General features: G+C 47.6%; 4 protein-coding genes across 6 annotated transcripts in view; 3 read left to right on the top strand and 1 right to left on the bottom strand.

Moving 5' to 3' along the window:
- Positions 1 to 1,966, bottom strand: part of UBALD2 (UBA like domain containing 2) — a 6,397-nt gene extending 4,431 nt beyond the window's left edge. The window contains exons 1-2 of the mRNA XM_030923577.1: positions 1,571 to 1,966; positions 1,228 to 1,290 (exon numbers count right to left, since the gene is read on the bottom strand). Coding sequence (XP_030779437.1) covers positions 1,228 to 1,290; positions 1,571 to 1,690 — 183 coding nt within the window. The 5' untranslated portion in view covers positions 1,691 to 1,966. The remainder of the gene's footprint in view (positions 1 to 1,227; positions 1,291 to 1,570) is intronic.
- Positions 1,967 to 26,562: 24,596 nt separating this feature from the next.
- Positions 26,563 to 124,557, top strand: RNF157 (ring finger protein 157). Of its 3 annotated transcripts, XM_030923400.1 has the most exons (20): positions 26,563 to 26,865; positions 51,709 to 51,827; positions 92,260 to 92,348; positions 98,962 to 99,108; positions 99,554 to 99,671; positions 100,174 to 100,240; positions 101,170 to 101,213; positions 102,545 to 102,592; positions 104,704 to 104,775; positions 105,318 to 105,477; positions 105,673 to 105,785; positions 108,739 to 108,977; positions 109,810 to 109,918; positions 112,073 to 112,184; positions 112,659 to 112,831; positions 113,077 to 113,142; positions 114,256 to 114,304; positions 114,897 to 114,989; positions 116,126 to 116,236; positions 122,871 to 124,557. In XM_030923400.1, exons 1-20 carry the CDS (start codon positions 26,778 to 26,780, stop codon positions 122,987 to 122,989), a joined length of 2,136 nt encoding a protein of 711 aa, XP_030779260.1. In that variant the 5' UTR covers positions 26,563 to 26,777; the 3' UTR covers positions 122,990 to 124,557. The 3 variants fall into 3 exon arrangements, with proteins under 3 accessions (XP_030779260.1, XP_030779262.1, XP_030779261.1); XM_030923401.1 differs by lacking the exon at positions 114,897 to 114,989 and having other exon boundaries at positions 26,564 to 26,865; XM_030923402.1 differs by lacking the exons at positions 113,077 to 113,142; positions 114,897 to 114,989.
- On the top strand, positions 97,910 to 98,551 carry LOC115894827 (60S ribosomal protein L18). Its single transcript, XM_030923403.1, has one exon. The coding sequence runs from the start codon at positions 97,946 to 97,948 to the stop codon at positions 98,510 to 98,512; it is 567 nt and encodes a 188-aa protein (XP_030779263.1). The 5' UTR covers positions 97,910 to 97,945; the 3' UTR covers positions 98,513 to 98,551.
- Positions 124,558 to 127,150: 2,593 nt separating the features above from the next.
- Positions 127,151 to 132,057, top strand: FOXJ1 (forkhead box J1). The gene is made up of 3 exons (XM_010387534.2): positions 127,151 to 127,335; positions 127,889 to 128,555; positions 130,304 to 132,057. The coding sequence occupies exons 2-3, from the start codon at positions 128,058 to 128,060 to the stop codon at positions 131,069 to 131,071; spliced, it is 1,266 nt and encodes a 421-aa protein (XP_010385836.1). The 5' UTR covers positions 127,151 to 127,335; positions 127,889 to 128,057; the 3' UTR covers positions 131,072 to 132,057.
- Positions 132,058 to 141,982: the final 9,925 nt, after the last annotated feature.

Here is a 141,982-nt window from a genome sequence, read left to right as displayed (position 1 = left end):
CCTCAAGGATCCTCTGACAGGAGATGGCAAGGAGCTTCGAGGCTCAAGCACAGGCGGGCGCTTGGCCACTTCTCATGGTCAAGTGCAGGGGAGGGTGTCTCCTGGAGATGAAACCCTCTGGGGTTTCCAAGAGCCCTGTGGCCAGTACCACGCTCCCATCGTACTCAAATGCCATTTTTGTTTGATTTATATAGAGCATCAGCCGTTCTGAGAAAAACTAGTTAAAAAGGTCAAGACAGACCCCTCTACTTGTCCTCTGTGACTAGATGAAAACAGAGAGCCAAAGGCAAGGGCACCAAGTGTTAAAAATCCCAAAAATGTACCTAGAATCCACAACAGCTCTCCTGGGGAACAATGTTTTAAGATCCCTATCGCTGAGCCCAGCCCCTCCTCCCCGAGCAGGTCTAATAGGTAACTAGCGGGAAGGGTAGAGGAGGGATGTCCTGGGTCTCTTAAGAAAGCAGGGTACCCCATGGCCAGGAGGGCAAAGGCTCGGGTCTGGGCCAGAATGACAAAGAAAGCAAATCCAGACCCGGACCACTTCTCTGTGTGCTGGGCTGGTGGAGCTCAACACAGAAATTAAAGACACACTCCTGGTCTTATCTTGGGCCAAAATCTGTGTGTCCTCCTGGCTTGGGGGATGTATGTCCTTCCAACTTCCCAGTCCCTTGGGCTTCGGAAGGGTGAACAGATCTTTGTGGCTAGAGCTCGGCTTCCTGAGCCAGGGTGGATTCATGCCTTTCCTGTTCCCTGTAGCGCTGGGTGTGTGTCTGTGGAGGGGGAGGGGGGAAACCACTCAACAGCACGAGAGGGTCCCCATAAACGCAAGCACCCCCAGCGCCCTCCCTGGGCCCTTCGCGCGGGCTTCCCAGTGTCCCAGACGTCCGGGCATCACCCGAGTCCCCTCCTCATCCCATGGCTTTGGGGTCCCCCGGCTCCTGAGCTCCTCGCCAGGCCCCCGGCCTTCTCCCCCTCCCTCCTACCCCCAACTCTGGCGCCCCTTCCCCCCAGGGACCAGTGTCGGGCACCAGTCCCGAGGCCAAGTAGCAGCAGCCCGGGAGGCGGGCCTCAAAGTTGGAGGCGCCAGCGCCGGCCCGAGAGCTGCTCTTTCCTGGAAGACATTTTGGCTCTTTGTTTACATTCGCGGCGCGGCGCTCCCCGGCAACATGGCTGTCACCGTCGCGCTGACAGCGGCCCCGGCCCGCGCCCCTGCCCGCCGCCGCTTACCATCTGGTGGTGGTGGTGGCTGTTGGGAATGTTGGTTTCTTGGAAGAACGTGCTCAGCGCGGTCTGCGGACAAACAGGGCAGTGACACCGCGGGCCCGGCGGAGGCAGGAAACGCAGCGGCCGGGCCCCCCACCGGCTCCCCCCGCCTCCGCGCCCGGTCCGCGGCCCCCGACCCTCGGCTGCCCCACGTGTAGGGGGAGCCAGTCCCGGCCCAAGCCCCGGTCCTGCTTAAGACCCGCTAGCGGGCGCCGATCGCCTTCCGGGCCAACAACAGGAGCGCTCCCCGCCCCCGCCCGGCGTCCCCGACCCCCGCGGCCCGGCCCCGCGGCAGCCAGTTTCGCACCTCGAACTGCCAGTGGGCGGCCTGCAGCAGCTGCTTCGCCTGGTCGGCCGCGCAGCCCGCGGCCAGCACGAACTGGTTGATCATGACCTGGTGCCGCAGCTCGTCCATGTTCACCGACATGGCGCGGCGCGGGGCCCGGCGGCTCCGGCCAGACGCAGACGCGGGGCTGCGCGGGCGCGGGAGGCCGGCAGCCCAGGGCTCCGGGGCTCGCGCTCGCCGCCGCCGCTCCGCCGCCGCCCGCCCGGCGAATGTTGTGGTTCGGCTCCCGCGGCCCGGCCGACACCACAAACAACAGCGCGGGGCGGGGCTGGGCCGGCCCAACGTTCGGGGACCGCCGCTGATTGGCCGGGGCGCCGCTCCGCCAGCGCCCGGCTCCCGTAAGGACGTTCGATTCGAATCCTGCGGCCTGTGGGGCCCTCACTGTTTCTCTTTTCGCCCGGCCGCGCCCATTGGCGGAGCTCGGCGCCGTGGGGCTCCCCAGCATTGGCCGGCCGCTGTGTTTTGGCCCATTCGGCCTCGTGGTTGGTCACGGCTGGGCGTTCGGGGCGGGGCCGCGCGCGCTGATTGGCCTCCGTTGGTCCTATTTGAACTCAACTTGAAAACCCGGAGTGCCTGCTGATTGGCCGAGGGCCCTCTGTTTGCTGTTGTAGGCTTGGGGGTGGTGCGGCCAGGTTCATTCATTACTTCATTGAAACAGAACATGCTCAGCTGGAAAAGCAAGACAGAGTGGCTTTGACTCATTTCCTCTGAAAGATGTGGTCATCTCGAGAAACAGAATGATCAAAATAGAAAACAGAGCCTTTGCAGCTGCTCAAGTCTCAAAAGCATGTAATTTTTAAAAATAACTTTCAAGCAGCCCAATTTTTCAAAAAAATCTTTTATTGAAACATAACGTACATTAGGAAAGTGCGATGTCACAGGTACAGCTCCCAGACTTTTCACCAAGTGAACACCCAGATCAATTAACAGAACGTTACTTGCACCCTAAGAACCCGCGTCCTGCGCTCTTCTAATCACTACCCACCGCAAGGATCGAGCAGTCTTTTCTTAGTTTTTAGACCAAAGACTTTGCTCTCTGAAGATGGAAGCCAAGATTTATGTACAATAAATATGATATGCAAGGAAATATGCAAGGAAAAAAGTGAGACTTCCTCAGTGACCAATATCCCAAGCCAAGAATTTTTTCTTGTTAAATCGATTGACCTAACTGAAGCTTTAATTTCTTTTTTTTTCCCTCGGCTTGTCACGAAAGCTAAGATGAAGCTTTAATTTCTACCACCTTTTAAAAAAACAATGGGTGGCAGTAGGAGTGGAGTCTGGGGTTGGGGTGGCTTACACCTATAGTCCCAGCGCTTTGGGAGCCCGAGACAGGAGGATAACTTGAGGCCAGGAGTTCAACACCAGCTTGGGCAACATAGCACAGACTCCATCTCCACCAAATAAAAACAAACAATAACAAACAGTGAGTATTTCTACAGAGATACTGTTTCTCAGTCGTAGCCCTTTAAAGCCCAAAATTTGGTGGTGGTTGTTAGATAGGGCTAGAGTGACATGATCATGGCTCACTGTAACCTCAAGCGATCCTCTTGCCTCAGCCTCTTGAGTAGCTGGGACTACAGGCACACACCACCATGCCTGACTAATTTTTCAATTTTTAGTAGAGATGAGATCTCACTATGTTGCCCAGGCTGGTCTTGAACTCCTGGACTAAAGTAATCCTCCTGCCTCAGCCTCCCAAAGCGCCGGGATTACAGGTGTGAGCCACCATGCCCGGCCCCAAATTTGTTTATATGTGCTGAGCGTCCATCTTTTGGATTAGGGTTTGATCTTCAGGGCTGTGTTTGAGAATTGTGGGGGTAGGAAAAGAACTAGGAGTTTAAGCAGATTGGGGAAGAGGCAGAAGACATTGGGAAGATAAATATTGTTAGGGATTCGCTGCTAAGAGTTTCTGTTTCAGGAGAACTTAGTGAGTTTTTGATCTGAACTACTAATTACAGAGTGTATTTTAACTAAAGGTCTGCAGAACAGAAGGAGGCTTATAATAAAGCATGCCGTGGTTCTATCTTGACTTTGCCTACATTGGATTTAACTCCCTATCTAAGAAAACTTGACAATATGTATTTTTAAAGTTTACAAAGAAGAAGAAGATTACAACTAATGTTAATGTTTCTGTACTGATGAAGAACAAATTCAGGTACTACAATGAGCTCATTCCATTTGGTTCGTTTTTTGTTTATTTGCTTGTTTTGAAGGAGTAGGAGTCAGCTTTTTCCTGGGAATTGCCCTGAAGTACACATGGGCTGGGACCTGGTGTGTGGCTGGAGAGTCCAGTACAGCTTGCAGCCTTCCCGTCCAGTAATTGCAAGGTGAAAACAAAAGTGAGCAGCTGGCAGCATAGATTGCCAGGGAGCTCAGACCACAAGCAGCCCAGAAGAAGGAAGTACTGTCACTGTGGAGCTCCAGGTTTTTACAAGTACATGTGGGTGTCAAACATGTCAGGGCCATGAGTAGGAGGGTCTACCCTGGGGAGAGACATTTCTGGATGTAGTGGAATGTCCCCTATGAGCCCGTAGGTCTTAATTCAGAAGTAAGTTCCCAAGGAAAGCAAGAGTCCAAAATTGCCAAACCTGTTATTTCCTGGATGTGAAGGCAGTTTATCCAGTTTATGTAATGTTTAACAGTTGCAGGGCCCAGCTGTGGGTACCTGGGCGAGGCATGGAGGGCAAGGCCCCCCAGCCAGAGACTCACGTTCTAGTTATCTTCTGTGGGCCTAAGGTCACTCAGGAAGAGACAAGGAGAGCAACAGAGCCTGTGATTTGTGGTCCTGAGACATGGAAGTGCTTAATCCACATTTTGGCTTCTGAGAATCTGGTTGGAGATGACTAGCTGGGAAACCTAGGACTGCCCACTCCTGGGAGAATGAATGAGGTCATGTTTGTAGAGGGCTTTGAGCTCATGGGATGAAAGCAACTTCCTAAATGCGAGGTATTATTAACTGAAGGTACTATTATTTTAATCTGAGAGGACAATGTATGGTAGGTAAAACAGAGCAATAAAAATATGCCATGGGCCGGGCGCGGTCGCCAGCGCCTGTAATCCCCGCACTTTGGGAGGCCGAGGCGGGTGGATCACGAGGTCAGGAGATCGAGACCATCCTGACTAACATGGTGAAAGTCCATCTCTGTTGAAAATACAAAAAATTAGCCAGGCATGGTGGCAGGCACCTGTAGTCCAGCTACTCGGGAGGCTGAGGCAGGAGAATGGTGTGAACCCGGGAGGCGGAGGTTGCAGTGAGCCGATTTTGTGCCACTGCATTCCAGTCTGGGCGACAGAGCGAGACTCCATTTCAAAAAAAAAAAAAAAAAAAAGGCTCGAATCACAAATAAAACATGGTATCCTCAGAAAGAAATCCTTGTTACATCAATGGTCTGGGCTTCAGGACAAGCAGTGAGGCAGCAACCAAGAAGAGAAACAACAGTCTTAGCAGTATTTCCTCCGTTCCCGGATAACAAGGTTGTTGTGAATGTAAGTCATTGAATCAGTCCTGAAACAGGCACACAATAGCCGGACCATAACAAACAGCTGCCAGTTACCAAGCACTTCCTGTGAGCCAGGCAGCTCTCTACGACTTGAATGTCTATTAACTCATTTCAATCCTCCCCCAAATCCAGAATCTCATTTCACAGGTGGGGCCTCTGAGGGATGGTGGAGGGGAAGAGTGTCCAGTTGTGGAGTGAGGCAGTGGTTAGCTCACCCGTGCTACCTCCCTTCCTGTTGCAGCTGTCACTTCCGTGGGACTCTCAAAGGGCCCCCTCCCCAAAAGATCTATGGAGGGCACTGAGAGTTCCGCTGGAGATGCCTGAAATGCGTGAACCCTCCCCGCCTCCGTGGGGATGGGGAGAAAAGGACACCAGCTCTCTTGGGTAATGGGTTTGGGGGAAGGGTGGCGAACTGGCATTCCCAACCTCCATCTCTGCAGTGCATTAAATTCTTTTTCCGGCGGGGCACAGTGGCTCACACGTGTAACCCTAGCACTTTGGGAAGCTGAGGCGGGCAGATCACTTGAGGTCAGGGGTTCAAGACCAGCCTGGCCTATATGGTGAAACCCCTGTCTCTACTAAAAAAAAAAAAAATACAAAAATTAGCCGGGCGTGGTGGTGCATGCCTGTAATCTGTAATCCCAGCTACTCAGGAGGCTGAGGCACAAGAATTGCTTGAACCCCGTAGGTGGAGGTTGCAATGGGCTGAGATCACGCCACTGCACTCCAGCCTGGGCGACAGAGCAAGACTCTGTCTCAAAAATAATGACAATAAAAAATAAAAATAAATTATTGTTCCTTTCTTCCTCCTTTCCACCTCTTATTTCCCTAAATCCAAACAGATCCAACAAAGCTGAAAGATGGAACCTGAGGGCTCTCAGAACTCCCAATAGGCCCAAGGTTCAGAGGGCACAAAATTCACTCAAGGTCATGAACGCTCCCTTTCCTCCGACTGACTGATGGCAGCACTGGGATTAGATTCAGGTTCGGTTGATCAAAAAGCTCATTTCCTTCCTCCCTTCCTTTCCTTTCCTTTCTTCCTTTCTTTTTTCCATCCTCTAATTTTTATTTCTTGCTTCCCTCCTGTTTCTTCAAGATGCCAGGACAAAAGGACAAGGTGGCCAGGAGAAGCAGAAAGGTGTTGAGGGGAGAAGGAGAATGGGAAAGGGTCAATAAGAATACAGTGAAAACAAGCAGCACCAAGGCAGCTAGGCAAGGCTGGACTCACGCGCTCCCTGAAGGCTCGGGTCCAGGAGGCACTGGTGGCACGATGGTTTTCTTCTCCTTTTGTGGATTTCCAATGCTATTGCTAGCCTTTGTTTGTTTAACATAACTTATTTTTTGCTGCTGTTTTCCACTGCAAATTTATGCTTTGTGTTTCTTTTCTTGGAGACAACTTCTCGCTCTATCACCCAGGCTGGAGTGCAGTGGTACGACTTTGGCTACTACAACCTCTGCCTCCTGGGTTCAAGCGATTCTTGTGCCTCAGCCTCCCTAGTAGCTGGAACTACTGGCATGTGCTGCCACACCCGGCTAATTTTTGTGTTTTCAGTAGAGACAAGGTTTTGCCATGTTTTCCAGGCTGGTCTCGAACTACTGGTCTCAAGCGATCTGACCGCCTCGGCTTCCGAAAGTGCTGGGATTACAGGTATGAGCCACCACGCCTGGCCAGTTTTTTTTTTTTTTTTTTTTTTTTTGGCGACACGGTCTTGCTCTGTTGCCCAGGCTAGAGTGCAGTAGCTCAAACCCTCAACTCCCCTGGGCTCAAGTAATCCTCCAGCCCAGCCTCCTAAGAATCTAGGACTACAAGCACACAACACTACACCTGGCTGGTTTTTATTTTTACTTTTATTTTTTGTCCAGGCTAGTGTTGAAATCCTGGCCTCAAGCGATCCTCCCACCTTGACCTCACAAAGTTCCGGGATTACAGGCATGAACCACTGCGCCTGGCCATTTTTTTTTTCCCCTACTCTTTTGCCTCAAAGAGGAAGGAGACTGTGTAGAAGGGTTTCTTCTACTCCAGGCACATCCCCGTCTTCCTGGGCGATGAGAACAGCTCTGTCTGTTGGGAACACACTAAGAGCCCAACTCTGTGCTAAATTCTTTATTTGGATTTTACATCATTTAATGCTTTTTTTTTTTTTTTTTTTTTTTGAGACAAGGTCTCGCTATGTTGCCCAGGCTGGTTTTAAACTCCTGGGCTCAAGCAGTCCACCTGCCTCGGCCTCCTAAAATGGTAGGATTACAGGTGTGAGCCACCATGCCTGGCCTGGGTTACATCATTTAATACTCACAACTACCCAATTAGGTGGGACTCTGCCTATCCCCAGTTAACAAATGGGAAAATGAAGGCGGTCAGGGTGGCTAAGTGATTTGCCCAACATCACTCGCTAGCTCAAGGAGCTGAGATTTGAGCCCAGATACTTGGTGTCTGCTTCCAGAGCTGGCTCTCTTAATTATCACATTTGACTTTTTAAGCCCTGTCCGCCCCCTGGAATCCCCCTTAGCTCTCCCTCAATGATACTGAAAAGATAGAAAAGCTTATCTGTGCTGTTGGAAGCAGCAGGAAGGTGAAAGCCAATTCCCCAGTGATGAATTCATTGCTGGCTTATGCCAGATTACATTTTTCACCAAATGTCACATGTCCCACAAGGGACAAAGGCTGCACCACTCCCAGCACAGTTAATAGCATTTCCTAAAAGCAGCACTCTGACTGGTGAGTACTTTCTGTCCTGTACCTGCCAGCCCAGTGATAAGGTGGCCCTGCCTCTGCTTGCTAGGTGTGTCTAATGGTAGGTGAGTCCCCGGCAGTCTTTTTTTTTTTTTCTTTTTTTGAGACACTTGCTCTTTCGCCCAGGCTGGAATACAGTGGTGTGATCTCAGCTCACTACGAGCTCCGCCTCCCAGATTCAAGCGATTCTTCTGCCTCAGCCTCGCCTCCTTAGTAGCTGGGATTACAGGCGCCCACCACCACGCCTGGCTAATTTTTGTATTTTTAGTAGAGACAGGGTTTTACCATGTTGGCCAGGCTGGTCTCAAACTCCTGACCTCAGGTGATCCACCCGCCTCGGCCTCCCAAAGTGCTGGGATTACAGGCATGAGTCACCAAGCCCAGCGCTGGCAATCTTTTCAAAGAGACACTTGGCTGGACACAGGAGGTTGCCTCTCTGCTAAAGAAAAGACAGAGTAAAAGCTTTCTAAGGAGGGTCCTCCTTCTCAGAGGTCCTTAGTTATCTGCCCGGACTCAAGACTCCCAGCCACTTTCTCTGGGGAGGACAGAAATGGATGGGCCTGGAGCTAGGCCACTATAGCTTCATGTCCAAAACACAAGAGACCTGTTGTGGCAGGCACTGACTTCAGATATGAGGCAGCTTTCCCACCTGGCCCGCCTTTTTTTTTTTTTTTTTTTTGAGACAGTGTCTCAGTGTCGTTTCAGCTGGAGTGCAGTGCTACAATGCAGCTCACTGCAGCCTCGACTTCCTGGGTCAAGTGATCCTTCTGCCTTAGCTTCCTGGGCAGCTGGGACTACGAACACGTACCAGTGCCCCAGGAGGCCTCCAGCTGCGCAGGCCAGGTCTCAGCCCCATCTCTGTGGGTGCGCCCTGCAGGATGGTGAGTGGGAAGCAGATGTAGAGGTAGCAGTTTTAAGTATGTAAAATATTGATCTACTGTAATTGAAAGTAAATAATTTCTAAAATTGATAAATCAAGAAAGAGCAGTATAATCATTTTGTTCAGGCCAAGGTGGACAGATCACTTGAGCCCAGGAGTTCAATACCAGCCTGGGCAACAGAGTGGGACCCTGTCTTTACTACAAAACAAAAAATTTTAATTTGGGGCCGAGTGCGGTGACTCATGCCTATAATCCCAGCACTTTGGGAGGCTGAGGCGGGCGGATCACCTATGGTCAGGAGTTCGAGAACAGCCTGGCTAACATGGTAAAACCCTGTGTCTATTTAAAATTAGCTGGGTGTGGTGGCGGGCACCTGTAATGGCAGCTACTTGGGAGGCTGAGGCAGAAGAATTGCTTGAACCTGGGAGACGGAGGTTGCAGTGAGCCAAGACAGCGCCATTGCACTCCAGCCTGGCCGACAAAGTATGACTCAGTCTCAAAAAAAAAAAAAAAAAAATTGGTATAGCTGTGTTCCAATAAAAAAAATTTTTTTGAGACAGGGTCTCAGTCTGTCACCCAGGCTGGAATGCAGTGGCTCCATCTTACCTCACTGCAGCCTTGACCTCCCAGGCTCAAACCATCCTCTTGCCTCAGCTTCCTGAGCACCTGGGACCACAGGGGAGCACCAGCATGCCTGGCTAATTTTCAACAAAACTTTATTTACAAAAACAGGCAGCAGCCTCAGGGCTAGTTTGCCAACTCACAGCTAGAAGAGGATGGAAGATTCCCCATTTGGGTCATGATATTACTGCCCCAAGGGGAGATTTTCTTGAGTCACTGCAGCCGCCTTTGTATGGGTGAGAAGGAAAACAGTCTGTTACCCCAGTATGGCTGAGCCTTACCTGATGAATCTGAGGCGTCTCTGGGCCAACCTGACAGTATGTGCTACTTTTCATGGATGAAGGATATGACCCCCACCCCGTCTCCTTCACTGCCCAGAGCATGTTCATTCCAGCCATTGCCTGTCCAAGCTTAGCACCTCCCCAGACCCCACTGGCTCCCAACGGATGCCCTGAATGGGCGTGGCTATGAACTTGCTTTGGTTTGCACTGTTCTCTCTTCCAAAAATTCCCTTTCTTCCCCTTCCTGTTTATGCAAATCCTTCCCAGGTTCAATTTTTCCTGCTCTAAGGAGCCTTCTTGGAGTATCTCCTTATGACCTATGGTTGCTCGTTTGGGTCAGAGTCGCTGTCTGAGGTCACAGAAAAGAGAAAAAGAGCCAGCCCTTGCTTGGAGGACTCTACCTTGGTAAGAGAACTCCACTGAGCTCACTCACCAGAAGTTGGGGAGAGGGACTGGGTCACATACGCAGTGGAATCAATGTGTCAACCCACAATGCATTGCTCAGGGATACACACATATAGGATTAAATGACAATGAAAACCAAGGGACTGATTAATGCAAATTGGAGGATACTGAGTCTCTGGTGGAGAAAGGAGGAGATCCATCTGGGAAAGTCATTCAAGGGTTTCAAAGGTCTTGGACTTCTTAAATTCTGTGTCGGGTACATGGGTGATTGCTTATTATTCTTTAAATTGTGCATATTCTAGCTTGGCCAATATGGCAAAACCCCGTCTCTACTACAATTACAAAAATTAGGTGTGGTGGCATGCACCTGTAATTCCAGCTACTTGGGAGGCTGAGGCATGAGAATTACTTGAACCTGAGAGGCACAAGGCTGCAGTGAGCCGAGATCTCCACTATACTCCAGCCTGGGCGATAGAGTGAGACTCCGTCTCAAAAAATAAAAAATAAAAAAACACAGAATCCCTCTCTGTCACCCAGGCTGGAGTGTAGTGGCATGATCTCGACTCACTGCATGCTCTGCCTCCTGGCTTCACGCCATTCTCCTGCCTCAGCCTCCCGAGTAGCTGGGACTACAGGCACCTGCCACCGCTCCCGGCTAATTTTTTTGTATTTTTTAGTAGAGACAGGGTTTCACCATGTTAGCCAGGATGGTCTCGATCTCCTGACCTCGTGATCCGCCCGCCTTGGCCTCCCAAAGTGCTGGACTTACAGGCGTGAGCCACTGCGCCCGGCCTGTTTTGTTTTTTTGAGATGGAGTTTCACTGTTGTTGCCCAGGCTGGAGTGCAATGGTGCGATCTCGGCTCACTGTAACCTCCACCTCCTGGGTTCAAGCGATTCTCCTGCCTCAGCCTCCCAAGTAGCTGGGACTACAGGCGTTAGCCACCATGCCTGGCTAGTTTTTGTATTTTGAGTAGGGACAGGGTTTCACCATGTTGGTCAGGCTGGTCTCGAACTCCAGACCTCAGGTAATCCACCTGCCTCAGCCTCCCAAAGTTCTGAGATTACAGGCATGAGCCACCACGCCTGGCCTCTGTTTTTTTTTTTTTTTTTTTTTAATTGTGCATGTAAATTATAAACACACTTTGGGTGTATGATTGTTTTTCCTCAAATTAAAAAATAAAACGCAGAGCTGGGCACGGTGGCTCACACCCATAGTCCCAGCACTTTCGGAGGCCGAGGTGAGTGGGTGGATGGATTGCTAGAGCCCAAGAGTCTGAGAACAGCCTGGGCAAAAAAGCAAGAACCCATTTCTACAAGAAATAAAAAAATAGCCGAGTGTAGTTCACGCTTCTCAAGAGGAAGGACCTCAAATATTCTTCCACAGTGTAGAGAAAAATACTCTGTCCGTGGTCAAGGCCTGCTAGCTATTGTGTGTGCCTGCTAGTGTGCTGACAGTCAGTGCCATTGTGTGTGTGTGTGTGTGTGTGTGTGTGTGAATGCACTAATGGTCAGTCCACCTGTTAGCCTGCTAGTGCACTGTCATTACACCTATTGCGTGTAATGCCTTGTGATGGCACATTCCAAAGAGGGAAGGGTCTGACAACCACTGTGAGGCCGCCAGGGAACCCACAAATTCCCCCAAGTCTTCATCCTCCTCTGAAGATGTCTCCTAGTTCACTGTTTCCCAGCCACTGGTGAAATCCTCAATACAGCCCCCTTCACAGCCCATGCAGTCTCTCCACTGCTCCCCCTGTGTGTGACCCTGGGGCGAACCTCTCCTCCTTTGGAACCTTGATCTCCCAGTTTATCTCCCAAATTAATAATTTTTTTTATTTGAGTAGCTGCAATATACAAACCATAAAGCCATAAAGATGTCCTCTCTGGCACTTTGCACCATATGGAACATGCCAGCAGACAATGAGAGGGCTGGAGAGCTAAGCATCGGCAATTAAATGCTTAGCCTGGAAGCACAGCGCACGCTGCATAACCACCTTTCTGTCAATGATGGGCTGCATCTGTGAAGGTGGGCCCACTCAATTAGAATGCCATATTTCTACTGTATCTTTTCCATGTTTATTTTATTTTATTTAATAAATTTATTTTTTGAGACAGTCTTATTCTGTCCCTCAGGCTAGAGTACAGTGGCCTGATCTCGGCTTACTGAAACCTCCGCCTCCCCAGTTCAAGCGATTCTCCTGCCTCAGCCTCCTGAGTAGCTGGGATTACAGGCACCTGCCACCATGCCTGGCTAATTTTTGTATTTTTAGTAGAGACAGGGTTTCACCATGTTAGCCAGGCTGGTCTCAAACTCCTGACCTCAAGTCATCTGCCCGCCTCAGCCTCCCAAAGTGCTTTTCTATGTTTAGATACACAAATACTTAACCACTGTGTTACAATTCCCTACAGTATTTAGTATAGTAACATGCTGTATAGGTTTGTAGCCTGGGAGCAATAGGCTATGCCACGTGGCCTAGGTGTGTAGTAGGCTAGACCATTTAGGTGTGTGTAAGTACACTCTAGGATGTTCACACGACAGAATCGCCTAATGACGCATTTCTCGGAGTGTATAGGGGTCTTTAAGCAACACACGACTGCGGTACACCTTTGTTCATGGTTCACTGTCCTGAAGAATCATGTGGCCTCTTCTAATTCGAAGCGGGCAGCAAAAGAGAGCCTCTGCATACCCGAAAGTAGAGGATGGGGGTCAGGTGAATGTTAGCACCTCATTGCCTCCACAGGCAGCCAGGCTGTGAGTCAAAGAGGATAAACCTATTTTCACTTGGTTATCTTTAAATCCCAGAGTCTGGCTGGGCGTGGTGGCTCACGCCTGTAATCTCAGCACTTTGGGAGGCCGAGGTGGGTGGATCATTTGAGGTCAGGAGTTTGAGGCCAGTCTGACCAACATGGTGAAACCCCGTCTCTGCTAAAAATACAAAATTAGCTGGGCATGGTGGTGCATGCCTGTAATCCTAGCTACTTGTGAGGCTGAGGCAGGAGAATCGCTTGAACAGGGGAGGCAGAGGTTGCAGTGAGCCGAGATCAGCCCATTGCACTTCCAGCTGGGGCAACAAGAGCGAGACTCCATCTCAAGGGAAAAAAGAAAAAATATCCCAGACTCACAGAGGAAATTTAAATGGACCAGGACTCAGCAGAAGGGAGAGAAATGTTAAAAGAAGCCAGAGTTTCTGATGAGATCATGCTTGAGGCTTTAGAAATTGTCAGGACCACAGGAAGCCCGGGTATAGTGAAAAAAAAAAAAGTGAAAGAGAGAGAAAATAAAAAAGAGAGCAAGAAACAAGTGCTGGGACGAGAAGAGTTTGTTTACCATAAAGCCCCGATCTTTTTGCTGGGATAGGTCCCCTTCTCCTTCAGAAACACTGCAGCTCCAGAGTGAATGATGGACAGATGCTATTTCCTGACCCCACCAGCCCAAGCCACACAAATCATTCTTTGGGCCAGGCATGAGGTGCTGTTAATAAAACACAGAGCCAGTGTTCTGCATAAAGAGGAAGGAAGTATTTACTGAACACTAGGGCACTGGTTGTACACAACCGAATTGGGAAACTACCAGAATATGCCTCATCACCAACAACATTCGTGCCACACTCTCCCGTGCCCAACACGCCCTGGGGCCTGGGAACAGTCAGAGAAACTCTTGTGTCCTTCCTTTGGGAGCTTCCAGATCAGAGCTGACCCACTGACCGCACTGTGTACACAGTCCAGTCATCAGAAGGGATTGAGCAAGGAAACAGGGTGTCCATCCAGCCCTGAAGGCAGGCAGCTGCCTACGCACAGGCTTCATGGCAGTGTTTGCAGAAGGGCAGGTTACTCATCTGCTAGAGGTCTTAGAGGGAAGCTTAATACCAAAAAGACCTTCCATAGACAAGAGTTTCCCAGGGCCTGTTGAGGAAATAGTCCCAATACAGGCAAGGAGACTGATAATACAGAGGGGAGTGAGGAGGAAAAGGAATATTAAACCTGGAGAGAGGCACGGTGAAGGTGGCGGTGGTGGTGTGACAATGATGGAGATGTCCCCATGCATTGCCCTTTGTCACTGGTACTACCCCAGGAGAATCACTCTGCTAGCTTGGTGGGCAGTAGGGCTGGCACCCAGGCAGGCTTTCCCCATGGAGGCTGGTGAGACGGGTGATCTATGGGTAAAATGTAGGGCTTTGAACCTGGAAGAACCTGGAGCCAGTTCCTGCTCCCTGTGCCTACCTGAGTTCCAGTTTCCTCATCTGGGAAGTAGGAACAATAATACTTATCTCTTAGGGTTGTTTTGAAGATTAAATGAAGCTCAGATGGGAGGATTGCTTGAACCCAGGAGGTCAAGACTGCAGTGAACTGTGACCACACCACTGTACTCCAGCTAGGGTGACAACGCATTCCAAAGTGCTTGGACAGAGTCATTGCTCAAAAATGACTATTCTTGGCTGGGCTTGGTGGTTCATGCCTGTAATCCCAGCACTTTGGAAGGCCGAGGTGGGTGGATCACCTGAGGTCAGGAGTTCAAGACCAGGCTTGCCAACATGGTGAAACCCTGACTCTACCAAAAATACAAAAACACCAGCCTAGGCTACAGAGCAAGACTCTATCTCAAAACAACAACAACAACAACAACAACAACTAAATAGTCATTCATTTAGTGAGCACTTTCTATATGGGAAGCAATGTGCCCAGCCCTTCTGGGGGATGAGAAGAAACCTGAGACCAGGGGTATGCTGGTAAACTGGCTCTGGAGAACGGGAGGAAGCTGTGATTCGCAGCATCTGATGGTTTCTGTTGTAAATACTCCCATTACGCTACCAATAATTTAACAACCTGGCTGAAAACTTCCGGAACTATGAGCCCTGGAGAGCTGGCCTCAACTCAGTGAACTTGAACGTCCTCTCTAGTTAGCAAATGGCACTTATGTGAGAAGTTAACAATGGCAGAAGGCCGGGCGCAGTGGCTCATGCCTATAATTCCAGCACTTTGGGAGGCCGAGGCGGGAGGATCGCTTGAGCCCAGGAGTTCGAGACCACCCTGGGCAACATAGTGAGACCCTATCTCTTAAAAAAAAAAAAAAATAGCCAGGTGTGGTGGCACACTTTACTCCCAGCTACTCAGGAGGCTGAGGTGGGAGCATCACTAGAGCGCAGGAGGCTGCTGTGGGCCACGCATGCCCCCGCATTCCAGCCTGGGTGACAGAGCAAGACCCTATCTCAAAACAAAGAACCAAAACCCCAAAACAATGGCAGACAAACTCTGACCCGCAAATACACACACCCGCAAATACACACACCACACACGTCCACAGATGGCTAATCCAGACAACAGGGGCAAGAGGGCCAATTAGGGGCCCTGCTTTCTTCTAGGGCAGTGGCTTGGTGGCAGTACTTTGTTAAGAAGGAGCAGGGCCAGGCTATCTTTTTCTCTGACCCTTTAGCAGCCACCACACATGTGATAGGGGAGACGTGTCCCTGGCATTTTGAGTTTCAACGAACACAGAAAGGTGATGTCTCAGGAAATCGAAACCCCTGGGCTCTGCTTCCACCTGGTGTGGGAAGTACATGGGCCTCAGTTTCATCCTGGGCAGACTCTCAAATACATATCCTGACTTGGAAATCCAGAAACTCTGACTTAAAAATTCTTTTTTAGGCTGGGCGCGGTGGCTCAAGCCTGTAATCCCAGCGCTTTGGGAGGCCGAGTCGGGCGGATCACGAGGTCAGGAGATCGAGACCATCCTGGCTAACACGGTGAAACCCCGTCTCTACTAAAAACTACAAAAAACTAGCCGGGCGACGTGGCGGCGCCTGTAGTCCCAGCTACCCGCGACGCTGAGACAGGAGAATGGCGTGAACCCGGGAGGCGGAGCTTGCAGTGAGCTGAGATCCGGCCACAGCACTCCAGCCTGGGTGACAGAGCGAGACTCCGTCTCAAAAAAAAAAAAAAAAAAAAAAAAAAAAGGCCGGGCGCGGTGGCTCAAGCCTGTAATCCCAGCACTTTGGGAGGCCGAGACGGGCGGATCACGAGGTCAGGAGATCGAGACCATCCTGGCTAACATGGTGAAACCCCGTCTCTACTAAAAATACAAAAAACTAGCCGGGCGAGGTGGCGGGCGCCTGTAGTCCCAGCTACTCGGGAGGCTGAGGCAGGAGAATGGCGTGAACCCGGGAGGCGGAGCTTGCAGTGAGCCGAGATCCGGCCACTGCACTCCAGCCTGGGCGACAGAGCGAGACTCCGCCTCAAAAAAAAAAAAAAAAAAAAAAAAAAAAAAAAAAAATTCTTTTTTAGGAAGCTAATCTCTTTGTTAAAAAAGGTGGTTTTTTGGCCGGGCGCGGTGGCTCAAGCCTGTAATCCCAGCACTTTGGGAGGCCGAGACGGGCGGATCACGAGGTCAGGAGATCGAGACCATCCTGGCTAACACGGTGAAACCTCGTCTCTACTAAAAATACAAAAACTAGCCGGGCGAGGTGGCGGGTGCCTGTAGTCCCAGCTACTGGGGAGGCTGAGGCAAGAGAATGGCATAAACCCGGGAGGCGGAGCTTGCAGTGAGCTGAGATCCGGCCACTGCACTCCAGCCCGGGGGGACAGAGCGAGACTCTGCCTCAAAAAAAAAAAAAAAAAAAAAAAAAAAAGGTGTTTTTTTTTTTTGTTTGTTTGTTTGTTTTTGCTTTTGAAATAGGGTCTCGCTCTGTCACCCAGGTTGGAGTGCAGTGGTGCGATCTCAGCTTACTACAACCTCTGCCTTCAGGGTTCATGCAATTCTCCTGCCTCAGCCTCCTGAGTAGCTGGGACTACAGGCACCCATCACCACACTCAGCTAATTTTTGTATTTTTAGTAGAGAAGGGATTTCACCATGTTGGCCAGGCTGGTCTTGAACTCCTGGCCTCAAGTGATCTGCCCGCCTCAGCCTCCCAAGTGCTGGAATTACAGGCATGAGCCATCATGCCGGGTTTTTTTTTTTTGTAATTAAAAAAGTTAACATTCATTGAGCACCTGCTGTCTGTCAGGAACTTTGTGAGGGCTGCACAGGCTTTGGCTAACTTAATGTTCAAACAGCTCTTAGATGTTCTCATGGATGAAGCATAGATGAACTCAGAGAAGCCAAAGAACTTTCCCAGATACACAACCAATAATGGAAGACCTGGGTTTTGAACCTTGCTCTGTTTGACTCTAGAGCTTTATGAAGTTGATCCTTCAAGTCCATGAGTTCCATATCCATGGATCCAATCAACCATGCATCAAAAATACTAGAAAAGAGGCTGGGCGCGGTGGCTCACATCTGTAATCCCAGCACTTCGGGAGGCCGAGGTGGGCGGATCACCTGAGGTCAGGAATTGGAGACCAGCCTGGCCAACATGGTGAAACCCCATCTCTACCAAAAATACAAAAATTAGCTGGGTGTGGTGGTGCATGTCTGTAATTCCAGCTACTCGGGAGGCTGAGGCAGGAGAATCGCTTGAACCCAGGAGGCAGAGGTTGCAGGGAGCCGAGATTGTGACACTGCATTCCAGACTGGGTGACAAAGCGAGACTCTGTTTCAAAAAAAAAAAAAGCAATTAGAAAAGAAGCAATGAAAAATAACAATACAACAATAAAAGATAATACAACTATTTGAATTGTATTTGGTATTATAAGTAATCTAGAGATGATTTAAAGCATACCCGACATTGTGCATAGTAGGTTGTATGCAAATACTATGCCATTTCATATCAGGGACTTGAGCATCCAAGGGTTTTGGTATCTGGAGCCAATGCCCCATAGATACAGAGGGACAACTGTTTATGTCTTTTGCCTTTGTAGGCTGGGGGCATCTTGCACATAAATATCAAGTTATAGAGAAAATAATTCATGCAATAGAACTTCTGAGAACAAAGAGCCACCTGTTGGCAGCAGTTCTCAGAGGCGGCATCATGGAAGAGGTAGGATTTCAGCTGAGTGGAATTCACCTTGGCAGACAGGAATGGAAAGGGCACAAGTGGAAGGGTTTTTTTTTGTGAGCAAAAACATGAGCAGGAGCCACATGCAGTGGTTCATGCCTGTAATCCCAGCACTTTGGGAGGCTAAGGTAGGCGGATCACTTGAGTCCAGGAGTTTGAGACCAGCCTGGGCAACAGGGTGAAACTCCTTCTACAAAAGCGGTTTTGTATCTACAAAAAATACAAAAATTAGCCGGGAGTGGTTCTGTATGCTGGTAGTTCCAACTACTCAGGAGGCTGAAGTGTGAGGATCGCTTGAGCCTGGGAGATGGAGGCTGCAGTGAGCCATGATTGCATCACTGCACTCCAGCCTGGGTGACAGAGCAAGACCTTGTCTCAAAACAAAACAAAACAAAACAAAAACAAAACACTCATACATGAGCCGGACTGATAAGCTGCATTTGGGGTACAAGCAGGGGTTTATTGGGAAGCAGAGAAAGGAAAGGGCTCAGGGATGAAGCATCTGTCTTCTGTAAGATAATAGGGAGCCACTGAAGGCATATAGGTAAGGGAGCAACATGATGACAGCTGTATACTGGTGAAGCTAACCTGAGAATAATTTAGAGAATGAATAAGGGGAAGGAAGACCAAGAGGTAGGAAAACCAGAGAGGAAGCTAATGAAATTGCCAGACCTCTTTTAATACACAGATTTCATCTTGGAATATAAAGGATAACAGGGCCTAGGCACGGTGGCGAACTCATGTAATCCCAGCACTTTGAGAGATCGAGGCAGGTGGATCACTTGAGGCTAGGAGTTTGAGCCTGGCCTGGCCAACACAATGAAACCCCGTCTCTACTAAAAATATAAAAAGTTAGCTGGGCGTGGTGGCGCATGCCTGTAATCCTAGCTAGCTACTTGGGAGGCTGAGGCACGAGCGTCTCTTGAATCAAGGAGGCGGAGATTGCAGTGAGCCGAGATCGTGCCACTTTACTCCAGCCTGGGCGACAGAATGAGACTCTGTCTCAACAACAACAAAAAATAATAATAATAAATAAAATAAAGATATGTAATTATTTATATCTTTATAAACAAAGATATTTATTACATATTTATTATTATGTATTATTATTATAAAAAATAAAATAAAATATAACGGGGCCAGGCATGGTGGCTCACGCCTGTAATCAAGTACACTGGGAGGTTGAGGCAGGAGGATCACCTGAGGTCAGGAGTTCAAGACCAGCCTCGCTAACATGGTGAAACCTCGTCTCTACTAAAAATACAGAAATTGGCTGGGCATGGTGGCATGCGCCTGTAGCCCCAGCTACTCAGGAGGCTGAGGGAAGACAATCGTTTGAACCTGGGAGTGGAGGTTGCAGTGAGCCGAGATCAGGCCAGTGCACTCTAGCCTGGGTGACAGAGCGAGACTCCGTCTCAAAAAAAAAAAGAAAAAAATAGCCCAGGCGTGGTGGCTCACACCTGTAATTCCAGCACTTTGGAAGGCCGAGGCGGGCGGATCACAAGGTCAAGAGATCGAGACCATCCTGGCTAACACGGTGAAACCCCGTCTCTACTAAAAATACAAAAAATTAGCCGGGCGTGGTGGCGGGCGCCTATAGTCCCAGCTACTCGGAAGGCTGAGGCAGGAGAATGGCGTGAACCCGGGAGGTGGAGCTGGCGGTGAGCCGAGATCGCGCCACTGCACTCTAACCTGGGTGACAGAGTGAGACTGGTCTCAAACAAACAAACAAAATGATAAACAAACAAACAAAATGATAAGATAACAGGATATGGCTAACAATGTAATAAATATATACCTCATGGTGCATAAAAAAGATCTAAAGCTTCCAATAGCTTACTGTGAGAACCACAACAGTGAGTGGTATCTCTGTTTATTACTTTGTCAGGCTCTATACACAGTCTTTGAAATACCCTAATAGGATAGTAGTTATCACATAAATAAACAAGCAATTAGCTCAGAAATAAATGTGTCATTGTAAACAAATTGCTTGTCTGTGGTGGACTTTGGCTGGCACTCAGACTTTAGCTGGACACACTATTAGCATGCATATGGCACTTCTAACCTACTTGCTAAGAATCTGATCTCCTTCTCATTTCTCTTTTCTCAGCAGCCCTTTGGTTCCTGTGCCTGGGAGGAGTTAGGTGACCGGTTGATCAGTTCAGTTCTGCAGCCCTGACCTCAGCTCCAGTTTCAGAGGAGTAGAGGGAGGGTGCAAGGAGTCTCCAACTGAGAAGAGCTTAGTGGTTTTCTGATTCCGACTTGAGCACAGTTACAGACGAATTTCCTGTGAGTGCAGTTGATTGCATGCTCACACTGATATTGAAACAGGTGAACATGTATGTGCACTTGTGTTGAGCTTCAGAGCTCAACCTCAAGTCAGCTTGTCCTCTTATGCCAGCTGTAGGAGATGGTTCACCAAGGAGGCGGGGAGGAGAGAGAGAGAGAGAGAGAGAGAGAAAGAGATAAAACCAGCATAGCACCAGCTTCCCATATCAAGACCCAGTGCACAGGGAGCCAGGGATCCCTGGGTTCTGAGCCATGGCTACCACTTGTATGGTCCTGAGCAAGCCGCTTAGCCTGTAGAGGCTGCAGCTGCCTCATCTGTCAGGGGAGGGGCTGCACATTTAAGATTCCTTCCAAATCTGACCATCTAGCTAGGACAGGCATTTTCAAGAAAACCTGTTTGTTTTTTCTTCTTTTGATCTAAGTAACCGCAGCTGAGTATTTGTTTTGTTAAAGAAAGGTTTGGGGCTGTCACCATGCTGCCTCTTCCACATTCTACCTTCTCTAGGTAGCAAGAGGCAGATGCTGGGCTTTGTGTCTGCTTAGTCTGGTCTGTTTCTCCAAGAAGGGCAGCTGGAGTCCATACTAGGCTGAAATGTTCTTTTTTTTTTTTTTTTTGAGACAGGGTCTTGCTCTGTCACCCAGGCTGGAGTGCAGTGGTGCAATCCAGCTCCTGGAATCCTCCTGCCTCAGCCTCTTGAGTAGCTGGTACTACTAATTTTGCACAGCTATATATTTTTTTTTTCCCCAAGATGGCATCTTGCTCTGTCACCCAGGCTGGAGTGCAATGGTGCCATCTTGGCTCACTGCTACCTCCACCTACCAGTTCAAACAATTCTCTTGCCTCAGCCTCCTGAGTAGCTGGGATTACAGGCGCATGCCATCACGCCCGGCTAATTTTTGTATTTGTAGTAGAGACGGGGTTTCACCATGTTGGGCAGGCTGGTCTTGAGCTACTGACCTCGTGATCCACCCGCATCAGCCTCCCAAAGTGCTGGGATTATAGGCATGAGCCACTGCGCCTGGCCTGCACAGATAATTTTAAAATACTTTTTTGTAGAGATAAGATCTCACTGTGTTGCGCAGGCTGGTGTCAAACTCCTGGGCTCAGGCAATCCTCCCACCTCAGCCTCCCAAAGCACTGGGATTACAGGTGTGAGCTACCAGGTCTGCCCTGCTGAGCTGAAATGTTAGCCTCACATTCTATTTTTATTTTATTATTATTACTATTATTTTTGAGACGGAGTCTCCCTTTGTGGCCCCAGGCTGGAGTGCAGTGATGCAATCTGGGCTCACTTCAACCTCCACCTCCCTCGTTCAAGTGATTCTCCTGCCTCAGCCTCCCGAGTAGCTGGGATTACAGGCGTGCGCCACCACGCCTGGCTAATTTTTGTATTTTTAGTAGAGATGGGGTTTCACCATGTTGGCCAGGATGGTCTTAAACTCCTGACCTCAGGTGATCCATCCGCCTCGGCCTCCCAAAGTGCTGGGATTACAGGCGTGGGCCACTGCACCCGGACCGCACATTCTTTTTACACCAACTTTAGGATGCAGAATGTGTAGTCCCAAGTGGAATGAGCTCAAAGCCAAAAGAAAGGGAGGACCAACGAGGGAAAGAATGAAGGCAGAAGTGAACATGTAGAACACAGCTTACAAGGTCTGGTATTTGATAGAAACAACAAAAAAATAGAACAGGCTCTCCCAATTTCTTCAAACTAGTCTGTAAACATAAATAGTGTCTTGGGCCCCTCATTTCTCCAATGCCAGATGCCTCAGCAACAAGGCCAGAACCAGAGTGAGGCAGGTGAGGCACTTGCATGACACTGAGAGTGATAACTTTTTTTTTTTTTGAGACAGTGTCCTGTTCTGTCACCAGGCTGGAGTGCAGTGGCGTGATCTCGGCTCACTGCAACCTCCACCTCCTCAGTCCAAGCGATTCTCCTGCCTCAGCCTCCCAAGTAGCTGGGACTACAGGTGCACGCCACCACACCCAGCTAATTTTTGTATTTTTAGTAGAGATCGGGTTTCACCATGTTGGCCAGGATGGTTTCGATCTCTTGACCTCGTGATCTGCCCGTCTCGGCCTCCCAAAGTGCTGGGATTACAGGAGTGAGTCACTGCGCCCAGCTGAGAGTGAGAACTTCTTCAAGTTGACATTCTGGGTGCTCCACTCACCTCCGCTTATCCCCACCACGTTGGGCAGTGTAAACATCATCTTTCATTTTAGTCTTAACTTGAAAGATAGATTAAGAGGCTACAAACTGGACTGGAGTCTGCATCCATTTGAACAACTCTTCTTTGTTGGCAGCCCAGAATGGAGGATGAAATTAACAATGAGGAATTCACACTTGGTAAAAAGCAAAATATGAAAGCCTGATTGCGGATTTCCTAATGGACAAGATTATTTTCCTCTACAGAAAGCCTTAGGTTGCCAGAGGAACTGTCTGCAGGGCCCCAAAACATTTAGGATCAGACTATTCTGTCGACGTTAGCCTAGCCCACTGATCTGGAGCAGGATGTGACATTCTCTGCTGGTGGTTTTGGCTTCAATCCACCGAAGCCACATGTCGAGGACTAAAAGAGGGATCGGGCCCATGTGTGGCTGATTGGGCCCTATCTTCTGGAGAGAGCTGGTACTCATTAAGAACAGCCAAGACTCTCATCCTCCTGTCCCAGAAGCAGGGACCTTTCTTAGCTCTTTCAGGTCACCGGAGACACTGGTTTGCCTCTCCAACCCTGCTGCCTCAGGAATGCTGTGCTGCAGGGCTGTGTCTGTCAGTTTCCACCTGCAGGCTCCCTCACTCCTTTCCTGCACTAAGCTAATCCTTGTATATGTTACAAGGGTGGAAATGGCACATCTGGGCTGAAACCAGGACAGCAACATTAACAAAATGAAAAGTTCAAAGGGACAAGCTCACCTAAAAATTTCTTGTCCCCATGCTTCCCCTACCCTTCTCCTTTCTCCCTTAGACCCAACTTACAGAAGAAGAGCTTGAATGTGATAAAAATACTTGGCTTGGCCCCTTGCCTTCCAGGGTTGTTTAGAGAAAACCCCTGAGACCCTTGGATGTTGTGTTGTCTGCTGGGATTCTCCCAAGGGCTGCATCCACAGTGTGGAAATGGATAGGGTGCTGCAAGGCTATTTCCACAAAGCACGTGTGGTATTTGCATGTGATTTCCCTATGCACACTGTGCAGCTCCTCCCCAGACCATTTTTCAAGTTGAAAACATTTTTATGGCTCTCTTGATGTCAGTCACTTCTGGATTTTTCCTCCTATCCGAGCTGCCTTCTCCCTCAGGCACTCTCCCTGGTCCAGATCTTTGGCAAGCGAGCCAAGTGGAGTGAGGGAAGAACCATAGAGGAATGCAGGACTCAGCCCCTCTAGAGTCAGCTGCTCCCAGGGCTTAGCTGCTTATCTCACCCTTGCCCTGGGGTGTTTCCGAAATTGTTTACACTAGGTGATTACACTGTAGACTGTGAGACTCTAGCTCAATTAATTCACAAAAAGTCTCTTTGATCTAGAAGTTTCTAAACTACCTTCTATCCCTTTCTCTTCTGCCTCTGGTCAACATTATTTTAAAAATGAGTCTTGGCTGGGTGTGGTGGCTCACGCCTGTAATCCCACCACTTAGGGAGGCCAAGGGGAGCAGATCACCTGTGGTCAGGAGTTGGAGACCAGCCTGGCCAACATGGTGAAACTCTGTCTCTACTAAAAATACAAAAATTAGCTGAGTGTGGTGGCTGGTGCCAGTAGTCCCAGCTACTTAGGACGCTGAGGCAGGAGAATCGCTTGAACCCAGGAGGTGGAGGTTGCAGTGAGCTGAGATCGCACCATTGCACTCCAACCTAGGCGGCAGAGTGAGACTCCGTCTCAAAAACAAAACAGACAAAAGAGTCTTGATTCACTTATTGCATCTTTGCAATAACCATTGGAGACTGGGCTATTTCCAAGGAGGAAATGGAGACAGTTTCTAAGGGCTTAGTTCAAAGTTACGTAGCTGCTTAGGGTTTTGATTTGTCCAACTCAAAGTCGAATGCTCTTTCTGTGCCTCAGTCTCTTAAACTGTAAAATTGGGGTGTAAATAGCATGTATTTGATAGGGCTGTTGGGAGGGTTGAATGCTTTAATATGTGTGAAGTGTTTAAAACAGCCTGGCACATAGAGTGTTCCATAAATATCCACTAATTTTATTGTGCTATGCCTTGTTTTTCTTTACCATTCTAAGCATCGGACTCATGACTCCTTCGTGGAAGGAGGAACCAACTTCTAGGCTTGGGGAGTATTATTCAAGATGGAGAAGCTGGCTTCCCAGGGTCAGGCCAAGGTGGGACCAGAACAGACACCCCATAACCAACAGGACTGGGCTGCCTAACTGAGCCACATCCCTGCCTGGCCCTGGCTAAGCAGAAGAAACTCTCAGACATGGATAAATCCCCAAAGGGAAACATGTCCCATTTACGAAATGCTGAGGGCAGGACGAACCAAGGCTTCTGAACACAGCCAAGGAGCATAAGGCTACATTTTACTCTGTGATGTGTTAAAGGCCTTGTGTTTTGAGGCGGTTCTAGATTCTTCATGACTTGTATCTTACCTTTACCCCGCAGTTACAAGGTAGGGCTTGTGTGTGCTGAAAGGAGTATGGAGGAGGACGACAGTTCCCTCCCACAGGGATGACTGAAAGCCTTGGAGTAGTTAGGACCAGGGACTGGAGAGAGGGCTTTGAACTCTGCCAGAGAGCTGTGGTGCTTGGGAGAAGCTGCCCGCGCAGGGACTTGCCCTGTAACCCAAGCCTTCCTTAGCAGCAGCCAATATAAATGACAGGGACGGGTTCCTACCATCTTGGGGACCCTGGAGGAAACCAAGGCAATCACCATCAGGTCTGTTGGCTGCTGCTGAAAATACGGCAATGAAAAATACAATATGTGCCGGGCGGAGTGGCTCACGCCTGCAATCCCAGCGCTTTGGGGGGCCGAGGTCAGGAATTCGAGACCAGTCTGGCCAGCATGCCGAAACCCCATCTCTATTAAAACTACAAAAATTAGCCGGGTGTGCTGGTACATGCCTGTAGTCTCAGCTACTCGGGAGGCTGAGGCAGGAGAATCCCCTGAACCCAGGAGGCGGAGAGGTTGCAGTGAGCTGAGATCGCGCCACTGCGCTCCAGCCTGGGCGATAGAGTGACTCCGTCTCAAAAACAAAACACAAAAAGCAAAAACAAAAAGATAACCAGGAAAGACCTAGACTTCGTAAAATAGCTTTACAAACCTAATCAAGGGAACCAGACACCCCAAACTGTACTTCGAACACTGCTGAAAAAGTTGTGAAACTCATGTTCTAGCAGTTGAAATTTTCGCTGATCAGTCCACTCTCTCAGGAAAAAAACACCAGACCCACAGAGAAAATAGAAGGTTTAAAACACAAATGTCTGTAATTAAGCAATGGAATGACGTCTTCCGCTGGCCCAAGCTTCCCACTGTTGTGTGTGTTTTTATCAAGAGGAGCCCCCGGTTCTGCCTGGCTCGGTTCGCTTTCGCCTGCGTCGACTCTCTTGGCACTCAGGCCTTTCCAAAGTTTCCAGGGTGCTGTTTCCAAGATACAGACGGAGGCTGAATGTCTTGATCTTATCCTGAGTCGATGTTCTCCTAACTTTAGGGCTACAAGGAGCCATAAACAGCACGTATAGAGTTGGGAGCGTTTTGAACAGACGCACGTGAGAGGGAGGCGGCATCTTCCTAGCCGGTCACCAGCATTAATATGGGGCAGGAGAGATGCGAACACATCGTGGGACCCCTCTCTTAGCCCCCACTGCATGAGGTTTCCGACGACCGCCGCCTGCAGATGCTGAGGGGTGGGGCTGGAAAGGCCTCCTCCAGGCGCGGGAGCTGCGGAGCGGGGACCGCCCGCTTTGGGACGCCCTGGACAATGGCGAGCGAACTCCCGGCCAGGCCTCGCGGACCGCGGGAGGGGGCGGCTCCCTGCAAGGTAATCCGAGCCGGATAAACAGACGCATCCCGGCCAGGCGCAGCGCTAGCCTCGCGGGGTCCCCGCTCCGGCCGGTCCCGCCCTGCCACGAGCCCCCGACTGCGCCCCGCCCCCGCCGCGAGCCCCTGGGCCCCGTCTCCGCGCGCAGAGTCCAGCCGCGGCTCCCCGCGCGAGGCACGCGCCGCCGGCTCCTGCTGCAGCCCCGCGCTCATTGGCTGCTCCGGCGCTGGCGCTCCCGCCCCGCCTCGCCATTGGCTGGGGCCGCGGCGGTCCCCGCGCGGAGCCGCCGCTGACATCACGCGGCCTGAGGCAGCTGAGGCGCCCCCGGCCCAGCCCCGCAGCCCCCTCGGTAGAGGCGCTGCCGCTGTGCCCGGCGGAGGATGGTGCGCGGCGCGCCGGGGGCTCCCCGCCACCAGAGCCGCAGCGCCGCAGCTGAGCCGGCCGCGGCGGGCAGTCGGCCCCCGCACCGGGCGCGGGGCGGGCGGCCGCGGTGAGGCGCGGAGGGCGGCGCGGGCACCGGGGCCGGGCCGGGGCTGCAGCTGCAGCGGCCGCGGCCATGGGGGCCCTGACGAGCCGGCAGCACGCGGGCGTGGAGGAGGTGGACATCCCGTCCAATTCCGTGTACCGCTACCCGCCCAAGTCCGGTGAGGGCGGGCGGGCGCCGCAGCCGCGAGGAGGGAGAGGGGCATGGGCAGGGGCAGGGGTCCGGGTCGGGACGGCCTGAAAGGGCCCTGCGGGTCTTCTGGGACCCAGTGGTCGCGGCCGCTCCAAAACGGTCTTCGAGCGAGAGAGGTCTTCGAGAAGGCCAAGATTTCCCCCGCCCCGGGCGAATTAGCTCAGGGGGCGTCCTGCGGGCCCTGGCAGGGTCACCGAGGGCACCGAGCCCCTCCACCGGAGGACGGGAGTGGCCTCCATTGTAATGGGCCCCGTGACGGGGACGCGTGCCCGCAGGGACTGCGGCTCCTGGGGAGCGGGGCTGCGGCGTCGCAGGCGAGGTCAGCGCCCCGCACGGACCCGGCCGGCCCGGCCCACAGCCCGCTTGCCTCGCGGGGTCCGAGGGCCGCGGGGGAGGCGACCTCGGCATCCCAAACAGGTATCTGCGCCAGGTGCTATCCTTGCGCTGCCGTCTCCGGGCCTCTGGAAAGGTTAGAATTAGGTTTCTCCTGGAAAAGCTTCCATTGCTTGCTGGAGGATGGAAGCCAAACATGTATTTGGAGTGCGGGTGCTTTTGCAGAGGCTGTCAGAAGCGGGGGAAAAAAAAGTAACAGTAATGTTTGGTAACCTGAGTATCAGAGTCGCTCGGATTGCCCCTTTGCTAGCGTAGTGGCAAGCCTGGGTTTTGGAGTGGGACCAGCTCTGGGACAGAGCAGAGGTATTGGAAACGTATGGAAGTATTATGTTTGTTATTAGAATCATCCCTTCACTTAAAAAGATAAATGTCTCCAGCCTCTGGGTTGTGGTATCAGCATTGGAGGTGGAGGAGGATTTTGACAGCAAAACAGAGAATCACAGGAAGGTAGTTCAGTTATGTGAGCATCGGCCAGTGTGAATTGCATGACCTAGCTGGTGTTTACTTTTAATTGCAAGTAATTTTACTTTAATTAATTACTTTTAATTTTATTCTCAAGACGTATGGGGATGAATGGCTGCCACATTCTCTCTGGCTTAGGACCTGATGAAGATTTTGGTGATCTCGGAATAAGGTGTCAGAATTGGAGCAGAGCCTCGTCTCTTTTTGGTAGAATAGAGACATACTAATGAGATGAGCTGGTTTCTCAGCAGTGTGTCCGGTGTCTGCCAGGTGAAAGCAGGGGCCAGACGATGAACCTGCCCGCATCCCCGCAGAGTGTCTGCCAGAGCTGTGTTTCTCACTGCTTTTGTGCCAAAGAATGATTCCTTGCAAAGATTAATGTAATAATTGTTTTAGAAAGATCTGAGATAAAGCTGTGGGTCATTAGTATTTTAATCAAGCTCTGACTGATGATGACTACATAAAATCACTGCTAAACAAGGCATAGATTTTGTTTTTTAATAGACAAAAATATTCTTAGGGTGGCATGAGGAAAACTTTTTAAAATAGACAAAAATATGCAGCAGTATTTGTGGGCTCTGTTTTTCTTAAACCACATGGCTTTTATTGATCAGAATATGGAGCATACTTTGCTGAGCTTGGAATTTCCAATAGTGTTTGCTGCCTCAGGAAAGTATTCACCGCTCCTTCACATGTGGAACTTAACGTAGGTAAACCTCTGGAACGCTGTTCCCCAAAGCATATTTGTACAAGTATGAATCTTGGGTGATGATAATAAAAAGATAATAGACCAAACCAAAATTTTGTTAATTAGCACACTCAACACTTTGTCTTAAATCATCTCCACTCTACCAATCTTTTAACAATTTAACTGTAAAACTGTAATTCATGTTAAATCAGAAGTTATCCATGAGAGAAGTCTTTACAGCAAGTGGACCAAATTATTTATGTTGACGCTAAAACACAGAAAATAGGATCAGAACATCCATGTCTCTGTCAGTAAACCTTTGTGTATTTGAAACCTTACGTGAGCTTACATACATGCTGTAGATAGAGGCATCGCCTTTCTTCTGATCTTTGAATTGACCTGGCTCTTTGTGGGATTACAGTGTTAGTCCTGACAGGAACCTTCAAGAGAGTTTGGCCATGACCACCATGCCTAGCTAATGTTTAATTGTGTGTGTGTGTGTGTGTCAGAGTCTCCCTCTGTCATACCCAGGCTGGAATGAAGTGGAGCGATCTTGGCTCACTGCAACCTCTGCCTCTAGGGTTCGAGCAATTCTCCTGCCTCAGTCTCCCAAGTAGCTGGGATTACAGGTGCTCGCCACTACACCGGCTAATTGTTTATATTTTTAGTAGAGATGGGGTTTCACCCTATTGGCCAGGCTGGTCTTGAACTCCTGACCTCAGGTGATCCACCTGCCTCAGCCTCCCAAAGTGCTGGGATTACAGGCATGAGCTACCATGCCCAGGCAAATTTTTTGTAGAGGCAGTATCTCACTATGTTTCCCAGGCTGGTCTTGAACTCCTGGTCTCAAGCAATCCTTCCGCCTTGGCCTCCCATTCATTTCACTGATAAGAAAATGGAGACCCAGAGAAATGAATTGGTATGGCCAGGGTCTCTCAGGCAGTTAGTGTTCTTCATACTATACCATCTGCCTCTACCTCTCAAGGAATTGGGTTTTGAACTTGTACTCAAAAAACAAGACTTAAAACAATCATTCCATGATTATGGAATGAAGGCTATTTCGTGTCATAACTGAAGTCCCTGTAGAGGAATCAGCCTGGGTTGATTTTGAGAAGTCTCCTTATTCTGAGTACTAGTAGTGGAACAAAGCAAGTAGCAGAGTCAGCTTTATCCAGATGACATACCTTGTAGTTTGGGCGTTGAGTCCACTGTCTGGCTCACTGGAAAGCGGCTAGAACTGCACTGCCTGTGGAACAGTTGTTTCAGAAAGAAACACCATCATCTGTCCTTGTAATGATGGTCACAGTGTCCAGCCGAAATTGCTTTTTACTTAGTATTTTTAATGGAACTTCTTAGTTTTGTATGCACATTGAAATAGAAACATTTAAATCCTATCAAGAATGGCTGATTGAGACTTGGGTTTGTAGCTTTTTTCTATCCTTAAATAGAGGTAGATAGAAATAAATAGCCTAAATTATTTGGAATTATTTATTTTTGAATAGGTAATATGGTCACATGGTTCAAAATTTAAAAGAATGAAAACACATACCGTGAAAGCCTTGTTCTCCCCGCTGTTGTCCATCCACCTGGTTCTCCTGCCTCCCTCTAAACCTCCCATCCCATGTAACCACTTTTGGTTTCTTTGGAATTCTTTTAGAGTTTCTTGTGTAAATGCAAGCATAGCATGCTATTAGACTGTTCTATACCTTGCTCTGTATGCTTTCAGAGATATTGGAGATCTTTTTATATTGTCTCATATTTGACAAGTTTCTCTGTGCTTTTTAACAACTATATAGTATTCTTCTGTATGCATATGCCATCTTTTTTTTTTTTTACATAGTCTCCTATTGATAAACATCTGTGAGTTGTTTCTTCAGTATCTTACTATTGCAAACAGTGCAAAAATGAATAATGTCATGCATTAGGTGATTTTTAGATTTATTAATAATTGTGTGAATATTAATCATTTAAGTAATAGAAAGTATGGTGGGAGTTTCTGTATAGCATTTCTATATTAGCATAGAAAGCAATTTAGAGCATGATTCTACTCCATTCGGATGTACTTTTGTAATTTTTGAGTTAGAGGTCATATATCCTTCTCTAAGATCTTTGCATCTTTAAAAGCCCAAGATCATTTGTTTAGCAAAGAAAGGTACGACTTTGTGGAGATGGTTGCTTTTATGAAAGCTCATCTTTTGACAGAAGTATCCACCTTGGTAAAAGTCCACATTGATAAAAGCCTGTTTTCTCTATCCAGGAAGAAACAGGCATACTATAAAGATAATTTGATTTATAGAAACCAGTACCTCATAAATCTAGTTTGTTTCCCTCCACATATTTGGGCAAGTTGGAAAATAGGAATAATTTGTTTTGCTGAAGTCTTTAAGAAGTAAACCTACTACAAAAATTCAGAATAGTAATCAGAGTCCTGACCAGCTAGCTTGGTTAAACCTGGGTTTTTGCTTTTAAGGCCTTCAACTGACAAGATGAGACCCACCCACACAATCAAGGATAATCTCCTTTACTTAAAGTCAACTGATCGTAGATTTTTAAAAATTAAATTATTTTTAGAGACAGCATCTCACTCTGGCACCCAGGCTGGAGTGCAGTGGTGTTATCAAAGCTCACTATAACCTCAAGCTCCTGGGCTCGAGTGATCTTCCTGCCTCAGCCTCCTCAGTAGCTGGGATTACAGGCATATACCACCATGCCTGGCTAATGTTTAAAGTTCTTGTAGAGACAGTATCTCACTATGTTCCCCAGGCTGGTCTTGAACTCCTGGTCTCAAGCAGTCCTTCCACCTCAGGGTCCCAAAGCGCTGGGATTACAGGAGTGATCTACTGCACCCAGCTGTAGATGTATCACATCTGTCTACATCATCATTCTCCAGCATTATTTTAGAGTACATATATTTTGGTCAAATGGGTCTTTCCTATTGCAAGAACAGTTTTTTTTTTTTCTTTTTTTTTTTGAGACACAGTCTCTGTGGCCCAGGCTGGAGTGCAGTGGCACGATCTCGGCTTACTGCAAGCTCTGCCTCCTGGGTTCACGCCATTCTCCTGCCTCAGCCTCCCGAGTAGCTGGGACTACAGGTGCCCGCCACCTCGCCCGGCTAGTTTTTTTTTGTATTTTTTAGTAGAGACGGGGTTTCACCGTGTTAGCCAGGATGGTCTCGATCTCCTGACCTCGTGATCCGCCCGTCTCGGCCTCCCAAAGTGCTGGGATTACAGGCTTGAGCCACCATGCCCGGCTGCAAGAACAGTTTTTAAAGGCATGGGTAATAAGTCTTTGTCAAATAACTATAAAAGTTTTTATGTAAGTTTCTCTCAGCTTTAGGAGTATCAATTTAATATTAGATTTGAAACCATACACTTAAAAATACGTAACTTATGGTTGGGTGTGGTGGCTCACACCTGTAATCCCAGCATTTTGGGAGGCCGAGGCAGGTGGATCACGAGGTCAGGAGATCAAGATCATCCTGGCTAACATGGTGAAACCCTGTCTCTACTAAAAATACAAAAAAATTAGCCAGCATGGTGACAGGAGCCTGTAGTCCTAGCTACTCAGGAGGCTGAGGCAGGAGAATGACGTGAACCCGGGAGGTGGAACTTGCAGTGAGCCGAGATTGCGCCACTGCACTCCAGCCTGGGCAATAGAGCGAGACTCTGTCTCAAAAAAAAAAAAAAAAAAAAAAAAAAAAGTAACTTACTACAAAATAAGGAATTATTTGGTTGGCACAGTTTAACACTTTAACTAAAATATCCAAAACAGTTTAGAAAAAGAACAAAGTTGGAGGACTATCACTACCCTATTTTAAAAGTTACTATGCGTATAATTACTATAATGCCAGAGTGATCAAGGTAGTGTGGTATTGGCACAACTAAGAGCATATAGATCAATGGAACAGAGTTATGAACCAGAAATCCTTACATTTATTTTCAGTTGATTTTGACAGAAGGACCGAGACAATTCAGTGGGGAAAAGATAGTGGTTTCAACAAATATGCTGGGATGAGCAAAAAAGAAAATGAACTCAGACCTATTCTTTACATCACCAATATTAACTCAAAATGGATTATAGAGTTAAAAGAGAACCCAGAGAATGGGAGAAGATATTTATAAATCATAGGTATGACAAGAATTTGTGTCTAGAATATGTAAGGAACTCTTATGCTCAATAATAAAAAGACAACCCAATTAAAGTTTTTATGTAAGTTTCTCTCAGCTTTAGGAGTATCAATTTAATATTAGATTTGAAACCATACACTTAAAAATACGTAACTTATGGTTGGGTGTGGTGGCTCACACCTGTAATCCCAGCATTTTGGGAGGCCGAGGCAGGTGACCAATTAAAAATGGTCACAGCACTTGAATAGACATTTCTCCAAAAAAGATATACAGTGGACAATAAGCACATGAAGAGATGATCATTATTAACTTTCAAGGAAATACAAATCAAAACTACAATTAGATACCACTTCATACCCATTAGGATGGCTATAATTTTCAAAAATGATAATGACAGGTACTGGTAAGGATATGGAGAGATCGAAACCCTCATACCCAACCGCTGTGAATGTAAAATGGGGCAGCCACTTTGGAAAACGGTTTGACAGTTTCTCAGATGGTTAGTTACTAGATGACTCAGCAGTTCTACTCCTAGGTATACGCCCAAGAAAAATGAAGAAAATACATTCACATAAAAAGTTGCACATGAATTACTCATAATAGCTAAAAGGTGGGAATAACCCAAATGTTCATCAACTGATGAAAATAACTACTGATAAATAAAATATGGTAGGTCTGCACAATAGAATATTATTTGGCAATAAAAAGAAATGAAGATTTGATATGTGCTACAACCTCGATGAACCTTGAAAATGTTATACTCAGTGAAAGAAGCCAGGTGCAAAAGGCAATCTATTGAATCATCTTGTTTACAAGAAATGCCCAGAAGAGGCAAATCCACAGAGACAGAAAGTAGATTAGTGGCAGTGGCGCAGTGGCTGCGCCTGCAGCTGCCAGCGGCTGGGGAGTGGGAGAAATAAGCTGTGACTGCTAATGGATTTCTTTTGGGGGTAATGGCAGTGTTCTAAAATTAGATAGTGGTGAATAGCTGTATAACACGGTCAATATACTAAAAACCATTGGATTGTACACACTAAATAGGTGAATTCTGTGGTATATAAATTGTATCTCCACAAAGCTATTTTCAAAATGGGGCCAGGTATGGCGGCTCATGCCTGTAATCCCAGCACTTTGGTAGGCCAAGGCTGAAGGATGGCTTGAGCCTGGAGTTCAAGACCAGCCTGGGCAACAGAGTGAGACCCTGTCTCTATAAAAAAATTCTTTTCTAAATTAGCTGGGCATGGTGGCATGATATCAGCTACTCGGGAGGCTGAGGCAGAGGATTGCTTGTGCCTAGGAGTTCAAGGCTGCAGTGAGCTACGATTGTGCCACTGTGCTTCAGCCTGGGTGACAGATTGAGAACCTGCACTAGCAAAAAAATAAAAATAAAAATGCATCATAGGCCTAAATGCAAAGTGAAAACGATGAAACTCCTAGAAGAAGACATAGGAGAAAAATTTTATTTGATTTGGATTGGGCAAAGAGTTCTTAGGACACCAAAAGCAAAATCCATACAAATAAAAAATAATAATTGGATTTCTTCGAAATTAAAAACATTACCACCTCCAAAGACAGTAAAAAGTCGAGAAGACAAGCCACTTTCTGAAAGAAAATATTTGCAAATCACGTAAAGGATGTGTATCAATATTAAGAACTCTTACAACTCAATATTATGGTGACAAACCACCCAATTAAAAAATGTGCAAGAGGCCAGGCGCTGTGCCTCACACCTGTAATCCCAGCACTTTGGGAGGCTGAGGCAGGCGGATCATGAGGTTGGGAGATTAAGACCATCCTGGCTAACACAATTACCCTGTCTCTACTAAAAATAGAAAAAATTAGTTGAGCGTGGTGGCCGGTGCCTGTAGTCGCAGCTGCTCGGGAGGCTGAGACAGGAGAATTGCTTAAACCCAGGAGGCAGAGGTTGCAGTGAGTGGAGACTGGGCCACTGCACTCCAGCTTGGGTGACAGAGCAAGACTCTGTCTCAAAAAAAAAAAAAAACAGAAAAGTGCAAGATTTGAATAGATATTTCACTGAAAAAGATGTAGGAATGGCTGATGAACATGTGGAAAGATGCTCAACAGCAGCAGCCATTAGGGAAATACAATTAAAACTGCAATGAGATACCATTTCACACCTATTAGGGTTAGGATAACTAAAATAGAAAAGGCAGACAATGTCAAATGTTGAAAATGCAGAGAAATTGGAATCTTCATGAAGTGCTGTGGGAAATGTAAAATAGTACAGCCGCTTTGGAAAGTTGGGCAATGTCTTAAACAGTGGAACATAAATTTGCCTTATGATTCAGCAGTTCCACTCCTATGAATCTGTCCAAAAAATGAAAACATATGTACACTCAAAGACATGGATGCAGATGTTCTTAGCAGCATTGCTCATAATAGCCAAGAAACTGGAAATAATCCAAGTGTACATCAGCTGGTGAATGGATAAACAAAATCCATTGTTTATTTCATGGTACAGTCATATGATGAAACACTGCTCAGCAATTTAGTTTTTTGTTTGTTTTTGCTTTAGACACAGGGTCTTGCTCTCGTACCCAGGCTGGAGTGCAGTGGTGTGATCATAACTCCCTGCAGCATTGACCTCCTGGGTTCAGGCACTCCTCCAGCCTCAGTCTCCCAAGTAGCTGGGACTTACAGGCACATGCCACCACTCCCAGCTAATTTTTTAAATTTATGTTTTGTAAAGATGGGGTCCCACTCTGTTGCCCAGGCTGGTCTTGAACTCTTAGTCTTGAGCCATCCTCCAGCCTCGGCCTCCCAAAGTGCAGGAATTACAGGCATGAGACAACACGGCTGGCCATATTCACTAATTTAAAAGGATGAACTACTGATACATGCTACACAACATGTTTTAACTTCAAAAATATTATGCTAAGGGAAAGAAACCAGATGCAAGACTATATATCGTATGAGTTTGTTTATATGAAATGGCTAGAAGAAGCACATTTATAGAGATAGCAGAATAGTGTTTGCCTAAGGCTGGTAATAAGAATAGGAATTAATTGTAAATGGGCATGATGGAACATTTTGGGGTGATGGAAATGTTTTCCGCTGGATTGTGATGATAGTTGCCAAAATCATTGAATTGTTCAGCGGATGGATTTTACACCATGTTTATTATACTTCAATAAACCTCTTAAACATAACAGCACAGAGGGGTTTATGCCTTTTGGATAAAATGAATGCAAGAGCTTGATAACTGAAAGGGTGGGGTTCTTGGTAGCAAAAGGCATTGAACGTAGGCTTTTTTTTTCTTTTTTAAATAAATGGAGATGGGGTCTCACTGTGTTACCCAGGCTGATCTTATACTCCTGGGCTCAAGCGGTCCTTCCACTTTGGGAGGTCAAAGCCGGAAGATCACCTGAGGTTGGGAGTTTGAGACCAGCCCAGTCAACATGGTGAGATCTCATCTCTACAAAAAATTTTAAAAATTAGCCAGGCATGGTGGTGGGCACCTGTAGTCCCAGCTACTCAGAAGGCAGAAACAAGAGGATCGCCTCAGCCCAGGAGGTCAAGGCTGCAGTGAGCTATGATCTGGTCACTGCACTCCAGCCTGGGTGACAGAGTGAGACCCTAACTTTAAAAAAGAAAAAAAATCTTTTTTTTTTTTTTTTTTTTTGAGACAGAGTCTCGCTTTATCGCCCAGGCTAGAGTGCAATGGCGTGATCTCAGCTCACTTTGCAAGCTCCGCCTCCTGGGTTCACTCCATTCTCCTGCCTCAGCCTCCTGAGTAGCTGGGACTACAGGCACCCGCTGCCATGCCTGGCTATTTTTTTTTTTTCTTTTTTCTTTTTCTTGTATTTTTAGTAGAGATGGGGTTTCACCATGTTGGTCATGCTGGTCTCGAACTCCTGACCTCGTATCCACCCACCTCAGCCTCTCAAAATGCTGGGATTATAGGTGTGAGCCACCATGCCGGGCTAAATATCTCTTTTTAAGAAATGTGAATGATTAGGAGGAGAGACTGAAAGCATAGAGATTTGGTAGGAGACTCTTACAAGATAACCTACTGTAATTGAACTTGGAAAGGGCTAAAGTCTTGACCCAGGATGCTTTGCATAGAGCACATGTTCAATGTTTTTGTTTCTTTGATGACTGACGTTTTTAGCCTGGGTGACCAGAGAAGTGAGATACCATTGACAGAAATTGGAATTGTGGAGCAGAAACTGCTTTTGAAGTGAGTCCTAAATGTTGGCTGGTTGCTTTACTTTGCCTCAAGATCTGGGGAAATTAGACAAAAACCCACTAATTTCCCAAAACCACAGAACAGAGGATTCTAATGCCCCATGGAAGGGTTCTGTGGATTCCCAAGGGACTCACGTTATGATCATTTTGACTCCTGTGATCCAGTTTGCTGCCTTTGCCCCATTACAGATGTGACATCAGTCCATTCTTCAATTTCTCCAGAAAATTCCATTCACATGATCTATTCAAAATATAGATTGTACTAATGATTTGTGGGGAATGACGAGTTGGGGTGTACGTTACAGAAATGCAAACAACTCCAGAGGAATCATAAGCGTCGTTACCCTAAACTGTACTTGAGAGTTTTACTGATTCTTTAAGTTCTCCAACCCCTGCCTTTCTTTGTCCTAATGTCTCCTTCCTCTTTCCTTTTTTTTTTTTTTTTTTTTTGACTCTTCATTCTTACGTCTTAGAAGAAAAACAAATTACAAGCAGTTTAGGTTCCATCAAGAAGCAACAAAAGCACCCGTACATACCCTTAGTGTGCTGATCTCTATTCTAAGTAGCTCATTAAGGTATATCCTCCAAAAAGATAGTGCCTTCCCTAAGAGGAGTTCTGGTGCCAGCTCTTCAGATAAAGTGCTCTTGATTCCTCCTCCTTTCAGAAGAAAAGATTATTGAGTTTGAGGCAAAGATGGGCTATCTGGATGAAAAGATATAGCAGATGATTGAAGATCTGGACTGAAATGCTGAGGATCAGAGACAAAGGTTTGGGAGTTGAGTATGGGAAGAGAGAAGCCAAAATTTATCAGTTGCCCACTGGGCTTAGCCAGCTTCTATACACATTTGATCTTACTTGATCTCAACGATAATCTGTTGAAAAAAGTATTATCATCTCTATTTTACAAATAAACCAAAGCTCAAAAAGTTTAAATAGTTTGTCCTAGGGCACAAAGCTGATAGTCAGCAGCATCAGGATAAAATCTAGCTCTCTTGTAAGTCAAAACCTTTGCTTCGATTCTGTGAAGAAGAGAGAAAGTGTGAAGGAAGAGGAGAGGGCTGAACCCTTAAGATATGTCCATGTTTATGGTGAAAAGTGAAACAAGTGAGAGGCAGAAGAGACACAAACTATCCGGGGTTTTGAGGAAAGAGAACCTCAGAAATGAGTGTTGAATTCTGCAGAGGTAAATGCAGTGTGAGACAAGACTTAGTTTGGTTGGTGTTCCAGAGAACAGTTTCAGTAGAGGGGTGGAAACTATTGTGAAAATTTGAGGAATTATTGGATGTGTGGTGTGAAGGGACAGGATGAATCGGTGGACGGATGAGTGGTTGGGTGGGTCAGTGAGTGTTGTTTTTTTTTTTGTATTATTGTTATTATTATTATTTTGAAATGGAGTCTCACTCTGTTGCCCAGGCTGGAATCCAATGGCACAGTCTCAACTTACTGCAACCTCTGCCTCCCAGATTCAGGCGATTCTCCTCCTGCCTCAGCCTCCCGAGTAGCTGGGATTACAGGCACCCGCCACCACGCCCAGCTAAGTTTGTATTTTAGTAGAGATGGGATTTCACCATGCTGGCCCAGGCTGGTCTTGAACTCCTGACCTCAGGTGATCCACCTGCCTCAGCCTCCCAAAGTGCTGGGATTACAGGTGTGAGCCACTGTGCCTGGCCCGAGTGACTGGTTATTAAGCCATGGCAGATGGAACTTTTTTGGTATTTGTTATTTAAGTTGGGGAGACCAGTACATGCTTGTAGGATGAGGTAAGTAAGAAGCCAGTGGAGAGAGAGGAACACAAGTGTTAAACCAGAAGGATGGTTACGGATGTCGTCTCAGGTGAGGTAGAGGCAGCTGGGAATGAGAACTCAGGTGAAGAAGTTAACCTTGGAAAGGAGGAATGTCTCCTTGAGACTGGAAGAAAGTATGGATAGAAATACGGGGAAGTTGTTAGGTGTTGAAACTTTTGTAATGCATAAGGGTTTTGAGAGAGCGCCACAAAGAAGGAAGAAGGATACAGGATTGGGGTTGGGATGTGATGCATGCCTGTAATCCCAGCTACTTGGGAGGCTGAGGCACAAGAACACAAGGGTTTAGATGCATTGATGTGTGTCTTTCTCTAAATGCTGTGAAGCTACCATTGTTAAGACTATGTTGTACTGGTTCAGAATAGAAGAGTCCAGATCTAAGTATATTTAGCATGATAAGAATAGAATTTAAATTAGTGGGGGGAATGGAATATTCAATAAATTTTTTTTTAAATTTCTTTTTAGAAAAAACACCCACAAAGTCTACATCTATGAATTCCATTTGTAAAAAACAGGAAGCAACATAAACTGTAAAGAGAATGTTTATCAGTAGGGAAACAGTTAATTAAATCTGGACATTCAATGGGAATACAGTATAATGGTTAAGAGCACAGGTTCTGGAATGAATATAGCTGAATCTGGGGACCTGACACTACCTCTTTTTTTTTTTTTTTTTTTTTTTGAGATGGAGGTTAGCTCTTGCTGCTCAGGCTGGAGTGCAATGGCGCAATCTCGGCTCATGGTAACCTTTGTCTCCCAGGTTCAAGCTGTTCTTGTGCCTCAGCCTCCCAAGTAGCTGGGATTACAGGCATGCACCACTATACCCGGCTAATTTTTGTATTTTTAGTAGAGACAGGGTTTCTCCATGTTGGCCAGACTGGTCTTGAACTCCTGACCTTAAGTGATCTGCCCGCCTCAGCCTCCCAAAGTGCTGGGATTACAGATGTGAGCTACTGCACCAGGCCTCTGTAACATTTTTATCACCTCAAAATAAAACCAATTAAACAGTTTGTCCCCACTTTCCCCTGCCCCCATCCTCTGGCAATCACCAGTCCAGTTTCTCTCTCTGTGGATTTACCTATCTGGATATTTCATATACATGGAATCATACTACAGTATGTGACCTTTTATGTTTGGCTTCTTTCTCTCAGCATGATGTTTTGGAGGTTCATCCATGTTATGTTGTAGCATGTATCAGAACTTCACTTCTTTTTATGGCTGAATAATATTCCGTTGTATGGACATATGTTGGACACATTATATATCACATTTTGTTTACCCATTCATCTGTTGTTCGACATTTGTTTGCACCTTTTGATTATTATAAATAGTACTTCTGTGAACCCGTATGATGTGAACATCTATTATTTCCTTGTATTTTATTTCTTATAGTTATTTTAGAAGAACCAGTGAAGGAACATGAACAATAGCTGAGACCAAGAAAGTCCTGGTTTTTGTTGATTGTATACAGTAAAATATGTGGAAATTAAAGGGTTTAATAAAATAAAATCTATATTTTGGATTTTCTGTTGCCATACTTTCCCCCCTTACAATGTATTCATTGAGGAAACCTGGTCATTTGTCTTGTTTGAGTTTTCTGCAGCCTGAGTTTTGCCAGTTACCTCCCTGAACTGTCATTAATCATGTTCTATTTTATTCCCTATAAGCTGGTGGTTGGGTTCAGCGGCTTGATCAAGTTCTTTTCTTTTTTTAAGCTTTAAAATTTGAAGCTACTTACTTTGGTAAGACTACTTTGTTGCATTTTCTGTCACTAGCATGTATCTGGTTGTCTTTTTTGTGGGGGAGAGGTTTGGTAATGAATGATTTATTAATTTATTAAGACTTACATTCTAATCCTATCATTCCTTCTTTGTTTATTAGCTAGAACATTTCTATAAAGAGAAACTTTCCCTCATCTATCTTTTCTTTTTCTTTTGAAATAGGGTCTCTGTTGCCCAGGCTGGAGTGCGGTGGTGCCAACACGGTTCACTGCAGCCTTGACCTACTGAGTTTAAGTAATTCTCCTGCCTCTGCCTCCTGAACAGCTAGGACCAAGACCCTTGCCACCAAGCCGGCCAATTTTTTTTTTTTTTTTTAAGATGGAGTCTCACTTTATTGCCCATGTTGGAGTACAATGGCGTGATCTTGGCTCACTGCAACCTCTGCCTCCCCAGTTCAAGTGATTCTCCTGTCTCAGCCTCCTGAGTAGCTGGGATTACAGGCGCACACCACTACACCTGGCTAATTTTTGTATTTTTAGTAGAGATGGGGCTTCACCGTGTTGGCCAGGCTGGTTTCAAACGCCTGACCTCATAATCCACCCACCTCTGCCTCCCAAAAGTGCTGGGATTACAGGTGTGAGCCACTGCGCCTGGCCCAGCTAACTAAAAAAAAAAAAAAATTTTTGTAGAGCCAGTGTCTTGCCACGTTGCCTCAGCTGGTCTCAAACTTCTGGGCTCAAGGCCTTCCCAAGTGCTGGGATTACAGGTGTGAGCCATGGCACCCAGCTTCCCCTCCTCTATTAATTATTCACTGCCCCAGAGGTGCAGTTCATATAGGAAAGGCAAGATAAATGCTTGAGGCTTTCCCTTTAATTGCCAGTTTCCAAAATAGTGAATTGGTTTGCTACAATCCTTCAATGGTAACCTTTTTTTTTTTTTAAGATATCATTATGAACTCAGTGACTTACACTTATTTTATGCCTTGCCCTTATTATCCTGATGAAGTTTAATATATTCCATCTTTGTTCTGTGGGAACCTCTTTAAGTCAGCTCTTGAGTCCCTTGGATATGACCCTAGCAGGTTTAGAGAGCGTCCTTTTTATCTGGTATGACAAGATGTTCTAGTCCCATCTTGTGTATTTCCTGCCATAGACTTGGAATGTGGCCTCCAAAGAGCCCTTGTTCCTGTTAGTGGGAAATGACGTTTGGAGATTACAGGCTGGGTGCTAGAGGTACCCCTCCTACTTTGTTGGTCTTTGTTTCTAGGCCTTTTCAGTGGCCCGAGTTAGGAAACATTGTAAAGATAAAATACACATCATGCATTTTTATTGAAATTTCTAATACAAATTCAGGACTGTATGGTTTTTATTTAACCTTGGCTTTCTTTAACTTTCTGTCTGATTCTGAATACACTAGGTATGATAAAACTGAAATATCACATAATTACTCATCTGCTTAATGACACATTCTCAGAAGAAAATACTGCCACCAATAATATGATTACTGTAAACTGAGATTTTTTTTTTTTTTTTTTTTGAGACGGAGTCTCGCTCTGTCGCCCAGGCTGGAGTGCAGTGGCCGGATCTTAGCTTACTGCAAGCTCCGCCTCCCGGGTTTACGCCATTCTCCTGCCTCAGCCTGCCGAGTAGCTGGGACTACAAGCGCCCGCCACCACGCCCGGCTAGTTTTTTGTATTTTTTAGTAGAGACGGGGTTTCACCATGTTAGCCAGGATGGTCTCGATCTCCTGACCTCGTGATCCGCCCGTCTCGGCCTCCCAAAGTGCTGGGATTACAGGCTTGAGCCACCGCGCCCGGCCTTTTTTTGTATTTTTTAGTAGAGACGGGGTTTCACCATGTTAGCCAGGATGGTCTCGATCTCCTGACCTCGTGATCTGCCTGTCTCGGCCTCCCAAAGTGCTGGGATTACAGACTTGAGCCACCACGCCTGGCGAGATATATTTTTTTGCAGTTTTCTTTCCTGTGGAGATGTACAGTTAAATTCCAGTCTTTTAAAGTTCTTGGGAATAGTTTCTCTTTCTGTAGTTATTCCACTATACATACACTTAGGTTCATTTGTTTCACTTTACGTTTGATTTTTAGAGATTGCTTTACAGAAATTTTAATTTTATAATTATGCAAATTGTTTGCATAGTTCCAGTGGTAGATACACAAAACAATGTGTATTCAAAGAAATCTACCTTCTGTCTGGTCCCTTCTTCTACGTTCCCTCCTTCCTATAGATAAGCGCTTTAAAATTATGATTTATCCTTACATTGCTTGTTTTAAAAATATTAATTGATATGTTTATATCTTCATAGCCACTCTTCCTTACATGCGTGGTAGCATAATATAAATTAAGCCTATTTATGTTTATTGATATGATTGATATGTTTGGCTTAAGGCTGGCCGTTTTATGTTATGTATATAAATATATATAAAAACGTATAGTTTTTCACTATGGAGTCTGTTTTGTTTGCTCTTTTTTTAAGATGTATTTTTTGGATTTAGGAAGGTCTGTATTTTTCTGTAATGGCTACCCTTATTTAATCTTTATATATTACTGTTAGGTTATTATTATTATTGTCTGTTAGTTTCCTACTGTGAATAATACGGATATAACTAGTAACCTCTTCACTCACCTCTCCTCTTTACTCCAGCATTTGAAGTATCTCCTTTGACTCTCACTTACACCTAAAGTTTGTCAGCAAACATATTCTGCTTTTTCTCTGCTATCCATCCCCCTTTTCCTTTATTTTTTGAGAGCTGTACTGTATTTTCTTTCTTTCTGGTTTTTTTTTTTTTTTTTTTTGAGACAGAGTTTTGCTCTGACATCCAGGCTAGAGTGCTGTGGCACGATCTTGGCTCACTGCAACCTCCACCTCCTGGGTCCAAGTGATTCTCCCGCCTCAGCCTCCCAAGTAGCTGGAACTACAGGCACAAGCCACGACTCCCGGCTAATTTTTGTATTTTTAGTAGAGATGAGGTTTCACCATGGTGTACAGGCTGGTCTCAAACTCCTGACCTCAGTTGATCTGCCCACCTCAGCCTCCCAAAGTGCTGGGATTACAGGTGTGAGCCACCATGCCCGACCTGTTTTTCCTTTCTTGAGACAGTCTTACTCTGTTGCCCAGGCTGGAGTCCAGTGGTGTGATCATAGCTCACTCCTGCCTTGATCTCCAGCTATCCTCCCACCTTAGCTTCCCAAGTATCTAGGACCACAAGCACTTGCCACCATGCCTGGCTAACTTTTTAAATTTTTTATTGTAGAGATGAGGTCTCGCTATGTTGCCCAGGCTGGTCTTGAACTTCTGGGCTCAAGCAATCCTCCTGCCTTGGCCTCCCAAAGTACTGGGATTGCAGGCATGAGCCTCTGGGCTTGGCCTGGAAGCTTATTCTTTTTTTTTTTTTTTTTTTTTTGAGACGGAGTCTCACTCTGTCGCCCAGGCTGGAGTGCAGTGGCCAGATCTCAGCTCACTGCAAGCTCCGCCTCCGGGGTTCAGGCCATTCTCCTCTCTCAGCCTCCCAAGTAGCTGGGACTACAGGCGCCTGTAACCACGCCCGGCTAGTTTTTTGTATTTTTAGTAGAGACACCGTGTTCGCCAGGACAGTCTCGATCTCCTGACCTCGTGATCTGCCCGCCTCGGCCTCCCAAAGTGCTGGGATTACAGGCGTGAGCCACTGCGCCCGGTGGAAGCTTATTCTTTAGTAGACTCCTCAGATGAGTTCAGGGGCTTTTCTTTCTTTGAGTACCTTAAAATGCTACTTGTCTTCTGACATAAAGTGTTTCTGTTGAAAAGTCTGAAGACACCGATTTTCTTCCCCTCTAGGATTTTGGCTTTTTGCCTGGATGCCTTTCTTTCTTTAGAGGTCAGTCGTTTTACTGAACTTGTCCTAGTGTTGATCATTCTGCCTCATACCTTTTATGTTTTTTTTTCTTGATATTTATGTGTTTATTATTGTGGCAAAAAAAAAACACATAACATTAAATTTAATCATAGCGACCGTTTTTAAGCATACAGTTCATTAGTGTTACATATATTCACACTGTTTTGCAACAGATGTCTAGAACTTTATTTTGTGAAACTAAAACTATGTGCTTGTTAAACATTAATTTCACCTTTCTCCTTCCCACTCATACCTCATGGTTTACGTATAATCTTGGAGATACGTGTATGATGTGACTTCTTAAAGCCTGCAAAGAATTCTGAATATGAGTTTTGATTAAGAAATTTTAGCTCACTAATAATGGAACACTCGAAGTTTATCTACTAGTGACATGTTTTTTTCCCATTAGCAAATAGGAATGGTGTATTTTAGTTGAGTTCTGCAGATTATCTGTGAGTGACATGTTTTTCCTAGTAACAGATAGGCAAAGAAGTACTTTAGTAGAGTTCTTTCCCCCCACCACTTCTGATTTTGAAGCACAGTTCATTGTGTTAAGAAGTAAAACTATGGCCAGGCGCGGTGGCTCAAGCCTGTAATCCCAGCACTTTGGGAGGCCGAGACGGGCGAATCACGAGGTCAAGAGATCGAGACCATCCTGGCTAACACGGTGAAACCCCATCTCTACTAAAAAATACAAAAAATACTAGCCGGGCGAGGTGGCGGGCGCCTGTAGTCCCAGCTACTCGGGAGGCTGAGGCAGGAGAATGGCGTGAACCCGGGAGGCGGAGCTTGCAGTGAGCTGAGATCCGGTCACTGCACTCCAGCCTGGGGGACAGAGCAAGACTCCGTCTCAAAAAAAAAGAAGTAAAACTATGCATAAGTTGTCTAGCAGTCATCTTGTTTGGGGACTGTTGATGTGTTTGGTCTTGGTATCTGATGATCTAGTAGCTGTACATAGTTGTGCACCAATTTGTCCCTCTAGAAAGACTGAGCAAATAGAAAGCTTTATTCAGTCTGAAAAAGACTGATTTGCTTTTTTCACTTGTCTAAATGAAAGCAAGTTGCTACAGGAGTTCATTTCAAAGGAAGAAAAAAGCAAATTTTTGGTTATAAAATAAAATACAAATGGCCAGGCGCAGTGGTTCAAGCCTGTAATCCCAGCACTTTGGGAGGCCGAGACGGGCGGATCATGAGGTCAGGAGATCAAGACCATCCTGGCTAACACGGTGAAACCCCATCTCTACTAAAAAATACAAAAAACTAGCCAGGCGAGGTGGCGGGCGCCTGTAGTCCCAGCTACTCGGGAGGCTGAGGCAGGAGAATGGCATAAACCCGGGAGGCGGAGCTTGCAGTGAGCTGAGATCCGGCCACTGCACTCCAGCCTGGACCACAGAGCGAGACTCCATCTCAAAAAAAAAATAATAAAAAAATAAAATAAAATAAAATACAAATAAATTTATTTTTCCTTTTAACAGATGAGGATGGCTGGGCTCAGTGGCTCACACCTGTAATCCCAGCACTCTGGGGGCTGAGGCAGGCAGATCTCTTGACCCCGGAGTTTGAGACCAGCCTGGCCAACATGGTGAAACCCCATCTCTACAGAAAAACAAAAAACAAATAAAAAATAGATGAAGGTTTGGGGAGCTCTTTTTAATTCATACAATCTTGCACATTTTATGCATCTTCCCCTTAATAACCAAAAGTTTAGAAATTAATATTGCCAAATAATTATTAAATGAGTGATTGAACAGGTGTTCAAGCTAATTTTAAGTAAAAGTAAGAACAGTTTTGCCAACTATGTGATTTTGAGGAAATCATTCCCAGTTATAAGGATACAACTGATATAGCTTTTGTGGGTTTTTTTTTTTTTTTGGACAGGGTGTTGCTCTTTTACCCAGGCTGGAATGTAATGGTGCAATCATGGCTTATTGCAGGCCTAACCTCCTGGGCTCAAGTGATCCTCCCACCTCAGCCTATTGAGTAGCTGGGATCACAGGCTTGGGCCATCATACCCAGCTAATTTTTAAATTTTTTTGTAGAGATGAGGGTCTAATTGTAATATATTGTGAACATTTTTAATGTCAGTGGATATAGATTTACAACACCACTTTGAATGGCTTCATAATACTCTACTGACTGAATATACCATATTATTATTATTATTATTATTATTATTATTATTTTTAAATACACAGAGACAGAGCCTCACCATGTTGCCTAGGCTGGTCTTGAGCTCCTGGGCTCAAGTGATCCTCCCACCTTGGCCTCCCAAAGTGCTGGGATTACAGGTGGGAGCCACCACACCCAGACTATTCTTGATTTTAATGCAAGGCAAAACTACAATTAGCTCTACACATCTTTTGTGGTCATTTCTTTTCTTTTAATATTATGGCATACAAGGTCATTTCTAATCGAACCCTGTTGCCTGCTTTAACTCTAAAATTTAGCCCCCAAATCATTAGTGGTCCTCTCTCACTAGGTTCAATCACAGCCACCTCTAAGCCAATCATGCATGGATTTTTACCAGATCCCTCCCCTGAGCCCTCACAAGTACTGGAAATTCAGTGGTCCCACACTGAGGTCAACCTAGACAACTCCAGACATCAAACTCTCTTCTCCCCTTTATTCATGATTTGGGCAAGCCATCCATCCATGTAACATCTTTAACTTTTCCAATTTTACCTAATATATGATAAATGTATAATTCCTGATGCATAGAAAATATAGCTTATTAAAGTTCATCAGTAAATGACTTAAATTATTTGGGATTGCTGCTTCTACTTAAGGCAACTAGGTACCTCCCCTTCCATAAATTATGCATTTGGAAAATAGGGCAAGTGCGAGACATAAATAATTAATAACTAAGCTTTCCTAAATGATGAATTCCACTGCTGTATCACTGCAGATGGCTGCCCTTTGTCTTTTTAAGTTTTGATGGGTGACTTTCAGGAGTTCCTCAGTGATTGCTTTGATTTGGGCTGCATTATTACTCTCAAAGAATGTTTTTCTGCTTGTTTAATTCAATAGTTGCCTCACTTTGTGGTGAGTGATTTTATCCATATTGTTTTGTTTAATAGATGTTTCTAGACTAAAGCTTCTTGTGTGGAAAGTTTTAAAAAATCAATGTTTGGTTCAGTTTTTGCTAGAATTTTCTTCTCTGTCTTCCTTCCTTCCTGTGGCTTCTCCACAGGCTCAAAGTACTGGATCTCCTTTTTTTTTTTTCAGTTTGCTATGAATCTTTTTTCCTTTTTTCTTTTCTTTTTTTTTCTTAGGGTCTCACTCTGTCACCCAGGCTGGAGTGCAGTGGCAATCATAGCTCGCTGCATCCTTGAACTCCTGAACTCAAGTGACCCTTCTGCCTCAGCCTTCTGAGTAGCTAGAACTACAGGCACGTGCTACCATGCCCGACTAATTTCTGTATTTAAAATTTTTTTTGTTGTTTGTTTTTAGTAGAGACAAGGTCTTGCTAAGTTTGCTAAGTTGCCCGAGCTGGTCTTGAGCTCCTGGCCTAAAGCAATCAGGAGGCCTCAGCCATCCAGAGTTTTAGGATTACAGGTAAGACCCATCACACCCTGCCTGCTACACATTTTCAACAAAAATTACAACTGATTTAGGGAGTTTGTGTATATCCTCACTGTATTATACATAAGCAAGCCTTTTTTTTTTGAGACGGAGTCTCGCTCTGTGCCCCAGGCTGGAGTGCAGTGGCACGATCTCGGCTCACTGCAAGCCCGGCCTCCCAGGTTCACGTCATTCTCCTGCCTCAGCCTCTACAGGGGCCCGCCACCACGCCCGGCTAATTTTTTGTATTTTCCTTTTTTTTTTTTTTTTTTTAGTAAAGACAGGGTTTCACCGTGTTAGCCAGGATGGTCGTGATCTCCTGATCTCGTAATCTGCCCACCTCCGCCTCCCAAAGTGCAGGGATTACAGGCCTGAGCCACTGTGCCTGGCCAAGCCTTTTGCCACTTACTAAGTTCCTGGTGGCCGGGCGCGGTGGCTCAAGCCTGTAATCCCAGCACTTTGGGAGGCCGAGACGGGCGGATCACGAGGTCAGGAGATCGAGACCATCCTGGCTAACACGGTGAAACCCCGTCTCTACTAAAAAAATACAAAAAACTAGCCAGGTGACGTGGTGGGCGCCTGTAGTCCCAGCTACTCGGGAGGCTGAGGCAGGAGAATGGCGTAAACCCAGAAGGCGGAGCTTGCAGTGAGCTGAGATCCGGCCACTGCACTCCAGCCTGGGAGACAGAGCGAGACTCTGTCTCAAAAAAAAAAAAAGTTCCTGGTATTAATTTCAGAAATGGGGTATATGAGAATATTGATAAAGGTATATTATGGGCTACGTCCTTTACTTTGGACAGCTTACCTTCATGGGAGAATTAGATAATAGAAATCAGGGCTGAGAGACATTCATTTAATCATCAAACTTCAAACGGATTCCCAGATGGAATTTTCAGCATAACCTAAGCCTACTTTGGTGACTTCTCAGTTCTATCATATCCTGTCAGTTCCTTGGTTTGTCTGGATGAGGCTGATGGGAATTTTGGCCCCTGACTGCTGATTTCATTTGATTATTATATTGTACTGAAAATATTTCTGCCTCATGGCTGATTAAGAAGGGGCAGAGGGGCCCTGCCAGGACTGATGTCCCAACAGTTCTGGCAATTAGCACTGTTAATGAATTTGAGGTGGAGAGGGTATGTGTGTAGCCTTCTTTCATAGCATTAAATTGTCCCCTTATTTTACACCATAGTCTATGTAGTCATTGGTAGGGAAAGCCAGGGATAACTGTATTATTTCAATTCATATTTTTCCTATGAAACAATCATGTTTTGCAGCAAGTTAAAGTGTGAAGAACCTTCATCATAGAAGATTATGGAGGTATAGCAGTAGTGGTAGGTGGGAACTGAGACTTCTGTGTGTAGGTATAAGCTGGCTTATGAAAATCTAGGCAAAGAAATGTATGTGTCTGTGGATATAGGAAAAAACTCAGTTTCTTCTATACACTCACAGCCCAAGCAGCACAGAAAACTTCTGTGACCTCTGGTCAGCAAAATGTGTGGGGATTCTCTTCACCAGCAACCACTCAGTTCTGCAGAGGACACCAGCTGGGTGTCCTCCAATTCATTTCAATTCTGATACTACTTGAAGATAGTGTCCAATCCCACAGGTTGAAGGTGCAATCTCACAAGACTGCCCCCCGCTTCTGATGCCCATTGCAAGCCCCAGGTTGTTTTACCTGTGCTCCCGACTAACCAGCCAGAAAGCAGGATTCCCATAACCCCCTCCTTGGGTTTGATTAACTTGCTAGAGAGACTCACAGAACTAGGGAAACACATTTATGAGTTTATTATCAAGGATATTACAAAGGACACAGAGAGAGATACATAGGGTGAGGTTATGTGGGAAGGGGCACAGAGCTTCTATGCCGTCTCTGGGCACGTTACCCTCCAGAAACCGCCGAGTATTCCCGTTTGGAAGCTCTTCAAACCCACTCCTTTGGATATTTATGGAAGCTTCATTATATAGCATGATTGATTACATCATTGGACATTGATGATCAGCTTAACTTTCAGCTCCTCTCCCTTCTTCAGTGGTTGGGGGATAGGCTGAAAGTCCCAACCCTCTAATCCTGCCTTTTCTTTCCAGTGACAAGCACCCATCCTGAGGCTACCTAAGGGCTGCCAGGCACTGGTTAATTCATTAGCATATGTAAAGACAAAAAAAGACATTACTTTGGGTATTCCAGGATTTTTTTTTTTTTTTTTTTTGAGATGGAGTCTCGCTCTGTCACCTAGGCTGGAGTATAGTGGTGTGATCTCGGCTCACTGCAGCTCCGCCTTCCGGGTTCAAGTGATTCTCCTGCCTCAGCCTCCTGAGTACCTGGGACTGCAAATGCGTGCCACCACACCTGGCTAATTTTTTTTTTTTTTTTTTTTTTTTTTTTTTTGAGACAGAGTCTCGCTCTGTCGCCTGGGCTGGAGTGCAGTGGCCAGATCTCAGCTCACTGCAAGCTCCACCTCCCGGGTTTATGCCATTCTCCCGCCTCAGCCTACCGAGTAGCTGGGACTACAGGCGCCGCCACCTCGCCCGGCTAGTTTTTTGTATTTTTTTTTTAGTGATGGGTTTCTCCTTGTTAGCCAGGATGGTCTCGATCTCCTGACCTTGTGATCCGCCCGTCTCGGCCTCCCAAAGTGCTGGGATTACAGGCTTGAGCCACTGCGCCTGGCCTCTTTTCTTTTTTATTTTTATTTTTATTTTTATTTATTTATTTTTTTTGAGACGGAGTTTCGCTCTGTCGCCCAGGCTGGAGTGCAGTGGCCGGATCTCAGCTCACTGCAAGCTCCGCCTCCCGGGTTTACGCCATTCTCCTGCCTCAGCCTCCCGAGTAGCTGGGACTACAGGCGCCCGCCGCCTCCTCGCCCAGCTAGTTTTTTGTATTTTTTAGTAGAGACGGGGTTTCACCGGGTTAGCCAGGATGGTCTCGATCTCCTGACCTCGTGATCCGCCCGTCTCGGCCTCCCAAAGTGCTGGGATTACAGGCTTAAGCCACCGCGCCCGGCCTAATTTTTGTATTTTTAGTAGAGACGGGGTTTCACCATGTTGGCCAGACTGGTCTCTAACTCCTGGCCTCAAGTGATCCGCCCCCCTCGGCCTCCCAAAGTGCTAGGATTACAGGCATGAGCCACTGCGCCCGCCTGGATATTCCAAAGATTTTAAGAGTTGTGTTCCAGGAAATAGGGTTGAAGATCAAACATACATTTTACAATATCACAGTGTATGTATATGCTGATACCTGTAGCTGAGATTCTTCAGTACATGGAATAACTGCTTCAAATTTAAAGGCAAAAGTCAGGAACCAAAATATATATATGATCATTATTGTGCATTATAGGACCTTTTGGTCTTTTGGCTGGAGGCATTTTAAACAGATCATTAGAAGAATTCAATTAAGAATGTTAAAAGGAAAACAGTGATCTATTCTATGTTTGGTATCTTGGGTTTTCCCTGCTATGATTTTACTTATTTTGTGCCATTGTCCCAAATCAGAAAAAGAAAACACTCTTGGGATTAGAAATTGCTCTAATTATTCATTCAGAGGGTTAACTTTTTTGTTTTTGTTTTTTTTGAAATGGAGTCTTACTCTGTTGTCCAGACTGGAGTGCAGTGGTAGGATCTTGGCTCACTGCATCTCTGTCTGCCGGGTTCAAGCCATCCTCCTGCCTCAGCTTCCTGAGTAGCTGGGACTACAGGCATGTGCCACCACACCCGGCTAATTTTTACATTTTTAGCAGAGACAGGATTTTGCCATGTTGGCCAGGCTGGTCTTGAACTCCTGATCTCAGGTGATCTGCCTGCCTCAGCCTCTCAAAGTGCTGGGATTACAGGTGTGAGCCACCACGCACATCCCAAAAGGTTAACATTTTTAAAAATCAGCTTTTTTTTTTTTTTTTTTTTTTTTACTAGATTTAGGTTGACGGTTTTCTGCTTGTTTGATTTTTTTCTGTTTGTTCTTCTCTAGGAAGCTATTTTGCCAGCCACTTCATTATGGGAGGAGAGAAGTTTGACTCAGCTCATCCTGAAGGTTACCTGTTTGGAGAGAACAGCGATCTGAACTTTCTGGGGAACAGACCAGTTGCGGTATGGCTGTAATCAGTTTACTCCCACTTGGAGCTTAAGTGGCCAATTCAAAAAGTGTAACAAAAATACGTTTGCAGTTGCTTGTTCAGCAGTTTGTAGCTTGGTCTGAGTTGAGAGAGACGCACTAGAAGGCAAACTGCAGCCTCCTTGGTTGTATGGGGTCTCTTGTTGCTAGAGGACTGGAAGAGCTCCTGGTGTCTTGTGAGGGAGAGGATGAGTCTCACAAATTAAGCTTTCTTGAGGATCCAGATCTCTCCCTAAATGCCACTTCTTCAGGCAGCCCTTTTCCAAGGGCTTACCTTTTTTTTTTTCTTCACAGCACTTAACACCAACCTTTTATTGATTTGTCTCTTTCTCTGCTTATTGTCTGCCTCCCCCTTTAGAATGTAAGTTTCCTAAGGCAAGAACTGTTTTTACTGTAGTATTCCAAACCTAGAACAAAGCCTGGCACGTAATGTTAAGCCCTTAATAAATGATTGTTGAATGAATGACTGAAAGTTTTTCTCTTGATATGTGAGTTGCTAAGATAATACATTTCTCTCAGTTGTTCCTTCAGTTCATCTCATAAACTTCTATTGAACACCTTCTCTGCATCCAGCAGGAGGCTTTGTAATAATAGCTGCCAGATGGCTATTGAGTGGCTACTGTGTGCTAGGAAGGTCCTAGAGACCCCTGTTCCATATGAAGACCACTTGACAAAGGACTTATCACTCCCTTTTTTTTTTTTTTTTTTGAGACAGAATCTTGAACTCTTGCCCAGGCTGGAGTGCAGTGGCACGATCTCGGCTCACTGCAAGCTCTTTCTCCCAGGTTCACGCCATTCTTCTGCCTCAGCCTCCCGAGTAGCTGGGACTACAGGCGCCCACCACCATGCCCAGCTAATTTTTTTGTATTTTTAGTAGAGACGAGTTTCACCATTTTTTTTTTTTTTTTTTTGAAACAGAGTCTCGCTCTGTTGCCCAGGCTGGAGTGCAGTGGCCGGATCTCAGCTCACTACAAGCTCCGCCTCCCAGGTTTACGCCATTCTCCTGCCTCAGCTTCCCAAGTAGCTGGGACTACAGGCGCCCGCCACCTCGCCCAGCTAGTTTTTTTGTATTTTTTTAGTAGAGACGGGGTTTCACTGCGTTAGCCAGGATGGTCTCGATCTCCTGACCTCGTGATCCGCCCGTCTCGGGCTCCCAAAGTGCTGGGATTACAGGCTTGAGCCACCGCGCCTGGCCGAGTTTCACCATTTTTTAGCCAGGAGGTCTCAATCTCCTGGCCTCGTGATCCACCCACCTCAGCCTCCCAAAGTTCTGGGATTACAGGTGGGAGCCACAGCGCCTGCCTATCACTTCATTTTATAAGCAAGCGAACTGAGGTGTTCGGAGAGATGATAATGATAGAAGCTAGGAAGTGCACACCATGTTCTAAGCACTGTTCTAAGGGTTTTATATACATTTTTCTCAAAGTCGTATAACTAGGTTTGCCTGGTCACAGATTAATAATCTTTCCAGTGCTCCTCACTGCCTTGAAATATTCTGCCTTCCTCAAGAAACTCCCAGTTTGGTGGAGCAGACAAAACACAGAAACAGGAAATGTTTAAATAACAATAAAGATCAGAAGTGATTGAATTTGGTGGGAATTGAGAGTGGGAGAAGACAATGGCAAAGGCAGGTTGCTTCAGTGTTATGCTGGGAAGAGGTGCGGGAGTTGAACTGGCCTTTGAAAAATGGCGGGTTGGATGAGGCCTTTCCAGGGGTACAGCATAGCACAGGCCTAAGAGCAAGTTGTTGAACTGACAAACATTTACCGAGCAACTACTGTGTGTCAGGTACTGTGATAGGCGTTGTGGATACAGAGCTGAAATGAGCATGGTTTGTTCTTCCCTGGAACAAATAAGGAAACCAGTCTGGCCCGATGGGAAAGGTGGGCCGGGCGCAGTGGCTTACGCCTGTAATCCCAGCACTTTGGGAGGCCAAGGCGGACAGATCACCTGAGGTTGGGAGCTTGAGACCAGCCTGGCCAACATGGCGAAACCCCATCTCTACTAAAAACACAAAAATTAGCCCGGGGTGGTGGCACACCCCTGTAATCCCAGCTGCTTCAGAGACTGAAGCAGGAGAATCGCTTGAACCCGGGAGGTGGAGGTTGCAGTGAGCTGAGGTTGCCCCACTGCATTCCAGCCTAGGGGATAGAGTGAGACTCTGTTTAAAAAAACAAGGTCAAGAGATTGAGACCATTGTGGCTAACATGGTGAAACCCCATCTCTACTAAAAATACAAAAATTAGCTGGGCATGGTGGTGTGCGCCTGTAGTCCCAGCTACTCGGGAGGCTGAGGCAGGAGAATTGCTTGAACCCAGGAGGCGGAGCTTGCAGTGAATCGAGATCACTTCACTCCACTCCAGCCTGGGTGACAGAGTGAGACTCCATCTCAAAAAAACAAAAACAAAACCGAAAATAGCCCTTTCTTCTATTAATAACATGAACTTGATGTTTGCATCTATTTCTTTTTCCTTTCGTCTGATGTAAAAATAGTTTATATATTTAAAAAATTTTTGGCCTTTTCAGTCCATAAAGATGATATAAATATAAGTAAATCAGGGATGTCCAATCTTTTGGGTTCCCTGGGCCACATTGGAAGAAGAGGAATTGTCACATTGGGCCACACACGAAATACACTAGCAGTAACAATGGCTGACGAGCTTAAAAAAAAAAATTGCAAAAAAATCTTATAATGTTTTAAGAAAGTTTACGAGTTTCTCTTGGGCCACATTAAAAGCTGTCTACCCTTGGGCCGCAGGTTGTACAAGCTTGAAGTAAATTCTGCTTTAGGTTCAGCTTGCAATTTATGCTGTCTGGCAAACTTTTCCCAAGTTTGCCTGTGCCGACCTATGAATGTCTGAGCTCTTCCTAAAATGCTGGGTAGCAGCCTTGACCTTAAAGTTGAGGCTTTTTCCCAAAGAAGATCAAGTTGGGCACAGTGGCACGTGCCTGTGGTCCTAGCTACTCAGGAGGCTGAGGCTGAGATGGGAGGATCACCTGAGCCCAGGAGAATTTGAGTCCAGTTTGAGCAACATAGCAAGACCCGCATCTTAATCAATCAATCAGTAAATGTCACTTTAAAAAAAAAAGGAACATAAACATTGGAGTTTTGGTTGTTGCTTTTATGTAGTAATCATTAAGTATGCTTAATGTTGCACAGAGCAAATAAATTTTTTTTTTTTTGAGACAGAGTCTCACTCTGTTGCCCAAGCTGGAGTGTGGTGGCGCAATCTTGGCTCACGGCAACCACAGTCTCCCAGGCTCAAGCGATTTTCCTGCCTCAGCGTCCTGAGTAGCTGGGATTGCAGGCTCCTGCCACCACACCTGGCTAATTTTTGTATTTTTTTAAATAGACATGGGGTTTCACCATGTTGGCCAGGTTGGTCTTGAACTCCTGACCTCAGGTGATCCACCCATCTCGGCCTCCCAAAGTGCTAGGATTACAGGTGTGAGCCACCGCACTGGCAAATGTTTTTAAAAGACATAATCTTATATTAGGAAAGCAAATCAGAGTAACTTCATATAGCTACATAAAAATATAGTATAGAGAATAAATGCAGTATGTTTCTCTTTTCTTTTCCCCATAGGTTATTTGATAATAATAATAATGGCTAACATTTGAATACCTAGTTTTTGCCAGGGCTGATTGTTCTAAGCTTTTCATCTGTGTTATCTCATTTTGTCCTCACATCATAATGAGAAAGGTCCTCGTTCAACAGGTGAAGAACATGTGGCACACAGAGTTTAAAGACTGCACAGCCTGTCAGGGATCAGGATTGGAACCTAGCCGTCTGGCTTCAGAGCCTGAACCACTCTGCCATTTTGGCTAATTAGGCCAGGTGTACTCAGGAACTCTGCCCACAACCTGTTTGTGAGTCCATTGTGTAGATCTTCAAGTGCAATTTCTGAAATATTGATATCTGAAAGTGGAATGAGGCCAGCACAGTGGCTCACGCCTGTAGTGCCACCTGCTCAAGAGGTTGAGGTCCATGGATCTCTTGAGCCTAGAAATTGAAAACCAGCCAGGGCAACATAGCGAGACTCTCATCTCTACAAAATATAAAATAAAAAAAATTAGCCAGGCATGGTGGTGCATGCCTCTAGTCCTAGCTACTCAGGAGGCTGAGGTGGGAGGATTGCTTGAGCCCAAGATGCCAAGGCTTCAGTGAGCTATGATCACTGCAGCCTGGGCAACAGAACAAGAACCTGTCTCAATAAATAAATAAATGAATAAAAGTAGATGAGTGGCAGTGATATGTTCTTTTGGAGCACCTCTTCAGAGTTGGTTTTCCATGTGTAATTCCATCTGCTGAGTTGACCTCTGGGTTTTGCCATTACTGCACAACATGCTTGTTTAGGGGAAGGCCCAGAGATTGAAGATTGACATGTAGCTTGAGTTCTAAACAGCTGACTTCGACTCTCTAGCAAAAGATCTTGGGTGTCAGCACATGAGTGTTAGGTTACAGGGGAACAAGAAAGAGAACAACCTTTTAAAGCCATCCAGCAGCATGCAACAAGAGCGGCTCCTCTTTGCAGAGCGAATGAATATGGGCAGTGAAATATGTTAAAATTAATTGTTATATTAAGGTATAAATGCCATAGACTTCCTGACTTCTGCAATTACCTGTCATTTCTGAATGAGCAGACTAAAAAGTGTATCATTTGACTGAGCTGTACTTCGCACTACAGATCTACTACTTAGGATAATCCATCAAAGCCAATTTTTTTTTTTCCTCTAGAGATAGGGTCTTGCTCTGTCGTCCAGGCTGGAGTGCAGTAACGTGATCATAACTCACTGCAGCCTCAAACTCCTGGGCTCAAATGATCTGCCTGCCTCAGTCTCCTGAGTAGCGGGGAATAAAGGTGCATGCTACTACACTGGGCTAATTTTTAAAATTTTTTTGTAGAGACAGGGTCTTGCTTTATTGCCCAGGCTGATCTCAATCTCCTAGCTTCAAGCAGTCCTCCTGCCTCAGCCTTCCAAAGTTTTGGGATTGCAGGCGTGAACCACCAAGCCCGGCCCAAAGCCAAATTTATTATCAAGTCTTAAGGGTCAGATTTTTTTATCAGTTATTTTATTTATTTATTTATTTTTATTATACTTTATGTTCTAGGGTACATGTGCACAACCTGCAGGTTTGTTACATATGTATAAAGAAACTAGAGTGTATGAATATACAGAAAGATGGTGGAAGAGAGTTGGAATCTAGATTGTAAGTTTTATTTATATCTTATCATTAAACTCTTTGCAACCTTGGCAAACGTATCACTCAGGCACTCAAATTACCTGCTTGTAACATGGAGATAGTTCTGACTTTAGGATAATGTAATGCTTGGAAGATTCCTTGGAATTGCTGGACAAAAAGCAGCATGCAGCAATGTTAGCTATACTTGGTACTTTTCCAGTTGGTTCTTTCTACAGCTACTTGTCGTTCTAGGTAGAGGGATCTTCACTGTTTTGTTTGTTTGTTTTTTGAGGCAAGGTTCACTCTTGTTGCCCAGGCTGGAGTGAGCCAATTGCAGTGAGCCGATTGCAGTGAGCCGAGATCCTGAGATCACACCATTGCACTCTAGCCTGGGCAACAAGAGTGAACCACCATGCCCAGGTAATTTTTTGTATTTTTAGTAGAGACAGAGGTTCACTATTTTGTTCCAGGCTGGTCTCGAACTCCTGACCTCAGGCAGTCCACCTGCCTTGGCCTCCCAAAGTGCTAGGATTACAGGCATGAGCCACCTTGCCCGGCCTCTTCACTGGTTTTTAAATACTATCTTAAGTAGTAAATTGGGCTTCTGAAGGTCTTTCTGCTCTGGTCCCCTATATAGAGGAACTAAATTGTCTGTAAATCAGTTTTAAAATGTTCAATAAAGACCATCCCTTCCCTTCCTAGGTGGTGGAAGAACTGGTGTTGCTTTTCTGCTCCTTTATTGAGTTAGATCTTGTTTTGTTGGGATAATTACTGCCCAAACTCTTAAGTTATTAGAGGCTTAGAAATTAGTCAAGTAATGCCTTGACTCCTACCTGCCCTTTTTTTTCCTTTTGAAACAAGGTCTTGCCCTGTTGCCCAAGCTGAGGTGCAGTGGCACAACTACAGCTCACTGCAGCCTGGACTTCCTAGGCTTAAGTGATCCTTCCACCTCAGATTCTCCAGTAGCTGGGACTACAAGCACACACCACCATGCCTGGCTTTTTAAAAAAAATTTTTTATAGATAGAATGTCTTACTGTATAGCCCAGGCTGATCTCTAACTCCTTCGCTCAAGTAGTCTTCCTGCCTTGGCCTCCCAGAGTGCTGGGATTATAGCTATGAGCCACTATGCCCCACCTCTACCTGCCTTTTGTAGACAGGAGTTCAAATCGCTCCTCTCATTTTATTTATTTATTCATTCATTCATTCATTCATTCATTCATTCGTTCATTTTTGAGACGGAGTCTCACTCTGTCTCCCAGGCTGGAGTGCAGTGGCCGGATCTCAGCTCACTGCAAGCTCCGCCTCCCAGGTTTATGCCATTCTCCCGCCTCAGCCTCACGAGTAGCTGGGACTACAGGCGCCGGCCACCTTGCCTGGCTAGTTTTTTGTATTTTTTAGTAGAGACGAGGTTTCACCGTGTTAGCCAGGATGGTCTCGATCTCCTGACCTCGTCATCCATCCGTCTTGGCCTCCCAAAGTGCTGGGATTACAGGCTTGAGCCACTGCACCCAGCCTGCTCCTCTCATTTTATAAGGAAAGTAGTTGAGTTTCAGCCTAGCTCCTAATAGTCTGTATCCTCTTGTGTGTTCTGTAGCTGGGCCCCATTGACACAGTTTCTTCTTCCTCATGCTCCCTGCAACCAGGGCTACACAGCTGGCATTATTATTTTTGTTTATTTATTCATTTATTTAGAGATGGAGTCTTGCTCTGTCGCCAGGCTAGAGTGCAGTGGCACAATCTTGGCTCACTGCAACCTCTGCCTCCCAGGTTCAAGCGATTCTCCTGCTTCAGCCTCCAGAGTAGCTGGGACTACAGGCACGCTCCACCACGCTCAGCTAATTTTTGTATTTTTAGTAGAGATGGGGTTTCACCATCTTGACCAGGATGGTCTCAATCTCTTGACCTCGTGATCCACCCGCCTCGGCCTCCCAAAGGGCTGAGCTACAGCACTCAGCCACTGGCATTACTTTAAGAACTAAAGGCCGGGCGCGGTGGCTCACGCCTGTAATCCCAGCACTTTGGGAGGCCAAGGTGGGCGGATCACGAGGTCAGGAGATCGAGACCATCCTGGTGAACACGGTGAAACCCCGTCTCTACTAAAAATACAAAAAAATTAGCCAGGTGTGGTGGCGGGCGCCTGTAGTCCCAGCTTCTCGGGAGGCTGAGGCAGGAGAATGGCGTGACCCTGGGAGGCGACGGAGCTTGCAGTGAGTGGAGATCGTGCCACTGCACTCCAGCCTGAGAGACAGAGCGAGACTCTGTCTCCAAAAAAAAAAAAATAATAATAATAATAATAATAAAATGTGCCAGGCATGGCGGCTTATCCCTATTCCCAGCACTTTGGGAGGCTGAGGTGGGAGGATCACTTGAGGCCAGAAGTTTGAGACCAGCCTGGGCAACATAGCAAAACCCTGACTCTACAACAACAACAAAAGAATTAGCCAGGAGTGGTGGTGCACACCTATATTCCTAGCTACTTGGGTGGCTGAGGCTAGAGGATTGCTTGAGCCCAGGAAGTCAAAGCTGCAGTGAGCCATGATTGTGCCACTGCATTCTAGCCTGGGTGACAGAGCATGACCCTGTCAAAAAAAAAAAAAAGAAAGAGAAGAGAGAAGAGAAGAGAAAAAGGAAGGGAGGGAGGAAAGGAGGGAGGAAGGAAGGAGACTGGGCACGGTGGCTCACGCCTGTAATCCCAGCACTTTGGGAGGCCAAGGCAGGTGGATCCCTTGAGGTCAGGAGATCAAGACCAGCCTGGCCAACATGGTGAAACCCTGCCTCTACTAAAAATACAAAAATCAGCTGGGCGTGGTGGTGGGTGCCTGTAATCCCAGCTGCTCGGGAGGTGGGGCAGGATAATTGCTTGAACCCAGGATGCAGAGGTTTCAGTGAGCTGAGATCGCACCACTGTACTCCAGCCTAGGTGATAGACTGAGACGCAGTCTCGAAAGAAAAGAAATAAAATGCATACTATGTACTTTTCTTCTTTCTCTAGTACAGATATACCAAAAGTTGTACTCAAATCCAGTTTCTGTAAATTGAACCCTTTTATCACGTGTCAGGAAGAGCAAGTTATTTAAAGGAACTTGATAGTATATCCATTTGTGACATACAGTTTTGCATATATAGAGCTTTGTGGCAAAAAAGAGAACATGATTCTGTTAGTGCTGGTGCTATTCATTCATTCAACAAATATTTATGAGTCAGATACTGTGCTGGGAACTAGGAATGCAGAGATGAAAAGACAGGACCCCTGACCTGAAGATGCTTGCTGCAGAGTGGGGCAACTGATGTGCCCCCACTGCGAGGGACTGTGATAGATTGTATGAGAGAGGACTAGAGTGTCCCTGGAGCACAGAGCACTGGGGATGCCCTCTCTCCAGGGTAGGGGCTTCTGGGAGGTGACTCCTTTAACCTGGAGGGATAAGTAGGATTTCCTAGGTAGGGGAGATGAGGAGAGGTGTCTGAAGCAGAATTAATTAATAAGCAATACAAGGAAGTATAAAGACGCAAAAGTGTGCTTTTGGTGCTCAGAGTGGTGAGTAGTCAATAAGGATTGGACTGTGAGGGATGCTGGATGGAGTTGAGGCTAGAAAGACAAATTGGGTTCATATCTGAAGAGTCTTGAATACTGTATTAAGAAGTTTTTATGGGCCGGGCGTGGTGGTTCACACCTGTAATCCCAGCCTTTGGGAGGCTGAGGCGGGCAGATCACGAGGTCAGGAGATCGAGACCATCCTGGCTAACACGGTGAAACCCCGTCGCTACTAAAAATACAAAAAAATAGCCAGGCATGGTGGCAGGCACCTGTAGTCCCAGCTACTCAGGAGGCTGGGGCAGGAGAATGGCGTGAACCCAGGAGGCGGAGCTTGAAGTGAGATTGCGCCTCTGCACTCCAGCCTCAGCGGCGACAGAGCATGGCCTCCATCTCAAAAAAACAAACAAACAAACCTTTTTACAGACCAGGCGTGGTGGGTCACGCTTGTAATCCCAGCACTTTGGGAGGCTGAGGCAGGGAGGTCACCTTAGGTCAGGAGTTTAAGACCAGCCTAACCAACAAGGTGAAACCCCGTCTCCATAAAAATACAAAAATTAGCCAGGCATGATGGCGGGTTCCCGTAATCCCAACTACTCAGGAGGCTGAGGCAAGAGAATTGCTTGAACCCAGGAGGCAGGGGTTGCAGTGAGCCGAGATCGTGCCATTGCACTCCAGCCTGGGTGACAAGAGCGAGACTCCATCTCAAAAAAAAAAAAATTTTTTTTTTTACTTTTCCTTCTATGGCAGTAGAGGTCATAGTCATGAATGGCTTTGCTACTGACTGACTTTATCGTGTTGGTTAAGGTGCTAGCCAATCAGTGAGCCTCAGTTTCCCCATCTATAAAATTACCTTGCAGGAATATTTTAAGGACTCAAAAAATGATGGCGGGACTTGATGGCTCACACCTGTAGTCCCAGCACTTTGGGAGGCTAAGGTGGGTGGATTGCTTGAGGCCAGGAGTTTGAGACCAGCCTGGCCAACATGGTGAAATCCTGTCTCTACTAAAAATACAAAAATTAGCTGGGCGTGGTGGTGCATGCCTGTAATTCCAGCCACTTGGGAGGCTGAGGCATAAGAATTGCTTGAACCCAGAAGGCGGAGGTTGCAGCGAACTGAGATCATGCCACTGCACTCCAGCCTGAGCTGGAAGAGACCCTCTCTCAAAAAAAAAAGATAACTATTACAATCTAATTTGCATTTTAGAAAATTAACTCTATAAATTAATTCACAGTGTAGGTAATGAATCAGAAAGACAGGAAATAAGAAGACCAGTTAGGAAGTAATTTATTTTAAGAAAAAATATATGAAATACCTGAATAGGATTAACAGCATTGCAAATAAACATGGTGCAGACTTTCTACCCTAGAACCATGGACCAGTTTGTAACCTTGCAGGGAAGGCCCCAGGGCTGATGATCGTTGCTGTGACTTATTTGAAGCCTTAATTGGCCACATTTTGGTACTATGCCAAGGCTGAGCTGCTTCCTCCAACCCCTGGTGAGATCCCTAGAACTATTCAGAGCCTGAAAAAAAATAGTAATGCTCTAATAGCTCACAGTTAAGGAAGCTTTGCTGAATGATGTGGTGGCCACTGAGGTGTGGACGTGATTTTATGTCAGAGAGCTCATAGACACGTGTGGCCTCATTGCTGTAACCTTTGAAGACCCATCTTTAACATCTGATTACATTTGATTTATGACTTGTGTGTTCTTGGACCATATGTGATCAGACCAAAATAAGATGTGTCTAAAAAACAGTAAAATAAAATGAATACAGTGCAGATTAGAGAATTGCAGGCAGTGTGAGTTAAAGCAAAGGACACTAAGGAACAGCCTCTGTGAGAGGCCACCACTTACCCCAGATGCTGTGCATGTGTTACGTTTGGAGATTTATTTGTGCTTTGTACTTGGAGTAACTGGCCTAATAGGTCACAGAACAAGGACCCTGGCATTTACTGCCCTACAGTCCTAAAGCCCGTGGTGGGATCGGGCATCTTTCTCCTGCACACTCATGCACGTGTGTGTGTGTGTGTGTGTGAGAGAGAGAGAGGTTGAGAGAAACTGAGATTGGGTTATATGCCTTTTGCATGCTATCTTCTTTCCTTCTTCCTTCCTTTATAGTTATACTACAATTGTTTTTGTCCTTTAGCCTGGAAATATTGATTAAATTTTTAGCTGTGCATACCCTTTGGCCCAACTGTTTCACCTCTCTGAATCTCTCCTACAGAAATATTTTGAAGAGTGTGAAATGATTCCTATTTACAATGTATATTGTAGCATTACTTGTAGTAGTGCAAAATTAGAAAATATCTAATTGCCATTATAGTGGAATGATTAAATAAATTATAATGTGCCTATGCCGTGAACTGTTATTCAGCAAAAATGAGATGGATCTGTGTCCACTGAGATGACAATATGTCCACAACCACATCACTTACTGAATAAAGCAAGTTGCAGTATATAATGTAGAGTCCGATTTCATTTCGGATAAAAATAATATATATGTACATGTGTGCATTTATGTACATATAGCTACAAAAATATACTATTATAATGCATTTGGAACTGTTACAGTGGTAACTCTTGGGACATATCAAGAAGGGGGGGTATTCACTTCTTAATTCATATTCTTTTCTAAAATTTTCTTTATTTTTTTTGAGAAATAAGCTTGTTCCTACACCCAGGCTGGAGTGCAGTGGTGCAATCATAGCTCACTGTAACCTGGAACTCCTGGGCTCAAGCAATCCTCCTGCTTCAGCCTTCCTAGTAGCCGGGACTACAGATGCATGACACCATGCACAGCTAATTAAAAAATTTTTCTTTTTCTTTTCTTTTTTTTTTAGAGACCAGGGTCTCACTATGTTGCCAAGGCTGGTCTTGAACTCTTGGGCTCAAACAATCCTTCTGCCTTGGCCTCCCAAAGTGCTGGGATTACAGGTGTGAGCCACTGTGCCTGACTGTTCATATTCTTCTATGTTGTTTGAATTTTTTCCAGTGAACATGTTTTCATTTTTAAATGAAAAGTATTTTAATTTTCTTTAAAAATAGAGGTGGGAATACTTCTAAGTGGAGGAAGGAAATAGGTTTAGAAGAATAGAAGTAGGAAAATTAAGAGAGTTCGCAAAATAATGGTTTTAATTTTTAGTGAACTACAGGAAAGGTAGGGTCTGCTCAGTGGGGTTGGGATGTGTGCCAGGAAGTGTCTAGGGGCTTGTGGAGAAAGACGGAAAACCAGAGTAAGCATGGGGAGGAGCAGAGCCAGGGAACTCGGTCCTCTTGATGCCCACATGAAGTAATTCACCTTTAGAAACATTTCATTCGAAATGGTATGAGATTCAGTATGGATGTGGCCTGCTTTTCAGCAACCTGACAGTAAAAGAACTAGAGGATGAATATTCATACTTTTAAAATGGTTTAGAGCTTTAAAGAGTTTCACTTAAGGCATTCTTATAATACATGTCTCCCTACTTCCAGGCCCTCCCCAGGGGTGACCACCCTGCTCATCAGACATTGTTGTACAGTCTCCAGAACTCCTTTCATCTCACAAAACAAACTCTCTCCCCATTGTACACTGACTTCTCATTTCCCTCTCCTACCAGCCCCTGGCCTCCACCGTTCTGTTTTCTGCCTCTATGAGTTTGACTACTCTAGGTACCTCATATGAGTTGAATCATAGAATATTTGTTCTTTTGTAACTGGCTTATTTTTCTTGGCATGTCCTTGGTTCATCCATGTTGTAGCATGTGTCAGAATTTCCTTTTTAAGGCTGAATAATATTCCATTATATAGATACACTGTATATCCGTTCATCCATCAATAGACAGACACTTGGGTTGCTTCTGCCTTTTGGCTATTGGGCTAGGGAAAAAATGCCTAGTTTTTTGTTTTTTTGACAAGACGGAGCCTCGCTCTGTCGCCCAGGCTGGAGTGGAGTGGCGCGATCTTGGCTCACTGCAAGCTCCGCCTCCCAGGTTCACGGCATTCTCCTGCCTCAGCCTCCCGAGTAGCTGGAACTACAGGTGCCCGCCACTATGCCCGGGTAATTTTTTTTTTTTTTGTATTTTTAGTAGAGACGGGGTTTCACCATGTTAGCCAGGATGGTCTCGATCTGCTAACCTCGTAATCTGCCCGCCTCGGCCTCCCAAAGTGCTGGGATTACAGGCGTGAGCCACCACACCCGGCCTGAAGTGCCTAGTTTTATGAAATTACATAGGCTTATTGTAGGTTCAGTTTTGAAATTTAACTTGTTTTTATGTTCTTACAAAAAATGCTTTATTCCATTTATATTACTTTATGTCCTTAATAAAGATGAGGACATTATTTCAGATGCCCCCTTCTAGGGAAAGTAGCTCCCAGTCACTTAATAAATGAATACTGAATACACAAAGACTATTTTGCTGTGTGTAGGTACCATCATAGTCATATTTTCAAATACCAAGAAAGTATAACCAGATTGTAGATTTTATTCAAGAGTTAGTTTTAACTCTCTCATGATTCCAGAGATGACATGAAAAAAACTGATTGCTTTTATAGAGAATAGTATAGGGTTGCATTTTTTTAGGTATATAAGAGCATAAAATATGAGGCCTAACAGTATGTGGAAGGTTAACTATACCTTTGGAAAATAAGTAGCAAAAGAAAGAGAACTTTGGAAAACTATTAATAGGTCCAAGCATTTGCTTCATGGCCCTATAAAGGGATTTTATGGGGCTTCTGTTCCAGGAGTTTCCTGCCCTGAGACCTCTGTTTTATGGAGTTGGATTTCTGTGGTAGGTGGATCTTCAGAGGGACAGGAGTCTCAGTAGCATGAGCAGGTGGCAGTGGGATGGAGGCCAGTGAGCTGCGTCACCAAGTGCAGTCACACTTCACGCTAAGATCACCAGTGATAAAAGGGGCACTCCCAGAGAAGTTGAATCAGTGTTTATACCAATTAGTATTGATATGGCTGTTCCCGCCAGCTGTTCTTTTTTTTTTTTAACTTTCTGTTTTGAATACAAAAACAGCTGCTTTTGGCTGGGCACAGTGGCTCACATCTATAATTCCAGCACTTTGGGAGGCCAAAGTGGGAGGATCACTTGAGCCCAGAAGTTCAAGACCAGTCTGGGCAACATAGTGAGACCCTCTCTACAAAAAATAAAGTAAATAGGCTATGTATGATGGAGTATGCCTGTAGTCCCAGCTATTCAAGAGGCTGAGGTGGAAGGATCACTTGAGCCTGGGAGGTAGAGGCCACAGTGAGCTGTGATCAAGCCACTGCACTCTAGCCAAAATCAATTTGAAATATAAGTGCACTGGGAGAAGGAGGAAGAGAAAGTAGAGGAAGGAATAGTTTCTTCTTTGTTCGTGTTTTAATCTGGTCTCTGTACTAGTTGAGAAGATAGTTTTCTTTGAAGATCATTACACGTTGCCAACTTTGATCTTCTTTCCCCTCTCTGTTACACAAATCACTGACTGCCTCACTCCTTCTTTCCCTCAATCATTTGCATTCTATTGAATACCCATTGTCCTCCAGGCTGATGTTAGACACTAGAAATACTGATGAAATGCAATCCCTGCCTGAAGGAGTTGTACAGCTAGGAAACATGAACATGTTGGAGGAGGGCTCATGAGCAGAGGCACAGAGACGTCTAACCAACAAGTGGTTTGTGCATGCAGATGATTCAGCATAAGCAGGTATAGCGTCCAGAGGGTGGGAGGAGACTTCGCAAGAGATAAGGCTGAGATGCCAGGCCTGGACCAAGGGATCTGGTATGCCTCCCCGTGAGCTTCGGATTTTTGTCCTGTAGGTGTGGGGAACTACTAATGGGCTTTAAACTGGAGCTCACGGAAGACACATTTTAAAAGATCTCTCAGATGAAGTGTGGAAGGTAGAGAGTCATGAGAATGGATACAGGGTAACCAGTTGTCCAAATGAGATTTGATGGAGGTTTGACCTCAGGCTGCAGTAGGAATGAAGAGGACGCTTATGCATAAGGCAGAACCTATGCTGGTAACCAATGTGGGACAGAATCTGGGGTGTGGTAATTAGAGTATATTCAGGCCCCTGCAAAGGACACAGCCCGCCAGTGCTAGTGGATTTTCCCACTTTATGTGGCAGACCCATTCTCGCGGAGTAGACATTAAGCCTTTTGAACTTTTCCTCTAAAGACCTCTGTGGCAGTTCTGGAATCATTTAGTGTGGTGCATCATTTTTCCAAGCTCTCAAGAACCCCCCTCCCCCAGCACATATCAGACCCAAGGCTCTTGCCAAGATGTTTATTCTGTGTCATAAGAGAATGTCCCCATATCAACAGGCTCTCCCTCATCCAACTTTCTGTTCCAACACCGTCAGGAACCCATCCCACACATCCTCCAGGTCCTGCTGGTGCCTTTGTTGGCCAGTTGCCAAGCACCTCTGGCATGATAAGTCCCCTCCTCTCTTTGCAGGTCCAGCAGGCCCCAGTTGAGTGATACTCAGATAATGGCCCTAATTATGGTTGGGTGACCAGGAAGGAAGGTGGGGGCAGGTTCTCTGTAGGGTAAGCATTGTCTTGTAAGGAACTCACCTCATTTGAGACCTCTGTGTAATCATGAGGGTTGGAGGAGCAGGTTCCTCCCATCTTCAAGGGGGAGGGAGTGGGCTATTTGCAAGCCTAGGAAATCTGGGGTTCATGTTCCTCAAATAAATATACACAGACATTCCCATCTCAAGTCTTAGAGTTCACTCCTTCCCTACCAGGGCCTGAATCTGGCACAGTAGACTAGTATAGGCTGAGAGTTAATCTTTCTTTTTGATTCTGCCACTCTTAAAATTAGGTCTTGTGCCTGCGGGAAATGGTTGTCTTTAAATGCTGCCAAAGTAGCCTGGCATGGTGGCACATCTGTAATCCCAGCACTTGGGAGACTGAGGTGGGAGGATGGCTTGAGACAGGAATTTGAGGCTGCAGTGAACTATGTTCACACGACTGCACTCTAAGCCTGGATGCCACATTGAGACCCTATCACAAATAAATTAATAAATAAGTAAAAGTTGCCAAAGGAAGCTTACTGACTATCATAGCTGGCTTTATTTCTTTATTTTTAGTTTTTCTTATAAAGATAGAGTCTCGCTATGTTGCCCGGGGTGGTCTCAAACTCCTGGCCTCAAGTGATCTTCCCGCCTCAGCCTTCCAAATTGCTGGGATTATGGGCATGAGCCACCACATCCAGCCTCATAGTTGGCTTTGTATTTTTTGTTGCTACACCTGAATCTCATTTTCCCTTTTCAATGAACCAATCCTCTTAATAACAGTCACCCAATTTCACAGTCCTTACTGTAACTGTTTCTCCCATACCTCCTGTACCAAAGACATCAAATTAGCCTGGATATTATACAGCCCTGTGTCTCCTGTTCCCCTTCCCCACAGGGGAATGTCTGCAGCATGCTGGGGACCATCCACATTCCACCCACCTCCGTGATGGGTCCTCATTGCCGTCTGGCTGGTGGGTGATCCACCCCCAAATTCCATCCATAGACAACATCTGATACCAACTGGTTTAGGTTGGGTTCTCTGGGAGCAAAGCCTGAGATTGAGATCTTTGTGAAAGCTATTTATTGAGGGAATGCTCTTTAGAGATGAGGAAGACAGATGGCGCAGTGGAGCAAAACCAAACATGAGTGCGGTCTTAGCCAAGACCCGTTTTGGCCTGGTCCCACGGGAAAGCTTTGGAGTACAGCTTGTACCACAGAGTTGCTTCATCTCAAGGTAAAGGGGCCAGCTTTTTGTACAGCCCTGTCAATCAGTCACTGACTGTTGGTGGCTGCCCTGGAGTGAGAGAGGGAATCAGGAAGACTCTCTTGGATCAGGTGGCTCTGGTTCCCAGTTCTTGGAGAAGGGGTAGCTATGGCTGTGTGTAGCCAACACTCTCCACAGTAGGGGTACAGAGACCTGGGGAGGGGGTTGGGGAAGGTTGGGACGCCAGCACATGACTACACTCCCGTACATACTTCGGCCCTTGCTTTTTAATTTAATGGTATATTATATTGGAGATCATTCTAGATCCATTTACCTAGGGCTGACTTGTCCTCTTTAAAAGTACTTATTGAGGTATAACATACACACAGAAAGATGACAAGTCATCCATGCACAGTTGATTTTCAAAGTGAGCCCTCCGCTGTGGCCAGCATTCAGATCAAGAAGTAGCACATGGCTGGCACCCCCAGAAGCTCCCCTTCTGCCCCTTTCCTGTCATTACCTCTAGCCTAAGGTAACCGCAATCCTAACTTCTGTCCTGGTTTGAACTTTATATAAGTGGAACTGTGTTCAATGTGCTCTTTAATGTCTGGCTCCTTTCACTCAGCATCTTTGTGACATTTATTTATCTCATAGTAGCTTAGTCCAGGAGGGTCCTTGGCTTTGCTCAGGAAAGAATTTAAGAGAGAGTAGTGGAAGAAAACAGCTTGATTGAGGTGGCAGTGTTACAGCTCCGTGACTGCTCCTGCAGAGCAGGGCTACCCAAATGCAGTGTGTTGAAAGTAGCAGCTCAGAGCAGGTTTGTAATCGTATTTATACCCACTTTTAATTACATGCAAATTAAGGGACAAATTATGTAGAAATTTCTAGAAGGATAGTGCCTTCTGGGTCATTGGGTCGTTGCCATGGAAAGGGGTGGTAACTTCCAGGTGTTGCTGTGGCAATAGTAAACTGACATGGCACACACTGACTGACAGGTACGGGAGGTATGGGCTATCTTATGGAAAGCTGCTTCTGCCCAGTCCCTGTTTCAGCTTGTCCTCAATTTAGTCCAATGTCCAAACCCCACCTCTGGAGTTGAGTCTCGCTTCCTGAGTCAAGTCCTGCATCCCCTCCCTCAATGGCGTACAGCAACAAGAAGGAACAAACTGTTCCTGTGCTGTGTACGGTTCATTTTCATTGCTGTATAGTATTTCATTGTGTGAATACACCATAATTTATCCACTCTGTTGTTTGCAGGCATTGAGCTTTTTTGGGCATTTTGGCTATTACACATAGTGCTGCTATGAACGTTCTATTATTACGTGCATTTTGTTGCATATATGTGTGCATACCTGTTAAGGCTATAGCTAGGAGAATTGCTGAGTCATAGAATATGCTGTAGTAGATACTGCTAACCACTTTTCAAAGTGATTGTACCAATTTTTTTTTTCCCACTAGCAGTGTTTAGAATTCCCAGCACCTAGTATTTTACATCTTTTTAATCTTAGCCAGTGTGGTAGGTTTGTAGAATTTATTTTCATTTTCCCAATAACCGATGAAATTGGAGAGACAGGTGATCTCCTGGTAAATTGGAGAGACAGGTGATCTGGTTACATGGTATCTGGAAAAAGATCTAGGGGTCTAAATGCTTTTCATACCAACTTTCCCAGTCTCCTTTTTCCAGCCTTACTATACCCCACTTTTAGGAGGACCCACACCTCCATTTCCTAAGCCTGTCTCCCATTCCCTCTGCTCTTGTGGTTTTTTTTTGTTTGTTTTGTTTTGTTTTGTTTTGTTTTGGTTTTGAGACAGAGTCTTGCTCTGTCTCTCAGGCTAGAGTGCAGTGGTGCCATCTCGGCTCAGTGCAAGCTCCGCCTCCTGAGTTCACGCCATTCTCCTGCCTCAGCCTCCCGAGCAGCTGGGACTACAGGCACCCGCCACCACACCTGGATAATTTTTTGTATTTTTAGTAGAGACGGGTTTCACCATTTTTTAGCCAGGATGGTCTCAATCTCCTGACCTTGTGATCCTCCTGGCCTCCCAAAGTGCTGGGATTACAGGCATGAGCCCAGCCTGCTCTTGTGATTTTATATTTTGTTCTCTCTCTTTTTAAATCTCTTTACTATTGTTTCGGTAACAATTCAGAAGAAAGCAGAGGAAGGAAATCTAATCGTGTCTGGTACTGTATTATACAATCATGGAAGAGGACATAGGCCATTTCCATAGAGACAATTTTAAATGAGTTGTCTTTGGGTTTAAACTATCCACTTCACAGCCCACTAAGAAGCGTCCTGCTTTTGGGGGTCTTTCAGCAGAGCCTGCAGAGTCATCTCAGGCTGTAGTGAATTTACTGCCCTTCCCACCATCAGACCCTGGCTTCACCATTTCTGATGTATTTGAAAGTCTTCTATGGTGGCTGAGTGCGTGGTGTTCCATGCGAACTGAATGAGGCCTTTGGCTATTTTATTTAAGCATTGTAAAGAGTGTTGTGTCATTTTGGAAAGAGCAAAACGATAGGGGTAGGAAATAGATCCATGATTACCCAGGACTGGGGTGCATGGAAGAGTTGACTAGAGAGGGCACAAGGGAATGTGGGGTAGTGGAAATGTTCTTTATTTTGTTTGTAATGGTGGTTACACTGTTGTGTGTTTTTGTCAAAATTCACAGAACTGTACACTAAAAACGCTGAATTTTACTGTATATAAATTATACCTTGATAAACAAACAAACAAACAAACAGAATGTGCCTTGGAAAGAGGAGATTAATAGAAATGCGATTGCCTTCTCCGTGGCCTGGTTCCCGTGTAGTCCAGGGAGTCCCTGTTTGTGGATGTGTACCACTGAGAAGTGGTAGCCGGGTCCCCCTGTCCCCCGAGGCTGTCTGCGGATGTGGAGATGGGAGGGATAGCAGGGCAGCATTGCTCCTGCATCAGCTGCCCTCAACCAGGCGCTAAACTCAGGTCTGAAACTGTGAGTGTGGCAGCTTCACTGCAGGATGCAGGAGAGCCTGCCCAGGAGCTGTGCCTCAGACCTGTGCTTTGTTTTCTCGCTCAGCTCCTCATTGTTGTGGATCAGGCTTCAGAAGTCACGTTTGTTTGTTAAACAATCAGGGTCACAACAGACAAAAGGAGAACTTGCTTAACTCTCACGTTACCTTAGACAGTGTCTTCCATTTCCCTTGTGATCATAAACCGAGAATCTCAGAGAGCCTTTTAGTCACTGTGGTAGAAACTTATATATATGTGTCCGTGGGTGGGGGGTGGCGGGGTTAACTGTTTCCAAGAGGTTAAATTCCAGTAGAATACGGGGCAGATCTACAATAATTCTTCTGAGTCACAACCAAGTGAGATATATCCTAGTTGTATTTACTTCAAGTGCTTTGGGATTTATAGATGAGATACTTACCTAATTGCTTATGTTTCATTTGTGCATTATTTTTTCCAAGCATTTAAAATAGCATTATAAGTTCTTTAATGAAGATGTTATCACTAATGCTAATCACTAAGGATTCCTAATGAAAACATATTTTCATAGCACTGTATGGTTTTCAAAACATTTTTATTTGATCTTAACGACCTTATGAGATAGATAGAAGCTATAAATCTCATTTTATAGATAAGAACATTGATGCTCAGAGATGTTAAGTTATTTGCCCAAAGTCTTGTGTATCAAGTGAGAGAAGGCTGAGTGCTGTGGCTCACGCCTGTAATCCCAGCATGCTGGGAGGCTGAGGCAGGAGGATCACTTGAACTCTGGAGTTTGAGACCAGCCTGGGAAACAGAACGAGGTCCTGTGTCTACAAAAAAATCAAAAATTAGCTAGATGCGGTGGCAGCAGCTGCTACTCGTGTGGCTGAAGTGGGAGAATCACTTGAGCCTGAGAGGTTGAGACTGCAGTAATGGCCATTGCAGTCGCCCTGGGCAACAGAGCGAACACTGTCTCAAAAAAAAAAACAAAAAACAAAAAACAAAAAACAGTGGGAGAGCTGAAGCAAGAACCTGTGTCTCCTGGCTCTTGATGTCATACTTGTTTTATTAAATCATTTCGTCTTCATTTTCCAGTCTTTCATGCAACTCATTGGCAGAACCAGAGAGTTTCATCTCCTAGTCAAGCTTACTCAGTATTACTCCACAAACCCTTAATTTAAAAACACATGGTGGTCTGTGTTTTTCAGTTATTTTGTGAGCATTAATTGTACCAGTCTGCCATTTAGTCTGAGGGGCAAATACTCAAAATGTATAGAGTCACCATGGGCACATGCTGTACTCTTCTGAAGATCTGGTTGTTTGTGTATTCATTTTACAGACCTCTCTTTCTGCCTTCTGCATGTGCTGGTGTAATTACCAGGGGTAACACGAAGCTGATTCCTACATGGATTTTGCCCTCAAGTTTATAATTTCATGGAGAAGATCAGACATGGACATAACATAGCTATAATACAGAGCAGGGAGTGAAAAATGAAGTATAGACATAGTCATATAAAAGCTTGGAGAAAGGAGCTTTATAATGTAAATTTTGCTGACTTGAAAAGTACCACTAAATGCTTGAACTTTTGGTTCGTTGTTTGATGCCATGTTTCTTAACAAACCAGAGTACAAAGAACTGCTGTGGTATTCAGTAGTGGAACTAAAGCATCTGTGTTGTAGGAATTTCCTCGAAATTTCTTTGAAACATACTGAAACCAAGTGTGCACACTCTTACCTCTGTTTCCTGTTGTCATTGTGCACCCCATCTGACGGGAAACTATACTTACTGGTTTTGCATTTCAAAGAAAAATCTGGTTAACTTTTTCAGCTCTTAAAGAGATGCATAGTGGCCTTAACTGTTAATGAAACTGTTATATAAAAGTCTGTATTGTATTGTCAAAGACATGAGTCAAATAGCTTAACAGTTGATTACACGTAAATTGTGTCCCTAAGCAGCACACTTCATTCTCCAAGATGGTCTTTCCAGGGCAATCAAATAAAATAGTAGCCCTGATTATTACAGAAATTAATCAGACATACACTTTTTCTTTAAACTTTATTTTATTTTTTTAGACAGGGTCTCCCTCTGTCACCCAGGCTGGAGTGCAGTGGTGCAATTATAGCTCATTGTAGCTTCAGCCTCCCAGGCTCAAGCAATCCTTGAGCCTTCCTAGGAGCTGGGACTACAGGCACATACCACTACACCTGGCTAATTTTTTACTTTTTTGTAGAGATGGGGTCTCACTATGTTGCCCAAACCGATCTCGAACTCCTGGGCTCCAGCGATCCTCCCGCCTCAGCTTCCCAAAGTTCTGGGATTACAGACATAAGCCACCACACCCAGCCCACTTTATCTATAGAAGGCAGCACTGAACTTTAGGATAAAGGTTGGTATAATTATAGAATAGAATGTAGTCCTTAGCCATATTTTCCTCTTATTAAAATCTTTTTTTTTTTTTTTTTTTTTTTTTTTTGAGATGGAGTCTTGCTCTGTCGCCCGGGCTAGAGTGCAGTGGCCGGATCTCAGCTCACTGCAAGCTCCGCCTCCCGGGTTTACGCCATTCTCCTGCCTCAGCCTGCCGAGTAGCTGGGACTACAGGCACCTGCCACCTCGCCCGGCTAGTTTTTTTGTATTTTTAGTAGAGACGGGGTTTCACTGTGTTAGCCAGGATGGTCTCGATCTCCTGACCTCGTCATCCACCCGTCTCGGCCTCCCAAAGTGCTGGGATTACAGGCTTGAGCCACCGCGCCCAGCCCTCTTATTAAAATCTTAAATGCTGGTAACACCAGAGGTTTATGTCCTCTGCTAATCCATATTGTAACTTTTGTTTTTCTTTTTGTAGAAACAGTCCCACTATGTTGCCCAGGCTGGTCTTAAACTCCTGGCCTCCCAAAGTGCCAGGATTACAGGTGTGAGCCACTGCATTCAGCTGTGTAAACTATTTTTTTATATTTACTTATTTATTTATTCATTTATTTATTTGAGATGGGGTCTCACTCTGTCACCCAGGCTGGAGTGCAGTGGCATGTTCATGGCTCACTGCAGCTTTGACTTCCCTGGACTCAAGCAATTTCCCTGGACACCGTGCCCAGTATAAACTTTTTTTTTTTTTTTTTTTTTTTTTTTTTTTTTTTTGAGGCAGAGTCTCACTCTGTCGCCGGGGCTGGAGTGCAGTGGCCGGATCTCAGCTCACTGCAAGCTCCGCCTCCCAGGTTTACGCCATTCTCTTGCCTCAGCCTCCCGAGTAGCTGGGACTACAGGCGCCCGCCACTTCGCCCGGCTAGTTTTTGTATTTTTAGTAGAGACAGGGTTTCACCGTGTTAGCCAGGATGGTCTCGATCTCCTGACCTCGTGATCCGCCCGTCTCGGCCTCCCAAAGTGCTGGGATTACAGGCTTGAGCCACCGCGCCCGGCCAGTATAAACTATTTTTAAAAGAGAGAGTGGCCAGGCATGGTGGCTCACGCCTATAATCCCAGCACTTTGGGAGACTGAGGCAGGCAGATCACTTGGGGCAGGAGTTTGAGACCAGCCTGGCCAACATGGCAAAACTCCGTCTCTATTAAAAATATAAAAATTAGCTGGGCGTGGTGGCATGTGACTGTGGACCCAGCTATTCAGGAGGCTGAGGCAAGGGAATCACTTGAACCCAGGAGGTGGAAGTCATAGTGAGCTGAAATTGCACCACTACACTCCAGCCTGGTTGACGGTGAGAATCTATTTCAAAAAAAAAAAAAGAGGGAGAGAGAGCAAGCAGTTAGCCTTAGTACTTAACAGCAGTAATGGTAATAAATATCAGTGGGTCACATCTACCCTTTACAAAGTTATTTGTCTCCACAATTCCACTGTGAACACTGGGGCTGGGATTCTGCAGCTCCCTCCATTGCTTGCTGCAATTGGCCACCTGCTGCCAGTGGAGGGTGCTGGAAGGTCTACAGGGCAGGAGGAGAAGGACCCACTGCTTGTGCCTGGCTGTTCCTATGACCACCATCCCAGCAATGCCTTTTCAGCCCACCAGCTGCAGTTTGTTACAACCTTGAGTTGTTTTTATTTGTTTGTTTGTGTTCTCCCCCCAACAAACCCAGAACCAACTGGGCAGTACCCTCACCTCAGAAGTCTGAGTCCCAGCTTCAGAGGGTCCCTTCTCCAGGCTTCCAGGATCTCAGAACCCAACCTCTCCCCTTTGTTCCCTCAGCCATGGGGATGGAGCTCCGTGCTCCCTTTTCGTGTTTTAGTTCTTTGATATCCATTTAACCAGTTTCCTGTATTTAATTCTGCCTATTAAAATAGCTTGTGTAGTACCTGTTTTCCTGACTAAACCATGATTAATGCAACTTTGACTCTGACAAATTTTGAGGTCGTTGTTATGGAGTTCATTTCACTGATAAGGAAATGGAGGCTTAGTAGGGCAAAGCAGCTCGTCTAAAGTCACCGTAACCAGCAGCACAGGAGCTGAGACCCTCGCCTTCTGCTCGTAGATCCTGGGCTCTTTCCATTTCATCTCTGCATTTCTCTTGCTGAATTAATTTTTTTAATAATTTATTCTTACAGAAGAATCACAAAAGATAGTAGAGTTGCCATGTAGCCTTTACCCAGCTCCACCTAAGGTTAGCATCTTACATAACCGCGACACATTTATCCAAACTGAAAATTAACACAGTTACATTACTATTTTTAAAACTAGACTTTATTAGGATTTTACTAGCTTTTCCACTATTGTCCTTTTTTAGTTCTAGGATCTAGTCCAGGATACTTTTGGTTCTCATGTTTCCTTCATCTCCTCCAATCTGTGCTAGTTTCTCAGTTTTTCCTTGTTCTTCATGACCTTGACAATTTTTAGATGTACTGGCTAGGTATTTTGTAGAACTTCCCTTGATTTGGGTTTTTCTAATGTTTTCTTCTATAATATCAAAAGACCAGGGTTATAGACTTTGGGAAAGAAAACCAGAGATATAGTTGCATCATATCAGAGGTACATAATATCTTATTACTTATTACTGTTACTGTTATTATTTATTACTGTTGGTATCAGCCCTGTTTACTTGGTCTGGGTGGTACAGGTTTATCCACTGTGAATTTCCCCTTTCCATGATGTATTCGTTAGAAGCCAGTCACTAAATCCCCTTGCTGAACTTTTGACTTACCACTTAATTATGGAGCCATGCTTTCTTCACTAGCGTAAAATAATTTTTGTGTTAATGACCAGACTGAGAATTATAAACTTAGGAGCCAAACTAACACTGTTGGAAGATACTAGCATGCATTGCTTTGGGGGAAATTACCTGTTGCATCTCTTGCACCATCTTTGCTTGCACTTTGTTTAAACTTGAACTTGGCTATTTTTAGTCTCAGAAAGCTTGTGGTTAATGCTAAGACACCTATTTATTCTTCAGGGACTGTAATCACCTCTGACAAGCCCTGAAAGATGATCAGAAGCCCAGGGTCTTAATGAAATGCAGGAAATAAGTAAAAAGAAGAAGAACCACAGAGAAGAGGTTGCTGAGAATAAGGAAAATTGGAGGTGATGAAGGATGTGGCTCAAGGAGTGGAGATTTACAAGGATGGGCTGAGAAGTGATGGGTGACCACACTGGGCAGTGGAGTGATCCCAGGTAGGAAGCTGTGGGATGCAGTACAAGAGAACATAAGTCACCTTGGAGTTGGAACATGATAGAGTATGGGTGTTCACCATCTAGAACCTAAAGTTCTAGTCATTGCATTTCACTATATCCGGTCTTTAAATGAGTTTAGACTTTCATAAAAGCCAAAGAAAGTAGTTCACTTGGTTTACAGAACCTTGGCTGCCCACTGCTATTGAGGGATGACTGAAGAATAATCAGAGCTCTCAAGACTCTTAGAAGCTTAGCAATGCAAAATGGAACAAGTGCCACCTTATTAAACTAGCTGCAGAATAGGTTTTTCCATTAGGGTTTCCACACATCTTTACATTAATAACTCAGAAAATAAAACTATCAGGGCTGGGCACGGTGGCTCACACTTGTAATCTCAGCTATTTGGAAGGCTAAGGCAGGCAGATCATTTGAGGTCAGTAGTTCAAGAACAGCCTGACCAACATGGTAAAACCCCATCTCTACTAAAAATTACAAAAAAATTAGCTGGTTGTGGTGGTGAGCACCTGTAATCCCAGCTACTCGAGAAGCTGAGGCAGGAGAGTCGCTTGAACCCAGGATGTGGAGGTTGCAGTGAGCTGAGATTGCCACACTGCACTCCAGCCTGGGCGACAGAGTGAGACACTGTCTCAAAAAAAAAAAAAAAATTAATTAAAAATAAAAAGAAAATAAAACTATCAGGTATATGCTATGGATTTTTATTTTATGCTATTTTGTTCTAATTACCTAGGGCTTCTATGCCACAGGATTAGCTAAAGAAAATAAAATCCTGGCCAGGCACCGTGGCTCACGCCTGTAATCCCAGCACTTTGGGTGGCCGAGGTGAATGGATCACGAGGTCAGGAGTTCAAGACCAGCCTGGCCAACATGATGAAACCCCGTCTCTACTCAAAATACAAAAAATTAGCTGGGTGTGGTGGTGGGCACCTGTAATCCCAGCTACTCGGGAGGCTGAGGCAGGAGAATGGCTTGAACCCGAGAGGCAGAGGTTGTGGTGAGCCGAGATTGCACCACTCCACTCCAGCCTGGGTGATAGAGCGAGACTCCATCTCAAGGAAAAAAAAAGAAGAAAAGAAAATCCTATTAGAGTTATTGATTGAGTAGTGGCTCTCTTCCCAGGGCTGTATCTGCAAATACATAGCCTAGCCAGAGTAACCAGACCTTGCCAGGGCTTTGAATTCCATGTCTGTTTGGCTTATAAACTTGACTGTTTCTGTTGATATATTTCATACTATTCTTTTTCTCAAACCAGAGTTGAGATTTTATTTTATTTATTTATTTATTTATTTATTTATTTATTTATTTATTTATTTATTTTGAGTTATAGTCTCATTCTGTTGTCCAGGCTGGAGTGCAGTGGCGCGATCTCAGCTCACTGCACCCTCCACCTCCTGGGTTTAAGCAATTCTCCTGCCTCAGCCTCCCAAGTAGCTGTGATTACAGATGTGCACCACCATGCCCGGCTAATTTTTGTGTTTTTAACAGAGATGGGGTTTCACCAGTTTGGCCAGGCTGGTCTCAAACTCCTGACCTCAGGTGATCTTCCCACCTCAGCCTCCCAAAGTGCTGTGATTACAGACGTGAGCCACTGCCCCTGGCCCAGAACTGAGATTTATAGCCTAGTAGACTTCAGAGCATGTTTTCCTTCCAGGAATATGAGAGAAGTCTTGACAACTCTTGTAATTAATCTTGAATCTTACATAAGTAGTTTTTTGTTTCGTTTTGTTTTTTGTTTTGGGATGGAGTCTCACTCTTGTTGCTCAGGCTGGAGTGCAATGGTGTGATCTGGGCTCACTGCAACTCTGTCTCCTGAGTTCAAGTGATTCTCCTGCTTCAGCTTCCTGAGTAGCTAGGATTACAGGCACCCGCCACCATGCCCTAGCTAATTTTTTGTATTTTTAGTAGAGATGGGGTTTCACAGTGTTGGCCAGGTTGGTCTCAAACTCCTGACCTCAGGTGATCCACCCACCTCAGCCTCGCAAAGTGCTGGGATTACAGGTGTGAGTCACCGCGCCCGGCCCATAAATAGTTTTAGAGTCAATGTATTTTAATGGGACATGAAAGGACAGCTTGGAGTTTTTCGGCTTGAAGACCAGTTTATAGCTTCGTATTTTTTGTTTTTGAAATAGAGAGTGGGGAAGATTTTGGTCCTCTTGTCCATCTTAGTAATTGGCCTATCAAAAATGCCTATGTTTTAAAATATCTGGAAAACTTCATACTTGGCATTAGAACATTCAAATACTTGTTTGGGAAAAAAAATATATATATATATTATATATATATGTTTTATATATATATGTTATATATATTTTTTATATATATGTTTATATATATGTTATATATATATATATGTTTTATATATATATATGTTTTTGAGACGGAGTCTCGCTCTGTCACCCAGGCTAGAGTGCCAGTGGTGCAATCTCAGCTCACTGCAAGCTCTGCCTCCCGGATTCACGCCATTCTCCTGCCTCAGCCTCCTGAGTAGCTGGGACTACAGGCGCCCGCCACCTCGCCTGGCTAGTTTTTTGTATTTTTAATAGAGACGGGGTTTCACCGTGTTTGCCAGGATGGTCTCGATCTCCTGACCTTGTGATCCATCTGCCTCAGCCTCCCAAAGTTCTGGGATTACAGGCGTGAGCCACCGTACCCGGCCTTGTTTTATATTTTTAAATGCCTATTTAGATTGATATTGGTGCTTGCTTCTCTAAGCATATTCTTCACATACATACAGTGTCAAGGCATCTCAAAACCTGCTGCTTAAAAGTGTATTCTTATTTGTGAGCTGGGTTATGAGTCTGCTGACCAAATGAAATCAGGAGGTGAGGCAGTGAGGATGGGTTGGTTGTCTGAAAGGAGTAATCTCTGACCACTAGTCATTATTTACCAACTCACTGGAGGGGAAAAGATGACTGTGTTGGCTTTATTAAAAGCACTCCTTTCTCCTTTTAACTCAACTTAAAATTAGCTGGTGTTAGGCAAACTCTTTTGCAACTAAAAACAACTCGTCTTCTAGAAGGTAGTTTTAGTTTAGAAGCACAACATGATTGGGTAGAAGGTTTTAGCCTGATGGGAAGGGAGGCTTCCTATCTGTGGGGGCCTGGAAGTCAAGTAGGTTCGTTTGTCATTGAAGCAGTTCATATAGCCATGTAGGTGTGTTTAATGACAGAGTGGTACTGAGCTTGTTGCCTGGTCTCAGTATTCTTAAACAATGAGTCAAGACCTAAAACATAAGGAGAGATATAGAATGGATTTGTGATGGTCATTACCAAGATCTGTGCAATTTTATGATGTGTTCTTTACTCTGAGGTAGGTTTTTCATACTCATCACCTGTTAGGGGTGAACAGAGAGAATTGCTTAACTCGGCAATTGCTTAATTAAATATTTTGGAAAAGGTCAACATTAGGTGGGAGGTCATATAGTCATGACATTGATCTTGTGTACTTCCCGCCAAGAGACCTAGCAGAGGAGTTCAAAGACTATAAATGGAGTGCTATCTTAGATCGATTTCTTTGATAGCCAAATCTGAATACAAAGCATATTTGTGTTCAAGGTCATCTTGTGACACTCTCTTGCTATCTCCCTCATATCTGTAATTTGAGTACAAAGAATGTCTTGTATCTTGTCAGCTTTGTAATTACTATTCATTCTAAGCTGGTGATTGGCTACCCGTGAGAATTGGATGGAAAATTAGTGAAAAGGGGTTTACTGCAGTTAATATAGATCATTGTTGTTCTGGTCTACAGCAGGCACATCAGTCTGTCTCAGGGATGCATCTGGCTAAATAGGCAAATTTGTATTCACTTCACAGCATTCAAGCAAATACTAAGCTGCTTTCCCCAATACCGATCTAAGAAAATGTTCTAGAGCATCACCAGTCTAAAAATATCTGCTGGTAAGCCTTGGACACATTATGTATCTCAGAAGAGGGGAAGCAGAGAAAGCTGGGAAAATAACCAGGCATCAAATAAAAATGAAATAGAATTTAAACACAAAAACCCTATAAAAGAAAGAGATTATATAGTACCATAAATGAATTTTTTGATATGACCCCAGGTGTTGGTTTCTATAGTAATTATTATTTCATTCTTTGGCATAAATATTAAATGTCTACCCAATATATAAAATGTGTACTTTGCTTTTTTTTTTTTTTTTTTTTGAGATGGAGTCTCGCTCTGTCGCCCAGGCTGGAGTGCAGTGGCACTATCTTGGCTCACTGCAACCCCTGCCTCCCAGGTTCAAGCGATTCTCCTGCCTCAGCCTCCTGAGTAGCTAGGATTACAGGCGCGTACCACTGCGTCTGGCTAATTTTTTGTGTTTTTAGTAGATAAGGGGTTTCACCATGCTGGCCAGGCTGATCTTGAGCTGCTGGCCTCAACCAACCTGCCCACCTCAGCCTCCCAAAGTGCTGGGATTACAGGCGTGAGCCACTGCTCCCAGCCTGTACTTTGCTATTTTAATTATAAATTGTCTAAAATGATTTCCTGTCTTTGGAAGCATATTTTTGGTATTTTGGATTTTTTGATTTTACTTAAGTAAAAAATTAATATAATATAAATTACATAAATACATAATTTATAATTAAGTAAATGAAAAAATAATTGAATAAATGAATGATAAAAGACAGCTCTTCCTTACAATAGAATCCCAGCTAATAAATGTAGAAAGCTGTAATTATTCTATATCCATAAATGTTTTTTATTGTAGAAGAAATGATAGAAATTAGCCAGCTGTGATGACTTGCTTGTAGTCCCAGCTACTCGGGAAGCTGAGGCAGGAGGATCACTTGAGCCTAGCAGTTCAAGGCTGTAGTGCACTATATGGTCACAGTGAATAGCCACTGCACTCCAGCCTGGAAACATACCAAGACCCTACCTCTAAAAAACAAAACAAAACAAAAAAATGTGTGTGAATTTATTTTGGTACATAATTAAATATCATTAGCTGCAGAAGACCAGTATTTTTTCTTTCAGTGTGGTCTCTAACCTACCTGCGTCAGAATTGGTTGGAATGTTTATTAAAATACAGATTCCTAGTTCCTACCCCAAACTAGCTGAATCAAAATTCTAGTGACAGGGCCCTGGGATCTGCAGTTTTTTTAAAATACTCCCATGTGAGGCCGGGCGTGGTGGCTCACACCTGGAATCCCAGCACTTTGGGAGGCCGAGGCAGGCGAATAACCTGAGGTCAGGAGTTCGAGACCAGTCTCACCAACAGGAGAAACCCTGTCTTGACAAAAAATACAAGAAAATTAGTTGGGCATGGTGGCAGGCGCATGTAATCCCAGCTACTCAGGAAGCAAGGGTGAGAGAGGGGAATCGCTTGAACCTGGGAGGTGGAGGTTGCAGTGAGCCAAGATGGCACCATTGCACTCCAGCCAGGGCAACAAGAGCAAAACTCCGTCTCAAAAAAAAAAAAAGTACTCCCATGTGATTCTTGGCCCCTCTCAAGTTTGAGAATCACTGAATTAGAAGTTAACTGGCTAAGTAGTGCACAGAGAATCAGATGCAAACTGTTACTGCCTACCTACATGGTCATTAACAAACTTTACATACTTTCTTAGTGCCTCATCTTGATATCTTTCATTATTTCTAGAGTTGCCCAAACTGTTAATTATTTTAATAAACCTGACCTATCTCCCAAGGAAGTGTTGGTTAGGTGGACTAAAAACTATTATTTGAGTAATTTATGTTAATTGAAGAAAAGCCAGAATATTATGATTAATATGAAGTAGTCAGAAAAAGAAAATACACACACACAATAACCAACAGAAGCAGGCCAGGTGCGGTGGCTCATGCCACAGCACTTTGGGAGGCTTGAGACCAGCCTAGACAACATACTGACATCTCGTCTCCACTAAAAATTAAAAAAATTAGGCCAGGCACGGTGGCTCATGCCTGTAATCCCAGCACTTTGGAAGGCCGAGGCAGGTGGATCACGATGTCGGGAGTTCGAGACCAGCCTGGCCAACATGGTGAAACTCCATCTCTACTAAAAATACAAAAGTTAGCTGTGCGTGGTGGCATGTGCCTATAATCCCAGCTACTTGGGAGGCTGCGGCAGGAGAATCACTTGAGCCCAGGGACAGGGGGAGGTTGCAGTGAGCTAGGATCACGCCACTGCACTGCTACCTGGGCGACAAGAGTGAAACTCCATCTCAAAAAATTAAAATAAAAATAAATAAAAAATAAAAGTAACCAACAGAAGTATACAGTATCAATACTTTCTTTACCTGAGAATTGATGGGGATAATATAGTTTTCACTTATTTATGCCATATATATATAAAACGAGGCCTGAATCTAATAGCAAATGAAAACAAAGTATATACTTTAAAAAGAAGATTTATATTGAAGTTAACTTTATTTTTATGGATGGGATGAATGGATTATTGTGTTCCCAGACTACTGGGAATTGCCTAATAATTTACACACACAATAAGATGTCCTTTCACATGTACTGTGACCATTTTTTTTACAGCAAAAATAGTACAACCATAGGGGTAGTGTAATATTTAAAATCAGAATGGTAAAAAAACAAATCTAGGACATGTGGTTGATACACACACACAGACTAAATGTGTGTGTGCCCATGTGTATGTGAATGCATGTGCACCCTTCTGCCTGCATTTGGGCCTGGTCTGGCAGTTTCATCTTTCGTCACCAGGTGGCACTTTGCCGATGTGATGTGCACATGAAATGAAACTGATGAGCACCAGGGTAAAAAGCCAAAGAGGAGCTGCTCACAGACACACAGAGCCTTCGTCAGCAAACGCCTGAGGTCCACCAAAAGAGGTCTTCTGACTGAGCCAAACTCTACTTCCATTCTGGGCTTGAAATGTTTGGGATTTAAGTTATTATCAGATTCAGGCTTACTTCAGTACAGACACAGCAGCCCAGTCCCAGGAGGATGTTGTATTCAAGCATGCAGGGCACCAGATGCAAGCCTGACACCCCTTTACAGATGGAACTAAGAGAGGTTTGCTTGACTCTTCACTGTGTCCCCTGGGCCTAGTTCAGTATTCAGGACATAGTGGGAGTGCTGTATGAATGGGTAAATGTCTTAGTTTTTTGAAAATTATTTATTTATTCTTTTTTTTTTTTTTTTTAGACAGACTCTCACTCTGTCACCCAGGCTGGAGTGCAATGGTGCAATCTCAGCTCACTGCAACCTCTGCCTCCTGGGTTCAAGCGATTCTTCTGCCTCAGCCTCTTGAGTAACTGGGAGTACAGGCATGCGCCACCACACCCAACTGATTTTTGTATTTTTAGTAGAGACGAAGTTTCACTGTGTTGGCCAGCCTGGTCTCGAACTCCAGACCTCAGGTGATCTGCCTGCCTCGGCCTCCCAAAATGCTGGGATTACAGGTGTGAGCCACCGCGCCCGACCATTTTTTGAAAATAATTTAGTGGAGAAGTCGCCATATTTTAGAACTATCTGGCAGTAACACATCTTTGAGCATCTTGGGTGGAAGGTAAACACTGACTGACATGTCCCTTGCAGCTGTGGCTGCTGGCAGTGTTCTCTGACATCACCCTGCCCTCAGTGTACATTTGTATCTTCTGCAGGTGCTGTTAGATCTTACAGACAAAGATTTTGTCATACTGTGCTCCAAGAAACCTCTTCTAAGAAGACCTTAGATACTCCTGTTAAAGATGGAAAGGAGTGTGGTGTGTGGTGTACTTTTGTACATATTGCCACCTAAGCATAGGGCACAATTGGAGATTTTTGGCTAGCTTCCAGAACCTTCATAGAATTCAGTACTATTTGCCGTGATAGTATAACTTTCGGACTCCCCAAACTCTGCTCAGGTCCCTAGAACACTCCTAGGATTAGAAGAGCCTGCAGACTTGCCCTGCAGTAGCTGAAGGAATACAATAGAATATGGCTTTGGGAGTCAGATGTACCTGGGTTCAAATTGCATTTCTGCTATTCATTAGCTCTGGGACCCTGGATGATTACGTGAGTCTTTTGAGTCTCAGTTTCTTTATCTGTAGAATGTCAGTTTCTTTAACAGACATTCTTCATTTTTTAGTCAGCTACTGTATTTCTTCTGCATGTTAGACCGTCCTCCAGCATACACACAGAATTTACAGGCTGGTGAGAGTGGCAGGCATGTTGTTCCTGTCGAGAATATGAAACAAGAAAATACCTAAACTGGAGCTGGATGGCGGTCTTGGCCACACGATAATGCAAATGTGAATGTTACATAATGCCACTGAACTGTATACTTGAATATGGTTGAGACAGTAAATTTCATGTTATGTGTATTTTACCAAAATAAAAAAAGACCAAGGCCAGGTGTGGTGGCTCAAGCCTGTAATCCCAGCACTTTGGGAGGCTGAGATGGGCAGATCACGAGGTCAGGAGATCGAGACCATCCTGGCTAACACAGTGAAACCCCGTCTCTACTAAAAACTACAAAAAACTAGCCGGGCGAGGTGGCGGGCGCCTGTGGTCCCAGCTACTCAGGAGGCTGAGGCAGGAGAATGGCATAAACCCGGGAGGCGGAGCTTGAAGTGAGCTGAGATCCTGCCACTGCACTCCAGCCTGGGCGGCAGAGCGAGATTCCGTCTCCAAAAAAAAAAAAAAAAAAAAAAAGACCAGGTGTGGTGGCTTACACCTCTAATCCCCATACTTTGGGAAGCTGAGGTGAGAAGATCACTTGAACTCAAGAGTTTGAGACCAGCCTGAGCAATATAGTAAAACCCCATCCCTACAAAAATTTAAAAATAAAGATAAAAAGTATGTAAAGTAAAATGGGGGACAAAAATAATCCATCTAAAGAACCTAGCAAAATGCCTGGCACATAGTACATACTCAGTTAAATATTTCCTTACATTCTCTTTTTTCATGATTTGCCAAGCTGTAATTCCTGGTTACCCAAATTTTACCCCATGAAAGGGGCTTTCTTTTGGCAGAGTTTTCTGGTTAGATGACTAGATTAGGGGGATCTGTGCCTTGCTTTTCTGTCGTAAAGATACTCACACATAATGTTTGGTCCTCAAATCCCCGAACAGACCAAATTTCATTCTTTGTTCATGGGTCTTGATCTGAGGCCTGTTTTCATTATAAAAAGTGAAATAGGATTCTAGAAGCTGCATTAAGTTATCCTTCATAAAGCTGTTAAAGGTTTATTTACTCCAGAATGATACCTGAGAAACAGGAAGCCATTCTATAAAATCCATATTGAGCTTGAGGTAAGAGATCAGAAAGCTTCTCAGTCTCTCTCTTTCTGTGGACCTGGGGCATGTTGTGTGCAAGACAGAAAAGGAAACTATTCCTGTTTCCAGATATGCCAGGATGCTCACATCAGAAAGACTTTATCTGGTCTTCCTAGTCACCGTGCACTCCCTTACTCAGTAGACCTAGGGCTGAGAAAATTACCCTTTGCAGACTCTAAAAAAGAAAAACAGAAACTCTGTGGATATGAACTGAGAAAACGATTGCTAATGCTGAGTACAGTGGACTCGTGTATGAGTACTTTAGAAAAATGCTTGTCCCCGAATCTGTTCTGAGCTTCATCTTTCTTGGTCCCAAGAAGGCATTAGTTTGCTTTCCTTTCATACTTACCTGTTAGCATATGAGTGAGATCTCTGGTTTTAGGTTGAAATAAGATACTTACTTTTTGTTTTTGTGTTTTTGAGACAGAGTCTCACTCTGTCGCCCAGGCTGGAGTACAGTGGCATGAGCTCAGCTCACTGCAACCTCCACCTCCTGGGTTCTAGCAATTCTTCTGCCTCAGCCTCCCGAGTAGCTGGACTATAGGCCCACGCCACCACACCTGGCTAATTTTTGTATTTTTAGTAGAGATGGGGTTTTGCTGTGTTGACCAGGCTGGTCTCAAAACTCCTGACCTCAAGTGATCTGCCAACCTTGACCTCCCAAAGTGCTGGGATTACAGGCATGAATCACCATGCTTGGCCTCTTTTTTTTTCTTTTTTGAAGCAGTCTCACTCTCTCCCCCAAGCTGGAGTGCAGTGATGCTATCATAGCTCACTGAAGCCTCAATCTTCTGGGCTCAAGTGATCCTCTTGCATCAGCCTCCTGAGTAGCTGGGACTACAGGTGTGTGCCACCATGCTGACTAAGTTCTTTATATTTTGTAGGGACAGTCTCACCATGTTGCCCAGGCTGGTCTCAAACTCCTGAGCTCAAGCGATCCTTCTGCCTCAGGCTCCCAAAGTGCTGGAATTACAAGCGTGAGCTACTGTGCCTGGCCAGGATACATCTTTTGTCTTAAATATAACTTAGTAATGGTGCATGTATTGAGGAGATAGTGTGGACAAACACATTTATTTGGTATCTTGACTTTAGAAAGGAATGAGGCAATAAATAAATTTGTGTCTTCAGATTTTTTAATAACCAGCACTTTAATCCTTGGAAATCTCATCTCTAGATTAAGAAGCTGCTTGCAGAGCATCTTGGGAAAAGATAAAGGTAGAACATGTTCAAACCTCAACTCTGCTCCCTTTAAGACTTGTTAGTTACTGGAAAAAAAAAAAAAAAAAAAAAAGAAAAATAACCTCTGCTCCCTAAAATTTGGGGGACTTTAGAGAATTTATTCAACCTCTTTGCAACCTCTATTTTCTTACCTGCAAAAATGGGAACAACCATGCCTATTTCACAGGATTCCTCCAAAGATTAAATAAGATAATATAAATAAAGAGCTCAGCATAGTGCCTGGCACATAGTATTATGGGATCTTTGGGGTGTCACTTTTCTGGCCAGAAACCTGTGGCCAGTGGTGCCTTGCACAGGTTCGGCTCAGGCACACTGGCCTTTTTCCACCCACTTGGCCTGACAGACTACACTCAGCTCACACTACCAGCCTATATCCCACGCCTCCAAGGGAGACTGCAAATCAGGCATGGAGCAGCAAGGGGTGTGTGAGCGAGAGTAGGGTCCGGCCACTATGCAGTCAGACATGCCAGCTGCTGCTGTGGGGCTGGCAGCCCCAGGTGCCAGCATGGGTGCCAGCTGTCTGCGAGGCTATGGCTGGACCAGGTGTACTGCAGGCAGCTCTCCTGGTTGGCACCAGGGAATGTGGTGGCACCTGGAATCTTGGAGATGCCAGGAACCACAGGGCCATAAAGAGGAAGTCACAGCCCTGGCTTAGGCAGCTTCCAGGTCTGGGGTTCCCGAAGGGCCACAGCTCTTCTTTCCTCTTTGCCCACAACATGACAAGCAAGGAGCATGTTTCAGTTCTGTTCGTGTTATAGCAATTTTAGTCCCACCATTCCATGGGTCCAAAATTCTCATCCTGCAACCAGGAAGAATGAGATACACAGACAAATGTAGGGTGAGCAAGATGAAGAGGAGCCTTATTGAGCGATAGAACAGCTCATACCCGCAGTGGGTAGGTCCTTTCCACAACCAGGGTGTCCTGACAAGTGTCCTAGCATAGAGACCCTGGAGTGGGAAGCTCTTTTCTGCAGGAAGGTCATCCTGTCTTCTCTGCAGCTCTCAGCAGAGAGGAGGCCCTGGAGTGCATAGCTCCTCTCTGCAGCTGGTCTTATGGACATCTCTGAAGCTGTCAGCAGAGAGGGAGCACTGGAATAGGTTGCTCCTCTCTGCAGCTGATGGTCCCAACCTCTGCCCTGTTCTGGCTGAGCCTGGGGCTGTTATGGGCCTCAGAGGGGAGGAAGTGCAACTAGACTGGTCCCTGGGCAGCCATCGGCAGGCCTAGAAAAGGTACCACAAGTTCCCACTCTGGTGGGCAGGACTGGCAGCCGGGGCCCCAGCCTTCACGCCCTCCCTGAAGGCCAGCACCAAGCTGCCCTCAGCACCCCCACCTCCCCCATGCTCATCAGTGCCCAAAGTCTGGAAGGGGCCGAGGCAGCAGGAGGCTGGGGCTGGCTTGTCAGCACTACCCCGAGCATGGGCACTCCCTGCCTGACTGTGACAGCACCTGGGCTTGGCCCCACATTGCTCTAAGATCAGAGCCAGCACCAACAGCAGACAGGCGGGGCTGCTGCCTGTTCCCGGCTTCCACCAGCTCTATGGAGCATGCAGCCTCTACAGCACCCCCTTGCAGCCTAGGGCAGGGGCTCCAAGTCCTCACTGGGCCTGGGCCGGTGTCCAGGGCAGGGTGACATTGCCATGAGCTCTGCCTGTTGCCCAGGTGCTTCAGGGGTAGCCAGGGGCAGAGTGGATCCTGGGCCTGGGCCTCGGCTGGGTCATCTGGCTGGGAGTGTCAGACTCAGTAGTCACCCCAGTGTGGGGCAGACCTGGGGACGCATCCCCAGATGGGCTGCACAGAGCCTCCTCCTGAGGCACAGGAACCTGGCACCCTTGGCAGAGTGGGCACAATGGCTGCACCAATGGCCAGGTGCCCGAAGCGGAAGCTGTTCCCACTTCCTGTCCGGGGCCCCTGAAGCACAGCCCCAGCTCTGTGCCCAGGCCTGACCTTGGCGCTCCATGTGCAAGCGGGGCACTGCCCAAGGCCCAGCCCCTTCTTGGGTCTCCTCTCTGCCCTATCGCGCTGCTCTTCTGCCACACTGCTCCTCTGCTGGCAGGCAACCCGGCCAGCCCCATGGGGTGGCCTCCAGGGTGGCAAGCTGTGGAGGGGCTGTTGGTCTGCTCCCTGCAACCTCCCTGCAGCGGCCGTTGTGATGGCAGTGGCTGCTCCAGACGGCCCACCACTCTCATCAATAGTAAGCACTCAATAAATGGTAATTTTTGAAAGGAAGATAACTAAGAAATTTAGAGAGTAATGGTAGGCAAAATCGATTTACAGAAGAATGGGAGACAACTCTAAGAGCAGAAAAATATTTTCTTCAATTTGCCTCTGATCCTGCTGTCCCCTCTATCTTCTCTGTCATCTCTGAATTTGCAGATTTCATTTATCCTTTAAGATCCCAGATCAACTACCAACCTCCTCCATGAAGCCTTCAGATTACCTCAGCCAGAAATGATCACTTCCTTTATTTTTGCCTTTTGTGGCAAAAAATACTGATATGTTGAATCTCTTTAATATTACAATTACTATGTCAGCTGCCTTATAATGTAGCTTCCTGAAAGAGCAGGGCCTTATCTTCTTGGTTTTCAGTCTCTCCTTATTCCTAGTATGGAGTGTTGCGTGTAGACTCTGATTGCATGAATGAAAGGCCAGCAAGGCACAAACTTTGGTAGGTAGCAGCCCACGTCCAAGGTTCTCCTGAACAGATTTGCCGTTGTTGTCTTGTGCGTGTATGTGTGTGTATAGGGAGAGCCTAAAGTGTAGGGGTGGATTTATTAACATTTGAACTCATTGATACCTTTCCTTAAGAGCCAGATAGCTTATGTTTCATTGCCACAGTTATCAAATATAATATTCAAAATGGAGGATGAAGAGTGCCAGGATTTTTTTTCTTTCTTTTTATTTTTCTCTCTTTTGCGGCAGGGGGTGGCTATGGAGGAGAAAGAGTAAAGAATAAGGGAAAAGATGCATCTTTTATTTGAAATGCAGGTAGGAGTTATGGATAACGCCCAAGTACCTGTACAAATGAAAATGATTAACTTTGCTACTCCAGAAAAAAAATTTTAATCCCAAAGTCATTTATTTTGGCTTTAGAATAGACTAGCGTTTGTGTCGGATTTTCCTGCCTAATTACTTTTTGCTTAAGCTTATTTAAAAATTGTTTTAAATTCCTTTAGTATGACAGCCTAGGAAAGTTGGGGGAGGAGAAACAGGCCACAGATGGGATCTGAACTAGAATTTCAGTTTTCCCATGTCAAGGCCTCCTGATGCATTGCTTGCAGGAGGGCAAAGTTGGAGTCAGCTTTGTGGAAAACAGTTTGGCAAAATAATTTTTAAAGGCTTAAAAATATGCTTACTCTTTGATCCAGTAATTCCACTTCTAGGAATTTGTCCTAAGGAAATAAACAAGCATGCAGAAATATAGAGACAAGGATATTCACCACAACATTTATAGCTGTGAAAAAAAGTAAAACCAACATAAAGTATTGAATCATATGGAATTGATTAAAGTATGCTGTTATCTGCACATGTTATCAAAATTATAGACTTTGAAAATGTTTGCCACATCTTTTTAGGTGAAAAAGAAACTGCAAAATAGTGTGTTCAGTTTGAAACAACACATGGATATAGAGGTGGATGGATGGATGGATAGATGGACGGATGGAGAGACATATTCCGAAGTGTTGATTTTGGTATTGCTGAATAGTAAAATTAGGGATAGTTTTGTACTTTTTTATGTTTTTCAAGTTTTCTGCTTAAACATGTATTACTTTGTAATTAGAAAAAACTATCATTTTTTAAAGAATGTCTGGTTAATATATCAACGAAAAGGTAAATTACTAAATAATGCCCACAAAGTAGGTAATCTGAATGCAAATAATTTCTATTGAGTATAAGAGTCACACTCATACATGTGAATTATAAGCAATCATACTGCATACATAAAGTCAGATGCACCTTGACTATGGTTTAACTATATTGTTTCCCAAGTAAAATAACCATATTCAGTAAAAACCTGTGAAGGCACAATTCGATTATAACTTGGGTGTCCTGTTTTGTGATACCACACTATGGAGGCAGACTTTTCTTGAGCCAAGAGAACCATAGTTGTGCAAAGCTGCAGAGACCAGTAGGTTTTTTGGGAATTATATGTTAAAACATTTGGTTGCCCAAATAACATTTTAAAAATACGGGGAACATTTGAAATCATTCTTGATCCTCAGAAGGCAATTCCCAGTGAAATTTTTGGCTGTTTCCCCTTTGTTTATCTCTTTATTATCAACAACTCAGAACTTCATATCCAAAGGTCTAAACGGGCAAATGGGGAGAAAGTGGATGGTAAATGAAGACAATCATAAACCTTTGGTGACCCCAAAATAACTCTTGGCTAATGTGTTAACTCTGCTTTATATGATTAGCTGCAGGGGAAATTTGTTCTTTACTGTTTGCAAACTTCAGCTCTGTACACATGATGGGGTTCTCTTTTATTTGCAGTCCCTAAATTCCTGGGATACCATATGGCCTCACCAAAGGAAAGGGCTTGCAGGTCTGGCTCCCTGTCGTCTGAGGTCAGATGGAAAAGCCTTTTGTGATTAACTCGGCCACAGTGTGTCCTTTGGTATTTGGAACTTCAGTGGTTTTTTATTAATTCTCCAAGTTTTGAACACTGACCCAAATAAGCTTCATATAATGGAAAAAGAAGATAAATCTAGCTCTTTGGGCCCCAAATTGAATCCCATTTTCCCACTAGCTGTAACCTTGAGCAGGTTGACTCAGTGTGTCGGAATTTCAGTTTCCTCACTTAATTAGGAGAGTTGTGCCTTCCTGCCTCACCTCTTAGGGCTATTTTTGGTGAACTGTAAAGCCCTGTAACAGCGAGGGACAGCTGTGGGTCTTTATAAACACACCACCTTCTCCTACTTTGTTTCTGACACAGTTCCCTTACGCCGCCCCACCTCCCCAAGAACCTGTGAAGACTCTGAGAAGCCTGGTCAATATCCGAAAGGACACGCTGAGGCTCGTCAAGTAAGTTCCCAGAGGCTGGGACCAGGTCCCAGGCACCTTCCTTTGGGGAGGTTGGGGGCTGGCGGACAGACTCCCCAAGGAACTCACACAGCAGTTTCTGGCAGCCCCAGAGCCTGCTTCTCCAGGCCTCAGACAGGAGTGCAGGCACTTCTTTCTGCTGAGATCAGGCCATCCACCCCTATGTTGTTCAGCACTGGATGCAATGGACTGTGTTTGTGAAGAACTTTCACTTGCCTAGAAATGCTCAGTATCCTTATTTTATGGATATTTTTTAAAAGGGAAGAAGAATTATTAAGGGAAAGTGGGAATTTTTGCAGCTACTCCAACAAGCCAATGTAAAAATGGGAAATTTGAACTTAGAATGTCAAATCCTTTATCTTACCACTATATTTTATTTTTCTTCTTTATTCCCTATCTCATGTGTCTGTTCTCTAAGGAACTCATAGTGCCCTTGTTTGGTTGTTTAATCCTCATCATCAATGTTAATTATCGTCATTTGCCCTCTTGGTGCCATCCTCGAGACAGTGTAATTTTTAATCTGATACATTCCCACCGCCCGCCACCCCTAGACAGTATGTCTACCAAGGCTCTCTGATTCCCTGGTGAAAAACTTTGGTTAGAGCAAATCAAGGTCCCAGATTTTTCTGAATAGGCAAGAAAGATGACTCAGAGACCTTCTCATGCTTGTATAGATCAGCCTTATTAGCATTACGATGTTTTTGTCTGATATATATATAGATATAGATATATATACACATATATTGAGACAGAGTCTCATTTTTTTTTGTTTGTTTGTTTTTTTGAGACAGAGTCTCACTCTTGTTGCCCAGGCTGGAGTGCAATGGCACAATCTCGGCTCACCGCACCCTGCGCCTCCCGGGGTTCAAGCGATTCTTCTGCCTCATCCTCCTGAGTAGCTGGGATTACAGGCATGCACCACCATGCCTGGTTAATTTTGTAATTTTAGTAGAGACGGTATTTCTCCATGTTGGTCAGGCTGATCTCAAATTCCTGACCTCAGGTGATCCACCTGTCTCAGCTTCCCAAAGTGCTGGGATTAAAGGCATGAGCCACTGCCCAGAGTCTCACTTTGTCACCCAGGCTGCAGTACAGTGGCGCGATCTCAGCTCACTGCAGCCTTGACTTCCTGGGCTCAAGCAGTCCTTCCAGCCCTAAGTAACCACTGATCTATTTTCAGTCTCTCGCTCTTAATTTTTTATATTTTATTTGTCCCTGAAGTTTCTACTGGTTCCCCAGCTATGCTTCTCTCCACCCCAGGATCATCTCTGGGGAGGAGAAAGCCAAGGAGGTACCTGTCTGCTGAACAGTCCCCCCACCTGACCCAGGGGAGTTCATCCAGCAGCAGAGCAGACTAACGAGGCCTCTGGGGCCTGCCAGTTGCCAGCTACTTTGTCTACTTGGTTTGTCTCATCACATATGGCACATTCATACATTTGATGGAGACCATTCAAGGGCCTGAGCTGCTGCGAGGTCATGGCCTCTGCCGTGGCAGCCTGGCTGCAGCTCTAGAATAGGATGAAGCAGCTGTCTTACGCTAAAAGAACCAGACTTGGAAGCAGCAGAGCAATTTGCTTCCCAGGTCCACAGATGCTTGCTTGAATGAGTGTCTGAGCTTCAGGTTTTTTTTTATCTGTAAAATGGTGATAATCAACTTTACCTTTCATGGTGGTTGTCAAAATTAAGGTAACAGAAGGGAAAACACCTGGTGTTCAATAAATGTTAACTTGAAGGGTGTTCTTTGTTTTGTTTTTCTGTGATTATGGGAATAAATTCTGATTCTCAGATTTCCAGGTAAAGATGGAAGATTGAACACCTACTTTTGCTTCCTCTGAAAACCCCATCAAGTAATTATAAACATGTATTTAAAAGGCATAAATCTGGCCGGGCACAATGGCTCATGCCTGTAATCCCAGCACTTTGGGAGACCAAGGCGGGCGGATCACCTGAAGTCTAGGAGTCAAAGACCAGCCTGGCCAACATGGTAAAACCCCGTCTCTACTACAAATACAAAAATTAGCCAGACATGGTGGCATGCACCTGTAGTCCCAGCTGCTCCAGAGGCTGAAGCAGGAGAATTGCTTAAACCCAGGAGGCAGAGGTTTCAGTAAGCCAAGATTGTTCCACTGCACTCCACTCTGGGTGAGAGTGAGACGCCATCTAAAAAATAAAAAATAAGGCCGGGTGCGGTGGCTCAAGCCTGTAATCCCAGCACTTTGGGAGGCCAGGGTGGGCAGATCACAAGGTCAGGAAATCGAGAGCATCCTGGCTAACACGGTGAAACCCCGTCTCCACTAAAATTACAAAAAATTAGCCAGGCATGGTGGCAGGCGCCTGTAGTCCCAGCTACTCGGGAGGCTGAGGCAGGAGAATGGCGTGAACCCAGGAGACGGAGGTTGCAGTGAGGCGAGATTGTGCCACTGCACTCCAGCCTGGGCGACAGAGTGTGACTCCGTCTCAATAAAATAAATAAATTAATTAAATAAAATAAAAATAAAAAAATTTTAAAAAGGCATAAATCTGTAAGTATTTGGAGAATGGGAAGACAGCAGCAGCAACAAAATTTTAGAAGCTGGAAGCACATAGTGAATATTAAATGACTTAGTAGACCCAGGATATCAGAATCCTGAACTAGCAGAAAGAAAAGCTGAGAATCACCCAATTTATACTGTGGTATTATCCCCCAAGGGGTTCAGAAATTAGCAGTGCCAGGTCCCTCTAGAAGTTGAGGTGGGAAGCTAAAATGAAGAGGATTGGTAGAAAGTCTGCCCTCAAGGTAGGCAGATCCCCTCCCTTGTACCACACAGCCAGAACTACATTACTACAACCTGGCCAAAGGCAGGCAGATGACTGTCCCTGGAAAGGTAAAAACAAAGAATCTCTGGACAAGAGAGACCCGGGCACAGCTAACGGCCAGTACTAAAAACAGGCTAACCAGCCTGGGCAATATGGTAAAGCCCTGTCTCTACAAGAAATACAAAAATTAACCAAGCATGGTAGTGCACACCTGTAGTCCCAGCTACTTGGGAGGCTGAAGTGGGAGGATCACCTGAGCCCAGGTAGGTCGAGGCTGCAATGAGTCACAATCACACCACTGCACTCCAGCCTGGGCAAGAGTGAGACCCTGTCTCAAAACAAAACGGGGGGTGAGTGGATCCTGGCAAACTGGGTGTTGAGCCCTCCAGCTGCCTCTCCACTCTGCCGCTAGAATGCTGGCAGCCAGGCCTTTGTCAAGAGAGAGAAAAACTGTTTTCTGGAAATTGGACCTGCCTGGATAGGAAAACCTAGGAGACTAGAGTTGGAGGTTCCTCAGCAGATCCAGATCAGCCCACAGTGAAGCCCGGGATCCCCAAGTCCTGCTGTGCACTCAGAGCTCTAATCAGCAGTTTAAATATCTTAAATACAAGCAGACAGCCACAGATTCTTAGATGTGTACAGAATGCCTATAATAGGAAAGACAGTAGCCAAACAAACCAACATTTTAAAACAGCCTAACTAGGCCGGGTGTGGTGGCTCACACATTTAATCCCAGAACTTTGGGAGGCCAAAACAGGAGGATCGCTTAAGCCCAGGAGTTTGAGACCAGCCTGGGCAACATAGTGAGACCCCATCTCTTTATAAAATAATAATAAAGTAAAAAAAAAATCTAATTGGAAAGAAAAGCTATGCGGGAAGAAGAAAACTTCATTAATAGTCTCAAAGACATGAGAGAAGATATCCTTTTCTTTCATGGACACAATGACACAAAGTTTATGAAACCAAAAAAATTGCTTTTAGAAATTAAAACAAGGAGCATAAATACAAATTTCAATAGAATTATAGGAAGAAAACTTGAAATATTCTAGAAAGCAGAGCAAAAATCCAGAGAGAAGGAAAATAGAAGAAGAAAGATACAAGTAATAGAGCACCCATTTAGAAGGTCTGACATCCAACTAACGGGTTCTACAGAGAACAGAGGATATAAAAGGAAGGAAATCATGAGTGACATAGAATTTAAGAAAATTTCTCAGAAGCAGAGGGTACAAGTTTCTAAATGGAAAGGACCACCAAGTGCCCACAGAGTGGATGAGAAAGAGGACTGTCTATAAGCTTTCAGAAGAAGGATCAGCAGTTGGAACGACTTCAGACTTCTTGGGAACAACGCTGGGAGGTGAAAAATAAGGCAGCGAAAAGGCTTTCAGTGTCTTTTAGAAATTATTTATAATCTAGAATACTTTGCTCAGCCAAACTTTGAATGAAGTGTGAATGTTGAATAAAAGCTCTCAAAAGTTTATTTCCCAACACACCCTTTTTCAGGAAGCTGGTAGAACACATGCTCCACCGATATGAAAGAATAACCCAAGACAGAGGAAGAATTGAGGCACAGGAAACATGAGCTTCTACAGGAGGACAGAGGCAAAAGGGACCCACCAGGATGATGGAGGGGGAGAGATTCCAGGGTGGCGGCTGGGAGCCAGGTGCAGAGGGCCAAGTACAGATGGGAGCGAGTCCAAGGGACCTCCTCAATAAGATGAAATGAATAGACCACTTGGTGCATCTGAACGTTTTGAGAGATTTAGACAGCCCCAGAGAGCTTGGGTTGGAATTTGTGATGAGTATATAGAAAACTATGCAACTGGAAAAAAAAAAAAAAAAAAAAAGGGTGAGCACTAACTAAGAAAAAGTTAGGCAAGAAAAGAAAAATAATCATAGATTATATGTTTATATAATCACAGTAATACACAAATGTACTGGACTATTATAAAATTATGATGTAGCTATACTGTGGGGATGGGGGAGTTCCTATATGGAGCAGAATGAGTAAAGAGAAAGAAATCCTTGTTTCCATAGTAGGAAATCCATAGATAGTGCCTAAAACTGAAAAATCAAGAAGTAGTAACCCAAGGATATTTCTTAGAAACGTGGGTCGGCCAGGCGTGGTGGCTCAAGCCTGTAATCCCAGCACCTTGGGAGGCCGAGGCGGGCGGATCACGAGGTCAGGAGATCGAGACCATCCTGGCTAACACGGTGAAACCCCGTCTCTACTGAAAAAATACAAAAAACTAGCCGGGGCCGGGCGCCGTGGCTCAAGCCTGTAATCCCAGCACTTTGGGAGGCCGAGATGGGTGGATCACGAGGTCAGGAGATCGAGACCATCCTGGGTAACACGGTGAAACCCCATCTCTACTAAAAATACAAAAAACTAGCCAGGTGAGGTGGCAGGCGCCTGTAGTCCCAGCTACTCCGGAGGCTGAGGCAGGAGAATGGCGTAAACCCGGGAGGCGAAGCTTGCAGTGAGCTGAGATCCGGCCACTGCACTCCAGCCTGGGCGACAGAGTGAGACTCCGTCTCAAAAAAAAAAAGAAAAAAAAAAAAAACTAGCCGGGCGAGGTGGCGGGCGCCTGTAGTCCCAGCTACTCGGGAGGCTGAGGCAGGAGAATGGCGTAAACCCGGGAGGCGGAGCTTGCAGTGAGCTGAGATCCGGCCACTGCACTCCAGCCTGGGCGACAGAGCGAGACTCCGTCTCAAAAAACAAAAAAAAAAAAAGAAACGTGGGACTGTTCTCTCTTTCCGGACCTGGCAGAGCAGGAGGCGCCATCATGGGAGTTGACATTCGCCACAACAAGGACCGAAAGGTTCGGCGCAAGGAGCCCAAGAGCCAGGATATCTACCTGAGGCTGTTGGTCAAGTTGTATAGGTTTCTGGCCAGAAGAACCAATTCCACATTCAACCAGGTTGTGCTGAAGAGGTTGTTTATGAGTCGCACCAACCGGCCACCTCTGTCCCTTTCCCGGATGATCCGGAAGATGAAGCTTCCTGGCCGGGAAAACAAAACGGCCGTGGTTGTGGGGACCATAACGGACGACGTGCGGGTTCAGGAGGTGCCTAAACTAAAGGTATGTGCACTGCGCATAACCAGCCGGGCCCGCAGCCGCATCCTCAGGGCAGGAGGCAAGATCCTCACTTTCGACCAGCTGGCACTGGACTCCCCCAAGGGCTGCGGCACTGTCCTGCTCTCCGGTCCTCGCAAGGGCCGAGAGGTGTACCGGCATTTCGGCAAGGCCCCAGGAACCCCGCACAGCCACACCAAACCCTACGTCCGCTCCAAGGGCCGGAAGTTCGAGCGTGCCAGAGGCCGACGGGCCAGCCGAGGCTACAAAAACTAACCTTGGATCCCTACCCTCTTATTAAAAAGATTTTGAATGTGAAAAAAAAAAAAAAAAAAAAAAAAAAAGAAAAAAAGAAACGTGGGTAAATGCCAAAGTGATCACTAAAAGGGGTGTCCTCTGAAGAGAAGGAAAGGGAAGAAGTAAGGCCTGCTATTTTTTGCCTTGAAGAAACTATTTAAACTACGTGATTAATAACTTTTATTAAAATAAAAACAAAACTGCCAAATGCACAATGGTGTAGTGGTAGCACTAGGAAATATCAGAAGTAACCTGAGTGCCCAGCAATATTGGTCATGAAGCACTCTGTGATCATTCAGAATGAAGAGGTAGACCTATGCTTACGATCACTCAGAGAAGCCCACAATATATTGCTAAATTTTTTTTTAAAGGTAAATTTTAAAATACTGATATGCTACCCTGCAAATGCTGAGTCTCTGGTTTTCTAGATGTGCTGAGGAAGTGAAGAGCCCTGGAGAAGAGGCCAGCAAAGCTAAAGTCCACTACAATGTTGAGTTCACCTTTGACACAGATGCTCGGGTAGCCATCACCATCTATTACCAGGCCACGGAAGAGTTCCAGAATGGTATTGCCAGGTAAGATCAGGAGACCAGGTGAGCCACTTCCTTCCCAGATGGGTAGAGTCCATGTCTTATCCACTCAGCAAAGGTGGAAAACATTCTTTTTCTGCAGCCAGATGAGATCTGGTTCCTGAACAGATTTTCTTCTACGAAGTCCTATCCTTTACCTTTTCCCTTCAAGTTGTGCCATCTTGGTATAGTGGCAAATGGTGGCATAGTCAGTCCTTCAGGTCCTTAACATGCTGTTAAAAATCTAGTAAGCTACCTTTCTTCGGATGTGTGGGTTGAATAGAAAAGTTCAACGTTGCCAAGCAAGAGCAAAGGAAATGGATTATAAAGGACCCTTTCTTCTCTTCGCTAGAGCCTGTTGATAATTGAGAACAGGCATGAGCAGAGGAAGTTGTCAGATCCATTTGTGCCAGATACTGACTTTTGCTTTGCCTCCCACTTGTATCAATAGCTACATTCCCAAAGACAACAGCCTCCAGTCGGAGACTGTGCACTACAAGCGAGGAGTGTGTCAGCAGTTCTGCCTGCCCTCCCACACTGTGGATCCCTCCGAGTGGGCTGAAGAGGAGGTGAGCTACCTTTGGGGAGGGTTTCCCACATCGACTCAGAAGGGCCTAGGGGCTACTTAGGACTCTGGCCAACAGCAAAGGGGCTGCTCAGACACTTGAAGGCCGTGCTTACCTTTCAGTCTTGTGACTTCATCATGTCCTTTTAAAGCTCTGCTTATTTTGTATCAAGGATATACCTGACTTTGTTAATTTTTCCATTCCCTAGGAATGGAAATAGCCCATTAGCATTGGATACTTTGAGACAGCCATGCTCAAAGAAAAAAAAAAAAAAAAACCTGTAGGTTAGAAGGCCTTATTTACATCTGTGAGATTTTTAAAAAGAAACTGATGGCCCTCATTTAACAAATTTGGGTAATTAACAAGGCTGACGAGGAGCCTTGTTAATGAGGAGCAGAAATGAGATTAATGCTTGACAGTATCGCCCTTTCTGAGATTAACTGTGCCATCTAAATGTGTTAAGTCCTCTTTTTTTTTTGTTTTCTTTCCTTTTCTTTCCCTTCAGCTTGGCTTTGATCTGGACAGAGAAGTTTACCCTCTAGTGGTACATGCCGTGGTGGATGAAGGAGACGGTAGGGGCGATTTCTGTCCTCTTTGGCTGTGCACACTGCTCTTTTGTGGCATATTCCTGGCAGCAGCTGTGGCCCCAGAACAACATGCCTTCTTTGTGGGTGTTTGTGACTGTGAGTCAGGCAGTCTCTGCATCCTCTCACATCTGTGACTCCAAGCTCCTGGGCGGATGTGAAAAGTGTGGGTTTGGCTGGGCACAGTGGCTCACACATGTAATCCCAGCAGTTTGGGAGGCCGAGGCAGGTTTGAATCACCTGAGGTCAGGAGTTCAAGACCAGCCTGGGCAACATGGTGAAACCCTTTCTCTATTAAAATGCCGTGGTGGTATACAAAAATCAGCTGGGCATGGCAGTGTGCGCCTGTAATCTCAACTACTTGGGAGGCTGAGGCAGGAGAATGGTTTGAACCCAGGAGGTGGAGGTTGCACTGAGCTGAGATTATGCCACTGCACTCCAGCCTGGGTGACAGAGTGAGACTCGGTCTCAAAAAATGTGGGTTAGCTGGGTGTGGTGGCCCATCCCTGTAATACTAACACTTTGGGAGGCTGAGGCAGGCAGATCACCTGAGGTCAGGAGTTCGAGACCAGCCTGGCCAACGTAGTGAAACCCCATTTCTACTAAAAATACAGAAAATTAGCCAGGCATGGTGGCTCATATCTGTAATCCCAGATACTTGGGAGGCTGAGGCAGGAGAATCACTGGAACCCGGGAGGTGGAGGCCACAGTGAGCCAAGATCATGCCACCTCACTCCAGCCTGGGCAACAGAGCCAGACTTTATCTCAAGAAAAAAAAAGTGAGGGTTATATAACATGCCCCTTCTAGGGACAGACTGGCACATTTGGGTTGCCAGATTGCAGGGAATTGGGGAAGGTCATGGGCATCAAGGTGTGCTGTTTGGGCTTCTTCACTCACATGCCTATGTTTCTTTCAGAATATTTTGGCCATTGCCATATACTGCTGGGTACTTTTGAGAAGGTGAGTGACTTTAGAGGGCCTCGCTTTATTCCCTTTAGCCCTTTCTTTCATGTGAGACACATGTAACCCCTGTTTGCTGGGTCCCTGAGCTCAGTGGGTCTGGCTTTAGAGGCTATGATGGTGACAGAACATCGCTTTGGGGGCTATGCTTGGGTGTAGGTCTAGCCCTGCCGTCACCTTGCTACGGGACCTTCAAATACTTAGGCCTCAGTCTCCTTAAAATTAAAGGGTTAGACTGAGTCAGACACGGTAGCTCACACCTGTAATCCCAGCACTTTGGGAGGCCAAGGTGGGTGGATCACTTGAGGCCAGGAGTTCGAGGCTAGCCTGGGAAACATGGCAAAACCCCACCTCTGTTAAAAATATAAAAATTAGCCAGGCGTGGTGGCGGGCACCTGTAATCCCAGCTACTCAGGAGGCTGAGGCAGGAGAATTGCTTGAACCTGGGAGGCGGAGGTTGCAGTGAGCTGAGATGGCGCCACTGCACTCCAGCCTGGGCGATAAAGTGAGGCTGTGTCTCAAAAAAAAGAGAAAAAAAGAAAGAAAGGGTTACACTGGATAGTTGTAAGACCTTTAAAGAATTAGGATTGTATAATTCTACTCTGAGAGCGTCCAGAACGTGTGTACAGTAGTCCCCCCTTATCCTCAGGAGATACGTTCCAAGACCCCCAGTGGATGTCTGAAACTGCAGATCGTACAGAACCCTCATATACACTATGGTTTTTCGTATACTTCATCCACACCTATGATAAAGTTTCATTCATAAATTAGACAAAGTAAGAGATTAAGAATAATAGTAAACTAAAACAATTATAACTATAAGGTAATAAAAGTCTGGGGCCGGGCGCGGTGGCTCAAGCCTGTAATCCCAGCACTTTGGGAGGCCGAGACGGGCAGATCACGAGGTCAGGAGATCGAGACCATCCTGGCTAACACGGTGAAATCTCGTCTCTACTAAAAATACAAAAACTAGCCGGGCGAGGTGGCGGGCGCCTGTAGTCCCAGCTACTCGGGAGGCTGAGGCAGGAGAATGGCGTAAATCCGGGAGGCGGAGCTTGCAGTGAGCTGAGATCTGGCCACTGCACTCCAGCCTGGGCGACAGAGCGAGACTCCGCCTCAAAAAAAAAAAAAGTCTGAAAGTCATCTTTCTCTCTCAAAATATCTTATTGTATGTAATATTTTCAGACAGTGGTTGATGGTGGGTAACTGAAACCATGGAAAATGAAACTGCAGATAAGGGAGGGTGACTGTAACTGGGAGATGTAACAGAAGAATACCTGGAGCTTTATTACCCTCCCTTCCTTGTCATCACTTTCATATTTTCATTCCAGCACACAGATGGAACTTTCTGTGTCAAGCCCCTCAAACAGAAACAAGTAGTAAGTATTTGAAGACCACAGACTGTCAGTATTAGGGTCCTTCCTTCCTTTTATTCTTTCCTTTCTTCTTCTCTCTCCCTCTTTTTTTTTTTGTTTTTGTTTTTGTTTTACTTTTTGCTGTCTCTCCTTTTCTTTTTCTTCTTTTTTTTTTTTAATCAAAGAAGAAAAGAAAAAAAGGGAGTGCTTTTGAATGTTACAAGCTATTACAAGACGACTTGGGTGGCCTGAAAGGAATGCTGATTTTTGATGTCTTCATTGTTCCAGAAGTGTTGGGGTTGAGGGAGCCTTTATCTGAGTAAAGGACTTGAGAAATGAAAGAACAAGATTTATTTCCCAACACTGGGTTTAGGGAGAACTCTTTTTATTTAAAATGCCAGAGTGAGAAATATTTCAAGCGAAAGGATAAGCATTAGGGTCCAATTTAGGGTAATTAGAGTCATTGGCTTAATTTATCCATTCCTTTTCTAAAATTCAAAGTTGGCCATTCTTCCTCTTGTAGAATGATCAGCACCTTGTGCATATGTCTGCTGGAAGTCCCAGCCCCTGCCATGTGCCAGCACTTTTCTTTCCACTCTTATAGAGGTAGGAGGAGATATCATTGGAAGGAGAGAGAGTGGTGCCAGTGGCATTGGCAAGGGAGGGTGGGTGAGGGGTAGGTCATCTCAGGGAGGTTGTAGAGCAGCTGGGTAGGAGGCAGGGCTGGGCTTCGTCAAGATGCAAAGAAAAGCCTCCCTGCAGATGGGTGATAGATACCTGAAATTCTATACTATCCATTCTTTTAGGTTAATTATTTGCCTCTCTTTTAATGAGATCAGTAATAAGACTATCTTAGCATAAATTAGTTTTCCAATATAATCACTACATGAAAACAAGTTTTAAGAGCAGATGAGGAAACAGATCCTGAGTCCAGGGCACTACCTGGGCAGGCCAGGCCTTGGTGAGTTGCCTCATGGGGGAAGGCCTGGTTCTCCAGGAGGCCTGGATGGGATGGAAAGGTTCGTGTAGCTAGAGGAAAATGGTTTGTTCATTTTCCTCTTGTTAGATTGGCATTAGCAACAGACTGTCAGACTGGAGAGTGGGATATAAAATCAGAGACAGGCTATGTCTTAGAGGAAGGGATGGCTAAGAAACAGAGGTGAGGCAGAAGAGCGTGCTCCTAAAAGTAAATGGGGCAGGGCCAACTTAGGCACTGACATGGGCCAGGTGAGTGGGAGTGGGATTGGGCCTTGGTAGTTGGGATTTTAAGAAACAGGGCTGGCTGGGCTTGGTGGCTCATCCCTCTAATCCTAGCACTTTGGGAGGCTGAGGCAGGTGGATCACTTGAGGTCAGGAGTTTGAGACCAGCCTGGCCAACATGGTAAAACCCCATCTCTACCACAAAATACAAAAATTAGCCAGGCATGGTGGTGCATGCCTGTAATCCTAGCTACACAGGAGGCTGAGACAGGAGAATCGCTTGAACCCAGGAGGCGGAGGTTGCAGTGAGCCAAGATGGTGCCACTGCACTCCAGCCTGGATGACAGAGCAAGACCCTGTCTCAAAAAAAGAAAGAAAGAAACAGGGCCAGGCGGTGTAATTTTGCTGCATGTTGGGGATGGGGTGGCTTCATGGTGTGGGGTACACACCATTAGCCTCTCCCTCAAGATCTTGCTATCGCCCTTTGCATTCATATTTTCCCTTCCCATCTTTTTCCTTGCCAATTTCTTCTTCTTTTTCTCTTTTCTATTCCTTTATTTTTATGTCTGAACTCAAATTGGATTACATAGCAAATGCCTATGTTTTAATGCATACCCTTCCATCCTTTTTCTAGTCTATGCCTTCTTAATTGTCCATAATAGTAAGCTGCAGTGCAAGTATTATTATTGTATTTGTGAACTTTTGTGTTCCCTATTGCATATAATGATGGGTGAATTAAATATTTGATTTTCTTTCTCCTCCCAAATAGAAAACATGAGTAAATAAAAGCATCCTTTACTTATCTAGGCCTTTGATTTTTTTTCATTATGAATCAGTAATCCTTGGTTACCAAAAGAGGTAAGAGGGGAGGGAGTTCCCACTCTTGTCTCTCGGTGGAGACAGCCTGTCCTTGAACCTTTCTATTTGCTGTTCAGGTAGACGGGGTCAGCTACCTCCTTCAGGAGATCTATGGAATTGAAAACAAGTACAACACACAAGATTGTAAGGTAAGTTTTATCCAAAATTCTGAAGGTACTGTTTCCAGGAGGCCAAGTGAGAAATTACAAGCCAGCGTCCAGGAATTTAGCATGCCAAACTCTGAAATCAGTTAGGCCTTAGAAGGGTATTTTCTTGTTCCTCATTTCAGATCATTATGCTTTTACCACTTGGGAAATGAGAAAAGTAGGCTGGTTTGGCTTTGTTCTGCCACAGAGCTCTGTCCAACTCGGTTTCCACCAGGGTCCTTTCTTCGCTCCTTTTCCTTTATCTGTGTGGTCCCCTAGGTCCCTTCAGCTGAGACTTGAGAGGCCTAGCTCCGAGCCTCATAGGAGCTCGAGTGGTTAGTCTCGTCCTCTCAATTTTAGATAAACACTTCCCAGAAGCAGTGAAGCTAAGTGTGTGGACGCACTGGGTAAACAACAAAGTCCAATGTCAATGCAGATTTTATTCTTATTACTTATCCTAGCTCTTCAGCCACACTGCCTTGTCTGTAAAGTATGGGACAGGAAGAGCTTTGTGACATTGGCTAAATTGCTTTCTCCTCGACCAGGTGGCTGAAGACGAAGTGAGTGATAACAGTGCCGAGTGTGTGGTGTGTCTCTCGGATGTCCGGGACACCTTGATTCTGCCCTGTCGCCACCTCTGCCTCTGTAACACCTGTGCAGACACCCTGCGCTACCAGGCCAACAACTGCCCCATCTGCCGACTGCGTAAGCCCCAGAGCGGCAGGGGGACTGGTGGGTGGGAGAGAGGACAAGAGGACATTTACAAAACACTGAAGCGTGTGCTGCTGCTGGATCTGACAAACGGATGCGCGCTGGGAGGGATCATGGTTTCTGTCTGGGCTCTTGTTCATCCTTAATCCTGCATCAGGATGTCCTGATTGCCTGTTTTCTTCTTCACAGCCTTCCGGGCACTGCTTCAGATCCGAGCCATGAGGAAAAAATTGGGCCCTTTGTCCCCAACCAGCTTTAACCCCATCATCTCATCCCAGACATCTGACTCTGAAGAGCATTCAGTAAGTTGGGCTCGGAACCACGGCCCCTCTGAAGCAAATGCCTCATTGGCTTTTTTAAACCTTTCATGCTTTTCTATGTGGCATTGCAGCAAGGAATTAGACCTGGGCATGCTGCAGTATTTAGCAGCCCAGCTGAGAGCATGCGTTACAACCAAATTATTACTGTGGAAAATTGAGTACTGGTCATGAAAACCTCCCTTTTCCTCTTTGGGAACTTGGTGTCCAGTTAATATTTACCATTCCTAGAGCCATCTGCTTGCAGTTTCACTCCAGCGAGGTTCAACTCCAACTCCCTCAGGCAGAAACAATGGGATGATTATTTTGGATTTAAATACAATTTATTATCTTTATTCAAATCCTCGAAGAAAGTAACTGTTTTTCTTTATCCTGTTTTGTGGCCTCAGTGCCTGAGATAAAGTGACCTCAGTTTCCTAGTGTAAGTGCTGATATTAGAGTGAAACCTCAAAGCTTTGCAGTTAAAGAAGAGTAGATACTGTCTTTCTTTACATTAATGCACTGCTGGGAGAGATGATTATTCAGTGAATGGTATTGGGATAATTAGTTAGCTATTCCAAGAGGAAAAATCAGTTTAGCACTTTACTCCTTACCAAATAAATTCCAGCTGGAGTAACTAATTAACTATATTAAAAGCATCAAACCAAACAAACATTACAGCAAACCAAACAAAACAAAACATTCAAAACCTAGAATAAATTGACTGGGCGCGGTGGTTCACGTCTATAATCCCAGCATTTTGGGAGGCCGAGGTGGGCGGATCACAAGGTCAGGAGATCGAGACCATCCTGGTTAACATGGTGAAACCCTGTCTCTACTAAAAAAAAAAAATACAAAAAAATTAGCTGGGTGTGGTGGCGAGCACCTATAGTCCCAGCTATTCGGGAGGCTGAGGCAGGAGAATGGCCTGAACCCGGGAGGCGGAGCTTGCAGTGAGCGGAAATGGCGCCACTGCACTCCATCCAGCCTGGGTGATAGAGCGAGACTCCGTCTCAAACAAACAAACAAACAAACAAACAAAAAAACCTAGAATAAATTATAGACCATTATTTAGTTGACTTTGGATTGGAAAGGATTCTCTAAGCTTGAAAGCAAGAGCCATACATTTTACTACCTAAAAAGTTTAGCACGTCAGAGGTCTAAAAGGTGACCAAAATTAAAAGTTAGACAACAAATAGTGGTTTTTTAAAAAAGTATTTACAATGTATGTATCAGAGGAAAAGCTAATGTCTTTGCCATAGTTCATATCGAATAATACAGTAGATTAATGGGCAAAGGGCATAAACAAAGCATACTCAACATAGAGTGTTTTTAAAAGTTCAACCACATTAAAAATCAGTGATATGCGAATATGAGAATACCGTTTTCCAACTTTCAAATTTTAAAAACTTTTTTTTTTAGTGATTCTCCCTGCTTTCGGGGAAGCAGTCAGAATAGGTCTTCTGTATTACTTATAGGAGTGTAACTAGAAAAGGCACTGAAAGAAACAAAACAGCAGAAAACAGCAGTATATATCAAGAGCCTTAAAAACATGCATACCTCATCATCTAAGAGCTAATAATTTAATAACAAGAAGATAATTTGAAAAAAAGGCATTCGAGGATGTTCATCAAGACTTGTTTACAATAGGATGTGCTGGACACAACTAGATACACAGCACTAGGAGAATAGTTAGAAAACTTAGGGGATCTATAAGAAGAGGGGACATATATGAAGAGGCTTCAGAAACGAAGGAAAATATTTATGTTCTGGCCAGCCATGGTGGCTCACATCTGTAATCCTAGCATTTTGGGAGGCCAAGGCAGGAGGATCAGTTGAAACCAGAAGTTCAAGACTAGCCTGGGCAACATAGTGAGATCCCATCTCTTTTTTAAAAAAGAGGAAAGTGGCCGGGCACGGTGGCTCAAGCCTGTAATCCCAGCACTTTGGGAGGCCGAGGCGGGCGGATCACGAGGTCAGGAGATCGAGACCATCCTGGCTAACACGGTGAAACCCCGTCTCTACTAAAAAAATACAAAAAACTAGCCGGGCGAGGTGGCGGGCGCCTGTAGTCCCAGCTACTCGGGAGGCTGAGGCAGGAGAATGGCGTAAACCCGGGAGGCGGAGTTTGCAGTGAGCTGAGATCTGGCCACTGCACTCCAGCCTGGGTGACAGAGCGAGACTCCTTCTCAAAAAAAAAAAAAAAAAAAAAAAAAAAAGAGGAAAGTATAATAAAATAAGCCGAATATAAAATTGTTATTTACAGATTGATCAAAACTGTGTAAATAGTACACAGAAAAAAATGGGAAGAAGAGACACCAGAATGCTAACAAAAATAACTTTGGTGATTTGATTACTGGTGATTTTTTTTCCTAATAATGTATTTTCCAAATTTCCTGTAATTAACATGTTTCCATTATAATCAGAAAAAAAAAATAGAGATTATTAAGAAAAAGCTTACCAATAAGCAGGATCTACAATGTGTCGTTCTTTGATTTTTTTTTTTTTTTTTTTTGAGACGGAGTCTTGCTCTGTCGCCCAGGCTGGAGTGCAGTGGCCGGATCTCAGCTCACTGCAAGCTCCGCCTCCCGGGTTTACGCCATTCTCCTGCCTCAGCCTCCCGAGTAGCTGGGACTACAGGCACCCGCCACCTCGCCCGGCTAGTTTTTTTGTATTTTTTAGTAGAGACGGGGTTTCACAGTGTTAGCCAGGATGGTCTCGATCTCCTGACCTCGTGATCCGCCCGTCTCGGCCTCCCAAAGTGCTGGGATTACAGGCTTGAGCCACCGCGCCCGGCCCGTTCTTTGATATTTTATCTCTGCCTCTAGTACAGTTGTTCTTACCAGACCCCCCAAGAACAGATATGAAACATTTTTTTCAGTGTAGAGTAAGTAGCATAATCATGTCATAAAACAAAAAGGACCTAATTGATTTTTTAACCTGTCTCTGATTCCCCTAGTCCTCAGAGAATATTCCACCAGGCTATGAAGTAGTATCTCTTCTGGAGGCCCTCAACGGGCCCCTCACCCCGTCCCCAGCAGTTCCTCCACTTCACGTGCTTGGAGATGGCCACCTCTCAGGAATGCTCCCTTCGTATGGCAGTGATGGCCACCTGCCCCCCGTCAGGACGATCTCGCCTCTTGACCGCCTGTCTGACTGCAGCAGCCAGGGACTCAAACTCAAAAAGAGTCTCTCCAAGTGAGTAGCCAGTGCTCCACAGTATTGCCCCCAGAATCCATGATGAGATGTTTCAACCCTCCTTGGTGCTGGCCCACATCCTGGGGCCTTAGGGCAGAGTAACCCTCTGGGCTGTTCCCAGAGCTGCCTGTGGGAAGGTTATCCCATCCATTAAGAGATGAAAATAAGATGGTATGTAGGCACTTAGGAAAATTCTGATGAGACAAATCTCTTATGTATTCTTTTTGTTTTCAAGGATAGGGGGTGGGATATAGGGAAGAGGACATTGAACACTGTGGATAGGGCCATCTAGGCCCCTGGGAGCACTGCTTAGTCCAAAGACTGAAGGAACCTTGTGATCCATATCTCTTAAACATCTAAATCCAGCTAGGTACAAATCATGACAAGGTTTCTGTGGCAGAGTAAAGCAGAGGGTATTTTACAGATGAAAATATTGAGACCCTGTAAATGGCAGTGGTTTTTCCCAAGTTTAGATAGCAAGTCATCAAAGGAGCTAAAGGTAAAACTTAGCGCTTCCGACACCCAAAAGAGGTCTACATCCCTCCCTGGTTCTCTTTTCTACCTCCCTAGTCCTACTTAAGATTTGGGTTTTGAGCCAGGCAAGTTAGCCCAGACCTACTCAGCTACTCAGGAGGCTGTACTCCTCCTCTGTTAAAGACGTCAACAAGAGGATCGCTGAAGCCCAGGAGTCTGAGTCCAGCCTGAGAAACATGAGACCCTGTCTCAAAAAATAAACAAAAAGATTTGGGTTTTCCCCTCAGCTCCCCTTGCAGTATGTACTGTTCTTTAAATGGACGTTGGATATAGCTGCTTTTCCACTGGACTCCTATAGATCCATTTCCCAAAACTCTTCCGTGCTGCATGAAGAGGAAGATGAGCGTTCCTGCAGTGAGTCGGAGACACAGCTCTCTCAGAGACCATCAGCTCAGCATCTCGGAGAGGTAATTGACATTCCTCTCCTCTTCTTGGGTGTTGAACTCCAGGGACTTTCCTCCTACCTGCATGCCTCGTCAGGTCCCTCTGCTCTCATTCACTGATCAAACACCTTTTCAATGCCCTCTGAGGCAGTGGCAAAGATTTCACTAGGTTCATGCATTCATCAGCATATGCAGCCTGTGTTATTTGCCAGGCACTGTGCTGTATGCTGAGTGTAGTAGCTGGGACACAACAAAAGTCCCTGCCCTCGTAACATATTCTTGCTAGCTGGGGTGAGGGTGGGGGACACAAAAGACAATAAGTAAAAAAATACACCTGTGCCAGATGGGGCTGTGGATCAGCGTGTGTGACATGTGGGAAGGGAGTGTCACAACTGGAAGTGGGGGCTGCCATTCTTATAAAGCCGTCCAGGAGCCAAGACCAAGGGAAGTGTGAGAGCTAGCTATGCAGATATACGAGGAGAGAGGGCCCTAGGCCTGGGAACAGCAAGGAGAAAGCCCTGAGGGTAATTGGGGGGTGCCAGGAGGCCCACGTGGAGGAATGGAAGAGAAGGCTGGAATTTTCTACTCTGTGTGTCCCACAAAGACCTCACGTAACAAAGGTTTATGCAGGTTCTCTCTGTAGGGCACTGAGCTAGGTAGAGTGGGGCATAGGAAGGTAAGTAAAGTGGTCCCTGCCCTTAGGTGCTCAGGTCTGGTTGGGACAGGACATATACATGGGAATAGCATGTGCCTGCCACATCATTGTTGCTCAGTAAGTATGTGTTAAATGACTGAGTAAACTTTATAGAAAAGCAGTGTGCCCAAAACAGAGACAATAAATTGCTGTGTCAGAGATGGACAAGATCATTGTAAGTGGAGGAAATCAGAAAATGTGTTACGGAGGAGTAGCATTTTAGCTAAACCTTGAAGTTTTTTAGACATGAAAAAGCTGAGAGAAACATCCATGTGGAGAGGACGGTGCATGCAAAGGCACAGAGCAGGAAGTCGGGGCTCGGAGCAAGCCGGGGACACAGTGAGCACTTCGTTTCCCAAAGGCCCACCTGACCGCAGCATGCAGCCTGGACTAGACAGGAGACAGACCCAGCCAGGAAAGGGCTTTGGTAGCCCAGGCAAGAAGGACTGCCTGAACTAAGACAAAAGAGAAGCGCCTGGAGGAGAGGGAAGGGATTATGGAGACACAGTTCATAGAACTTTGCATCTGCCTCGGATGTGCACCCAGATGCCTGGCAGATGGGAGCTGGGATCGGAGATGGGGGCGTGGGAGGAGCAGCAGGCTGGGGAGCAAGGTGGTGTTTGTATCAGAAAGCAGCTGGGCAGGAGTTAACTGGGGTCCGTGTGGAGATACCCTGCAGGCAGGAAGGCCTCTGCTGTCTTTGTATGCTTTTGCCTCAAGGAAAGCTGATCATAATCCTGGGGAAACCTGGGGTGTCCCCATGTCACAGCTGCGGGGTGACCTGTGTCACCTGAGCTGCATCTTTGTATGGCCGCAGCAGATGCTGTGCCCTGGGCAGGAGGTATTGACTGAAGTGTGCGCCTCCCCTGGGAGGCAGTCATTCCAGGCTTGGGCTGAGAAGTGAGGACGGAAGAGACAAGCTGCGGCCTCTGCATGCCACTCAGTCCCTCCCAGTGTCGCCTTTCCTCCTCATCTCTACCCAGACCTCCCAGCGCCGCCTTTCCTCCTCATCTCTACCCAGACCTCCCAGCGCCGCCTTTCCTCCTCATCTCTACCCAGACCTCCCAGCGCCGCCTTTCCTCCTCATCTCCACCCAGACCTCCCAGCGCCGCCTTTCCTCCTCATCTCTACCCAGACCTCCCAGTGCCGCCTTTTCCTCCTCATCTCTACCCAGACCTCCCAGTGCCGCCTTTTCCTCCTCATCTCTACCCAGACCTCCCAGTGCCGCCTTTTCCTCCTCATCTCTACCCAGACCTCCCAGTGCCGCCTTTCCTCCTCATCTCTACCCAGACCTCCCAGTGCCGCCTTTCCTCCTCATCTCTACCCAGACCTCCCAGTGCCAGCCTTTCCTCCTCATCTCTACCCAGACCTCCCAGTGCCGCCTTTCCTCCTCATCTCCACCCAGACCTCCGCCCTGACCCCTTCCTCCAGCACAGGTGACTCGCACTTGCTCCATGTCCTGTTGTGTCCCCCACACCCTCCAGGAATGTGGTGTGACTCCAGAAAGTGAGAATCTCACCTTGTCATCATCTGGAGCTATTGACCAGTCGTCTTGTACAGGGACGCCTCTGTCGTCCACTATTTCCTCCCCAGAAGGTACATGAGGAGCAGGGAGTGGCTGCATGTCCTTCCCCCTTACCTAGCCCATAGTGTCCTGGTGTTTCCTCTGGGAAGGGACATGGAAGTGGCAAGCTAATACCTGGACTGCATGACAAGTAGGCCCTGGCTTGAGAGGGAAGAGGACTTGCTTTCCTACCATGGGTTAGCGGGCTTGCCTGCAGCTAGCGGGGTGTCAGTTCTCTCAGCCCCAGTCCTGCTGTCATGAGGTTTCCTTTAGCATGATGACAGGGAAAAGCAAATGTCTTGTCCCCAAGGCTAAGTTCTGAGCTCTAAAATATAAAGGAGCAGAATTTTGGAAAACCGTAAACCTAAAACCACTTTTAGGGGAGGGCAAGATAAGGCCACTTCACTCCTCACTGCCTGAGTGCAGGGAGAGGGCTCTGCTCCCCAGAAAGCTTGCAGAAGCCCTGCCTGACCTCCAGGCTCCTTCCCCATCCCCTGTCTCCAAAGGCCCTGCCAGCAGCAGCTTGGCCCAGTCTGTCATGTCCATGGCATCCTCCCAGATCAGCACCGACACCGTCTCCTCCATGTCTGGCTCCTACGTCGCCCCTGGCACTGAAGAGGAGGGAGAGGCTCTCCCTTCCCCCCAGTCTGCCAGCAGAGCCCCCTCGGAAGAAGAAGAGGTAAGGGAAGGGACAGGAACCGCCCTGGCTTCTCTGTTCTTTGCATACGTGTCCAAAGTAGCATAACCAAAGGTCTGCCATGCATGGCTGCAAAGCGCCCCAAAATGCCAGGAGTGCCACAGAAAACAAGGCATTCCCTTAGGTCTGACCCTCCTATTTGACACCAATTTTGTACTGAAGAAGGTTTGGGTTTGCTGTCACGAGAGCTTGATGGAAGAGCCTGTAAAAACTGTGCTCTTCTGCAGGGGCTGCCAGCGGAGTCTCCAGACAGCAACTTTGCTGGCCTCCCAGCTGGAGAGCAGGATGCAGAGGTAACCCCAACAGCATGGAGTGGTGCCCCTTCGCATAGCCAGAGCAGTGCTGGCCTTGGCTGGGGATGCCAATAAGGACCAGGGCTGGGAGGCTTTGCTAACGAAGCCTTCCTAGGGGACATGCCTAGATCAGTGAGAAGTAGAATGTGGGTAGAGATGAGAGCAGCTGCACCAGGGCCTGTGGACTGTCCAGTGAGTGAGGCCACTGGTTCCCAGGGTCACTGGTGTGGAGTGAGTTCAAGAGGGAACTTTTCCTGCCAGCCCCTGGCCTTAAGAATGTATTGTCTGTCATTCCACTAGTATTTACATGGGGGACTGTGTCACAGGTGCTCATTGGTGCTGGGGCACATACAGACCTATACAGATCTGTGTGGCGAGGTTTCTGCCTACCCCCACCCACTGCACCCATCTAGGAGCCCAGTCTAGCAGGCAGACAGGACCACAGTTCAGTGTGAGACGTGCCCTGACCGTGGTGTGCTGTGGAACGCCGGCTCACAGGGAGAGGTCTAGAACTCTTCTTGAGCCAGCTACTCTCAATGGAGGATCTGGATGGGGTTTGGGATCTTAAGGAATTTCTCAAAGTTTTATGATCTCACAATTTGCTCTTTCATTTAGTAACTTTTACTTCTACCTTAGAGAAACGGTATCAATTTGCCAGGCGTGGTGGCACGTGCCTGTAATCCCAGCTACTAGGGAGGCTGAGGCAGGAGAATCACTTGCACCTGGGAGGTGGAGGTTGTGGTGAGCCGAGATCATGCCATTGTACTCTAGCCTGGGCAACAAGAGCGAAACTCCGTCTCAAAAAAAAAAAAAAAAAAAAAAAAACAAGAGAAACAGTATCAGCTAAACTATTAACAAGGGTGTTCCTGACATACCCTTCTGAGCATATATGGGTAATGTGGCTTGGATCTAATCCCTATAGGCAGATGGTGCCTCACCAAGCAAAATCTGCCTCTACTCAGCCTCTCAGGCATATTAAACACAGATGGAAATATATGCTGTTAATGTAGGCCCTGGAGTTAGATACCATTAGGATGATTAGTTCTGTCTTCAGCCAATCAGTTTACTCATTTTGCCACTTTATAGACTCACAGGGCCTTCCTTCTGTCCTAGGGAAATGATGTTATGGAGGAAGAGGATGGATCACCCACGCAGGAAGATGGTAAAAGATCTGGTCCTTTACTTCCTCTAGTTATCTTTCTTTCCTGGGTCTTCTTTAAGGGGTAAAGAAAAGGGTACTGGTATGACTTGGTGGCACTGCTCAGTTGTGTGGGACTGTTAAGGGAAAGGTCGTCGTCTTAGTGGTACATCAAAGCAAGCAGAGCACTGATGACCTCTGTGACCTCCTCAGCTCTTTCTGGGTCTCAGAGCCATGGACGTCAGGTGCAAGTGCTGCAGGAGATACATACAGGTCTATGTTTACCTTAAGTAGATTCGGAAGCTCTCTAAGCAGCTCCCATCATCGGCCTCCCTGCTGCAGGTTTTCAGTGGAGCCCCACAGAGCTCTTCTGGCAGTCTCAGTGTTGAACAGCAGTAGCCGTTTCTTCCACTGTGGGGAAGAGGACTATTTGGCAGTTGGTCAGGTCTTGCTTTAGTTAGGAAAATGGTCGACGTTACTGTAAAAGAGGACTCTCAGGAGCCAGCAGACATATTAAAGGCGTGGTCAAGGAAACAGGTCCAAGTTTCTTCATGGAGCTCAGCTTAGGCAAGTATTTTAAAGGCTATTGTAATGATCTTCCTTTACCATAATTCAGGCCTCTGTTATATCTTCAGTTGGAAGAATGTTGTTTCCAGTAAGGCTAGAAGAGAAGGAATGGCCCACAGAGCAAGGACACAGGAGGAAGAAGGTGGGCAGGAAAGTCTCCCACAAGCAGGGAACACCACGTGTTCCAGGAGCCAGACTCTTCCTCCTGCTGCTCTGAGGCACCTCCCTCAGGGGCGCCTCCAGAGCACACATACGCCCGGCCTGGATGCAGAAGCACCAGCAGATGCCATCCTATTGCTTCTGCTTTAGCGCTGGCCGCCGCTTGGGAAGTGTTTGAGGTGTGCATGTGGACATGACAGCTCCCGCCTGGCCAAGGAGCTTGAAGGAGAAGGTGGCCACCAAGGCTGCCTCCGTCAGCTCTTGCACCCCAGCCCAAGGGGGTTTGGAGTGTCACCAACTCAGTTGATGACTTCAGTGCTTGAGGCTCTAGAGTTACCCCTTGTGATTGTTTCTCCCATAGAATATTTGCTTCTAAGAAGTACAGTGTGGCCAGGTTGTTTCACCTGACATTCCCTAGCCCATGGAATACATTGGTTTTATTCTCTCTGTTTTCACTGAGAAAAAAAGAGGGGAGCTTGATTTTAAAAAAAGACACCTTTTAAAACTTTTCCCTTCCCTTCTTACATGTCTGTAGATTTCTGGTTAGCCACTTAAACACACTGAAAATAACAACTGAGGTCTCGTAAGAAAGGAAATCATAATTTTGTGAATGTAGTCATTCTGATTTGATATGCAAAATGATGGACCCTAAGACCTTTAGTTGTTGTTTCATGTACTTATTTTGCAGAGCCATGTGGTCATAAACAAACCCAGCTCGCACCCAAGGCAGATGCAGGCATGAGCAGGATGACCTCCTCACCGGCCCTCCCTAGCTTCTGCCGGTTGGTTGCAGCCTCACCAGCCTGGCCTCTGCCCAGCTCTGCTCGCTGTAGTGTTCTCTGTTGAGCCTGTGTCCTACAGCCCTCCTCAGTGATCTGACTTGTTAGGGAACAGCAGACGGAAAGGGCTCTAGGGAAACAGCAGGATAGCGTGAGAACATAGACATGCCCACACAATGTGATTCCTTTCTTGTCCACTCTTTACCCACTAAATTATTGTCTTTTTTTAACATATCATTTGATTTTTTTTGGTCTCCATCCTTAAGATTTTTATTTTAAGGACAGCAATGCAGAGAAAAACACAGCCAGCACCTCTCTAACTGCATTAACTCCATTACAGGCCAGAGGACATGCGCATTTCTAGGTATGGAGTGTGACAATAACAATGACTTTGACATCGCAAGCGTGAAAGCACTGGACAATAAGCTGTGCTCTGAGGTCTGCTTACCTGGTGAGTGGCAGTCTGCTGAACATGAACTTGGTGGGAGACGATCCCTGTGCTCTTACCCCTGCTCTCACCCTGGTACACCCATCTCCTGCCCTGCAGTTCCTGCCAAGAAGGCCTGGGGTGTGCTAGTGCTGGAGACCAGTTGCTGAAAGGAAGTAAGAAGGCCTGGGAGAGTCCTTGAGCTTTTTGCAATGAGCCAGCCTTGCTCTGAGTGAGAATATTAGGATAGGAAGAAAGAAGCAAAACTTATGATTTGGCCTGACCACTCTCCACCCCACATCACGGCCTTGCAGGTGCCGTGTCAGGTGGCCTGGTCTTGTTTTCATCAACAGGAAGTTTGAGCAGACAGACACCACCTCTCTACGAAGGTCTTGGAAGGATTGCCCGAACCCTTTAAAAGTGAAGCCGTAGCTCCTCAGAAGAAAAGTGTTTCAGCTAGGATCAGAGAGGAATGTGAAAGTCAGCATTTTAGAGGCTAGGGAATAGCTCTGTGATGCAGTGAGCTTTGGGTTACCAGTTGCATTGTACATACTACTGGATTTGGATCCCAATGGAGAGGTCAAGTTAGGGCTCCTTTATGCTCCCTGGAGCTGTAACTTCATAGTGATCAGGTTGTCAGGTTGTGCCCCTTATTCCTCCTTATGATGCTAAACCGAATCTAGCTAATGTCTTACACAGAATCAGGTTAATCACACTTTGAGCACCAAGTGCCTTTTTAGTGAATGTTCCCATTCAAGGGCTCTAAAAACTGCTTTTCTAAAATCCACATCTTGCCCAAGTGGACTCAGTCAGATGTCCCCTCCGGGTTTCACGACAGAGATTGTCCTTAACACTGTGTTGTTTGAATCCTCTTAAACATTCGCCGAACGAAGACTCACTTCAGCTTCAGAACAGCCACATCACGGGTCCAGTGCTTTACTCGCTCAGCGACGTGGCTGGAGGCGTTGGAGCCACACGACCTCTGTGGTTGCCACTCTCCATCAGTCTGTGCAAGACACAGTCCAAGCACGCTCTGGCCCCACACAAGCGTGTGGCAGGGGAAGCTGGGATTCTCTAGAGACACTTTCTCCAGCCCTTCAAAGGGCTGTCTTGAGTCATTTTCTGTTTAGTTTGTTCTAAAGGCACTGCCCAGGCCTCTTCGTCTTCAGTGAGACCAAAAGAGGCAGTATCGGTTCCCCTGCTTCTCCTGCACAGGCCCAGGGAAGACCCGCTTCCTGCCGGAGCGTGGAGGAGGGAGCGCTGACCAAGGGGCCAGACTCCTGCCAGTTAGGCCTGGACTGGAGCTGCTGGGGCCCAGGGGCTGCTTCACTCCCTGCCTTCCCGCTCCTGGCCTGGCTTCCATCTGTCCATTTGTGTTCCACATCATTTTGCCAAATGTAAATCTGTCTGTCTGGTTTGTTTATTTTCTAAACTCATGTGTGTTCTCTAGACTTGGTATGAAAGTTCCTGTTCACTCGGTGCCAGTACTGTCCTCCCTGCCAATGCTTTGCCCTGTCCAAGCTTGCTGGGCACGCACACACCTGGGAGGCGCTTGCTTGGGGTTGTGAGCAAGGCTTCCATTCCTGATTGGCAAGGGCCTGTATTCAGGGTACTAAGATCTTCTGAGAAAAAAATATTTGTGAGACTGTATTTCTGTTTTACAAAAATGGGAATGCTTCTGTGGCAAGGGCTGTGGAAAGGATTTGGTTTTAATTGGCATCCTCCGTCAAGATGATGTCTCTGCCTTAACCGTGCCCTGTGTCTGAGGCAACTCTACCCTGGTCAACCCCTTACTTGGCTTTAGGAGATAAATTTGGTTCTTGCCTCCCTCAAGGGGCTCCCTTACCCACCCCTATTTTTTTAGCAGAGGGAGCTGCTGGGAGTTGTTTTAGCCAATAGTGCTAGTGGAAACTGAGCTTATTCCTCCTCTTCCTGACTCCCTCCAGCTGACCTGCTTGTTGATAGTTACTCCATGGGATCACAGGAGGAGAGTGAGGACTGGGAGGAAGAGAGAAGCCCTGGGGTTCCTTAGGGTGACTTGTGGAGCCAGCTATTTAGAGATTATGATGTGCTCACAGTTTGTGCCAGACATGAAATCACATGCCTATGATGGCTCTTGGGAGAGGGCCTCAGGTATAGGCACTGTAAATGTCCCATTATATCCTCACCAGAGGCCTCAAGATGAGGGCCTGTATTCAATATACTAAGATTTTCCAAGAAAAAAAATGTGTGAGACTATTTTAATTTCTGTTCAATAAAAATGGGAATGCTTCTGTGGCAAGGACAGTGGAAAGGATTTGGGGTTTTTTGTTTTTGTTTTTTATTTTTTTTGAGACAGAGTCTCGCTCTGTCACCCAGCCTGGAGTGCAGTGGCACGATCTCGGCTCACTGCAACCTCCACCTCCTGGGTTCAGGTGATTCGCCTGCTTCAGCCTCCTGAGTAGCTGGGACTACAGGCGCCTGCCACCATGCCCAGCTAATTTTTATATTTTTAGTAGAGACGGGGTTTCACTATATTGGTCAGGGTGATCTCGAACTCCTGACCTCAGGTGATCCGCCCACCTTGGCCTCCCAAAGTGCTGAGATTACAGGTGTGAGCCACTGTGCCTGGCCATGATTTGTTTTTAATTGGCATCCTCGGTCAGTAGCTGGGTGAAAGTGATGTCTCAAAACCTCTGGTTCCCTTTTTACTTGAGAGGGAAAAGCACGTCTCTCTAGGCAAAATGTGTCTCTGGTTCCACTGGTAGCAGATTTGCTGGAGAACTCTCTGGAAGTGTCTGCTAGGTTACAGACAGGAATATCCACTTTGGTAGGTCTCATGGAATAAATAGGCCTCTTCACACTCAGCTGTAAGTTCAGTTTTCTATCCTAGGGCTGAGATACCACTGGCTGTCTTAGCTCATCACTGTTCCTGCGGCCAGCTCTCTCCCCATCAGGACACCTGCACATGCGCCTGGTCTCTGCTTGAGTCTGTTTCCCTCTTCAAGCGGGTGCCACTCCCTTCACGGAAGGCCAGTGGGAAGTGGAACCCAGGGTGCCTCCCATGCTCTCCCTGTGCCCTGCGCCGTGCTCACAGGCTCTGCCAGGAGACCTGGCTGGTGGCAAGAACTGAGAACCTTGTTGGTTCCTATCCTCACCACTCCGGTCACACTGGTGAGGGGCTTAGAGGCACTTTTGTCATTCCAGCCCTGCTTCCCCTAAGAAACTTCTGGGTTTTCCCGAGCCCCAAGATCAAGGGTGGATTTTGGTTTTTCACTGGGGAGTGGTGTGTTCCGAGATTGCTTCTGAAAGGAATAAAGGAGGTCTCAGTTGACGGGTGTGACAGGTGGTAGTAAGACTAGAATTGCGAGACCATGCTAAGCAGATGTGGCTCCAAGGAGTTTGGTGGACTGTTACACAGGTGGCAGGATAGTCATCATGGCAAGTGACAGTTCTATGAAGGCCCTGGGATAGTCAGTGATGGAAAAAGGCAAAGATAGGCCGGGCGCAGTGGCTCACGCCTGTCATCCCAGCACTTTGAGAGGTCGAGGCGAGTGATCACTTGAGCCCAGGAGCTGGAGACCAGCCTGGGCAATGCAGTGAAACCCCATCTCTACAGAAAATACAAAAATTAGCCAGGTCCCAGCTACTCAAGAGGCTGAGGCGGGAGGATCGACTGAGCCTGGGAACCAGAGGTTGCAGTGAGTCAAGATCACACCACTGCACTCCAGCCTGGGAGGCTGAGATGGAGTGAGATTCCATCTTGAAGAGAAAAAAAACAAAAAACAAAGGCAAAGATAATTTGGGTCTTTTTAGTGGGAATACAAATATAATTTTTAAATGACTGCATTCCACTGGAATGAGCATATCCAGTGAAATCTAAAAAGGTTTGTGGAGGCCTGAAATTGAATTATCTCCTCTTTTTGAGAGGCCTCAAAACCCAAGACGAAGATGCTATTTGCACTTTGTGGGCACTAAGGAAAAATTCAAACTAAGTTCCTCCTTCCCCTGGAGAGCAACCCTACAAAGACAGTTGAACTGTTACAGTCCTTACATTTAATAAGAGGCAGGAAAGGGGCTTGTGAAATTTTCCTAAATGTACTCCCAAAATCTACCTCTAGAGGTCTCTTTATACTCCCATTTTGATATCCCAAAAAATGAGACGTGAAAGGAAAGCACTGTTACCCATATCCCTCTAAGGATTTTAAATCTCTACGCTCCATTTTTTTGGCTGGAGGGGCCTGGATTCAGCCAGACAAAATGGCGGCATCTGCTCTGGAAGGCCCCTCAGCACCCACACTGACTCTCTGAGCCAGGCTCACTGTGGGAATGAGGCTGAGGAGAGAGCAGCAGCGGGGCCTTGCCGTGGGCCCCTCAGGGTCCTTGCCAGGGGAAGGGCCCCCCCGACTTGCTGCCGAATTTCCCTCACCACAGAGCTTACCAAGAGGCCAGGAGAGCAGACTTCAGATCTGATTCTTGAGTCTTCCACAAGTAACCGATGTTCTGCCCTGGCTAAGACTTCTATAGAATAGAAGGGTGGAGTTTGTAGCGAGGACTCCTGTGAATTCAGAGTCAGGACGGCTCTCTGGGCAGCCTCTCAGGCCCAGCGTTCCATGGCTTGCTGGTGGTGGCGGCGGCGGTGGTGGTGGTGGTGGTGCTGCTGTTTTTATTTGTGCGTGCATGTGTGTCTTCTCTCTTGTTTACCATTTGCTTTTGGTCTTTCCTACTGAACAGCCGGCAGCTCCGGAGTCCTGCCCCATAAACATTGAGGAATAGGTATGAGATCTACCAAATTATATGAATGAACAAACAGCTCATTTTATTTTGGGTTCCTCACTTTAAAGGCAATATTAATATTGCCTTATATTCATCCTGCCACACTTAGACACATAGTGCCACCATTAGAGGTGAAAAAAACAGCTTGACTCATGTCCCAGTCTCCAGTACCCACCCCCAGGGAGTAAAGATCCCAAATTCAGTTTGGATGTGAGAGAGATCCAAGACTCTCCTGTTCTCACTGTTCCCCTGGGGTCAAGCACCAGAGACTGTTACTAGAGCCGGTGGATTAGCACACCAAGGCATTGATGGAAATAAGCCATTTATACCTGCTGACTCCACATGCCATTAAAGGGTTTCATGTCCTGGGCTGGCCTGAGGCTGACTCTGGACACTTGTGAGTGGCCTCTCTCAACCTCACGGCCACACTCTACAGTTGGTCGGCCTCATCCACTGAACAGGTCCTCCTGTGGGTCAGGTGTTGTGCTGGGCTCTGGACTGCAACAGGGAAGAAGTCACAGCCCCTGCCCAGGAGGAGCTTCATCCAATGGAGGAGCTCCGGGACCCAGCGTTTTCCACCGTGTCAGGCATGCGTGGAGCAGTTCAGGCTGCAGGGAGTACTTAGGAGCACACTGTGCCTTACCCTGCCAGAGGTGCCTTATGAGGGGAGGGCACTGGGAGACATGCTTGGGAGGCCCACAGGATCCGGAGGACAACATGCCTTCCCTACCCCAGGGAGCCAGGGGGCCCTGAGAGCGGAGGCAGCCAAGGCCCAAGGCAGGAGCGCTCTAGCCTCACTGGAGGGAGGGCACTGGAGGGAGTGAGCTCATCTGTGGGCGGGAGATGAAGAGGACTCTCAGGGGAGAGGCGAGATGGCCTGGAGGAGCCTGAGCACAGGCTGTTCTAGGAGTCAGATACTCACCAACACTTGCATTCTCTCGTCTAGTCCTCACAGCAAGCCTGTGAGGTCAGTACTCATCTCCCATCTGATGGATGAGAAAACCAAGGCCCACAGTAAATTGATGTGCCCCGGATCACACCGTTGTAAACTGGGAGTGGAGCCCAGGTTAGTGTGACTGCAGATGGAGTCACAACACTGCTAGGAAGTGAGCCCACAGGAGGTTGTGGAGGATTGGATCCAGAACACGAAAGAGAAGCACCAAGAATGGGTTTCCAGATGGGCACTGGCGCTCCTCACGTGGGGACAACAGCAGATTTGGGGAGAGGATGCGTTCAGTGGTGGTATCTGTGGGACCCCAAGGCTCTCGGGCTGGTGTCTGCTGGGCTGATGGCACCAGCTAGTAGCAAACCTCAACAGCTGCGTAGGTGCAGGAGGAGAGGAAAACGGCAGGTGATGGGGGCTGGAGCCTCACACTGTCCTCCCTCCGGGCAGCCTTCCATCCCAGAAACCCTGCTGGGTGGCCAGTCCTTTCCTGCCCCTCCGGGGCCCCCACAGAAAACATTAACACTTCAGGCCAGAACGAACAGTCTTCTCACTTCCCCCCACCCCTTCCTGCCCCGATGAAAATAGCTCAGCGAGGCCCAATTTCCTTTTCCTCTCTATTGTAACATATAGGCAAACTTTAAAACCAAGTAATTAAAATATGAAAGTGGATCCCAGGGTAAGTTCACAAAACAAGGAACATCTTTCATGTCCCTCCCTGTCTGGGAGCCACAGTGGCAGTGACTGTACCTAGCCCAGGGGACAGGAGCAGCCTCTGCACCTGTCAGTACCTGCTTCTCTCCGTTCTCACGCACGAGTGCTGTGGCTCGCACCCTCATCGGAGTCTCAGGTGACACGCATCCTGCTCCTTCCGTGCTGACTCCTGGGCTGCCCTGCTGGAGACACCATCTGGATCTGGCCAAAGGTCTGGCTCCTGTAATGTTCATTTTCTGTCCCCAGGTGCCTGGCAGGCTGATGACAATGCTGTCAGTCGGAACGCCCAGCGCCGGCGCTTGTCATCCAGCAGCCTGGAGGACTCTGAGACGAGGCCCTGTGTGTGGGGCCCCTTGGCTGTCTGAGCCCCAGCCTCTGCACTTGGGCTCCCCTCCTGCCCCTGCATTCCATCCATCCTCACTCAGCTGCTGCCTGCTGGGCATCCTCAGCAAGATGCTGGAGACTTTTCACCCTTCTGTGACAGCTGTTACAACCTGTAACCACAATCCCTCACCTCTCAGAGGGAACTGGAGCTCTCCTTTCTCCCTGTGACCTAAAGCCACTCAATGAACTGCAGCTCACGAGACCCTTTGCAGGGACTCTGGAATGCCCCCACGGTATCTTGATGTTCAGGTGGAGCTGGGGTCCGTGGGCTAATTTCTTACACATCTTTTTTCTCCTTAGGGGGTAGAACAAGAAGGCTTAGAGTTTTGGCAGCTTTGTTACAAACATCCCTCTGGCATTTCCTGGTTTCTGGCACATCATAACCAATTGGAAACCTGCAGTTTGGGGTAGGGCTGGAGGATGGCTGCTGTGAAAAGGGAGAGCAATACTGCACGGATATGGCATTTCCCTCCACAAGCACTAGGAGCACCTTTCTCAAGGACAAGAAATGGTAGCAACCAAAAGATTGGTTGAAAGAAACAATCCTTCCTTCTGGTAGCAGAGCCAGTCTCCTGGGCCTCACATGCCTGTCTGCTTAAGAAGGAGCCCTTGAATCTGAGAATCCCCCAGTTAAGATGATTTCCCTTAAGGAGCATTTCTCCTGATCAGGTGCATTCAGGGAGGCCTGGGACTCCATCCTAAGGTGACATTTCAAGAAACGTGTTGGCCACCTCTGTGTGCCAAGCACTGGGTGAGGAGTGGTCATATATTTCATCTTCACTCACCTGGGAGGTGGCATTCTTGTCCCTGTTGCCCCCATCTCTACCCCCTTTTGTTAATGGTTGAGAGAAATGTGAACCAGTGATTCTCAGTTTGGTGCCCAGGTCCCCAAAGGAAGTGGTGGAGAGCCTTGAACTAAGTTCAGGCAGCAGCATGTGGCCAGCAGCAGTGCGCTGGGAGCAGAGGTTGGAATCGGGGCTCAGGGCCTTCACCTCAAGGGCTCTCCCCATCCTCCATGTGTTCCTCCCTTGCCTTCCAGAGCTACTGAGCCTAATCACTGAAGAGGGAGATGGAGCCAGTCACATGCTGATTGGCAGTTCAGAAATAGTGTTCTGTTCGTGTGCACTTCCCGTCCCAGTCCAGTGTGAGGTCACAAATACAAGAGCTGAAACAGCACAGCTGGACTGTGAGGTGGTGGCTGCTCTGCCTTCCTCAGCATGCGTGTCATCAGTGGATTCCATGTGGCTCTTCCATGTGGTGTCTACTGGCCTTTGGAAAAGGTGGTGGTTTAGTAGGGCATGAGATTAGTTTGAAAGCAAAGTTGGAAACAACTATTATTTGTGAGGTTGAGATGTAGGAGAGCCTTATAGGCTATGCCCATTGTGGTGGACTTGTCTTAGGGTTTGGAATTGTTACCCTAAAAGAGTTTTTTGGCGAGGCATGGTGGTTCATGCCTGTAATCCCAGCACTTTGGGAGGCCAAGGCGGGCGGATCACCTAAGGTCAGGAGTTTGAGACCAGCCTGAACAATGTGGAGAGATCCCTTCTCTACTAAAAATACAAAATTAGCCGGGCATGGTGGCGCATGCCTTGTAATCCCAAATCCGTGGGAGACTGAGGCAGGAGAATCGCTTGAACTCAGGAGATGGAGGTTACGGTGAGCCGAGATCGCGCCACTGCACTCCAGCCTGGGTAACAAGATCGAAAAGATCAAAACTGTCTAAAAAAAAATAATAAAAAAAAAAGTCAAGGTGTTTCCAAGGCAGATAGCCTCAAAAAGAGCCTGGCGCCCAGGGGGTCCTTTGCTCCTGTGTGGCTGCAGATGCCAAGAGTGCAGTGACAGTCTCACTGCCTAGTAGTGACTTACATCCTGCCCTGATGGAGTGGAGCGCGTCCTCCACCCTCTCTGAAATACTGCAGTAGACTTTACCATTTCAGGCCCCACCTAATGTCCTTTCCTTCCCCCTACATTCTTCCCGCCCCTTTCGTAGTTGAGATGCATAAGCTGAGCAATAACCCCACTTCCTGATTTCCCTGAAATACGAGCCCAAAAGCAGCAGGTGACGGAACTTCCCTTACCCTGGGGTGGTGGCACACAGACCACCTCCTGTCCTGTCCCCTGCAGGTAGTATTCACAGTGTGGTGGTACCTGGGAGGAGGGAGGAAGGAGCTGAGATGAAGGAGATTGAGGTAAACAGTAACTGCAGTGGCCAGGACCCCCTTCCTGGAGGATCCATGTCCTTCCTCAGCAGGTGCTTAATCCTCTCCTAGGGAGAAGCACAGAAAGATTCCTCAAGGCCTCAGCCCCATGTCCAAGGCATACCTAGGTTAGAAATGTCCATTACTTGTTTCTCAGTAACTATTTCTCTTCCTCTGTCCCCCTGCCTTCTCTTGGCTGTCATTTAGGTCTGTGGCCCACAGAAATACTTCATCCAAGGATTTGGTCCTCAGCCTGATGAGGACAGGTCAGTGGCCAACTCTTTTGCCCCAGTCCTTCATCTGGAGACAGTCACAGTCACATCAACAGTTCACCCAAAGAGAAGAGGTGGGCCTGGCTTCTCCCACAGGGCACAACCTAACTATGGAGACCCAGGGCTCCTTCCTGCTGCACTAGGCCTGTACTCTATTGCCTTCAGGTAGTGTGATCCCGGCTTCCTCATAGAGTCCTTTTTTCTTTCTGCCCAGTTCCATCCCACCAGAGTTTCTACCCCTGCTGAGGCATCTCCTAGGCATAGACCCCCCCACACTCTAAGCCATCTCACCTGGAGAGTTAGGATCCTGCCCACTGGAGTTGGCACGCTGGTCACTCACTTTGCTTTGGTCTGCACACCTGGTGTGTGCATGTGTATACTGCTTGTGCCGTCTGTGTACCCCTCTCCCTGGAGTACACTTGTGGGCACACTACAGTGGGGACATCAAGAATGCAATATTTATGGATTGCTGCATGATTCTTAAAAATGAATAAAACTGTTTACAAGGAAAGGAGAGCTAACTGCAAAATGAGCTTATCTGTGAAAGTTTGTCTTTCTCCAGCACTCTTTAATATTTTTACTCAAGAGGATCTGGAGTTGGAGGAGTGGGAGAGGCAAGGGCTAGGGAAAGGCACGTTGGCGGGGGAGTGATGGGCCATTGTTGGGCTTTCTTCATGACCTGGGCACCAGGCTTCCCGACCCCAGCTCTCCAGCTCCTGGGAAGAGGCTAGGTAAGCAACCCAGCCCCCACCACTGCCTCTGCAGCCGCCTTAAACCGGAGAACGTCCAACCCTGCAGCTCCTCAATAATTAAAGAGCAGGAAAGCTGGTGACAGGAGGGAGGCCAGGGGAAGGGAGGAGGAAGGGCCAGAGTCCCTCTACTCTTAATCCCTGTCACTTAAAAGTTGGTGAAATTCATTGGGCAACTGACTCCGCTAGGAGAATTTGAGAAGTCCATGACTTCAGAGTTTTACCCACGGGCTCTGCTTCATCAGCTCTCTCCAAAAGGAGTGAGTGCGCTTCTGCGGAAGCCTCTGGAATGTCAGCTTCTTGGAACCTCGAGGATACGGGTGGGGAAAGAGCTGCTTACTGGGACACACTGGATTACCCTGCCTCCTGGGTGTGTCTGCCGCCTCTGTGGATGTAAGCGGCAGGTGGACATCGGAAAGTCAGACCTGCCTGGGGCACCAGAGAAAGACCCTAAGAGTCCGGGGAGAGGGAAAGGCTGCAGAAACTTGAGAAAGTGCCACTCGTAGCGGAGAGGAAAGAAAATCTCAAGGATACGGTTCCCGAGCCTGAGTCCGCTCCCAGCCTTAGCCCCCCAACCGCAGGCTCCGTCCCAGGAGCAGTCGACGCCTCAGAGCGACCGGGACAGAAAGGGATGGGGGCGAGAGTCGTAGTTCCCCAGGACGAACGGATCCATAGCGGTTCCCGGTGCCGCGGGCCGCGCGCTTCTCCGACCCCAGCGCGGGGCCCTCGGGCGGGAATGAGCCGAGCCGGGACGTAGCGGCGGGTAGGGGGTTGGGTGGCGCGGGAGAGGGCGGCAGAAGGAGGGAGTTCGAAGAGAGTTGCCGCCAGAGAGAGTGGCAAGTGCCCGCGGTCTCCTTGGAGACGTACTGACCAATAGCAGCGGCGGAAGCTGTTTATGGGGGCGGGGCGTCGCCATGGCAGCGGGAGAAGCCTTTGGAGCGGCTACTTAATGCCGGTCCCGGGGCCGCGGTAGCTCAGAGAAGCGCCGTCGGGCGGGGGGGCGGCAAGAGTCGCTGGCAGGGCCCCCGAGCTGGGGGCAGAGAGCCGCAGGGGGTGGGAGGAACTTCTTCCAGAACCTTCCTCTGGCCCCGGCTGCGCTCTGAGCCAGGTAAGGGACGGGGCTGGGGGACTGCAAGACAGGGGGAGGGTGGGCGACGGTACCAGCCCGCTCTCATTCGTCCTTGACGGAAGTGGTGGGACCAGGGACTGACATCGGAGGAGTCTGGGGGAAACTCGCCTCCTGCCCCCCATAACTGCTCCGTCCTCTTCCTTCCCGATGATCCCCTATCATAATATTGCCTTTCAAGGATCAGAGGACCTGCTCCGCCCCCGCCCCGTCGTACTGCCCTCCCAGACTTCTCGCCCCATTTCCATTTGTTGCGGGGAGGAAGGGGGTCCTGATTTCCTGCTCTTCGGGAGAAAAGGATAGCCTCGGATGCCCCTACCCTCTTCCTTTATTTGGCTAATAAAACCTCGAAGAGGAAAGGAAGAGGGAGGCGGATCTGGTGGGGTGGGACCCCAGGGCCTTGCTTCTGTTTCCCAGACCTCGGCATTAAAAGATCCTCCCCAGCTGCGGGGATGATGTTAGAAGAGGCGTCCCCGTACACACACTGTCCCCTCGGGGGTGGGGTAGTGCTCAGTTCCCGCCGTGGTCCTCGCAGGCACCACATACTTATTCGGAGGAGGCGCCCCCGGGGTCGCGAGATGGAAGCGCGCGTCCGGGAGGCCGTGTAACCGGAGCTGCGGGACTCAGCGGGCCAGAGAGCGCGGCGGGCCACCCCCGGCTCAGCCCGTGGATGCTGACCGCCCCCTCGGAGATTCCCCGCAGACATGGCGGAGAGCTGGCTGCGCCTCTCGGGAGCTGGGCCGGCGGAGGAGGCCGGGCCGGAGGGCGGCCTGGAGGAGCCCGACGCCCTGGATGACAGCCTGACCAGCCTGCAGTGGCTGCAGGAATTCTCCATTCTCAACGCCAAGGCCCCCGCCCTGCCCCCGGGGGGCACCGACACCCACGGCTACCACCAGGTGCCAGGTTCGGCGGCGCCCGGGTCCCCCCTGGCGGCCGACCCCGCCTGCTTGGGGCAGCCGCACACGCCAGGCAAGCCCACGTCGTCGTGCACGTCGCGGAGCGCGCCCCCGGGGCTGCAGGCCCCGCCCCCCGATGACGTGGACTACGCCACCAACCCGCACGTGAAGCCTCCCTACTCGTATGCCACGCTCATCTGCATGGCCATGCAGGCCAGCAAGGCCACCAAGATCACCCTGTCGGCCATCTACAAGTGGATCACGGACAACTTCTGCTACTTCCGCCACGCAGATCCCACCTGGCAGGTAGAGTAGGCACGGGCGGCGGCGGCTCCCTCCCCATTCCCTCCTCGCTCCCCACGCCGCGCTGGATTCATATCCCAGATCTGCAGGCCAAGTAGGCTCGGTGCGGCCAGAAGGGAGCACTGCAAGGGAGCCCAGTTCTTGCAACTGCCCCTCCTTTGACTTCCAGAGAGAGAGAGAAGGGAGAATGTCTAGAGGTGGAGGGCATTAGGGGTGCAGAGGCTGAGATTCAAGGGGAAAGAACCTGCCATTCATCCAGCATGCCCAGGCCAAAGACCACGGCTAGACTCTGCGTGGACAGAGTCTCCTTGGGGAGAGCGATGAACTGAAGGCACATTCTTGTCCCAAGTCCTAGAATTCCTAGACACTGCCCTGCCCCGGGATGGTTTGTCGGGCCGGGAGTCAGAAACGGAAACTGGAACGTGGCCTCCCTGCCAGGCTCTATGTCCTGCCCTTTTGCAGTTGGCTTGGGGAGGGTGAAATGGAAGGGGTGCTGTAGCATGTGTCCCAGTGGAGGGTGAAGGGAGTAAGGGGCCTTCCTAAAGCTGCTGTCCCAGCCCCCTACCTCAACCTCTGCTCAGTTTCCTGCCTCCAACCCCCGCTCTCAGCCAACCTCCCTGGGGGGACAATTACCTGAGCCAGGTGCCTTCCACAGGGGCTCTGCCTACCACACTGGCATCATGTTCCACGTCTCCGAAACCAGGCACTGAGCAGCCAAGGGGCCCAGGCCACCATGTAAACATCCCAGCCTTGCTGCGGGGCACTATCCACCCACCTGCCCTGCCGTCCCAGCCCAGGACCCCTGTCCCCCAGCAGTCTTTGGACACGATTAAGCACCTAAGAGTGGACAAGGCAGGAGGATGGTGGATTTGGGGCTGGGTAGACAGTGCCCTAAGAGTCTTCAGCCATCACCATCAAGGGCTAGTTGGAGGCAGAGCCCCCCCAAGGACATCCAGACTCTTCCCTGAAGCACCTAAAGTGGGCAGGCCACAGAACCACAGTCCCAAGCCATTTCCAATGCCCCGACCCTAGAGCAGTGTCATTTGTAGCTGCACCGAAAAAGCAGAGACCCTCAGCCCCACCCTACCCTAAGCCTGTGCAGCTTGGCTTTGGGAAACAGGCCCAAGGAATGAGTGCTATGCTCTTAGCTCTTGGCTGGGTAATAATCAACTGAGCCCGGAGTGGGGGGAGGGGGCCGTGGGGGGTGAAGGCCCAGGCCAGCAGCAGGCTCAACAAACAAGGAAAGTCATCAGATCCCCCACTCCTCATCCCTGCTCACTCGCTCGCTCGCTCGCTCTCTCTCTCCTCCACCTCTCCATCCTCAGCTGCCCAGCCCCCTCCCTGGACCCACTCACTCACACAGAGGGCCAGCCAGGCCCAGGCAAAGGGAGACGGTGGTCCAGGCCCTGGGGGAGCCAAGGGCTTTGGCCAGAGGCTGTGAGCGGCAGGGTGAGGGAGGGAGGGTAGGCGACGGGGGTGGCACCGAGAGCCACCCTGCGGCTCAGAGCTCGGATGACTGAGCAGGCAGATATCCCGGCAACAGGGAACAAAAGCCCCCGACAGCACTCCGGGCTCCCAGTGCCCTGTGGCTGGTGTCCCAGAGCCGCAGCCGCCTGGGCAGAGCAGCGTGTCTGTCCCCACCTCCTCTCCCCTGCCAGAGAAAAGATGGGGGGCGTGCAGGAGCACCAGGTGCCTCTTCGTCTCCCCATCCCCAGCGGTTCCTCTCTCTCTCACTCTCTCCCTGCACCCAGAATTCAATCCGCCACAACCTGTCTCTGAACAAGTGCTTCATCAAAGTGCCTCGGGAGAAGGACGAACCAGGCAAGGGGGGCTTCTGGCGCATCGACCCCCAGTACGCGGAGCGGCTGCTGAGCGGGGCTTTCAAGAAGCGGCGGCTGCCCCCTGTCCACATCCACCCAGCCTTTGCCCGCCAGGTTGCACAGGAGCCCAGCGCTGTCCCCCGGGCCAGGCCGCTGACGGTGAACACCGAGGCCCAGCAGCTACTGCGGGAGTTCGAGGAGGCCACTGGGGAGGCAGGCTGGGGTGCAGGCGAGGGCAGGCTGGGGCATAAGCGCAAACAGCCGCTGCCCAAGCGGGTAGCCAAGGTCCCGCGGCCCCCCAGCACCCTGCTGCCCACCCCGGAGGAGCAGGGTGAGCTGGAACCCCTCAAAGGCAACTTTGACTGGGAGGCCATCTTCGACGCCGGCACTCTGGGCGGGGAGCTGGGTGCGCTGGAGGCCCTGGAGCTGAGCCCACCTCTGAGCCCCGCCTCACACGTGGACGTAGACCTCACCATCCACGGTCGCCACATCGACTGCCCCGCCACCTGGGGGCCTTCGGTGGAGCAGGCTGCCGACAGTCTGGACTTCGACGAGACCTTCCTGGCCACATCCTTCCTGCAGCACCCCTGGGACGAGAGCGGCAGTGGCTGTCTGCCCCCAGAGCCCCTCTTTGAGGCCGGGGACGCCACCCTGGCCTCCGATCTGCAGGACTGGGCCAGCGTGGGGGCCTTCTTGTAAGAGGCCAGGCCCTGCCCCACCTCTGGACAGTGCCCAAGTCAGGGCCCAGAACTACCCCCCAACACAGGTCCACAGACACCCCACCACCCAGGCAGGGGCTGGGCCAGGGCTCCAAGGCTGGCCCCACAAGGCCACATGGCCACCAGCCCCAGCTGCCATCAGATTCAAGCCCAGGAGGCTGAGAACGAGGGCCCAGGACCAGAATCGCTGCCTCCTCTCCCCAGCCTCTCTTGTACACACAGTGTTTCATTGCTCCGCGTCTTCCCAGCCCCAGAAACCAGCTAAAGGGCCCTTCGCCATGAGAGCCTAGGCCTGGAGGGGCCCGGGTCAGGCTGGGGAGGAACAGAACCGGGCCCTCCCAGAGCACCTCCGCTTCCCCCTGCTTCCCCAGGTCTCTATCCAGAGAGAGTCCCCAGGTACCACAAATGCTAATTAGATGACAGCAAATTAACCCCCTGGAGGCTTCTCCTGGCAGAGCCTCCCTGGAGCCGGGGGCAGGCAGTGGATGGGGCGGAGCTGAGCAGAATATGGACTGGGGGAGGGGGCAGAGAGAGGAGATCAAAATGAGGTGGGGGCACAGGGTTGGGCAAGGAGATCCTCTGTAAGGCCTCTGGGATCTTTGCCTGGCCCCTAATCTTTAAGCCCGACTTGAAGCTGAGAGCAGCAGGAAGTTTGGATTTGGCGGTTTGGGGGCCGGGGCATCCAAGCTGTAGGGGGCAGGACAGACAGACTAATGTAGTGAGTGTAGCTATAGCTGAGGCTTAACTGGGAGGGACACCGAGCTTGCTGGGACTACTGGGACCAAGAAGGGGTAACCCCATGCCCCTGCCTGCATTCCTCGGGGGCGTGGGGCGTGCCTTGCTCCACCTGGATCCCCTGGGCTGCGTCCCACATCCACCCTCCTGCCCCATGGGGCAATTTAACCTTTTTCATGGAAGTTATTTACAATGAAAAGTTTTTAAAAATAAAATTTTTAAAAATCTAAATGTGGATCCTCTCCAAACTTTCTTTGGGAACAGGTGAGGGCTAAGTGTTCCGGAGGGGCAGCGCTTCTCTTTGCTGGAGTGAGGGATGACTGAGAGGAAGATGCGGGGGGCACTTAGGGCCTGTAAAGAACACTGACGAACTCCCCATGACCTCAGCATCCCCAGGGAGGAAGGGACTGAGGGGTGGCTCTCGGATGTCCCCTGGAGCCTAGGCCTCAGTGGCTCCATCCGTGCAATGGGGAGACTGAGGCCCACAGCCCTGGGGGATCAGGAGACAAAGGGAGGAGGAGTGGCCCCCGCCCCCAGACCCAGGGAACTCAAAGGCTAAATGTGTCCTGGGCTCGGCCCCTGCTGTCCCCCGCTGCGAGGGCTTGCCCGGGCCGGCCTGCCCCAGTCGGCCATCCCCGGCCTGGGCTGGTCTCCAGCACCTCCCTCACTTGGTCCTCTCCTGGAGGGACCCAGCCCCAGGGCCCTCACTTCCCACACAACCTGGCCCAACCAGGGAAGGCCACCAGGGAAGGGAGTGAGCTCAGACCCGCCCCTCTCACCTACAGTGGCAGGAGCCAGACTACCAGAGTTCTGATGGGGAAACTGAAGCACGGGAAATTTGTGTCTGGGTGACAGCCAGCACCTTTCAATCCCCTTCCCCTTGCTTCACCTGGGAGCCACCTCCCAACTCAGTCCTCGCCACATATACACCCTCACGGGTGCACGACACCTCCAGAGAGCCACTTCCTCGCACACAAGCTCGCACACAGGCGCACACACACAGGGGCACAAACAGGCAACGTCCCAAGAATTCCTGTCCAGCCTCCACGGACCCCTTTCTCCCAAAGCCCCTTTCTTTCTCCATCCTCGAGGTTGGCTCTAGGCCAACCTGGCATTCCCCTGCTAACTGGCTGCTTTCACTTGCTAATTATTCTAAATACTGCAGGAGGGCACGCAGCCTGCAGGGTCCAGGAAGGCAGGCTGAGGGCTGCCTCAATTCCCTTCACTCCGCAAGCGACTCCCCCTCCTTCTCCCCACTGTCCACCCGCTTCCTCTTCATGGACCTCAGCGTTGGGGAACAAAGTGGGCTCCAGCCTTTTACCCACAGGATCAGCCTCCAGCTTTGGACTGACAGGCAGGGCGTGTAGCTGTGTGCCCCAGGCCTGTGCTGGGGGGAAGAGGGGCAATGTCTGGGGCAGGCAGGACCGCCCACTGGGGGAGCACCAGGCCTGAGAAGCAGATCAAGGTTTGCCCCAGCTTGACAGTCACCTGGAGGCTCCTGAAAAATCCCACTGCCATTTTCCTGCCTCAGCCTCCCAAGTAGCTGGGACTACAGGCGCCCGCCACCACGCCCGGCTAATTTTTTGGATTTTTAGTAGAGATGGGGTTTCACTGTTAGCCAGGATGGTCTTGATCTCCTGACTTCATGATCTGCCCGCCTCAGCCTCCCAAAGTGCTGGGATTACAGGCGTGAGCCACCGCACCTGGCCTCTACAGATAATTTTTAAAATCTAGCCAGGCATGGAGGTGTGCATCTGTGGTCCCAGCTACTCTCTACACAGGAGGCTGAGGCAGGAGAATTGTCTGAGCTGAGCCCAGGAGGTCAAGGCTTCAGTGAGCTGTGATTGCACCACTGCATTCCTGCACGGGTGGCAGAGTGACACCCTGTCTCAAAAAAAAAAAAAAAAAATCAGGAAATTAACATTGGCCTGATAATCCCATCTAATCCATGGACCCCATTCAAACTTTGCAGATTGCCCCATCACGCTCCTCCCTGCGCCAGCATCCCAATCCGAGATCACTGTACATTCACTGTCCTATCTCTTTGGAGCTGTGTGGCTTTGAGCTCATAACTCAAGTTCCCTGGGCAGGTTCCTCATCTCTTTTCATTCTAACCTGCAACCTCCACTTTTGGGGTAACCAGCCCCTGCTGCATGTGACAGCCCCTGCCTGAACCACCTCTTTTTGTTTTGTGTTGTTTTGAGACAGAGTCTTGCTTTGTCGCTCAGGCTGGAGTGCAGTGGCACAAACTCGGCTCACTGCAACCTCCACCTCCCAGGTTCAAGCGATTCTCCTGCCTCAGCCTTCTGAGTAGCTGGGATAACAGGAGTGCACCACCATGCCCGGATAATTTTGTATTTTTAGTAGAGATGGGGTTTCACCATGTTGGCCAGGCTGGATCCTCAAGTGATCCGCCCGCCTCAGGCTCCCAAAGTGCTGGGATTTCAGGAGTGAGCCACCGCGCTCAGCCCCACCTCATTTTAAGTGTTGGGGGAAGCCCATTCCCAAAGCACAGAGCCACCCTTCTGTCCCAGAATTTCCTGCCTCTTCCCCCTTCTGTCTTCCCACTGTAACCCCCCACTAGGAATGTGATGGAGAGGGTGGGGAGGGCCAGGATGTGGGAGGAAAGGCCAGGAGCTCAGACCTTGCACGGCTCCCCTTCCCGCCCCAGGGCACATCCTGTTCCATAGGACAGGCCACCCGGGGCCCAGTGACTCTCAGGTCTGGAAGGTCCCTAGGGATCCCCCTCAACCCTACACTTTATGCTCCACTGGGACGAACTCTTCAGGCCTCCTGCAGAGCTGAGCTCCATCTGGGGCAGGAGTCAGGAATGGCTCTCCACCTCCTCCCCTGCCCCAGGACCCAGACTTGCTGGAAGAGGGTGAGCTGGAGGGCAGGAAGGAAGGCGGGGCGGTGGAGGGTCAGGTGCACCTCCCTCCTGGGCTGAGGTCCAAAGGTAAATAGGTGTAGGTGCGCTCCCAGCAGGGGGCAGTGGGCTGGTCCCTCAGGGCAGGCCTGGGCCTGTCGGGGGTGAGGATATGGGGAGGGGCCGCCAAGCCAGCCTTGTTAACAATGGGGTGGGGGAGGAGCCTGGGTCCTGCTGACACTTTCTTGTTTGATGAGGAAAACACAGGTGACAAGGCGGCGGGCGGGGGGGGGGGTTGCACCTCGAGCAGGGGAGGGGGCTTTGTGAGCCCCCCCCATGCCAAAGCTTCACTGACTGGTGTGAGCTGAGGAGCAAGTGAAGCGCAGGAGGCCCTCAGGGGCTGCCTTCTTCCCAGGGCACCTGTGTCTGCCCCACTCTGTGGCTCCCAGGTGGGCAGGTCAGAGCTACCGGGCGTGCTGGGGCTTGAACCTTCCCTGTCTGCGTCAGAAGTTGGCAGGGGCCAACTGGAAGGACATTGTCCCCCAGAAGCCAGCCAGCCTGAACTGGCAGGGCAAGGAGAGGTGGGGGGTACCATAACGGAGGGGGCTGTCAGGGCTGAGGGTCTCCCTATTGGCCCCTGATAGCCTCCCAGCACAGTCTTGAACTGACTCCCACCAGCCCCTCACCTGCCCTTGGGCAGCACCACTTGTTCTGAGGACAGAGAGGTCTGAGCCCCAGGACCCACGCTCCCAGGAAAGCAGGAGTTCCAGGAATTGGAGAGGTGTGCACACCTCCACCAAGCCCACCCCGCCCACAGCCCTCAGAGCCCTTTGAAGTCAGAGCCGCAGCGGGATTGCGGTGGGCAGCCCTCCCAATGCTGCTGTTTGCCCAGGGAATTAAGCTGAGGTGGGGCAGCTGCCCACAGCTCTCCCCTTGCCCAGCCACCCGCAGGCTCCGTCTGCAGCCCGGCACCCCCGCCAGCTGCCCTGCCTCTCTTCCTGCCTAACCCTGGGCACCAAGCCCTGTCCCCATCCCCATTGAGCAACAGAGTGCCTTCAGTTTCCTTTGAGTGAACTGTGTCCATGAGCTGGGCAGGGGGCAAGGAGGGGCAGACTGGGATACGGACCCTACCTCCTAAGCCCACAGGTCTGCAGACCCCTGTTGGAAGATGACCTGTCCTGCTCATTCCTACCTTCGAAGCATTACAGCCCCCAACGTGTTAAGTATTTTTTGAATAAGTGAATGAATAAATGTGCTGGTTGGCAGATCAACACAAGATAGAAAAGCAGCCGAGAAGCCAGAGAAGCAACACCCAGGGGTTCTCCAGTCCCTGGGCTGGGAACATTCCTGAGGCCTCTGGAGGCAGTGGTTTGACCCCAGGGTGTGCAGAGGTAGAAGGCATTGTGGCCCGGGGAGAACTCTGAGGAAAGCCCCAAGGTGCCCGCTTCTGGAATTGAGCGAGGGGACAGACTGTAGACCCTGTGGATTTGGGGGCCTCTCATGTGGAAGTGAGAACAGAGGAAGGGGAGTGGAGAGCAAGGACCACCACTAGGAAACCAGGGGACCAGGGAGGAGGAGGCAAAGCCGAGAGGGAGCGGGGAGGACGCATGGGAACTCTGGCAGGGGGAGCCCCTGCACTCGCACACCTTTCCCCGCCGCCCCTGAAGGGAGCACCCACAGTGCTGAGCGCCGCAGGGCAGCCTGAGTGGGGGCAGCGGAAACCAGCATTGGCCCTGGAGGTCCCGGCGGCCTCCCACGGGGCCATTTCCTTACTGCAGTTGGTGGGGTGCGGGGAGAGTGAGAGCAGGCAGCAAACTCCAGCTCCAAATGGGGAGAAAGGAAGGAGAGGGTGCAGACAGGGGTGAGGGCAGACTCAAGGAGAACTTTAAGATGGGAGGCCTGAGGGCATTTGAAGGAAAGAAGGGGTACGGGTGCCCCTGAGGGGTTGGCAGTGCTGAGAGAGCTCCTGGTGGGAGCAGGAGGAAGAGGGTCTCAGAGGAGGCAGGAAGGGTGAGCGCTGGCCCCTTTCTTGGAGAGGGAAGAGGAAGAGGATGGGCAGGGAGTGAGGCCACATCAGGGTGGGGGGCTCTGGTTAGTGTGCGGAACTACAGGGTATAAGGGGCAGAAGTGCGGAGAAGCAGGTCTGGAGTAACTTGGAAGGGCACTCGGGAGCAAGGGGAGCAGAGAGGAGGGGCAGGGGCCCCGAGGGGGGCAGGGGCCCTGGGAGGTCAGAGTGGCTGCCCTGCACCTGGGGATTGAGATTCTCAGCTGCAGGAGAGGAAGAGGCTGCAGGCTGGAGAGTCTCAGCTGCAGGAGAGGAAGGCCAGGGTCTCAGGTGCTGCTGGACACTGGTCAGTCACTCACCTGGTGACCTGGTTCCTTATACCTTTGAGCTGAGTCAGGGAGGGGCAACAAAGAAGGAAGGAGACACGGTCTTGGGAGCCTTTCTAACCCACCGAGCTGGGCGGCCCACAGCCTTACCCATGGGACTCACAGACTCTGAGGCTAACATGTTTGGGCATTGCAGCCTCAGGGCAGGAATCCTGTTCTCGGAGCTGTGCTCATGAGGTATGGTTCCTTTTCCAAGCTGAGTCTCCTAGAACCCTCCTTCATTACCCAGAAGCCTCTCAGGCACCCCTCAAACATGCTATGGGCACCTCAACTCTCCGTATGCCTGGTATGTTCTCTACCTAACAGCCACCGGGCCTTTCTTTTTTCTTTTCCTATTTTTTTTTTTTTTAAGTGGAGTCTTGCTCTGTCACCCAGGCTGGAGTGCGGTGGTGTGATCTCGGCTCACTGCAACCTCCACCTCCTGGGTTCAAGCGATTATCTTGCCTCAGTCTCCCGAGTAGATGGGATTACAGGCGTCCACCACCACACCCGGCTAATGTTTTGTATTTTTAGTAGAGATGGGGTTTCACCATGTTGGCCAGGCTGGTCTTGAACTCCTGACCTCAGGTGATCCACCCACCTCGGCCTCCCAAAGTGCTGGGATTACAAGCGTGAGCCACCACACCCTGTCTCTTTTTCTATCTTTTTTTTTTTTTTCTTTGAAACAGAGTCTCTCACTCTTGTCCAGGCTGGAGTGCAGTGGCACAATCACAGGTCACTGCAGCCTCAACTTCCTGGGTTCAAGTGATCCTCCCAGCTCAGCCTCCCGAGTAGCTGGGACTAGAGGCACATGCCACCACGCCTGGCTGTTTTTTAAATTTTTTGTGGAGATGGGGTCTCACCAGGTTGCCCAGGCTGGTCTCAAACTCCTGGGCTCAAGTGATCCTCCTGCCTCAGCTTCTGAAAGTGCTCAGATTACAGGTGTGAGCCAGCCACCATGCTGGAGTACAGTGGCTCGATCTCAGCTCACTGCAAGCTCCGCCTCCCGGGTTCACACCATTCTCCTGCCTCAGCCTCCCGAGTAGCTAGGACTAGAGGCACCCGCCACCACGCCTGGCTAATTTTTTTGTGTGTTTTAGTAGAGACGGGGTTTCACCATGTTAGTCAGGCTGGTCTTGAACTCTGGACCTCGTGATCCACCTGTCTCAGCCTCCCAAAGTACTGGGGTTACAGGCGTGAGCCACTGCGCCTGGCCTATTTTGTTCTTATTGAGGTAAAATTCATGTACAATTAAATGAGCTGATTTTAAGTGTACTGTTCAAACCATTTTGACAAATACATATCAAAACACAGAAAATTTCCTCATGCCCCTTTCCAGGGGATCCCTACCATCACCCCATCCCTAAGCAACCACTCATTTGATTTCTATTGCCATCAGTCAGTTTTGCCTGTTCTAGAATTTCCTATGAATGTCACCAGACAGTTGGTACTTTGTGTTCAGCTTCTTTCACTCAGCATGTTATTTTTGGAATTTCACTATGTCATTGCATGCATCAGTAGTTTGTTCCTCTTCATGGCTGAGTAGTATTTCATCAGCTGATGGTAGCTGTTTGTTTATCCAGCCTCCTCTTGATGGATATCTGGGTTGTTTCCAGTTTTGATCTATTGTGAATAAAGCTGCTATGAACAGTCTTGTACAAGGCTTTTTGTCATATAGCTTTGTTCAAAAACAATCCCTTTACTTTTCATTTGGATGGGGTTTGGGAAGTGAAGACATATATGTGTATAATGTATCTGCCATGTCCAACAGGACTACCCTGAGTTGATTCTTTTTTTTTTTTTTTTGAGACGGAGTCTCGCTCTGTCGCCCAGGCTGGAGGGCAGTGGCCGGATCTCAGTTTACTGCAAGCTCCGCCTCCTGGGTTCACGCCATTCTCCTGCCTCAGCCTCCCGAGTAGCTGGGACTACAGGGGCCCGCCACCTCGCCCGGCTAGTTTTTTGTATTTTCTTTTTTAGTAGAGACAGGGTTTCACCAGGTTAGCCAGGAAGGCCTCCATCTCCTGATCTCACCTCATGATCCGCCCATCTCGGCCTCCCAAAGTGTTAGGATTACAGGCTTGAGCCACCACGCCCGGCCTCTTTATTTTTTATTTTTGAGATGGAGTCTTGTTCTGTTGCCCAGGCTGCAGTGCAGTGGTGCAATCTCACCTCACTGCAACCTCCACTTCCCGGGTTCAAGCGATTCTCCTGCCTCAGCCTCCCCAGTAGCTGGGGACTACAGGTGCATGCCATCATGCCCGGCTAATTTCTGTATTTTTAGTAGAGACAAGACAGGCTTTCACCATGTTGCCTGGGCTGGTCTTGAACTCCTGATCTCAAGTGGTCTGCCCACCTCAGCCTCCCAAAGTGCTGGAATTAGAGGCGCGAGCCACTGCACCCAGCCCCTGAGTTGATTCTTCAAAGAGGTGGCCCAGGTATCCAGCAGGAGTGCAGGGAGGAAAAGAGTTTCAGGCAGAAGGAAGGGAGTGAGCAAAGGCATGGAGGTGGGACCCTACCAGTTTGCCCAGGGGGCTGCTAGCCTCTCAGTGCTAGGGAAGGTAAGGGGCCAGGGCGACCCTTTTCAAGTGCAGCTCTGGCCACGTCACTTCTCTGCTAACAGTGCAGTGAGTTCCCTCGCCTACGGAACGAGCTTCAGGTCCCCTAAGCGCCATCAAGATCTGACTCCTGCTCACCCCTCATCTTCCCGCCTCCCCTGCCCTCTGTGACCAGTCACACTAATGCACCACTCAGAATCACTATTTCCACTATTCCTGTCCCAATGCCTGCCCCTCTACCTTGAATGACCACCCTCCCACTCTCCCGCTTCACCTGGGTAACGCTTTTCAGGACTTAGTTCCAGAGTCCCCAGTCCTGGTCTCCACCTGGGTTAGGTGTCGGCTCTGGGCTCCCACGGCATCCTCAACATACCCCACCTGCCGGAGCCCAGGACAGCAGGCGCATGATATTGATGACCATACAGTGGCCAGCGAGGTTGTCAGTCCCCTTCCCAAGTGGTTCTCTTGGCCCCTCTCTGGGTCTAGCACCTGAAGGAGATGTGAAGAGGTGGGGAGGGGGAAAATAAACCAGCCCGCAGGGTGCATGTCACCATGCCATCCAAGCCCAGGTCTGAAAACTCAGGTGTGAGCCTTTTCTCTCAGTGTGGCTGGTGACACCTGCAGAGGGAGGGGCCTCCCTGCATCGCCATCCTGGCAGAACTTGCGCCAGCCTTTTTGGCCCTTCTGTTTGAGCTGGCAATTGGTAACACACATCGGGGTCCCCAGGCTGGTACCTGAACCAACGTCAGCTCTGGCAATGCCGCCTCTCAGAAGAGGGGCCCTGGCTGGAGCAGAGTCAGGGCTGGGGGTCCCTGGACACTCGCTCTGCCCCTAGCTGGCCAGAGTTCCAGAAAACACACATCTCACAGTCCACCCTTGACCCTGAGCCCTTTTATCTGGTGGGTCTAGAACTCAGTTTGGGGGATGACCTCCATCACAATCCCTTTCCCTGCTTCACCCCTGCAGCCTGGTGAATTCCTCCAGGGCAGAGGACAAGTGCAGGGGGCCTCTGTTCCTGCCTGCCCAGTACCCGTGCCTCCCGCCTGCTGCCAGCCCAGACTGCCCACCGTGGGGCTCCTGGGCAGAGGACAAGTGTGGGGGTCTCTGTTCCTGCCTGCCCAGGACCTGTGCCCCTCGCCTGCTGCTAGCACAGACTGCCCACTGTGGGGCTCCTGGCTGCTTTCTGCGGTTCAGGTTTGTTGGGGGAAGCACCTGGGCTGGGTCCTGAGCTCTGGAGGCACCATATCAGCTGGCTGGGCCTCTGGCAGATCCCAGCTCCAAGTCTGGTCCTGGGGAGCTGCAGGCCCAGATTCCTTGAGGGGTGCGGGTGGGAGGTAGGGGTTTGTCTGTTTGCCATTTTGTGGGAGGCAGGAGCAGCTGGAGTAGCCCTCAATGACAACAGCAAGCACCTGTCATCTGCAGGAGGCCTCAGGAGCCTTCTAGTGTCACCTATAGCTGAATAGAATGAGGCACAGAGAGGCACAGCTCTGAGGATGGTGGCACAGGAGAGGCTGGCTTCTCATGGGCACTGCCGGCTGGGGGACCCATGTGGACATCTGCCACCTCTCCACTCACATCAGCATCTGTGTCTCCCTGCTGGACTGGGAGCTCTGGGAGGGCAGAGGCAGTGTGCAGTTCTCTGTGGCACCTGGCCGGAGTCAGGTATGGCACACACTTGGTGCTTAGCAGAGCACGGCAGCATGGATAGGGGGTGGCAGGATATACCCCAATTCTCACAATGACTCACTGGCAGAGCCAGATCCAAAAGTCAGATTTTTCAGCTGGGCAGATAGTGTGGAACTATCAGAGAGGCAGCTTAGGAGGCTGGGCGTGGTGGCTGTCGCCTGTAATTGCAGCACTTTGGGAGGCTGAGAAGGGGTGGGGGGGCGGGGGATCACCTGAGGTCAGGAGTTCGAGATCAGCCTGGCCAACACGGTGAAACCCCATCTGTACTAAAAAGAAAAAAATGAGCCGCATGTGGTGGTGCACGCCTGTAGTCCCAGCTACTTGGGAGGCTGAGGCAGGAGAATCGCTTGAACCCGAGAGGTGGAGGTTGCAGTGAGCTGAGATTGCGCCACCGCACTCCAGCCTGGGCTACAAGGGGGAAGCTCCAAAAAAGAAAAAGAAGGAAGGAAGGAGGGAGGGAGGGAAAGAAAGAGAGGAAGAGAAGAAAGAGAGAAAGAAAGAAGGAAGGAAGGAAGGGAGGGGGTGGGGAGGGAGGGAGGGGGGAGAGAGAGAGAGAAAGAAGCAAAGCAAGGCGACTCAGGCCTGTCCCGCCTGTCCCTCTGCCCTCAGGGGCCCAGGCCTCACCTCCAGCCCAGCCTCCTCCCTGGCCTCATTAAAAAACCCTTATTGAAGAAGGAAG

This window comes from Rhinopithecus roxellana, chromosome 19, assembly GCF_007565055.1.
Source record: "Rhinopithecus roxellana isolate Shanxi Qingling chromosome 19, ASM756505v1, whole genome shotgun sequence".
NCBI lineage: Eukaryota > Metazoa > Chordata > Mammalia > Primates > Cercopithecidae > Rhinopithecus > Rhinopithecus roxellana.
This window is presented reverse-complemented; position numbering and strand designations above follow the sequence as displayed.

Coding starts and splice junctions, on each gene's coding strand:
- RNF157 (XM_030923400.1), top strand. CDS start 26,778: ATGGGGGCCCTGACGAGCCGGCAGCACGCGGGCGTGGAGGAGGTGGAC. Junction 51,828..92,259: donor TGGGGAACAGACCAGTTGCG/GTATGGCTGTAA, acceptor TTTCTGACACAG/TTCCCTTACGCCGCCCCACC. Junction 112,832..113,076: donor CCCCCTCGGAAGAAGAAGAG/GTAAGGGAAGGG, acceptor GCTCTTCTGCAG/GGGCTGCCAGCGGAGTCTCC.
- LOC115894827 (XM_030923403.1), top strand. CDS start 97,946: ATGGGAGTTGACATTCGCCACAACAAGGACCGAAAGGTTCGGCGCAAG.
- FOXJ1 (XM_010387534.2), top strand. CDS start 128,058: ATGGCGGAGAGCTGGCTGCGCCTCTCGGGAGCTGGGCCGGCGGAGGAG. Junction 128,556..130,303: donor ACGCAGATCCCACCTGGCAG/GTAGAGTAGGCA, acceptor CCCTGCACCCAG/AATTCAATCCGCCACAACCT.